Below are 144,179 nucleotides of genomic sequence, written 5' to 3' on the forward strand. Positions count from 1 at the left end.
TTCCCAGTAACTGATTGACCACATTCCTGGTAACTGACCATTCCCAGTATCTGAGGTTCAGGTTAGGGTATTAAGGTTAGGGTTAGAGCTACACCACATGAGGGTTAGTTTTTAGTGTTGGGGTTAGGGTTACACATAATTAGTCTCCACTTGGAGAGGCAGGGATTAATTTGGGATAGTCAGCATGGCTTTGTCAGGGGAGATTATGTCTAACCAATTTGATTGAATTTTTCGAGGGGGTGACTAGGTGTGTGGATGAGGGTAGTGCAGTTGATGTAGTCTACATGGACAAAGTCCCACATGGGAGACTGGTCAAGAAGGTAAGAGCCCATGGGATCCAGGGCAATTTTGCACATTGGATCCAAAATTGGCTTAGTGGCAGGAGGCAGAGGGTGATGGTCGAAGGTTGTTTTTGTGACTGGGAGCCTGTGTCCAGTGGTGTACCGCAGGGATCAGTGCTGGGTCCTTTGATGTTTGTAGTGTACATTAATGATTCAGATATGAATGTTGGAGGTATGATCAGTAAGTTCGCAGATGACACGAAAATTGGTGGAGTGGTAAATAGCGAGGAGGGAAGCCTCAGGCTACAGGACGATATAGACGGGTTGGTCAGATGGGCAGAACAGTGGCAAATGGAATTTAACCCTGAAAAGTGTGAGGTGATGCATTTTGGGAGGACAAACAAGGCAAGGGAATACACAATGAATGGTAGGATCCTAGGAAGGACAGAGGATCAGAGGGACCTTGGTGTGCATGTACATAGATCCCTGAAGGCAGCAGGACAGGTAGATAAGGTGGTTAAAAATGCATATGGGATACTTGCCTTCATTAACTGAGGCATAGACTACAAGAGCAGGGAGGTTATGATGGAGCTGTACAAAACACTAGTTAGGCCACAGCTGGAATACTGTGTGCAGTTCTGGTCGCCACACTATAGGAGGGATGTGATTGCATTGGAGAGGGTGCAGAGGACATTCACCAGGATGTTACCTGGGCTGGAGCGCTTAAGCTATGAAGAGAGACTGGACAGGCTGGGGTTGTTTTCCTTAGAGCAGAGAAGGCTGAGGGGGGACCTGATTGAGGTATACAAAATTATGAGGGGCATAGATAGGGTAGATAGAAAGGAACTATTCCCCTTAGTAGAGGGGTCAATAACCAGGGGGCATAGTTTCAAGGTAAGGGGTAGGAGGTTTAGAGAGGATTTGAGGAAAAACTTTTTCACCCAGAGGGTGGTTGGAATCTGGAACTCACTGCCTGAAAGGGTGGTAGAGGCAGGAACCCTCACAACATTCAAGAAGCATTTAGATGAGCACTTGAAACGCCATAGCATACAAGGCTACGGACCAAGTGCTGGAAAATGGGATTAGAATAGACAGGGCTTGGAGGACCTCAGCCAGACATTGAAGTCTTCCACCCAGAGTATACTCTATGCACTTGTTACTCTCAGTGCTTCCTTCAAGTGGTGTTCAACACGGAGGGTTAGGGTTAGGGAGGGCAGTCGGTGGTAATCGGCAGAATTCCTTGCCCGTGTTTGACCAGACGTCATTAGACTGCATGGGATCTGGAGTCATTTTTGCAGATTCCCAGGGCCACTCCCTCCTGGCTAACATTCCCGCTAAGCTACGCAGCAGTTTGGAGGACCCACGGAGGCTACTCACCGGCCTTTACATGAAACTGTGCATGCACAAAAATATGAATGGGCCGTACAGTTAAAGGGACCACGCACAAAAAAAATTACAGGAAGCTTTGCCCCAGCTGTATTCCACTGTGCTACCTCTGGTGGGTCGGTTCTGCCGGTGGCCAAATGGCCTACTCCTGTTCCTAAGTTACACCAATTCTCCACCCCTTATGTTATTTTGGGATTTCTGAGGCTTCCCCTCCCTCATCAGTGGAACAGAACCTACACCAGCAATAGTTGCAGGCCCAACATACTCATTCTTGGCTAAACCTTGCATCTCATTTTTCTCATTGGATTGGGCAGTGGGTTACCCAGTTAGTGGCACCTGAAGAATTGCGGTGGGCCTCGTGCCACAGTCTTCTCAACTTATCCTGCCACCTTCAAAGACTGTGTGCTTATAGTTTTACTTTTCGGACCCAAGATATTTCAGAGTATTTTCTAAATGGTGAGAATCTAGGAACTGTGGAGTAACTGCATCAGTTCTGGGGCCTGCAGCTCACAGTAGATTGTCCTTGGAGGAGCAGCAGCGCAGATTCACCAGAATGAGATCAGGTATAAAAGTGTTAAATTATGAGGACAGGTTGTACAGACTAGGCTTGTATTCCCTTTGAGTATAGAAGATCAAGGGTGATCTAATTGAGGGGTTTGTGATAATTAAGTAAGTTGATTGGATAGATAGACGATTCTCTCTGATGGGAGAGTCCATAACAAGGGGACAGAACCTAAAAATCAGAGCCTGGTCATTCAGGGGTGATGTCAGGAAGCACTTCTTCACAAAGGGTGGTGGAAGTCTCCAACTCTCTCCCTAAAAAGCCGTTGACTGGGGGTCAATTGAAAATTTCAAAACTGAAATGGATAGGATTTTTGTTAGGTAAGGGTATTAAGGGTTACGGAACCAAGACAAGTAGATGGAGTTAAGATATAGATCAGCCACGATCTAATTGAATGGTCTCCTCCTGTTCCTGTGTTTGGTCGGTCACTGTGCCACGAGCAGCGGTACACTTATTCACAAAGCCAGCAGAGAGGCAAGTTCATTCTGTTTAAGTGGACCTAAACAGCACCAGGTTACAGACAAACAATATTCTTATGAACTCTACGCTTTTATTTGTGACATGTTGAATAATACACTTCAATTGAAATCTAATTCACTGACAGTACAGTCACGGTGCAGTGCTGAGAACTAGTGTTGGACTGCTCTCGCCGATCACTTCAGGCTGAAGAAAAGTTTGGCAGCTGGTGTCCAGAGATGACTTTGCGTTCAACTCCTTTCTCAGTGACGGCTGCTAGACGAATCACCCCACCACTTGAACCATCTCGATCCATCGCAAGTGCAATAGCTGAGACACAAATAGAAAATAGAGGATTTCTTTAAAGTACAGATTTTTTTTTTTTTTTTTTAAATCCTTGCTCTCCTTTAAGTCTGGTGTCAGGGTACCGAGCACAACTCGCCATTCCTCATTCGACAAATGTCAACATGCCATTCAAAAAGAGCCCATCAAAGACAAAGTCATATCCTGTTTTCACACAAGCAGGGTTACTGAATGGTGATCAGCACCAGGAAACCTGACTGATTTTTCCCCCTCATCCAGGGTTACTGAAGCTAATCCCTTCTGCTACCCTGGCTGAGATTGGACTAGTGATTCACTGCTTTTACCAACAGCACGTGAGCTTTGAGAAAGTATTTAAACCTGTAATAATATGATAGACTAGCACATTCAGTATCCAGGCAGACTGTTATAATATCCTGGAACAATTTCAGGCTAATTATTTTAGGGAGACCACACACTGACTCAAGGTCAATTAAGTGTTTTCTATTGCCGAGAAGTTTATTTTTAATTAACTTTTTTTAAAGTATGAAATTTACACATGACAAAGCGACACCAAAATGTGTCATATTGTCACGTGTAAATCTCAGTATTAGCCTTCTGGTGATGCTGCTCCAGGGAGTCTCGGGTCTGGTGCACATTGCCCGACAGTTAGCTGCTAACGTGGCCAATGCCTTGGTGGCCACTGCTCCAAATGGGCAAATCTGTGTAACTGAAGCTACTCAAAGAGAAGCCAGAGGCCAGTTCAAATCTCATCAATTTCTGGCTGTTGGCCAACAACAGGCTTTTAAAAAAAAAATCTTGTTTTGCATCTGAAACAAAGCATGTTTGGGGCACAGGTGAACACGAGATCAGGATTACTTTTTAATATGAAAAGCTAGTAGATCTACTGTGACATTGCTCTGTGTTTTATAAGAACAAGTGCCATGTTATGGAATACATGGTGTATTATTCTGCACCCGAGGCAAGGCTGCGTTCCTGTGCAGTAAACCGGAGGGGAGTCAGATTGCCCAGTGATTCCTAAACACAGATGAGACATTTTAATTTCTATGTCCAGAAGGTACTTTTAATTGCTGGGAGAGAGTCCCTGTCCATTCCAAATTACTGGTTCTCTCTTGTGTGACTGGAAATTTCTATATATTAGATACAAATATTTTAAATCAAGTCAGTATTGAAAATGGACATGAAGCATGGCCAGACATCACTTCCTGTTTTAACAGTGCTTTCCAATCTCCAACCTTACAACAAACACAATCTGATTGGCCTTTGAACCTACATTTACTTAAAAAGAATCATTTTCTGGTCTTAAGGAACACAACTCCACTTTAGACGAAAGCTACATTGTGCATAATGTGGTTTAACATTCTGTCCTTATAGCGAAGTGCATCATCGACTTGCCAGGAGCAGGACTATGGGAGATCGCCTATTAATATATTAAAAATGGGGCATCTAGACATTACATTGCTTTAATGATAAATGCTTCTGCCTGCAGCTCAAATTTCTAAGCACTTTCCACTCTGCCGAATTCCCCCAAAAAATAAACTTTGATTGACTTGTCCTACCGATGGGCAACTTTCAACTACTTCCAGCATTAGGTATTCTCTTGCTCCATCCGCACTCACCATTTGCCGTGAAATCTAAACACTCCTCCTTTGTCATTCCAGGTTTGTATGAGGAGTCAACATAGCCATAGATGTAGGTACTTCCAGAACCACCAATGGAGAATGGCTGTCGGACTATCATCCCACCCATTGGAACAGTGTACACCTAGAATCACAAGCACGGTTAATAACTCTCTCAGAATGCTCACACGCGCTCACAAATGAAGACTGGTGGCTTGGGGGCAATCAGGGAGTAAAGCTTTCACCAGTGGGATTGTACCTCATCATGAGCCCACATTCTTAGGTGAGGAAGAGGGGGGAAAAAAATATAGGGCCTGGACTGGGAAACTCTTCTCCCATTGCTGGGCATCGTCCCAGCGGGAGGAGGAGAAGCATCAGGACAGATTATCCAGTTAACAGAGCAGCCCAAACTGATTATTACAGGAAGGGAAAGGTGAAGACAGAGAAGCTAAGCTGACCAGCTTGATGTTTCTTCCCCTTGCAACAGAGCAGATCGGGCTGTTTCTGTCTTCCCCTCCCACCCATACAGAACAAAGGTCGAGTTGCTCTCCCCTAGTAACAGGCCACCAGAGGTTGTTCTCTTCACCCACCCACCCACCCTCCCCTCATCACACCCGTCCTCCCTCCCTCCCGCCCCTCCACCTCCCCAAATTTGAAGGTAACGAAAAATGTGGATTTGGGTTTCAGCACCGATGGGTGGGAGGTAGGAACACGGGTGGAAAACGACAAGTTATTTAAATGTGTGTTTGGGATGTGGGGAATACGGAGCAGCATTTCTCCCCCATCTCTAGGGGGCCTGAAGGAAGTAGGATTTTAAAAATGAAAAATAAAACTTGTGTATTTTGAATGTTGTATTTGAATTGTCCCACATAGCTTACCGTAGTTGTGATGTGCAATGCACTATGGGAAATAGAGTGCATGAAGTGGAGCAGATTCTCTGGAAAGATGGCTGTTAACTGAACTCTGTCTCCTGTGTACTCTTTTAATCGTTATACAAACAAGATTATTAAACTCTTGAGATTTAACAAAAACCACAAACATTACCTGGCCACCTTTTCTTTTATCCCACCCAGCAACAATGATCCCAGCCATCAGCTCCTCCCGGTACTTGTAGCACATGTCTTTGAACAAATTGCCAGCTGTCTGCACCAGTGGAAGTTCATCAAGTTCAATGCTATAAAGAAAGTGAGGCAGAGAATAAGAGTGTTACACACATCGGGTGCGGCACTCGCAGAGGCACAGCACCCACAGGAGCGGGGCCGGGGACAGCAGAGGCCCAGAACAGTTAGTTAAATTCTTTCCCCCTCCCCTCGGTTTTCTTGCGGTCTGGGAGGAGCAGGTGTGTGTCTCTGGACCCCTCCCGTGTCCTGGGCGTTCCCCCTCCCCACCACCCTTCAACTGAGCCCTCCCACCATGTACCTTGGTGCCTGCGACAGCTCCCTCGGGTCCCCGGCTGAGGCCTCCTGCCGCTGGCCAGCCTGGTAGCAATTCCTGCCGGGTTCAGGTGGGAGACTCGCCACAACATTTAAACAAGACCTGGAGTTAAAATCTCTCCTGACTTGGCGCCACTTTGTGGGCTTGCCCCTGCGCCCTTGTGACAGCATCCCCTGCCCCACCAGAAAGCAGGGTTTAATATTCCTCCAGTATATTCACTGTGCATGTGAATGGGCTCATTCTGGGCTGTAACCTTCTTTACTTCACTCGGTCTGGTCGGGCACTCCATAACTCTAATAAACCTCTGACCTTTCCCTTTTGGTGATGTGGTTATTGACCACCTCAATCAGATTTCCTCTTAATCTTTCCTGTCTAATCAACAGAGCCTCAAGTTTCGCTGCTCCATCTCCACACCTACTGCCTCGGGCAGGAGAAGCGCTTTCCTTTCTCGGTGTTGTGCGCAAATTTTCATCGAATGATTGGGCACTTCACAGCTCCTCACAGATAATCCTACCACAGTGAGCAGAAAACTCTCAAATCGAGAGGAGAGAGGCGCAGTGATAATCAATAAATAGGTTCCATTACTTTGTCTGGTTTCCCAGACTTTAAAAAGAGCAATTCAAAGCACTCACCCATTGGACAATCTGCTCTGGTCTTTTCTGCTGATACCGACTGGCTGCAGTAAAGTCTTGGATTCCGCCAGGAATAAATTGAATATTATCTATTGGGGGTGACTGGTTTTGCTCTGCTCAAGTTCAGGCTGGGAACATTTCTCCTCACTTTATGCGGAATGCGCTGCCTGAAAGGGCGGTGGAAGCAGATTCAATAGTAACTTTTGGGAGGGGATTGGATAAATACTGGAAAAGAAAAAATTTGCAGGGATATGGGGAAATAGCAGGGGATTGGGACTAATTAGATTGCTCAAAGAGCCAGCAGAGGTACGATGGGCCAAATGGCCTCCTTCCGTGCTGCCAAGCTTCTATCGCATCAGGAAGTCCCAAATCAGTTAGAGCGTGAGTTGGATCCAAAGGAAATGTCCTTTTACTCAGCCCCAACCATAGAATTGTATCCCACTCATAGATCAGACCCTTAATGGAGCCACGTTTATTACAGCGGGGCAGAGGCTGTCAGTCCAGTAGTCTGGATCGAAAACCGCATCTCCAATTAGAAACTTCCATACAGAAAGTTTCTTTCACTCAAGATCGTACATTAGATCACATTTACTTTCGGATATCAACAATGGTCACATAGGACGGACCTGTGGAAGCCAAGCTGATAAGTCACTGCATCTGCGATTGCCTGGGTGTCTGCTGCAGATCCCGAGCGGCAACAAAAAATCAGATCATGAATTGGAGTCAGTTTATCTGTTACTCTATTTGCAATGTAGGACCTGAAAAAGAAAAATTATAGCACAAATCAAGGGAGTAGAAGTGACACTGAATTTCACTGCCACCAATTTGTGGTTTCACATTTGGCAGATTTCACACAGGCACGTGTATTGTCTGAAAATTACCATCTCCACGGCAGCGAGGAGAAAGAACATTCTTGCAGTTCTCTAGTATCTTTCACCACCCCAGGATACCCCAAAATGTTTTACAGCCATTGAAGTTCTTTTGAAGTGTAGTCACTGTTGCAATGTTGGGAAACGCATCAGCCAATATACACACAGCAAGATCCCAGAAAAAAGTAAAGACAAGTCTTTTTCTGGCAATGTTTGTAGGGTTGCCAACTCTGGATTTAATCCTGAAGGTTTGATCACATGGCATTTAATGCCATTTCAATTCTCATTTGGTCTTCAAACCGCCCCCCCCCCCCCACTTTCTGGATCGAATTACTCTGTTCCTCCTTACAAACTGTTCATCTGTTATGCCCACATGCAGGGCCTGACCACTGGTGCTCTCCCTTCCTTACAAGCACTGCCTGAAAAGGATGAATGTTGCCAGCATTTTCTGCACAGGTCTTGTTAAGTTACAGTTAACACTGGGTTTGCAGTAATCAAGGGATTTCTCAGAATGAGAAAGGCCAACTGTGTCAAAACGAAACGTGTTCCGGTTCAGGAAACGGAGGGAGCGCCGCGTGGCCGAGGGGCGCCACGGAGGGAGCGCCGCACGGTCGGAGGAGCAGTACGGAAGGAGCGCCGCACGGTCGGAGGAGCAGTACGGAGGGAGCGCCGCACGGTCGGAGCAGCAGTACGGAGGGAGCGCCGCACGGTCGGAGGGGCCTTCTTTTGGATGAGACGTTAAACCAAGGCCCCAACTGCTCTCTCAGGTGGACATAAAAGACCCCATGGCACTATTGTGAAGAGGAGCAGGGGAGTTACCCCCGGTGTCCTGGCCAATGTTTATCCTAGTCAACATCACTAAAACAGCCATTATCACATTGCTGTCTGTGGGAGCTTGCTATGCGCAAAATTGGCTGCCGCGTTTCCTACATTACAACAGTGAGTACATTTTAAAAAGTACTTAATTGGCTTTAACGTGTTTTGAGACGCCCTGAGGTGGTGAAAGGCGCTCTATCAGTACAAGTTGCTCTTTCTTTAAATTACAGAACAGCAGACCATCAACCTCTCTGGTTCCCAGTGATTCATCACAAGAAACATGGAGGAATCCAGCACTGAAGTTTCTGAAATAAAAACAGAAAATGCTGGAACTACTCAGCAGGTCAGGCAGCATCTGTGGAGAGTGGAACCGAGTTAACGTTTCAGATCTCTATCTCTCCTGCCTTCCATCCTATCACAGACCTTCCCTTTTGTTCTTTCCTCCCCTTCCCAGCCCCTGCACTTGCTTAAAAACCTGTTCCATCTCCAGCTTTTTCCAGTTCTGACGAAGGGTCACCGACCTGAAACTTTAGCGCTGTTTCTCTCTCCACAGATGCTGCCTGACCTGCTGAGTATTTCCAGCATTTTCTGTCATTTCAGATTTCCAGCATCCGCAGTATTTTGCTTTTGTACTGAAGTTTCTAATCTTAATTCAGCAATAAAGTACAATTGCAGAGCGTATAAAGTAATAAATGCGCCAAACAGCGCCTACACATCAATTAACATTGAGGCATTTAATAACACACAAGTACTTTTTATAAAAGCTCACATGCAGCACTGGAATTTCCACTTTGTTCAATACGCTATACAGCACTAACAAAATACTCAATACCACAATGCAGTTTCTGTCACCAGTCAGTCTGTGAAGAGAATGTCTCCATTGTTCTCGTATTGAATCCCCTCAATCAGGAAGAAACCAAAGCAGACACAGAATTTCCTGGTGGCTCCACCACAGTAACTTCATTGCAGTGCAGCAAGGCAGGAGCAGCCACGAGGACATTCCAGCAGGGAATGGCTGGTGTTGGAGATGGACAGCACCAAGGAGGCAGGAAGAGTGATGCAAGTCGGGAATTCAGAGTACAGGCTGCGAAGGTGTCCGAAGAGTGCCAACTGCACCCGGGAGAGCCGCACAATCCAGGAGGGTGGTCAACCCTAGTTGGTGAGGGATAAATATTGGCCATGACATGGCAAACGTCTGCTCTCATTCAAATAGTGCCACGAGATCTTTTACGAACACCTGAGAGGGCAGAGGAATGCACAGCAGCAATAAACTGCTTTATTTATAACAGACTTTAGAGCGCAGTCTATAATGTTTTGAGTTTGAGGTCAAACCAGAGGCCACCTGAGGGGGCAGACGTGGCCTCAGTTTAACGTCTCATTCAAAAGACGGCACCTCTGACAGTGTAGCACTCCTTCGGTATTGCACTGGAGTGTCAGCCTAGATCATGTGCTCAAGTCGCTGGAGTGGTGATTGAACCCATAACCTTCTGACTCCGAGGCGAGAGAGAAAAGAAAGTACCAGGTAAATGGCGACAGCTTCCCCCAAGAGGGACTCAATGCAGGCCTCGGGCATTCCTGAAGCCTGTTAGAGAAAGCCAAGTCCTAACTGTTCACGAGACCAAAGCACAGGCACCGACATGGGGGAAGAAAAGAACTTTATATGGCACCTTTAACGCAGGAAAACATCCCAAGACGCTTCATAGGCGTGTTATCATCCAAAACCTGAAACCGAGCCACAGGAGGTATAGGTGTGTTATCATCCAAAACCTGAAACCGAGCCACAGGAGGTCTGAGGAGAGATTGGGTCGATTGGGCTTATACTCGCTGGAGTTTAGAAGAATGAGAGGGGATCTCATTGAAACTTATAAAATTCTAACAGGACTGGACAGACTAGATGCAGGAAGGATGTTCCCGATGGCGGGGGAGTCCAGAACCAGGGCTCACAGTCTAAGGATAAGGGGTAAGCCATTTAGGACAGAGATGAGGAGGAATTTCTTCACCCAGAGAGTGGTGAACCTGTGGAATTCTCTACCACACAAGGCAGTTGAGGCCAATTCATTAAATATATTCAAGAAAGAGTTGGATATATTTCTTAAGGCTAAAGGATCAAGGGATATGGGGAGAAAGCAGGGACAGGGTACTGAGTTTGGATGATCAGCCATGATCTCATTGAATGGCGGAGCAGGCTCGAGGGGCCGAATGGCCGACTCCTGCTCCTATCTTCTATGTTTCTATTAGTGCAGATTGGTTAAAGAGGTAAGTTTTAAGGAGCATCTTAAAAAGGAGGAAAGAGGGGTGGAAAGGTTTAGGGAGGGAATTCCAGAGCTTGGGGCCTTAGCAGCTGAAGGCACGGCCACCAATGCTGGAGTGATTAAAATCAGGGACGCTCAAGAGGAGCGCAATATTGAAGGCAGATGATAGGAGGGAGGGAAAGAAACGAAACAAAGGAAAGAAAGCTAAAGTAACTTAGCTGGGCTTTGTTCAATATTAAAGCAAGAATCTCAGTGCCAGTTTGGCTTTTGATATGAACCACTCAGTTTTCAGGGAGAGGTGATGTATCCAGGACAGTGTATACCAGTTATGTTAATCATCACAAGATACAATAAACAACTCTGGGTATTTGAACCAGCTTAGAGTAACATATGCATAAATTCAGCTCCCCTGCACCGTTGGTCGGGTTCACTCCATCACCTAAACCCAACAGCCTTACCCTGTGGTAGTTCGGGAATCTGCACCAATAACGACTCCACCGTCAAACTCCACAGCCATAATGGTCGTCTGTATAAGAAAAAAAAAAGATTTTACATAGGAATATACACACGAGCATAATAGGAGCAGGAGTTGGCCATTCGGCCCTTTGAGCCTGCTCCGCCATTCAATAAGATCATGGCTGATCTTCTACCTCATCTCCACCTTCCCGCGCTATCTCCATATCCCTTAATTCCCTTAGTATCCAAAAATCTATCGATCTCTGTCTTGAATATACTCAACGACTGAGCCTCCACAGCCCTCTGTGGTAGAGAATTCCAAAGATTCACCACCCTCTGAGTGAAGAAATTTCTCATCTCAGTCCTAAATGGCTGACCCCTTATTCTGAGACTGTGACCCCTAGTTTTAGACTCCTCAGGCAGGGGAAACATCCTCCCAGCATCTTACTTGTCAATCCCCTTAAGAATTTATATGTTTCAATGAGATTACCTCTTATTCTTCTAAACTCCAGGAAATGTCAATGAAATTCATCCACAGCAGGAGAGAGACAAGATGAGAATTAGAAGGCAGAGGAAACAGAGCTAAATATAACAAGTAAATATACTGCCATTTACCACTTTGAATACAGACTAAATTTAAACCTATGAGATGGAGTTCAGTCACCGGAGTCAAGTGAAGCAAGAATGGTGGCAAAGTAGGAATCCGATGAGAATCATTCTAGCCACAGACCAAATGCAGTGTTACACTTGACAAACATGAGAGTTAATTCAAATCTGAAGTATGTTCAAAACAAAAATGTTTATGACAGCAGGACATATAGAAACATAGAAGATAGGAGCAGGCCATTCGGCCCCTCGAGCCAGCTCCGCCATTCAATGAGATCATGGCTGATCATCCAAATTCAGTACCCGGTCCCTGCTTTCTCCCCATATCCCTTGATCCATTTAGCCTCAAGAAATATATCCAACTCCTTCTTGAATATATTTAATGAATTGTCCTCAACTGCCCTGTGTGGCAGAGAATTCCACAGGTTCACCACTCTCTGGGTGAAGAAATTCCTCATCTCAGTCCTAAATGGCTTACCCCTTATCCTTAGACTGTGACCCCTGGTTCTAGACTCCCCCACCATCGGGAACATCCTTCCTGCATCTAGTCTGTCTAGTCATTAGAATTTTAAGTTTCAATGAGATCCCCTCTCATTCTTCTAAACTCTAGTGAATATAAGCCTAATCGACCTATTGGATTTCTTGGTGACTATATTGATGGCCTCTAGTTATGCTTGTTGAGTCTGAGTGTCCCAGATATGCTTATTCTAAATCACTGGACACAGACAACAAGAATAACTTAAACAGGTCTTTACTAATCGAAGGTCAGGGCTGAACTGCTTAGCAAATTACTACACAGAGTTTATATACCGGTGTGGTCACCACCGGTACTACAATATACAGTAGCCAAGAGAAAGTAGTCCATCTCTTAAGGTAGTCTCTTAAGGTGGTACAGGTTACATACACCACAATGCTCTTCCCCACAAGTGGAAACACACTCTCTGTATCCACTCTATCAAAATCTCATAATTTTAAAGACATCTTAGGTCACTCCTCAGCCGTCTCTTTTCAGTCCCAGCCTGTTCATCCTTTCCCGATAGGTGTACCCTCGCATTTCTGGTACCGTCCTTGTAAATCTTCTCTGCACCCTCTCCAGTGCCTCTATATCCTTTTCATAATATGGAGACCAGAACTGTACGCAATACTCCAAGTGTGACCTAACCAAGGTTCGATACACGTTTAGCATAACTTCCCTACTTTTACTTTTCTATCTTCTCTAACCCGAGGGCACCGCGGCCAACAGTGAAATCCAGTTCTGACGATAGGTCATCGACCTGAAACGTTGACTCTGTTTCTCTCTTCACAGATGCTGCCTGACCTGAATATCTCCAGCATTTTCTGTTTTTATATGAGTGAAATCCCCCAACTGCCTGACTCGGCACAAACCAGGGACTAAACTGGGCCCTTCCAACCGCTCTCGCTCATGACCGCACCACATTCACCAAATCTAGTTCGCCTTCTCCCGGCCCGGCAGCCGCAAATACAACAAACTGTCCACAGCGATCAATCTCACTCCGATCATCAAACTGCAGCATCCAACTAGGGGACACCCATCGGCCGGGGCCGGGACACCCGGGAGAGGGCCGGGACACCCGGGAGAGAGCCGGGCCCCGGACAAGAGCCGGGCCGGGCCCGCCGCTTTCTCGCCCAGGCCCTAAATCTGCAGCATCACCGGCGGGAGCGCTGCCGCTCCATCACCCGGACCCGGCACTCGGACTTACTCCCGTGCTGACTTCCTGGCTCATCCAGTCGGGGTGGAGGTTGGAGCCAGCGGGAGCGGGCCCGAACCACCGGCTCTCAAACCGCGGCATCACCGGCAACAGCGCCGCCATCTTAACCAGGCCCGCACAGAATGACGGGATAGCGGAGGACCGTGCGGCGCGGGGCTTGCCGGGATAGCGGAGGACCGTGCGGCGCGGGGCCCGCCGGGATAGCGGAGGACCGTGCGGCGCGGGGCCCGCCGGGATCGCGGAGGACCGTGCGGCGCGGGGCCCGCCGGGAATTTACCGCACGGGCGAGCTCTCCAGCCGAATGAAAGTTGCCAGCTCTCGGTCCGTGGCCTTGTCGGTTACCGCAGGTCAGGTGTGGATCCGAGGCGGGTTCCTGCTTCTCCCACCCTTTCAAGCAGTGAGTTCCAGACCCCCACCACCCTCTGGGTGAAGACATTTCCCCGCAAATCCCCTCTAAACCTTCCACCAATTACTTTAAATCTGTGCCCCTGGTTTTTGACCCCTCTGCTAAGGGAAATAAATCCTTCCTATCCACTCTGTCCCGGCCCTTCATAATTTTATACACCTCAATAAGGTCTCTCTTCTGTTCCAAGGTAAACAGACCCAGCCTATCCAGCCTTTCCTCATAGCTAAGATTCTCTACTCCCGGCAACATCCTTGTAAATCTCCTCTGTACCCTCTCTAGTGCAATCACATCGTTCCTGTAATGTGGTGACCAGAACTGCACACAGTACTCTAGCTGAGGCCTAACTCGTGTTCTATAGAATTGAAGCATAACCCCCTGCTCTTGTATTCTATGCCACCGCTAATAAAGGCAAGTATTCCGTATGCCTTCTTAACCACCTTATCTACCTCCTGCTACCTTCAGGGATCTGTGGACATGCACTACATGGTCCCTTTGTTCCTCTACACTACTCACTGTCCTACCATTTATAGCGTATTCCCTTTCCTTGTTAGCCCTCCCCAAATGCATTACTTTGCACTTGTCCGGATTGAATTTCATTTGTCACTGTTCAATTTTTGTATCATCTGCAAACTTCTTAGTCATGTCCCCTACATTCAAGTATAAATCATTGATATATACCACAAAAAGCAAGGGATCCAGTACTGAGCCTTGCGGAACCCCACTGGAAACAGCCTTCCAGTCACAAAAACACCCATCGACCATAACCCTTTGCTTCCTACTTCTGAGCCAATTTTGGATCCAACTTGCCACTTTGCCCTGGATCCCATGGGCTTTTACTTTCGTGACCAGTCTGCCATGTGGGACCTTATCAAAAGCCTTGCTAAAATCCATATACACTACATTAAACGCACTACCCTCATCTACCCTCCTTGTTACCTCCTCAAAAAATTCAATCAAGTTAGTCAGACAGACACAACCTCCCCTTAACAAATCCATGCTGACTGTCCTTGATTAATCTGTGTCTTTCTGAATTAAGATACTTGGTCTATCCCTTTCTCCCCTTTTTAAACAGTGGTACGATGTTAGCAGTCCTCCAGCACCACACCTGTAGCCAGAGAGGATTGGAAAATGATGGTCAGAGCCTCTGCTATTTCCTCTCTTACATAAGAAATAGGAGCAGGGGTAGGCCCTTTGGTCCTTCGAGCCTGCTCCGCCATTCAATGAGATCATGGCTGATCTACTTCCTCAACTCCATTCACCAAACAAACATAGTGAGAGAGGAAGTATTAACGGGTTTAGCATCTTTGAAAGTGGATAAATCCCCAGGCCCGGATGAAATGTACCCCAGGCTGTTAAGCGAAGCAGAGAGAGAGAGAGGCCGGGGACTGGGAGAGAGAGAGAGAGAGGCCGGGGACTGGGAGAGAGAGAGAGGCTGGGGACTAGCAGAGAGAGTGAGAGAGGGAGAGGCCGGGGACTGGGAGAGAGAAAGAGAGAGAGGCCGGGGACTGAGAGAGAGATAGAGGCTGGGGACTGGGGGAGAGAGAGAGAGAGGCCGGGGACTGAGAGCGAGAGAGAGGCTGGGGACTGGGAGAGAGAGAGAGGCCGGGGACTGGGGGAGAGAGCGAGGCCGGGGACTGGGAGAAAGAGAGAGGGAGAGGCCACGGACTGGGAGAGAAAGAGAGGGGCCAGGGACTGGGAGAGAGAGAGAGAGAGGTTGGGGACTGGGGGGGAGAGAGAAAGAGAGGGGCCAGGGACTGGGAGAGAGAGAGAGAGAGAGGCCACGGACTGGGAGAGAGAGGCCGGGGACTGGGAGAGAGAGAGAGGCCGGGGACTGGGGGAGAGAGAGGTTGGGGACTGGGGGAGAGAGAAAGAGAGAGGCCAGGGACTGGGAGAGCGAGAGAGAGGCCGGGGACTGGGGGAGAGAGAGAGAGAGGTCACGGACTAGGAGAGAGAGAGAGAGAGAGGCCGGGGACCAGTAGAGAGAGGCCGGGGACTGGGGGAGAGAGAGAGAGAGAGAGAGGCCAGGGACTGGGGGAGAGAGAGAGAGGCCGGGGACCAGGAGAGAGAGAGAGAGAGGCCGGGGACTGGGAGAGAGAGAGAGGCCGGGGACTGGGAGAGAGAGACAGGCCGGAGACTGGGAGAGAGAGAGAGGCCGGGGACTGGGAGAGAGAAAGAGAGGCCGGGGACCAGGAGAGAGAGAGAGAGAGAGAGAGGCCGGGGACTGGGAGAGAGAGGGAGGCCGGGAGAGAGAGGTCGCGGACTGTGGGAGAGAGAGGCCGGGGACCAGGAGAGAGAGGCCGGAGACTGAGAGGCCGGGAGACAGAGAGAGAGGCCGGGGACTGGGAGAGAGAGAGAGGCCGGGAGAGAGAGGTCGCGGACTTTGGGAGAGAGAGAGAGAGGCCGGGAACTGGGAGAGAGAGAGAGAGGCCGTGGACTGCGAGAGAGAGAGGCCGGGAGAGAGAGAGAGAGGCCGGGGACTGGGAGAGAGAGAGAGAGAGAGGCCGGGAGAGAGAGAGAGAGAGGCCGGGGACTGGGAGAGAGAGAGAGGCCGGGAGAGAGAGAGAGAGGCCGGGGACTGGGAGAGAGAGAGAGAGGCCGGGAGAGAGAGAGAGGCCGGGGACTGAGAGAGAGAGGCCGGGAGAGAGAGAGAGAGGCCGGGAGAGAGAGAGGCCAAGGACTGGGAGAGAGAGAGAGAGAGGCCGGGGACTGGGAGAGAGAGAGAGAGGCCGGGAGAGAGAGAGAGGCCGGGGACTGAGAGAGAGAGGCCGGGAGAGAGAGAGAGAGGCCGGGAGAGAGAGAGGCCAAGGACTGGGAGAGAGAGAGAGAGAGGCCGGGGACTGGGAGAGAGAGAGAGGCCGGGAGAGAGAGGTCGCGGACTTTGGGAGAGAGAGAGAGAGGCCGGGAACTGGGAGAGAGAGAGAGAGGCCGTGGACTGCGAGAGAGAGAGGCCGGGAGAGAGAGAGAGAGGCCGGGGACTGGGAGAGAGAGAGAGAGAGAGGCCGGGAGAGAGAGAGAGAGAGGCCGGGGACTGGGAGAGAGAGAGAGGCCGGGAGAGAGAGAGAGAGGCCGGGGACTGGGAGAGAGAGAGAGAGGCCGGGAGAGAGAGAGAGGCCGGGGACTGAGAGAGAGAGAGAGGCCGGGAGAGAGAGAGAGAGGCCGGGAGAGAGAGAGGCCAAGGACTGGGAGAGAGAGAGAGAGAGGCCGGGGACTGAGAGAGAGAGAGAGGCCGGGGACTGGGAGAGAGAGAGAGAGAGAGAGGCCGGGGACTGAGAGAGAGAGAGAGGCCGGGGACTGGGAGAGAGAGAGAGAGGCCGGGGACTGGGAGAGAGAGAGAGAGGCCGGGGACTGGGGGAGAGAGAGAGAGAGGCCGGGGACTGAGAGAGCGAGAGAGAGAGAGGCCGGGGACTGGGAGAGAGAGAGGCCGGGGACTGGGGGAGAGAGAGAGGCTGAGGACTGCGAGAGAGAGAGAGAGGCCGGGGACTGGGAGAGAAAGAGAGAGAGAGGCCGGGGACTGGGAGAGAGAGAGAGAGAGAGAGGCCGGGGACTGGGAGAGAGAGAGAGGCCGGGGACTGGGGGAGAGAGAGAGGCCGGGGACTGGGAGAGAGAGAGAGAGAGAGGCCGGGGACTGGGGGAGAGAGAGAGAGGCCGGGGACTGGGGGAGAGAGAGAGAGAGGCCGGGGACTGGGGGAGAGAGAGAGAGGCCGGGGACAGAGAGAGAGAGAGAGGCCGGGGACTAAGGGAGAGAGAGAGAGAGCGAGAGGCCGGGGACTGGGAGAGGGAGAGAGAGAGAGGCCGGGGACTGGGAGAGGGAGAGAGAGAGAGGCCGGGGTCTGGGAGAGGGAGAGAGAGAGAGAGGCTGGGGACTGGGAGAGGGAGAGAGAGAGAGGCCGGGGACTGGGAGAGAGAGAGAGGCCGGGGACTGGGAGAGGGAGAGAGAGAGAGAGAGAGGCTGGGGACTGGGAGAGGGAGAGAGAGAGAGAGGCTGGGGACTGGGAGAGAGAGAGAGGCCGGGGACTGGGAGAGAGAGAGAGGCCGGGGACTGGGTGAGAGAGAGAGAGAGACTGGGAGAGAGAGAGAGGCCGGGGACTGGGGGAGAGAGAGAGGGAGAGAGAGAGAGGCCGGGAGAGAGAGGTCGCGGACTTTGGGAGAGAGGCCAGGGACCGGGAGAGAGAGAGGCCGGGGACTGGGAGAGAGAGAGAGAGAGAGGCCGGGGACTGGGAGAGAGAGAGAGAGAGAGAGGCTGGGAGAGAGAGAGAGAGAGGCCGGGGACTGGGAGAGAGAGAGAGGCCGGGGACTGGGAGAGAGAGAGAGAGAGAGGCCGGGGACTGGGAGAGAGAGAGAGGCCGGGAGAGAGAGAAAGAGAGAGAGAGGCCGGGGACTGGGAGAGAGAGAGAGAGAGAGGCCGGGAGAGAGAGAGAGAGAGGCCAGGGACCGGGAGAGAGAGAGAGAGGCCGGGGATTAAGGGAGAGAGAGAGAGACTGGGAGAGAGAGAGAGAGGCCGGGGACTGGGAGAGAGAGAGAGGCTGGGGACTGGGAGAGAGAGAGAGAGAGGCTGGGGACTGGGGGAGAGAGAGAGAGAGAGGCCGGGGACTGGGAGAGAGAGAGAGGCTGGGGACTGGGAGAGAAAGAGAGGCTGGGGACTGAAAGAGAGAGAGAGGCCGGGAGAGAGAGAGAGAGAGGCCGGGAGAGAGAGAGAGGGGCCGGGGACTGGGAGAGAGAGAGAGAGAGGCTGGGGACTGGGAGAGAGAGAGAGGCCGGGGACTGGGAGAGAGAGAGAGAGAGAGGCTGGGGACTGGGGGAGAGAGAGAGGCCGGGGACTGGGAGAGAGAGAGAGAGGCCGGGGACTGGGAGAGAGTGAGAGGCCGAGAGAGAGAGGCCGGGGACTGGGGGAGAGAGAGAGAGACTGGGAGAGAGAGAGAGAGGCCGGAGACTGGGAGAGAGAGAGAGAGAGAGGCCGGGGACTGGGAGAGAGAGAGAGAGAGGCTGGGGACTGGGGGAGAGAGAGAGAGAGAGGCCAGAGACTGGGAGAGAGAGAGAGAGAGGCCAGGGACTGGGAGAGAGAGAGGCCGGAGACTGGGAGAGAGAGAGAGAGGCCAGGGACTGGGAGAGAGAGAGAGGCCGGGGACTGGGAGAGAGAGAGAGGCCGGGGACTGGGAGCGAGAGAGTGGCCAGGGACTGGGAGAGAGAGAGAGGCCGGTGATGCGCCTCAATAACTTCAAGACTCGAAGTTAGCAGAATAAAACAAGGCTTTTATTAGCAAAGAAAAGATGCCGGTGGCTTCACCTAGCGTGCTGCTGTTCTACTGCAAGACAAGCCTGGACTTGTCTTAAGTAGGGCCAGGTATGGGTGGAGCCGACACACAAAGGGGGCGGTGCCTGATACACAATACAAGGTACAAACACCGGAGCAGGCAATACAATATATACAGTTAACTACAGAGTCTGATGAATGGCATATTTCATCACAGCCGGGGACTGGGAGAGAGAGAGGGGCCAGGGACTGGGAGAGAGAGAGAGAGAGAGAAAGGCCGGGGACTGGGAGAGACAGAGAGAGGCTGGGGACTGGGAGAGAGAGAGAGAGGCCGGGGACCGAGAGAGAGAGGCCGGGGACTGGGGGAGAAAGAGAGGCCGGGGACTGGGAGAGAGAGAGAGGCCGGGGACTGGGAGAGAGAGGGAGGCCGGGAGAGAGAGAGAGGCCGCGGACTGGGGGAGAGAGGGAGAGAGGCCGGAGACTGGGAGAGAGAGAGAGGCCGGGGACTGGGAGAGAGAGAGAGAGAGGCCGGGGACTGGGAGAGAGAGAGAGAGAGAGAGGCCGGGGACTGGGAGAGAGAGAGAGGCCGGGGACTGGGAGAGAGAGTGAGGCCGGGGACTGGGAGAGAGAGAGAGGCTGGGGACTGGGGGAGAGAGAGAGAGAGAGGCCGGGGACCAGGAGAGAGAGAGAGAGAGAGGCCGGAGACTGGGAGAGAGAGCGAGGCCGGGGACTGGGAGAGAGAGAGAGAGAGAGAGGCCGGGGACTGGGAGAGAGAGAGAGGCCAGGAGAGAGAGAGAGAGAGGCCGGAGACTGGGAGAGAGAGAGAGGCCGGGGGCTGGGAGAGAGAGGCCGGGGAATGGGAGAGAGAGAGAGGCCGGGGACTGGGAGAGAGAGAGAGAGAGGGGCCGGGGACTGGGAGAGAGAGAGAGGCCGGGGGCTGGGAGAGAGAGAGAGAGAGGGGCCGGGGACCAGGAGAGAGAGAGGCCGGGGACTGGGAGATCGGGGCTTCTGATCACTGAGACACCCTTCACATTGTCAGCTTTTGTAATTGTCATCGTGTATTCCCCAGTGGAGGGTGCGGAGTTACAGAGCTCAGTCAGATTAATGGTGAGCTGGGGGCCAGAGGATGCCTTTGAGATCGGAAGTGGTAAGGTCACGGAGGGATTTAAAGCAGGCTGGACAACTTTAAATTTGAGGCATTGGGAGCCACTGACCATCGTCAGCCAGCGAGGATGGGATTGATGGACGAGCAGGACGTGGGTGTGGGTCAGGATACTGGCCGCAGGGTATTCGATAAGCAGAAGTTTATAGAGGGTGCGTTTCAGCAGCAGATGCCTTGAAGTACAGCAGAGATGGGCGATTTTATGCAGGTTAAAATGGGAACTCTTTTTAATGGACACAGTATGATTTGGAAAGTCAACGTACGGTTGAACAGGAAGACGAGTTTGAAACCAGTCTAGCTTAGTGAGACAGCAGTTGGAGAGAGGAATAGAGTCAGTGACGTATGTGCAGAGTTTGTGGAAGGAACTGGAGAAAATGACTGGCATTCCCAATGTTTAACTGTAAGGAAATTGTGAATCATGTCGGACAAGGAAGTGGAGCGGTCAAGAGAGGTGAGGGCGAGTTCGAGCTGGGTGTCATCTGTGGTGTATGTGCTTTAAGTCAGAACTACTTTTTACAGCTCCTGTATACTGTAGTACCGCAGTAACCACACCGGTCTATAAGCTGTGCGCATGCCTCTGTACCCCAGTCTAGAGATTACCCATCTCCAGTAAAGACCTGTTATTTGTTTATGTACAGCATCCGTGTAATTATTTATCCACTGAACCACGGATCTAACAGTGGTGACGAGTGTCGATGCGAATCTACCTGCAACATAAAACAAAAAAAAACAACAACAAAAAAATAGTCGACTCCAGGAACACGGGCGTCGACCGCGAGCAACCGCCCAGCAGTCACGCAGAGATCCAACTTCGCTGGGGAGGCTGTGGAGAGCCGGGTTTGGTTCCCCAACCACAACGAGCAGTAAGAGACCGACGACAGGTCCAGAGCAGACCCTTCCCGAGCAGCAGCGGCTGGAGCCGACCGACGGCAGAGAGAGAGAGCCGAGCAGCATCGACGGGGTAAGAAGAGGGTGAAGAGAGCAGGACGCAGCCGGGGGTTGATCACCGAGCGGCGTCGAGGAAAAATACTGCAAACCGGAGAGAGAGAGGGTAAGAAACAGCCGGGTTCTAGACTGAGCGACGTCGACAAATATCAAGGGAAGAACACGCAGAGCACAGCCAGGGATCACGGGCTGATCAGGGTCTGCGGGGCGAAGCAAGGGGAGACGCCATTGAGCCGCGGAGAAGCAGGGAGAGCGCGGGAGACGCCATTGAGCCGCGGAGAAGCAGGGAGAGCGCAGGAGGCGCCATTGAGCCGCGGAGAAGGAAGAGCGCGGGAGACGCCATTTTGCGAAGCCGCAGCGGAGAAGACGGGCGAGCGCGGGAAGGAAGGAAAGTGCGGGAGACGCCATTTTGTGCCAGCGGAGAAGAAGGGGAAGCGCGGGAGGCGCCATTGGTGATAGTTAACGCACAACCAAGGATGCCGAAGAGTGGCAGTATCTCTACGTTCGACAATGAAGTCGAAGATTGGGCGACATATGTGGAACGTATTGAGGTGTACTGCAGGGCGAATGAAGTGCCAGATGCTAATAAAGCACTGGTTCTGTTAAATTCCATGGGTGCAAAAACTTATGGGTTACTGCGAAATCTAATAACCCCAGAGAAGCCGGTAAACAAGAATTTTGAAAGCATAGTAGAAATCCTACAGGACCACTTAAACCCCACACCGCTGCTGATAGCAGAACGATTTAAGTTCCATAAAAGGAACCAACACAAAGACAAAAGCAATGCTGAGTACCTAACGGAACTGCGCAAGCTATCGAAATACTGCCAGTTTGGAGCGGGACTAGCAGACACGTTAAGGGACAAGTTTGTGTGTGGGCTACAAAGTGAAGGAACCCAGAAACGGCTTCTATCAGAAAAGGACCTTACGCTGGACAAAGCTTTCAGTATGGCAGTATCACACGAAGCAGCCGCAAGGGGCGCTGCAGAGATACAACGGAGACCGCAAGAATATGGCACCAACGAAATGACCTATGGAACAGGGAAGTGCTATCGCTGCAGCAGAACAACACATGACCAGAAAGATTGTTGGTTCAAGGACCAAGTGTGCAGACAGTGTGGGAAAGCAGGACACATAGCAAGAGTCTGCAGGTCTGGGAAGAAAACCAACAGTAAGAAATCTCCACAGGAGAAGTACAAAAAGGTACACCAGGTGATGGACAGTGGTTCAGACTGTTGTGTATGTACCTTTAAGAGAATAACTGGTCTCAGACTGCAGTACCGGCAGTGACCACCCCTGTATAAAAGGCGCTAGTGAGCCTCTGTTGTTTTCAGTTTCACTATTGACTTCCATCAGTAAAGACTTGTTTTGTTCAACTCCTGCTGTCCGTGTCTCAATCATTCACGGACATAATACTGGCGATGAGCAGATACGAACTTACCTACAGTCTGCACCACCTCCTGGGATCCATTCCTACAGCGAAGTGAGCAGAGGTCGAGGCCAGAAAGAAAAGAAAGTAAGAGGCAGTAGAAATGGGCGTCGACTGTGGGCATCCACCCCTGTGTTAGCGGAGTTGAAGATTGCTGGAGAAGCTGTCAAAAGCGGGGCCTGGTTCCTGTCGACGGTGCTTCAGCTAATCGGGCTGGTGGCAGGTAGTACACTGATCCTTCCTGGGCTGCGGTGGTCGCGAACTCGAGCGAGTGGCTTGCAACGGGGCCGAGCAGTGTTGTCGGGAAGAAGAGAGAGAGAGGGTGGAGCACACAGGGCGCGGCCGGTGATACGAAGCCGGGCTGCATATAGACCCGAGAAGAGGGAGGCAAGAGTCCCACAGGGTTGTTCCACAACGGGAAAATAATAAAAAAAAGAAATATTAAATGCGCAAGAAACCGCGAGGAGCTGCAGGTTGCAACGGGAACCGTGGAAAGCAGCGCTAGCAACAGCGGGGAAGAAGGCAAAGCGCGGGAGGCGCCATCTTAATCAGCGGGGAAGAAAGCAAAGCGCGGGAGGTGCCATTTTGTTAAATCGGGGAAGAAGGCAAAGCACGGGAGGCGCCATTTTAGATTTGCAAGATGCCGAAGACTGGCTGTATCACTGCTTTTGATAATACAATAGAGGACTGGACCACGTATGTGGAAAGAGTCGAGGTATATTTCGAGGCAAACGAAATAGCTGATGAGAAAAAGGCATCGGTATTGCTAAATTTAATGGGCGCTAGAACGTACGGCCTATTGCGGGACCTGATTACTCCAGCCAAACCGAAGGCGAAGAGTTTTAACGAAATTGTTGCTGTCCTACAGGAACACCTAAACCCTGCACCGCTGTTGATAGCAGAAAGATTTAAATTCCACAGGAGAACTCAGCATAAAGATGAGAGCAATGCTGAGTACCTTACGGAACTACGCAAGCTATCAAAGCACTGCCAGTTCGGAGAAGGACTGGCAGATACCCTACGGGACAAATTTGTCTGTGGACTCCTGAGTGAAGGAACACAGAAGAAGTTACTATCAGAGAAAGAGCTGATGCTAGATAAGGCTTTCAGCGTGGCAGTATCATATGAAGCAGCAGCCAGGGGAGCTGCAGAAATTCAACAAAAGCCACAGGAATACGGCACCCACGAAATGACACGGGGATTTGCAAAATGTTATCGCTGCGGCAGAACTAACCATGACCAGAAGGACTGCTGGTCCAAAGACAAAATATGCAGGCAATGCGGAAAGATGGGACACATTGCACGAGTTTGCAGGTCTGGGAAGAAGACCAGCGACAACAGAAAGGCTACTAAGGGACCGTACAAGAAAGTACAAAAGATGACGGACAGTAGTTCCGAAGACCAGATGAGCGATAGTGAATCCGGGAACAGGAGACTAAGCTGTCTCAAACTTCACAATGTAATCGCAAAAGAGGATCACCGAACCATTTGGGTCACCCTCACGATAGCAGGGTCCCAAGTTAAAATGGAATTGGATACAGGATCAGCGCTAACCGTCATGAATCGACGAGACTACGAGCGGCTATTCTCACACATACCCTTGAGAGAGACATCCATCGTCTTGACGACGTATACGGGGCAAAAAGTATACCCCAGAAGAAAAATAAGGGTGCCTGTCGAATACAACGGCAAGAAAATACGGAAATTGTATCTCTACATACTGCCAAATGGTGGACCACCGTTATTGGGACGTGAATGGATCAGGAAGATAAACTTAGATTGGCACTCCATTCATACAATGACGGTGGACAGTAAAAAAGCTGAAGACGTCACTCCTGGACGATTGTCAACAATCTTAGCTAACGCCAAAGAGGTATTTCAACAAGAACTGGGCACGCTTAAAGGCGTAACCGCCTCGATAAAAATAGAAGAGAATGCAGTTCCCAAGTTTTTCAAAGCAAGACCGGTACCATATGCAATTCGCCCAGTCGTCGAGGCAGAGCTGGAGAATCTGGAGAAGGCAGGCGTGTTGTCTAAGGTCGACTGGAGCGAGTGGGCGACACCCATCGTTCCTGTCATGAAGAAAACGTTAAGCAATAAGTCCGGGGAGCCAAGGAAGATTCGCATCTGTGGGGATTTCAAGGTGACGGTGAACCCAGTCCTTCACACAGTACAATATCCTCTTCCAAGGATATAGAAGACATCTTTGCCTCACTGTCTGGAGGGAAGCGTTTTACAAAAATTGACCTAGCACAAGCATATTTGCAGATGGAGGTTGAAGAGTCCTCTCGGAAGTATCTCACGATAAACACTCACAAAGGTCTTTACCAGTATCATCGATTGGTATTCGGAGTAGCATCGGCTCCGGCGATATGGCAGAGAGCGATGGAACAAGTCCTGCAAGGGATTCCGGGGACTCAGTGTTACTTGGACGACATCCTTGTGACAGGTGAAGATGACAGTGAACACCTTAACAACCTAGAACAGGTGCTCACTAGACTACGGGAACATGGGCTACGAGCCAACCACCCCAAGTGCGAGTTTTTTAAGAAACAGATATCGTATTGTGGCCACGTGATTGATGAAGAGGGGTTACATAAGTCCCCTGACAAAATTGAAGCGGTTGTTAAGGCCCCAGCACCTGAAAATGTGTCGCAACTGAGGTCATTCCTCGGATTGGTGAATTACTACCATAAGTTTTTGCCAAATTTGTCAACAATTCTGCACCCACTGAACGCCCTGCTACGAACGGGGGTAGCATGGAAATGGAGCGATGATTGTAAGCGGGCCTTTCAGAAGAGTAAGGACTTAATCACTTCAAGGGAAGTATTGGCTCACTACAACCCAGCACTGCCGATCAGACTGGCGTGTGATGTGTCTCCCTACGGCATTGGGGCGGTACTGTCACATAAATTCCTTGATGGTTTAGAGAGGCCGATAGCTTTTGCGTCACGCTCGTTAACTTCTGCCGAGCGTAACTACGCCCAGATTGACAGAGAGGCCCTCAGCCTAGTGTGGGGGGTGAAGAAGTTCAATCACTACCTGCACGGTCAAAAATTTACTCTACTAACCGACCATCAACCTCTTGTCTCCATTTTCAACCCTCAGAAGGGCGTACCGATAATGACAGCACAACGGCTGCAGAGGTGGTCCCTTTTCCTAGGGGCACGCCAATATGACATCGAGTACAAAGGAACTAAACAGCATGGGAATGCTTATGGATTGTCACGCCTACCGTTGCCGACGGTGGAAGAAGAAGACCTTGCAGTGGATCCAATGGAGTTATTCCACTCGACCATAGTCGAATGTCTCCCTGTGACGAATGCAAACATAGAAAAGGAAACACGGAATGACCCGACACTATCACGGGTCTATGATTTAACGGTGAAGGGATGGCCAGCACATGGCGAACCACTGCTGCCAGCATTCTCGCCGAGAAGAGAACAGCTGTCAGTGTGCAGAGGAACCTTGATGTGTGGATCCAGAGTAGTAATTCCACCTAAGTTGACGGATAGAGTGCTCAATGAGCTTCATGAGGGTCATCTGGGTGGGGTAAAAATGAAGAACTTAGCCAGAGCGTTTGTGTGGTGGCCGGGAATCAATAGAGAAATCGAAGAGATGACCAAGAGCTGTGCAGGATGCCAGAAGGTCCAAAACGCCCCACAACAAGCTCCTCTGCATCCATGGGAGTGGCCTTCATCTCCATGGCAAAGGGTGCACATTGATTTTGCTGGTCCCTTCATGGACTCGATGTTTTTAATTGCGGTGGATGCACATTCAAAGTGGCCAGAGGTAATAAAAATGTCCTCAACCACCACGGAAAAAACTATCACAGTTTTACGAACCATATTCGCCAGGAATGGGCTGCCTGAACAGATTTGCTCTGACAATGGACCACAGTTTGTGTCTGAAGAGTTCCGGAGGTTCTTAAAGAACAATGGTGTTAAGCATTACACATCTGCCCCATATCATCCAGCCACTAATGGATTGGCCGAGAGGTTTGTCCAAACATTCAAGAAAGCTATCAAGGCAATGTGTAATGAAGATATACCCCTACAACACAAGGTGGACAACTTCTTGTTTGTCTACCGGAATGCGACACATGCGGTTACCAACCAAACTCCAGCCATGATGTTCTTCAATCGAAGACTATGATGCCACTTGGATTTGGTTAAGCCAAACGTCCGAAGAGATGTGGAGAACAGGCAGTTTCAGAATATGAATGAAAGGCCGACCAGGAGTTTTAAGATAGGTCAACCAGTTTTGGCTCGGGACTACCGCACTGAGAAATGGCAGCCAGGAACGATTTGTACATGGCAAGGACCTCTCATGTATACCGTGGACGTTGGAGAGAGCATTGTAAGACGCCATGCTGACCAGATTCTAGAGTCACTGGAAAATGTCAACTCCACACCACGATCTGATACACCTGGCAATGAAATCAATGTACCAGTTGCAGCTACCGCAGAACCGGTGATATTGGAAGCAGATGAACCAAACAACGACATTGATCCTGACTCAACATTGCCAGAAGAACCTGATACCCCAAAGAGGTGTTATCCAGACAGAATCAGGAAGCCTCCTCAAAGACTGAACTTATAATTGCTTAAACTTAACCAATGTATCTAGCAACCGTAATTGTGATTGTAATTAGTTATCATTTAGTTGTTAAATGAATGTTATGTACTGTTTATCTAAAAGGGGAGGAATTGTTGTGTATGTACCTTTAAGAGAATAACTGGTCTCAGACTGCAGTACCGGCAGTGACCACCCCTGTATAAAAGGTGCTAGTGAGCCTCTGTTGTTTTCAGTTTCACTATTGACTTCATCAGTAAAGACTTGTTTTGTTCAACTCCTGCTGTCCGTGTCTCAATCATTCACGGACATAATACAGACGAACAGAAAAGTGACACCGACTCCAGAAGCAAGGAGCTGGGTTGTCTGAAACTACATAATGTAACCGAAATGGAGGATCACCAGACTATCTGGGCTATACTCAAGATAGACGGAGTCCAAGTGGAAATGGAATTGGACACAGGGTCAGCTCTAACAGTCATAAATCAAAGAGACTACAAGCGGCTATTTTCACACATAACCTTGAAAGCTACAGAGATTGTCTTGAAGACGTATACGGGGCAAAAAGCCTACCCCAAAGGAGAAATAAGGGTGAAAGTGACATATAAAGGTCAGGAAATACCTAAAATGGATATATATGTATTGCCAAATGGAGGACCACCACTGCTAGGACGTGAATGGATCCGGAAGATACATTTAGATTGGCATTCCATACAGGCACTGAAGGTGGAGGCCAAAAAGGATGACGACGTCACACCTGGACGACTGTCAAAAATGCTAGCTGACGCAAAAGAAGTGTTCCAGGAGGGACTAGGAACACTAAAAGGAATAACAGCAACAATTAAAATAGAGGATAATGCAAGCCCAAAGTTTCTGAAGGCCAGACCAGTGCCTTATGTGATCAGACCAGCGGTTGAAGCAGAGCTGGAAGGGTTGGAACGTTCAGGAGTACTGTCCAAAGTGGACTGAAGCGAGTGGGCTACACCCATCGTTCCTGTAATGAAGAGGTCGTTGAGTAATACGCCTGGGGAACCAAAGAAGGTCCGCATCTGTGGGGATTTTAAGGTGACAGTGAACCCAGTCCTTCACACGGTGCAATATCCGCTTCCACGAATTGAGGATATTTTTGCCTCGCTATCTGGTGGTAAACGCTTCACCAAAATTGATCTAGCCCAGGCGTACTTGCAAATGGAGGTAGAAGAAGCTTCGAAACATTACCTTACGATCAACACCCATAAAGGTCTCTATCAATACAACCGGCTGGTGTTTGGAGTAGCCTCGGCTCCGGCTATCTGGCAAAGGGCGATGGATCAGGTCCTGCAAGGGATTCCAGGGACCCAGTGTTATTTGGACGACATCTTGGTCACGGGCGAAAATGACGGTGATCACCTCGCTAACTTGGAGAAGGTGCTCGCCAGATTAAAGGAATATGGGCTACGAGCTAATCGCCACAAGTGCGAGTTTTTCCAGAAACAGATCTCGTATTGCGGCCACGTCATCGATGAAGAGGGGTTACATAAGTCCCCTGACAAGATTGAAGCAGTAGTCAAGGCTCCAGCACCGGAAAATGTGTCACAACTGAGGTCGTTCCTCGGGCTGGTAAACTATTACCACAAGTTCTTACCAAATTTGTCTTTGGTATTACACCCGCTGAACACCCTACTGCAAACAGGGGTACCATGGAAGTGGGATGACAAACGTAGACGAGCTTTCCAGAAGTGTAAAGAATTGATCACATCAAAAGAGGTGTTGGCCCATTTCAACCCAGCACTACCAATTCGTTTGGCATGTGATGCATCACCCTACGGCATTGGAGCGGTGCTGTCACACAAATTCCCAGACGGGTTGGAGAGGCCAGTAGCCTTTGCGTCTCGGTCACTAACCTCAGCCGAGCGCAACTACGCCCAGATTGACAGGGAGGCCCTCAGCCTAGTATGGGGAGTAAAAAAATTCAACCACTATCTGCATGGACAGAAGTTCACCTTGCTGACTGACCACCAACCACTTGTCTCCATCTTTAATCCTAAGAAGGGCGTGCCAGTAATGACTGCACAGCGGTTACAAAGATGGTCCCTGTTTCTAGGGGCGAATCAATATGAAATAGAATATAAAGGCACGAGACAGCATGGGAACGCTGATGGGCTATCGTGCCTGCCACTGCCTACTGTGGAGGAAGCACCAGCAGTGGACCCTATCGAGATATTTTATTCGTCGATAATTGAATGATTGCCAGTAACAAACGCGGATATAGAGAAGGAGACCCGCAATGATCCGACGCTGTCACGGGTATATGAATTGACGGTGAGAGGATGGCCAACACATGGCGACTCACTGTTGCCAGCATTCTCATCCAGAAGAGAACAGCTGTCAGTATGCCAGGGGACAGTGATGTGTGGATCCAGAGTGGTGATTCCACCCAAGTTAAGGGAGAGAGTGCTAAATGAGCTACATGAAGGTCATCTGGAGGGAGTGAAAATGAAAAGCCTAGCTAGGGCTTATGTGTGGTGGCCGGGAATCGATCAACAAATCGAAGACCTAACTAAGAGCTGCTTAGGATGCCAGAAGGTCCAAAATGCACCACCACATGCCCCTCTACACCCATGGGAGTGGCCCTCCTCTCCATGGCAACGGGTGCACATTGATTTCGCTGGTCCATTCATGAACTCAATGTTCTTGATAGCAGTGGATGCTCATTCAAAGTGGCCTGAGGTGATAAAGATGTCTTCAACCACTACAGAGAAAACGATTGCAGTCCTACGGACCATATTTGCCAGAAACGGGTTGCCAGAGCAGATCTGCTCTGATAATGGACCACAGTTTGTGTCTGACGAGTTCCAAAAATTCATGAAAAGGAATGGGGTAAGGCATTACACATCCGCCCCGTATCATCCAGCCACCAATGGATTGGCTGAGAGGTTCGTACAAACTTTTAAGAAGGCGATAAAGGCCATGTGCGATGAGGAAATTCCACTACAGCATAAGATGGACAATTTCTTATTAGCCTACCGAAACGTGACACATGCAGTTACCAACCAGACCCCGGCCATGATGTTCTTTAACCGAAGGTTGAGATCTCGTCTGGACTTGCTCAGACCAAATGTGCGAAGAAATGTTGAGGACAAACAATTCCAGCACATCAACGAGAAGCCGACAAGGAGCTTCAATGTAGGGCAACCAGTCTTGGCCCGGGACTATCGAACAGAGAAGTGGCAACCCGGAACGATATGTACAAGGCAGGGGCCATTAATGTACACAGTCGATGTCGGGGAGAACATTGTGAGACGCCACGTCGATCAGATCTTAGCATCACAGGAATGCGTCAACCCCATGTCTCGAGTACCTGGGGATGAACCCGACATACCGATAGCATCTACTTCAGACCCAGTAGCAGTGGAACCCGATGAACTACCCGATGAAAGGGGGTCAGAATCGCCTCTGCACCAAGAACAAGAACCTCCGGAAAGTCGCTATCCCGAAAGGGTCAGGAAGCCGCCCCAAAGACTGAATCTATAAATGGACTTTTGTTATTGAATGTACATGTAAAAATGTAATTGTTATTTGAATATTAAGGGGGTATTATTAATCTAAAAAGGGAGGAATTGTAGTGTATGTGCTTTAAGTCAGAACTACTTTTTACAGCTCCTGTATACTGTAGTACCGGCAATAACCACACCGGTATATAAGCTCTGCGCATGCCTCTGTACCCCAGTCTAGAGATTACCCTTCTCCAGTAAAGACCTGTTATTTGTTTATGTACAGCATCCGTGTAATTATTTATCCACTGAACCACGGATCTAACATCATCGATGTCAATGTGAAAGCTGCCCCCATGCCTGTGGATGATGTCAAGAGGCTGCTTGTTGATGAGGGAAAGGAGGCAAGATTGGAAATGTGGTCTGCTCCCAACCGTCCCCCGAGGTACACTCCGATTCCCCCTCTTTAAGAGGGCACTTGTAGTGATGTGGAGCAAAGGTAGGTAAATGGAGTTGAGGTCCAGAGCAGCCATGATCTGATTGAATGGTGGAACAGGCTCAAGTGGCCTACTGTTGCTCCTGTGTTATGTAAGTGTACATGTGAAGTGTAGTGTATTGTGTGTAGCCTCACCTGCAGCTAGTCAGCGATCGCGATTGGACAATACTACCCTTAGTCTTTCGCACAAGCTTCAAAACTGTAGAACTCCTTACGTCTTTCAATGTTCCTTCCCTCCTACAATCTACAGACTTTGAGAATACAATCTTGGTGTTATCTAACCACTAATTCTTAACTTGCCTTGTTTCTCTTGTGGTGCCTGCACTTGTCATTCGTCCTTCACTTGGGTTTCTCAATGGGGAAACATTTGTAAAAGAACAGCTGGAGTGAAGCAGTCACAGCTGGATTGAACATGGATTGCCCAGAACCGTGCTGTGTGGTGTCCGGGTCCAGCAATGGTACAGTATCATGTATTTTTTATATATATATGTATATATAGCAACAGTTGGTGTGAGCAATGGAGAACAGTGTGTTAAAAATAAAGTGATTTTGTTGATGCACTCTGATTTCTCCTTGCACTGATGGTCACCGAAATATAGTCATTCTGCAGAAAGTGAGAGAAGCTGAAATCAGCAAAATTACAAGTCAGTGAGTTAAATGGGAGCAAATCAGCTTCAGGCCTGAAAACTGATCTTTGTTGGCTGTGGGACAAGATCTTTTAAAATGCGAAAATCTGATGGTAAACATGCTGCCTGTGTGAAAATCGTAGCTAATTATTGCAAATGATTCCTATAGTTGCAACTTTAGAAATCTGCCTGAACTGGAGCTCTCGGAGAGCAGACTCGCTGAAACCAATGGGAAGAATTAAACTGGTCACATCACTGCACTGGGATCCCTCGCTCCCAGGTAACTCATTCACTTGCTCCATGTCACTCAGTGTCTCCATGCTGTGCAGCACAATATTTCTCGTATGTTGAGTCAAGGACGGTGTATAATATGCAACTGTTGATTTTGAAATTTTAAATTTTTATTGCCCTTTAAAAGCAGTTTCAACAAATGCCATTGAATCACAGTGTTACCTTCTTTGCCACACCACATTCGTCCTGTCTGATGTAGCGCTCTGGGACTAAGGTAGCTCAAGCATACTATGCTGTGCATACATGCGTTGTGTAATATCATAAACTCTTTCAATCGCGTTCACGGTGCTCCACAGTTTGGTTTTGGTCTCCTTGCTGTCTTCCGCACACAATATGTGAAGGAAGCCTGTCCGTGATGGAAGGGCAAGGAATGCAATCCCAGCAGCCTTTTGCACCAACCAGCTGTGGTGCTTGGCAAGGGACTGTTGGTAGGCATCAGCGCACACGACAGACATTGACTCATTCTCCGAGCTGGTCCTTAACTTATCAAGGAAGAGCTGGAGCCACCGTAATGCTCGGTGGAGACGCAGTAAAGTGCGGCAGCCTGAAAGCAGGTGGTCGCTGGGAAGCTCATTGAAGTTCGCCATATTGTTTGTCAATTCATAATCAATCATGGACTGCACTGAGGTGTATTCCATTCCGTGCACTCCCTGCTGATGTTGGATGATTATCTTCATTTTACTGGTGACCTCGTCAGATATAAACCCAAAGATGGTGCCAAGCGCATTCATAAATCTGAAAAGACAAGATCCAGAATGAGTTACGGTAACAATAGGCCTGACCATCTCCCCAGCATAGTTCTGGAGCTAGGCTATTGCAAGAAGGATTAGGCCAGCGCATATACTCAATATGGTGCTGGAAGTAAGATAGCAGGTAGCTGGAATTCATGCAAGCAACTTGCCACATAGAATCATAGAACAGTACAGCTCAGAAAGAGGCCATTTGGCCCATCGAGACTGCGCCAGCTCTTTTGAAGAACAACCCAGTTAGTCCCACTCCCCCATAACCCTGCAATTTTTCTCCTTTAAGTATTTATGCAATTCCCTTTTGAAGCTACCATTAAATCTGTATCCACCGCTCTATCAGGCAGCGCATTCCAAACCCTAACCATTCGTTGTGTGAAAAATCTTTTCCTCATGTCATCTCTGGTTCTTTTACCAATCACCTTCAATCTGTGCCCTCTGGTTATCGGCCCTTCAGCCACTGGAAACAGTTTCTCTTTATTTACTCTCTCTAAACCCTTCATGATTTTAAACACCTCTATCAAATCTCCTCTGAGCCTTGTCTTCTCCAAAGAGAATAACCCCAACTTCTCCAGCCTAGCCACGTAATCCCTCATCCCTGGAACCATACCAATAAATCTCTTCTGTACCCTCTGCAAAGCCTTCATGCCCTTCTTAAAGTGTGGTGCCCAGAATTGGATACAATACTCCAGCTAGGGGCCGAACTGGTGTTTTATATAGGTTTAGAATAACTTCCATAAAATTCTTTTAAATGAGAATCAACCACCGTAGATTTAATCTTTACTTTGTGTAACTAATGTCAGCATCAAACACTCCCAGGGCAGGTACAGCACGGGTTAGATACAGAGTAAAGCTCCCTCTACACTGTCCCACCAAACACTCCCAGGGCAGGTACAGCACGGGTTAGATACAGAGTAAAGCTCCCTCTACACTGTCCCACCAAACACTCCCAGGGCAGGTACAGCACGGGTTAGATACAGAGTAAAGCTCCCTCTACACTGTCCCATCAAACACTCCCAGGGCAGGTACAGCATGTGGTAAACCACTGTTATAACCTGTCTGTATGTGTATGTGTATTCCACTAGGTACAGGTCTGGACATGCCTCGGCTGACTCCTCCCACTATTCCAGGTATATAAGTGACTACCTCCCAGTCCCTTAGTATTCTGGACGGGTCGACCACTCGAGACAAGACCTTCATTCTTTAGTTAATAAAAGCCTGATTGTTACTCGCTTAACCTCAGTCTTTTGAGTAATTGATGGCGCATCAATTTTATTAACTAAATTTTTTATAATGGAGAAGATCCTCACACCAGCATGCCTGGACCTGGACAGTCGGGAAGCGGACGCTTCCACCAAGTTTGCTCACTGGCTCACGTGCTTCGAGACATTCCTGACTGCCTCCACTGCAGTCGAAACGTGATGCGCTATCAATTACTCATAAAAGACTGAGAGTTAGAAGAGTAACTAAAGGCTTTTATTAACAACAGAATGGAGGTCTGCCTCGCGTGGTCGACCGGTCCATGATACTAAGGGCTGGGGAGCAGTCACCTTTATACTAGGACCTGTGGGAGGAGTCAGCCGAGGCATGTCCAGGCATGTACACAGTGGAATACAAACAGGACAAACAGGAATACAAACAGTGGTTTACCACAAAACGGATGCGGACAAACTGTCTGTCCTGTTCTCCAAGGTGAACCACCGAGTGTACTCAGTCATCCGGGACGCGACCTCGTACACAGCCGCCCTCCAGCTCCTCAAGACCTAGTACGCGCGCCCTGTGAACGAAGTATACGCTAGGCACCTTCTGGGGAGTCGCAAGCAACAACCTGGGCAATCGACTGAGGAATACCTCCAAGCACTGTCCGTGCTTGGCCGGGCCTGTGGGTGTAAGGCGGTAACGCCCGCTAAGTACACGGAGGAACTGATCCGGGATGCCTTCGTAGCGGGCCACAGGTCCAACTACACCCGACAGCGACTGCTGGAGCAGAGTGACCTCACCCTCGACAAAGCCTCCGACATCGCACTAACGCTGGACGCAGCCTTCCGGGGCATGGATGCCTACTCCTCTGCACCGTGGACGCCGCGGGGAACGACAACCTGGGACACGGTAGGACAGCCACAGAGCACCGTGCCACCCCAGCCACAGCCCAACAACGGCCCAACTACCGCAGCAGTGTCCCAAGGCCAGACAGCAGTATCCCAAGGCCAGAAATGCTACTTCTGTGGCCAGGCCAAACACCCCAGAGCGCGCTGCCCGGCGAAGAATGCGACCTGCTCGGGCTGCGGGAAAAAGGGACACTACGTCAGCGTCTGCAAGGCCAAAGCCACCCCGAACGCCAGCAGCGCCGCGTGTGGGCTGTGCGAGCCGCCATCTTGGGCCCCCAACAGCGCCGCGTGCGGGCCGCCATCTTGGGCCTCCCCACCCATGTGCGAACCACCGCAGCAGCAGCCATCTTGGACGACTCCAGCCACATGGGAATCATGGACGCCGCCATCTTGGACACCAGCCGGGACGCAGCAGACCGCCAACCCCCCCCCCCATCTGATACCTGCAGCGACACACCGACCCCTACGCTGGCCTCTGTTACGCTGGACCAAACGAGACCGCACCAGCTAGCTCGGTCCAAAATGGACGTTAAGGTAAACGGCCATGCAATAAACTGCCTTTTTGACTCCGGGAGCACAGAGAGCTTCATCCACCCCGACACGGTGCGGCGTTGCTCTCTCCCAGTTCTGCCTGCGCACCAGCGGATTTCTATGGCCTCCGAGTCCCAGTCAGCGGACATCGGCGGCTACTGTGTGGTGACACTAGTAGTAGACGGGACTGTGTTCAATAATTTTAAATTCCTGGTCCTGCCCGACCTCTGCGCTGCCGTTCTACTGGGGTTGGATTTCCAGTGCCACCTCAAAAGCGTTACGATGGCGTACGGTGGCCTTCTCCCCCCACTCACAGTCCGCAGCCAGCAGCCTCCAAATTGCCCGCCGCGCACCAGATGCAACCTCCCCCACTGTTTGCTAACCTCACCCCCGACTGTAAGCCCATCGCCACAAAGAGCAGGCGATACAGTGCCGGGGACAGGGTTTTCATCAAAACCGAAGTGGAACGGCTCCTGAAGGAGGGGATTATTGAGGGCAGCTCCAGCCCCTGGTGAGCCCAGGTTGTAGTCGTTAAGACCGGCGAGAAACAACGCCTGGTCATCGACTACAGCCAAACAATAAACCGCTACACCCTGCTGGACGCCTACCCACTCCCCCGCATAGCTGACATGGTCAACCAGATCGCGCAGTACCGCGTCTTTTCGACCATTGACCTGAAATCAGCGTACCACCAGCTCCCCATCAGCCCTGAAGACCGCCAGTATACTGCTTTTGAGGCAAACGGCCGCCTCTATCACTTCCTTAGGGTTCCCTTCGGCGTTACTAACGGGGTCTCCGTCTTCCAAAGGGAGATGGACCGGATGGTCGATCAAAACGAGCTGCAGGCCACTTTCCCTTACCTAGATAATGTGACCATCTGCGGCCATGACTTGCAGGACCATGACGCAAACCTCGAGAAATTCCTCCGCACCGCCCAACTCCTGAACCTGACATATAACAAGGAGAAGTGCATATTCCGCACAGACCGCCTCGCCATCCTTGGCTGTGTTGTGGAACACGGGGTCATCGGTCCCGACCCGGACCGGATGCGTCCCCTTATGGAACTCCCACTGCCCCACTGCCTAAAAGCTCTGAAGAGGTGCCTAGGGTTTTTTTCCTACTACGCTCAGTGGGTCCCCTACTATGCAGACAAAGCCCGTCCGCTGATCAAGTCCACCTCTTTTCCCGTGACGGCAGAGGCCCGCTTAGCCTTCCACCGTATCAAGGAAGACATTGCCAAAGCCACCATGCATGCAGTGGACGAATCCATCCCCTTCCAGGTGGAAAGCGATGCGTCCGACTTCGCTCTGGCCGCCACCCTTAATCAGGCGGGGAGACCTGTGGCATTCTTCTCACGAACCCTCCAGGGCCCGGAGACCAGACACTCCGCGGTCGAGAAGGAGGCCCAGGCTATCGTGGAGGCTGTGCGTCATTGGAGGCACTACCTGGCCGGAAAACGATTTACCCTGCTCACTGACCAGCGTTCAGTTGCTTTTATGTTCAACAACAAGCAGAGGGGCAAAATCAAAAATGACAAGATCTTGAGGTGGAGAATCGAACTTTCCACCTACAATTACGAGATCTTGTACCGGCCTGGGAAGCTCAATGAACCCCCAGATGCCCTATCGCATGGCACCTGCGCCAGCGCGCAGATCGATAGGCTGAGGACCCTCCACAATGACCTCTGCCACCCGGGGGTCACCAGGTTCTTCCACTTCATCAAGGCCCGCAACCTGCCTTACTCCATCGAGGAGGTCAGGACCATGACCAAGAACTGCCAAGTCTGCGCTGAGTGCAAACCGCACTTTTATAGACCAGACAGAGCCCACCTGATAAAAGCCACTCGCCCTTTCGAACGCCTGAGCGTCGATTTCAAAGGGCCTCTCCCCTCCTCCGACCGCAATGTGTACTTCCTCAACATCATTGACGAGTACTCCCGGTTCCCGTTCGCTATCCCCTGCCCGGACATGACCAGTGCCATGGTCATTAAATCTCTGAACAGCCTCTTCACCCTGTTCGGTTTCCCCAGCTATATCCATAGCGACCGGGGCTCATCGTTTATGAGTGACGAACTCCGCCAGTACCTGCTCGCTAGGGGTATAGCCACAAGCAGGACCACCAGTTACAACACCCGGGGGAACGGACAGGTGGAAAGAGAGAATGCAACAGTTTGGAAGGCCGCCCTACTAGCCTTAAAGTCGAGGGGCCTTCCGACCTCCCGCTGGCAGGAGGTGCTCCCCGATGCGCTCCACTCGATTCGGTCACTGCTCTGCACTGCCACCAATGCCACCCCTCACGAGAAAATGTTTGTCTTCCCAAGGAAGTCCACATCGGGGACATCGTTACCGCCATGGCTGACGTCCCCAGGGCCGGTACTACTGAGAAGACACGTGAGGGCCAATAAAACGGACCCCCTGGTCGAGAGGGTCGACCTCCTCCACGCCAACCCCCAGTACGCTTACATTGCGTACCCGGACGGGCGGGAGGACACAGTCTCCATACGAGACCTCGCACCCTCGGGGACCGCTGTAACCCACTACCCATTACCACCCCCCACCACGACCCGATATCCAACCCCAGCAGCCGGCTCGCCTTGGACCGTCACCCACGAGGACTACACTCCAGGGCCCCAGCCTACACGGGACGCGACGCCGGAAGCTCCACCACCCCTGCCGTCGCCACGTCGATCACAGCGACAGACAAGACCTCCGGAGAGACTCCAATACGCGAACTTTTAAATACACTTCACCCCGCCGGACTCATTTTTAAACAAGGGGTGAATGTGGTAAACCACTGTTCTACCTGTCTGTGTCTGTATGTGTATTCCACTAGGTACAGGTCTGGACATGCCTCGGCTGACTCCTCCCACTATTCCAGGTATATAAGTGACTACCTCCCAGTCCCTTAGTATTCTGGACGGGTCGACCACTCGAGACAAGACCTTCATTCTTTAGTTAATAAAAGCCTGATTGTTACTCGCTCAACCTCCGTCTTTGGAGTAATTGATGGCGCATCACAGCACGGGTTAGATACAGAGTAAAGCTCCCACTACACTGTCCCATCAAACACTCCCAGGGCAGGTACAGCACGGGTTAGATACAGAGTAAAGCTCCCTCTACACTGTCCCATCAAACACTCCCAGGGCAGGTACAGCACGGGTTAGATACGGAGTAAAGCTCCCTCTACACTGTCCCATCAAACACTCCCAGGGCAGGTACAGCACGGGTTAGATACAGAGTAAAGCTCGCTCTACACTGTCCCATCAAACACTCCCAGGGCAGGTACAGCACGGGTTAGATACGGAGTAAAGCTCCCTCTACACTGTCCCATCAAACACTCCCAGGGCAGGTACAGCACGGGTTAGATACGGAGTAAAGCTCCCTCTACACTGTCCCATCAAACACTCCCAGGGCAGGTACAGCACGGGTTAGATACAGAGTAAAGCTCCCACTACACTGTCCCATCAAACACTCCCAGGGCAGGTACAGCACGGGTTAGATACAGAGTAAAGCTCCCTCTACACTGTCCCATCAAACACTCCCGGGCAGGTACAGCACGGGTTAGATACAGAGTAAAGCTCCCTCTACACTGTCCCATCAAACACTCCCAGGGCAGGTACAGCACGGGTTAGATACAGAGTAAAGCTCCCTCTACACTGTCCCATCAAACACTCCCAGGGCAGGTACAGCACGGGTTAGATACAGAGTAAAGCTCCCTCTACACTGTCCCATCAAACACTCCCAGGGCAGGTACAGCACGGGTTAGATACAGAGTAAAGCTCCCTCTACACTGTCCCATCAAACACTCCCAGGGCAGGTACAGCACGGGTTAGATACAGAGTAAAGCTCCCTCTACACTGTCCCATCAAACACTCCCAGGGCAGGTACAGCACGGGTTAGATACAGAGTAAAGCTCCCTCTACACTGTCCCATCAAACACTCCCGGGGCAGGTACAGCACGGGTTAGATACAGAGTAAAGCTCCCTCTACACTGTCCCATCAAACACTCCCGGGGCAGGTACAGCACGGGTTAGATACAGAGTAAAGCTCCCTCTACACTGTCCCATCAAACACTCCCGGGGCAGGTACAGCACGGGTTAGATACAGAGTAAAGCTCCCTCTACACTGTCCCATCAAACACTCCCGGGGCAGGTACAGCACGGGTTAGATACAGAGTAAAGCTCCCTCTACACTGTCCCATCAAACACTCCCAGGGCAGGTACAGCACGGGTTAGATACAGAGTAAAGCTCCCTCTGCACTGTCCCATCAAACACTCCCAGGGCAGGTACAGCACGGGTTAGATACGGAGTAAAGCTCCCTCTACACTGTCCCATCAAACACTCCCAGGGCAGGTACAGCACGGGTTAGATACGGAGTAAAGCTCCCTCTACACTGTCCCATCAAACACTCCCAGGGCAGGTACAGCACGGGTTAGATACGGAGTAAAGCTCCCTCTACACTGTCCCATCAAACACTCCCAGGGCAGGTACAGCACGGGTTAGATACAGAGTAAAGCTCCCACTACACTGTCCCATCAAACACTCCCAGGGCAGGTACAGCACGGGTTAGATACAGAGTAAAGCTCCCACTACACTGTCCCATCAAACACTCCCGGGGCAGGTACAGCACGGGTTAGATACAGAGTAAAGCTCCCTCTACACTGTCCCATCAAACACTCCCGGGGCAGGTGCAGCACGGGTTAGATACAGAGTAAAGCTCCCTCTACACTGTCCCATCAAACACTCCCGGGGCAGGTACAGCACGGGTTAGATACAGAGTAAAGCTCCCTCTACACTGTCCCATCAAACACTCCCGGGCAGGTACAGCACGGGTTAGATACAGAGTAAAGCTCCCTCTACACTGTCCCATCAAACACTCCCAGGGCAGTTACAGCACGGGTTAGATACGGAGTAAAGCTCCCTCTACACTGTCCCATCAAACACTCCCAGGGCAGGTACAGCACGGGTTAGATACAGAGTAAAGCTCCCACTACACTGTCCCATCAAACACTCCCAGGGCAGGTACAGCACGGGTTAGATACAGAGTAAAGCTCCCTCTACACTGTCCCATCAAACACTCCCGGGCAGGTACAGCACGGGTTAGATACAGAGTAAAGCTCCCTCTACACTGGGGCTCAGGTAGGCCCCAGTGCGGCATCGGCAGCGGGTGGAGGCGGAGCTGAGCGGCAGAGCGACTACAAGAGGCCCCAGAGGCTCAGGTAGGCCCCAGTGCGGCATCGGCAGCGGGTGGAGGAGGAGCTGAGCGGCAGAGCGACTACAAGAGGCCCCAGAGGCTCAGGTAGGCCCCAGTGCGGCATCGGCAGCGGGTGGAGGAGGAGCTGAGCGGCAGAGCGACTACAAGAGGCCCCAGAGGCTCAGGTAGGCCCCAGTGCGGCATCGGCAGCGGGTGGAGGCGGAGCTGAGCGGCAGAGCGACTACAAGAGGCCCCAGAGGCTCAAGTAGGCCCCAGTGCGGCATCGGCAGCGGGTGGAGGCGGAGCTGAGCGGCAGAGCGACTACAAGAGGCCCCAGAGGCTCAGGTAGGCCCCAGTGCGGCATCGGCAGCGGGTGGAGGCGGAGCTGAGCGGCAGAGCGACTACAAGAGGCCCCAGAGGCTCAGGTAGGCCTCAGTGCGGCATCGGCAGTGGGTGGAGGCGGAGTCGGGACCAGCGGGAGCAGTGAGTCGGAGCCCGGTATAAAAACCGGAGAGAGGCGAGGCGCGAGACCACAGCTGGGGCAGTCGGGAGAGCAGGAGGCCAGTAACTGCTGGTGCAGTTGGGAGAGCAGGAGGCCAGTAACTCTTATATAGGTGGAGCTGTTGCTAAACCCGAAACACTACAGTGTAGTGTCTCCCACCCTTCCACCTCCTCTAACCTTTTAGGGGTTAGGGGAAGTTGAAAAGGTAGGTTCAATTTATTTTATTTCAGGAGCCTAACCTAGGTGGAAAAGGTTCCAGGACAGGAGGCGGCAGTGAAAATACAACACCAGAAAACAGGTAGGTGACTGGTTGGTGAGTACTTTCACAAACTTATTCTAAGTAGAATTCAATAATTAAGCTAAATCGTAGTAAATAAAAGGGTATTGTAAGGGTTAAGTCATGGAAGGGCAGCTCGGACCCGTGTCATGCTTCTCCTGTGCCATGTGGGAAATCAGGGACACTGTCCCTGACAACTATGTGTGCAGGAAGTGTGTCCAGCTGCAGCTCCTAGCAGACCGCATGGCGGCGCTGGAGCTGCGAATGGACTCACTCTGGAGCATACGCGATGCTGAGGATGTTGTGGATAGCACATTCAGTGAGTTGGTCACACCGCAGGTAAAGGCTAGCTCAGACAGTAAATGGGTGACCAAAAGGCAGGGTAAAGGCAGGAAGGTAGTGCAGGAGTCACCTGCGGTCATCTCCCTCCAAAACAGGTTTACCGTTTTGGGTACTGTTGGGGGAGATGACTTATCAGGGGAAGGCACCAGCAGCCAGGTTCAGGGCACCATGACTGGCTCTGCTGCACAGAAGGGCGGGAAAAAGAGGGATAGGGCTATAGTGATAGGGGATTCAATTGTAAGGGGGATAGATAGGAGTTTCTGTGGCCGAGACCGAGACTCCAAGATGGTATGTTGCCTCCCTGGTGCAAGGGTCAAGGATGTCTCGGAGCGGGTGCAGAGCATTCTGAAGGGGGAGGGGGATCAGCCAGTTGTCGTGGTACATGTAGGTACCAACGATGTAGGTAAAAAGAGGGAGGAGGTCCTACAAGCTGAATTTAGGGAGTTAGGAGCTAAATTGAAAAGTAGGACCTCAAAGGTAGTAATCTCTGGATTGCTACCAGTGCCACGAGCTAATAAGTTTAGAGAGAGTAAGATAGATAAGCTAAATACGTGGCTTGAGCAGTGGTGCAAGGGAGAGGGATTTAAATTCTTGAGGCATTGGAACCAGTTCTTGGGGAGGAGTGACCTGTACCAAGGGGACGGTCTACACCTGAACTGTGAGGGAGCCGATGTCCTCGGGGTAATATTTTCTAGGGCGGTTCGGGAGGATTTAAACTAATTTGGCAGGGGGATGGGAACCTAGGTAGTGGAAAAGAGGGAAGTCATATGAAGTTAGAAATAGATGGTAGAAAGGTGAGAAGCAATAAGCAAAGGAGAGAAACACAAAGGGCCAAACTAATTCATAATGAGAGTGTGAAAAAAGCAAGCCTGAAGGCTTTGTATCTTAATGCTAGAAGCATTAGGAACAAGGTGGATGAATTAGTTGTGGAAATAGAGGTAAACAAGTATGATTTGATTGGGATTACAGAAACGTGGCTGCAGGGTGGGCAAGGCTGGGAACTTAACATCCAGGGATATACAATATTTAGGAAGGATCGGCAAAAAGGTAGGGGAGGTGGGGTAGCATTGCTGGTAAAGGAGGGGATTAATGCAATGGAAAGGAAGGATATTAACTCGGATGAAACGGAATCTGTATGGGTAGAAATGAGAAATAGCAAGGGGAGGAAAACGTTAGTGGGTGTGATATATAGGCCTCCAAATAGTAATATGGAGGTGAGGGAAGGCATAAAAAGGGAAATTAGAGAAGCGTGCGATAAGAGCACAGCTGTCACCATGGGTGACTTTAATTTACATATTGATTGGACTACCCAAATTAGTAAAAATTCTGAGGAGGAGGAATTCCTGGAATGTTTTCGGGACGGTTATCTGGACCAATATGTCGAGGAGCCGACTCGAGATCAGGCCATTTTAGACTGGGTATTGTGCAATGAGAAGGGACTTATCAGCAATCTTCTTGTACGAGGCCCCTTGGGTCAGAGCGATCATAATATGATCGAGCTCTCAGTCGAGATGGAGAGTGAGGAAATTGAATCAGAGACTAAGGTCCAGAACTTAAATAAAGGGAATTACGAGGGTATGAGACGGGAATTGGGTAAGACTGATTGGGTGGTGTTTCTGGGGGGATTGACAGTGGATAGACAATGGCAAGCATTCAAAGATAGAATGGAAGAATTCCAGAACATGTTTATACCGGTTTGGCATAAAAATAAACCTAAAAAGGTAACTCAACCGTGGATAACGAGGGAAATTAGGGACAGCATAAAATCAAAAAAAAGGGCATATCAACTGGCAAAAAAAAGCACCAGACCGGAAGATTGGGGGCAGTACAGGATACAGCAAAAGAGGACAAAGGGATTAATCAGGAAGGGGAAAATAGAATACGAAAGTAAACTTGCAGCAAACATAAAGACAGACTGCAAAAGCTTTTATCGGTATATCAGGAGGAAAAGACTGGTAAAATCCCAAGTCGGTCCCTTGCAGTCCGATTCGGGAGAATATATAATGGAGAATAAGGAAATGGCAGACCAATTAAACTCATACTTTGGTTCTGTATTCACAAAGGAGGACACAAATAACCTCCCAGGAATATCGGCAAACATAGGGACTAATGAGAGGGAGGAGCTGACAGAAATTAGTATCTCTAGGGATATGGTGTTGGGTAAGTTGAGGGGACTGAAGGCCGACAAATCCCCGGGGCCTGATAAACTACATCCTAGGGTACTTAAGGAGGTGGCCCTGGAGATAGCAGATGCTCTAAGGATCATCTTCCGGAACTCCATTGACTCGGGAACAGTACCCGTGGATTGGAGGGTAGCTAATGTTACCCCAATATTTAAAAAGGGGGGTAGAGAGAAAGCAGGGAATTATAGACCAGTAAGCCTTACATCGGTTGTGGGCAAAATGCTAGAGTCCATTATTAAGGATAAAATAGCGGAGCACTTGACAAATGGGGAAAGGATCGGACAGAGTCAACATGGATTTACAAAGGGTAAATCGTGTTTGACTAATCTGCTGGAATTTTTTGAGGAAGTAACTGGTAAAATAGATGGGGGAGAGCCAGTGGATGTGATGTACCTTGACTTCCAGAAAGCCTTCGATAAGGTTCCACACAAAAGATTATCATGCAAAATTAAGGCTCATGGGATTGGGGGCAAAGTATTAACGTGGATAGAGAACTGGCTGGCGGATAGAAAACAGAGAGTTGGAATAAACGGCTCGTTTTCGGAGTGGCAGGCAGTGACCAGCGGGGTGCCGCAAGGATCTGTCCTGGGACCCCAGCTGTTCACAATATATATAAATGATCTGGATCAGGGAATTGGATGCAATATTTCCAAATTCGCTGACGACACTAAACTAGGAGGAGGGGTGGGCTCTGATGAGGATGTCAGGAGGCTACAGTGCGATTTGGACAGGTTGGGGGAATGGGCGGATACGTGGCAGATGCACTATAATGTGGATAAATGCGAGGTTATCCACTTTGGGGGTAAAAACAGGAGGGTAGATTATTATCTAAATGGCAATAGATTGGGAGATGGGGAAGTGCAGAGGGACCTGGGTGTTCTTGTGCACCAGTCACTGAAGGAGAGCATGCAGGTGCAACAGGCGATTAAGAAGGCAAATGGTATGTTGGCCTTCATATCAAGGGGGTTCGAGTATAGGAATAGGGATACCTTACTACAGCTGTACAAGGTGCTGGTGAGACCGCATCTGGAGTATTGTGTACAGTTTTGGTCGCCCCATCTGCGGAAGGATGTTCTTGCCATGGAAAGAGTGCAGCGGCGATTCACCAGGCTGATACCTGGAATGGCGGGAATGACCTACGAGGAGAGATTGAATAGTTTGGGCTTGTACTCACTGGAGTTTAGAAGATTGAGAGGGGATCTCATCGAAACATATAAAATTATGGCAGGCCTGGACAGGCTGAATTCAGAGAGAATGTTTCCAATGGCAGGGGAGCACAGAACCAGGGGCCACAGTCTAAAAATAGCGGGCAAATCATTTAAAACAGAGATGAGGAAGAATTTCTTCACTCAAAGAGTGGTGAGCCTGTGGAATTCCCTGCCACAGAGGGCTGTGAAGGCTAATTCAATAAATATTTTCAAGAGAGAATTGGATATATTTCTGAAGGCTAAGGGGATTAAGGGTTACGGAGAAAAGGCGGGGACGGGGTACTGAATTGGTAAGATCAGCTATGATCTCAGACGAAGATCAGCCATGATCTCATTGAATGGCGGAGCAGGCTCGAAGGGCCGAATGGCCTACTCCTGTTCCTATCTCTATGTTTCTATGTTTTCTATGTTTACACTGTCCCATCAAACACTCCCAGGGCAGGTACAGCACGGGTTAGATACGGAGTAAAGCTCCCTCTACACTGTCCCATCAAACACTCCCAGGGCAGGTACAGCACGGGTTAGATACAGAGTAAAGCTCCCTCTACACTGTCCCATCAAACACTCCCAGAGCAGGTACAGCACGGGTTAGATACAGAGTAAAGCTCCCTCTACACTGTCCCATCAAACACTCCCAGGGCAGGTACAGCACGGGTAAGATACGGAGTAAAGCTCCCTCTACACTGTCCCATCAAACACTCCCAGGGCAGGTACAGCACGGTTTAGATACGGAGTAAAGCTCCCTCGACACTGTCCCATCAAACACTCCCAGGGCAGGTACAGCACGGGTTAGATACAGAGTAAAGCTCCCACGACACTGTCCCATCAAACACTCCCAGGGCAGGTACAGCACGGGTTAGATACAGAGTAAAGCTCCCTCTACACTGTCCCATCAAACACTCCCAGGGCAGGTACAGCACGGGTTAGATACAGAGGAAAGCTCCCTCTACACTGTCCCATCAAACACTCCCAGGGCAGGTACAGCACGGGTTAGATACAGAGTAAAGCTCCCTCTACACTGTCCCATCAAACACTCCCAGGGCAGGTACAGCACGGGTTAGATACAGAGTAAAGCTCCCTCTACACTGTTCCATCAAACACTCCCAGGGCAGGTACAGCACGGGTTAGATACAGAGTAATGCTCACTCTACACTGTCCCATCAAACACTCCCAGGGCAGGTACAGCACGGGTTAGATACAGAGTAAAGCTCCCTCTACACTGTCCCATCAAACACTCCCAGGGCAGGTACAGCACGGGTTAGATACAGAGTAAAGCTCCCTCTACACTGTCCCATCAAACACTCCCAGGGCAGGTACAGCACGGGTTAGATACAGAGTAAAGCTCCCTCTACACTGTCCCATCAAACACTCCCAGGGCAGGTACAGCACGGGGTTAGATACAGAGTAAAGCTCCCTCTACACTGTCCCATCAAACACTCCCAGGGCAGGTACAGCACGGGTTAGATACAGAGTAAATCTCCCTCTACACTGTCCCATCAAACACTCCCAGGGCAGGTACAGCACGGGTTAGATACAGAGTAAAGCTCCCTCTACACTGTCCCATCAAACACTCCCAGGGCAGGTACAGCACGGGTTAGATACAGAGTAAAGCTCCCTCTACACTGTCCCATCAAACACTCCCAGGGCAGGTACAGCACGGGTTAGATACAGAGTAAAGCTCCCTCTACACTGTCCCATCAAACACTCCCAGGGCAGGTACAGCACGGGTTAGGTACAGAGTAAAGCTCCCTCTACAATGTCCCATCAAACACTCCCAGGGCAGGTACAGCACGGGTTAGATACAGAGTAAAGCTCCCTCTACACCGTCCCATCAAACACTCCCAGGGCAGGTACAGCATGAGGTTAGATACAGAGTAAAGCTCCCTCTACACTGTCCCATCAAACACTCCCAGGGCAGGTACAGCACGGGTTAGATACAGAGTAAAGCTCCCTCTACACTGTCCCATCAAACACTCCCGGGGCAGGTACAGCACGGGTTAGATACAGAGTAAAGCTCCCTCTGCACTGTCCCATCAAACACTCCCGGGGCAGGTACAGCACGGGTTAGATACAGAGTAAAGCTCCCTCTACACTGTCCCATCAAACACTCCCGGGGCAGGTACAGCACGGGTTAGATACAGAGTAAAGCTCCGTCTACACTGTCCCATCAAACACTCCCGGGGCAGGTACAGCACGGGTTAGATACAGAGTAAAGCTCCCTCCACACTGTCCCATCAAACACTCCCAGGGCAGGTACAGCACGGGTTAGATACAGAGTAAAGCTCCCTCTACACTGTCCCATCAAACACTCCCAGGGCAGGTACAGCACGGGCTAGATACAGAGTAAAGCTCCCTCTACACTGTCCCATCAAACACTCCCAGGGCAGGTACAGCACGGGTTAGATACGGAGTAAAGCTCCCTCTACACTGTCCCATCAAACACTCCAAGGGCAGGTACAGCACGGGTTAGATACGGAGTAAAGCTCCCTCTACACTGTCCCATCAAACACTCCCAGGGCAGGTACAGCACGGGTTAGATACAGAGTAAAGCTCCCACTACACTGTCCCATCAAACACTCCCAGGGCAGGTACAGCACGGGTTAGATACAGAGTAAAGCTCCCTCTACACTGTCCCATCAAACACTCCCGGGCAGGTACAGCACGGGTTAGATACAGAGTAAAGCTCCCTCTACACTGTCCCATCAAACACTCCCAGGGCAGGTACAGCACGGGTTAGATACGGAGTAAAGCTTCCTCTACACTGTCCCATCAAACACTCCCAGGGCAGGTACAGCACGGGTTAGATACGGAGTAAAGCTCCCTCTACACTGTCCCATCAAACACTCCCAGGGCAGGTACAGCATGGGTTAGATACAGAGTAAAGCTCCCTCTACACTGTCCCATCAAACACTCCCAGGGCAGGTACAGCATGGGTTAGATACAGAGTAAAGCTCCCTCAACACTGTCCCATCAAACACTCCCAGGGCAGGTACAGCACGGGTTAGATACAGAGTAAAGCTCCCTCTACACTGTTCCATCAAACACTCCCAGGGCAGGTACAGCAGGGGTTAGATACAGAGTAAAGCTCCCTCTACACTGTTCCATCAAACACTCCCAGGGCAGGTACAGCACGGGTTAGATACAGAGTAAACCTCACTCTGCACTGTCCCATCAAACACTCCCAGGGCAGGTACAGCACGGGTTAGATACAGAGTAAAGCTCCCTCTACACTGTCCCATCAAACACTCCCAGGGCAGGTACAGCACGGGTTAGATACAGAGTAAAGCTCCCTCTACACTGTCCCATCAAACACTCCCAGGGCAGGTACAGCACGGGTTAGATACAGAGTAAAGCTCCCTCTACACTGTCCCATCAAACACTCCCAGGGCAGGTACAGCACGGGGTTAGATACAGAGTAAAGCTCCCTCTACACTGTCCCATCAAACACTCCCAGGGCAGGTACAGCACGGGTTAGATACAGAGTAAAGCTCCCTCTACACTGTCCCATCAAACACTCCCAGGGCAGGTACAGCACGGGTTAGATACAGAGTAAAGCTCCCTCTACACTGTCCCATCAAACACTCCCAGGGCAGGTACAGCACGGGTTAGATACAGAGTAAAGCTCCCTCTACACTGTCCCATCAAACACCCCCAGGGCAGGTACAGCACGGGGTTAGATACAGAGTAAAGCTCCCTCTACACTGTCCCATCAAACACTCCCAGGGCAGGTACAGCACGGGTTAGATACAGAGTAAAGCTCCCTCTACACTGTCCCATCAAACACTCCCAGGGCAGGTACAGCACGGGTTAGATACAGAGTAAAGCTCCCTCTACACTGTCCCATCAAACACTCCCAGGGCAGGTACAGCACGGGTTAGATACAGGGTAAAGCTCCCTCTACACTGTCCCATCAAACACTCCCAGGGCAGGTACAGCACGGGGTTAGATACAGAGTAAAGCTCCCTCTACACTATCCCATCAAACACTCCCAGGGCAGGTACAGCACGGGTTAGATACAGAGTAAATCTCCCTCTACACTGTCCCATCAAACACTCCCAGGGCAGGTACAGCACTGTTTAGATACAGAGTAAAGCTCCCTCTACACTGTCCCATCAAACACTCCCAGGGCAGGTACAGCATGGGTTAGATACAGAGTAAAGCTCCCTCTACACTGTCCCATCAAACACTCCCAGGGCAGGTACAGCATGGGTTAGATACAGAGTAAAGCTCCCTCTACACTGTCCCATCAAACACTCCCAGGGCAGGTACAGCACGGGTTAGATACAGAGTAAAGCTCCCTCTACACTGTCCCATCAAACACTCCCAGGGCAGGTACAGCACGGGTTAGATACAGAGTAAAGCTCCCTCTACACTGTCCCATCAAACACTCCCAGGGCAGGTACAGCACGGGTTAGATACAGAGTAAAGCTCCCTCTACACTGTCCCATCAAACACTCCCAGGGCAGGTACAGCACGGGTTAGATACAGAGTAAAGCACCCTCTACACTGTCCCATCAAACACTCCCAGGGCAGGTGCAGCACGGGTTAGGTACAGAGTAAAGCTCCCTCTACAATGTCCCATCAAACACTCCCAGGGCAGGTACAGCACGGGTTAGATACAGAGTAAAGCTCCCTCTACACCGTCCCATCAAACACTCCCAGGGCAGGTACAGCATGAGGTTAGATACAGAGTAAAACTCACTCTGCACTGTCCCATTAAACACTCCCAGGGCAGGTACAGCACGGGTTAGATACAGGGTAAAGCTCCCTCTACACTGTCCCATCAAACACTCCCAGGGCAGGTACAGCACGGGTTAGATACAGAGTAAAGCTCCCTCTACACTGTCCCATCAAACACTCCCAGGGCAGGTACAGCACGGGTTAGATACAGAGTAATGCTCACTCTACACTGTCCCATCAAACACTCCCAGGGCAGGTAAAGCACGGGTTAGATACAGAGTAAAGCTCCCTCTACACTGTCCCATCAAACACTCCCAGGGCAGGTACAGCACGGGTTAGATACAGAGTAAAGCTCCCTCTACACTGTCCCATCAAACACTCCCAGGGCAGGTACAGCACGGGGTTAGATACAGAGTAAAGCTCCCTCTACACTGTCCCATCAAACACTCCCAGGGCAGGTACAGCACGGGTTAGATACAGAGTAAAGCTCCCTCTACACTGTCCCATCAAACACTCCCAGGGCAGGTACAGCACGGGTTAGATACAGAGTAAAGCTCCCTCTACACTGTCCCATCAAACACTCCCGGGGCAGGTACAGCACGGGTTAGATACAGAGTAAAGCTCCGTCTACACTGTCCCATCAAACACTCCCAGGGCAGGTACAGCATGGGTTAGATACAGAGTAAAGCTCCCTCTACACTGTCCCATCAAACACTCCCAGGGCAGGTACAGCATGGGTTAGATACAGAGTAAAGCTCCCTCTACACTGTCCCATCAAACACTCCCAGGGCAGGTACAGCACGGGTTAGATACAGAGTAAAGCTCCCTCTACACTGTCCCATCAAACACTCCCAGGGCAGGTACAGCACGGGTTAGATACAGAGTAAAGCTCCCTCTACACTGTTCCATCAAACACTCCCAGGGCAGGTACAGCACGGGTTAGATACAGAGTAAAGCTCCCTCTACACTGTCCCATCAAACACTCCCAGGGCAGGTACAGCACGGGTTAGATACAGAGTAAAGCTCCCTCTGCACTGTCCCATCAAACACTCCCAGGGCAGGTACAGCACGGGTTAGATACAGAGTAAAGCTCCCTCTACACTGTCCCATCAAACACTCCCAGGGCAGGTACAGCACGGGTTAGATACAGAGTAAAGCTCCCTCTACACTGTCCCATCAAACACTCCCAGGGCAGGTACAGCACGGGTTAGATACAGAGTAAAGCTCCCTCTACACTGTCCCATCAAACACTCCCAGGGCAGGTACAGCACGGGTTAGATACAGAGTAAAGCTCCCTCTGCACTGTCCCATCAAACACTCCCAGGGCAGGTACAGCACGGGTTAGATACAGAGTAAAGCTCCCTCTACACTGTCCCATCAAACACTCCCGGGGCAGGTACAGCACGGGTTAGATACAGAGTAAAGCTCCCTCTGCACTGTCCCATCAAACACTCCCGGGGCAGCTACAGCACGGGTTAGATACAGAGTAAAGCTCCCTCTACACTGTCCCATCAAACACTCCCGGGGCAGGTACAGCACGGGTTAGATACAGAGTAAAGCTCCGTCTACACTGTCCCATCAAACACTCCCGGGGCAGGTACAGCACGGGTTAGATACAGAGTAAAGCTCCCTCTACACTGTCCCATCAAACACTCCCAGGGCAGGTACAGCACGGGTTAGATACAGAGTAAAGCTCCCTCTGCACTGTCCCATCAAACACTCCCAGGGCAGGTGCAGCACGGGTTAGATACAGAGTAAAGCTCCCTCTACACTGTCCCATCAAACACTCCCAGGGCAGGTACAGCACGGGTTAGATACAGAGTAAAGCTGCCTCTACACTGTCCCATCAAACACTCCCAGGGCAGGTACAGCACGGGTTAGATACAGAGGAAAGCTCCCTCTACACTGTCCCATCAAACACTCCCAGGGCAGGTACAGCACGGGTTAGATACAGAGTAAAGCTCCCTCTACACTGTCCCATCAAACACTCCCAGGGCAGGTACAGCACGGGTTAGATACAGAGTAAAGCTCCCTCTACACTGTCCCATCAAACACTCCCAGGGCAGGTACAGCACGGGTTAGATACAGAGTAAAGCTCCCTCTACACTGTCCCATCAAACACTCCCAGGGCAGGTACAGCATGGGTTAGATACAGAGTAAAGCTCCCTCTACACTGTCCCATCAAACACTCCCAGGGCAGGTACAGCACGGGTTAGATACAGAGTAAAGCTCCCTCTACACTGTCCCATCAAACACTCCCAGGGCAGGTACAGCACGGGTTAGATACAGAGTAAAGCTCCCTCTACACTGTCCCATCAAACACTCCCAGGGCAGGTACAGCACGGGTTAGATACAGAGTAAAGCTCCCTCTACACTGTCCCATCAAACACTCCCAGGGCAGGTACAGCACGGCTTAGGTACAGAGTAAAGCTCCCTCTACACTGTCCCATCAAACACTCCCAGGGCAGGTACAGCACGGGTTAGATACAGAGTAAAGCTCCCTCTACACCGTCCCATCAAACACTCCCAGGGCAGGTACAGCATAAGTTTAGATACAGAGTAAAGCTCCCTCTACACTGTCCCATCAAACACTCCCAGGGCAGGTACAGCACGGGTTAGGTACAGAGTAAAGCTCCCTCTACACTGTCCCATCAAACACTCCCAGGGCAGGTACAGCACGGGTTAGATACAGAGTAAAGCTCCCTCTACACCGTCCCATCAAACACTCCCAGGGCAGGTACAGCACGGGTTAGATACAGAGTAAAGCTCCCTCTACACTGTCCCATCAAACACTCCCAGGGCAGGTACAGCACGGGTCAGATACAGAGTAAAGCTCCCTCTACACTGTCCCATCAAACACTCCCGGGGCAGGTACAGCACGGGTTAGATACAGGGTAAAGCTCCCTCTACACTGTCCCATCAAACATTCCCAGGGCAGGTACAGCACGGGTTAGATACAGGGTAAAGCTCCCTCTACACTGTCCCATCAAACATTCCCAGGGCAGGTACAGCACGGGTTAGATACAGAGTAAAGCTCCCTCTACACTGTCCCATCAAACACTCCCGGGGCAGGTACAGCACGGGTTAGATACAGAGTAAAGCTCCGTCTGCACTGTCCCATCAAACACTCCCAGGGCAGGTACAGCACGGGTTAGATACAGAGTAAAGCTCCCTCTGCACTGTCCCATCAAACACTCCCAGGGCAGGTACAGCACGGGTTAGATACAGAGTTAAGCTCCCTCTACACTGTCCCATCAAACACTCCCAGGGCAGGTACAGCACGGGTTAGATACAGAGTAAAGCTTCCTCTACACTGTCCCATCAAACACTCCCAGGGCAGGTACAGCACGGGTTAGATACAGAGTAAAGCTCCCTCTACACTGTCCCATCAAACACTCCCAGGGCAGGTACAGCACGGGGTTAGATACAGAGTAAAGCTCCCTCTACACTGTCCCATCAAACACTCCCAGGGCAGGTACAGCACGGGTTAGATACAGAGTAAAGCTCCCTCTACACTGTCCCATCAAACACTCCCAGGGCAGGTACAGCACGGGTTAGATACAGAGTAAAGCTCCCTCTGCACTGTCCCATCAAACACTCCCAGGGCAGGTACAGCACGGGTTAGATACAGAGTAAAGCTCCCTCTACACTGTCCCATCAAACACTCCCAGGGCAGGTACAGCACGGGTTAGATACAGAGTAAAGCTCCCTCTACACTGTCCCATCAAACACTCCCAGGGCAGGTACAGCACGGGTTAGATACAGAGTAAAGCTCCCTCTACACTGTCCCATCAAACACTCCCAGGGCAGGTACAGCACGGGTTAGATACAGAGTAAAGCTCCCTCTACACTGTCCCATCAAACACTCCCAGGGCAGGTACAGCACGGGTTAGATACAGAGTAAAGCTCCCTCTACACTGTCCCATCAAACACTCCCAGGGCAGGTACAGCACGGGTTAGATACAGAGTAAAGCTCCCTCTACACTGTCCCACCAAACACTCCCAGGGCAGGTACAGCACGGGTTAGATACAGAGTAAAGCTCCCTCTACACTGTCCCATCAAACACTCCCAGGGCAGGTACAGCACCGGTTAGATACAGAGTAAAGCTCCCTCTACACTGTCCCATCAAACACTCCCAGGGCAGGTACAGCACGGGTTAGATACAGAGTAAAGCTTCCTCTACACTGTCCCATCAAACACTCCCAGGGCAGGTACAGCATGGGTTAGATACAGAGTAAAGCTCCCTCTACACTGTCCCATCAAACACTCCCAGGGCAGGTACAGCATGGGTTAGATACAGAGTAAAGCTCCCTCTGCACTGTCCCATCAAACACTCCCAGGGCAGGTACAGCACGGGTTAGATACAGACTAAAGCTTCCTCTACACTGTCCCATCAAACACTCCCAGGGCAGGTACAGCACGGGTTAGATACAGAGTAAAGCTTCCTCTACACTGTCCCATCAAACACTCCCAGGGCAGGTACAGCATGGGTTAGATACAGAGTAAAGCTCCCTCTACACTGTCCCATCAAACACTCCCAGGGCAGGTGCAGCACGGGTTAGATACAGAGTAAAGCTCCCTCTACACTGACCCATCAAACACTCCCAGGGCAAGTGCAGCACGGGTTAGATACAGAGTAAAGCTCCCTCTACACTGTCCCATCAAACACTCCCAGGGCAGGTACAGCACGGGTTAGATACAGAGTAAAGCTCCCTCTACACTGTCCTACAATATTCCCAGGCTCAAACTCTGAAGTGCCTCCCCCCCTCGACGCACGACAGCGGTGTGCTTTTCCATTTCACACAACAACCTCTGAGTCACTCTGTAGCCACCCAACCTGTGCAAATTCGGGGCACTTTTGCCGTGGATCTGTATCTGTAGCAATTCCTCTGGTCACTTTGTATATCAACATCATAGATGAAGATTTGCTTTGGTGTTATCTAGAGAAATTATAAATAGGTCATCATCACAAGCAAGTTTATGATCTCTGTATAGAAAACTCCTCCATGTGAGTTAAGGCTCCTTTAAAATCATTTTATGTACAGCCATCAGTGAAAGGAGATTATTATCTGCCCCCACCTCCTCCCCCCCATCTTTTCCCGCAGGACTATCTCTCCATCCCACATACTCAGGAGAGGTGATTAGTCAGAGTTCTGAGAGACCCCCTCATTGGCAACAATCAGACACAAGATGGGTGGTCCTAATCAGGAGCTAGGGGGTCAAGGAACTAAGCGAGTGGGATTAGACGAGGCGAAAGACACTGGCAGAGACTTTAGTGGGCCAAATCGCCTGTTTTTGTATGGGAACATTCTTTGTATTTCTGGGTACTTGGAGTTTCAGCAATGACTTTACAGCTTTGATGTCATATCACTTTCTTACCAGCGGAGGGCACCATTGAATTCCATAACAAGGCCAATGAAGCGGAGGAACATAAGAACATAATAATACAAAAAGAAAATACTGCAGATGCTGGAAATCTGAACTAAAAACAGTATATCCTTCCTTAGGTAAGGAGACCAAAACTGTACACAATACTCTAGTTAAGAACATAACATAAGAAATAGGAGCAGGAGTCGGCCATTCGGCCCCTCGAGCCTGCTCCGCCATTCAATGAGATCATGGCTGATCTTCTGCCTCAACTCCATTCACCGGCCCTATCCCATATCCCTTGATGCCCTTACTAGTCAGAAATCTATCGACTTCTGTTTTGAATCTACCCAATGACTGAGCCTCCACAGCCCTCTGGGGTAGAGAATTCCAAAGATTCACCTCCCTCTGAAGAAATTTCTTCTCATCTCAGTCCTGAATGGCCGACCCTTTATCCTGAGGCTGTGACCCCTGGTTCTAGACTCCCCAGCCAAGGGAAACATTCTCCCAGCATCCATCCTATCAAGCCCTGTAATAATTTTGCATGCTTCAATGAGATCCCCTCTCATTCTTCTGGATTAAAGAGGATACAGGCTTAGTTTACTCAATCTCTTCTCACACGACAGTCCCACCATCCCAGGAATCAATCTCGTGAACCTTCGTTGCACTCCCTCTATGGTAAGCATATCCTCCCTTAGGTAAGGAGACCAAAATTGTACACAGTACTCCAGGTGTGGTCTCACCAAGGCCCTATATAATTGGAGTAAGACTTCTTTACTCCTGTACTCAAATCCTCTTGTAATGAAGGCCAGCATATCATTTGCCTTCCTAATGGCTTGCTGCACCTGCACATTCACTTTCAGTCACTCATGTACAAGGACACCTAGGTCCCTTTGAGCATCTGCATTCCCCAATCTTTCACCATTTAGGAAATACTCTGCCTTTCTGTTTTTTCTACCAAAGTGGATAACTTCACATTTATCCACATTATATTCTATCTGCCATGTTCTCGCCCACTCACTGAGCCTGTCGAGATCCCCTTGAAGCCTCTTCACAGCCGCTGCACTTGAAACGCCATAGCATACAAGGCTACGGACCAAGTGCTGGAAAATGGGATTAGAATAGACAGGGCTTGATGGCCGGCGTGGTCACGATGGGCCGAAGGGCCTCTTTCTGTGCTGTATAACTCTATGACTCTATGACATCCTCTTCGCAACTGACACTGCCACCTAGCTTTGTATCATCAGCAAATTTGGAAATGTTACATTTAGTCCCCTCATCCAAATCATTGATATAGATTGTGAATAGCTGGGGCCCAAGCAGCGATCCTTGAGGTACTCCACTAGTCACAGCCTGCCATCCTGAAAAAGACCCGTTTATCCCTACTCTTTGTTTTCTGTCTGTTAACCAATTCTCAATCCATGCTAGTATATTACCCCCAATTCCATGTGCCCTAATTTTGTTCACCAACCTCTTGTGTGGGATCTTATCAAAGGCCTTCTGAAAATCCAAATACACCACATCTACCGGTTCCTCTTTGTCTACTCCACTAGTTACATCCTCAAAGAACTCCAATAGGTTTGTCAAACAGGATTTCCCTTTCATAAATCCATGTTGACTCTGCCCAATCTTACTATTAGTTTCTAAGTGCCCAGTTATTGCATCCTTTATAATAGATTCCAGCATTTTCCTAACTACTGATGTGAGGCTAACAGGTCTGTAGTTCCCCGTTTTCTCTCTCCCTCCTTTCTTAAATAGTGGGGTTACATTTGCTATCCTCCAATCTGCAGGAACCGTTCCAGAATCTATAGAATTTTGGAAGATGACAACCAGTCCATCCACTATTGCAATGGCCACCTCTTTCAAAACCCTAGGGTGTAGGTCATCCGGTCCTTGGGATTTATTGACTTTTAGTCCCATTAATTTTGCTAGTACTGTTTTTTTACTAATAATAATTTCTTTAAGTTTCTCATTCTCGTCACACCCTTGGTTTTCTCGAATTCTGGGAGGTTTTTTGTGTCTTCCTCCTTGAAGACAGAAACAAAGGCCTAGAAATTGAGTGGGCTTAGCGCCCAATTACAGGCGCTAGAGGGCCTTGCGCCGGAAGTATAGCTGTTCTGCAAATTCAGTCGGGCCTTACCATCGGCGTTAGCCGGTAGCGCTGCGCCGGCACCGATGACGTCATCGGTGTGCGCAGCGTCCCGGTTGCCGTGGTTACGCGCCCCAACGCCGAAATTGAGTTGCGGCCGCCTCGCCCGTGGCAGCCGCAACCAACGATTTTTCAAATGCTCCCTACGGGTCTTAGCGCCGGCGCATTAAGGTCGCGCGGCGGCCGGCCGCTTTCCCGGCGGCCGCCTGCCCGCACCTCCCTCCCGGACTCCTCCAACACCCCCCCGCGGCACAGATGCGTGTGGGCCGCGAGCCCGGCACTTCTCCGAGGTGCCGGGCTCATTTTTGTACATTGATCAACGGCCAGCGGTCGGGTGCAGGCAGCTCCTCCTTAACGGAAGGAGGAGGCCTGCACTTCCCCAGCCTGCCGCACCGCATCGGGTGCCGCAGCGGCGGATTAGCGCTGCAATGCGGCAGTCTGCCCCCATTGCGAGGCGCTGACACCCTCCAGTAGCGCCGGCAGCCGTCTGGGCGCAGCGCTACTGAATTTTTGGCGCGCGCAGGGGGACTTAGCGCCGGCGCTAAATTTCCGGCGCTAAAGCCCTGGCGCGGCGCCAACTCAATATCTAGGCCAAAGTATTTATTTAATTTCTCTGCCATTTCCTCATTCCCCATTATAAATTCTCCCGTCTCTGACTGTAAAAGACCTACATTTACCTTCGCCAGTCTTTTCCTTTTCACACACCTATAGAAGCTTTTACAATCCGTTTTTATATTTTTCGCTAGTTTGTGCTCATATTCCATTTTCCCTTTCTTTATCAATTTCTTGGTCCCCCTTTGCTGATTTCTAAAAAGACCCCAATCCTCAGGCTGACCGCTTTTTCTGGCAACTTTATAAGCTTCCTCCTTTGACTTAATACTAGCTTTAATTTCTTTTGTTAGCCATGGTTGGCTCACTTTTCCTTTTGGGTTTTTATGCCCTAGAGGAATATATGTTTGTTGCAAATTATGCATTATTTCCTTGAATGTTAGCCATTGTATATCCACCTTCATACCTTTTAGTGTAGTCTCCCAATCTACCATGGCCAACTTGTCCCTCATACCCTTGTAGTTTCCTCTGTTTAGATTGAAGACCTTAGTTTCAGATTGGACTACATCACTCAAACTTAATGTAAAATTCAATCATATTATGGTCACTTGTCCCTAAAGGCCCCTTTACCACAAGATTATTGATTCGCCCTTTCTCATTACACTGTACCAGATCCAGAATAGCCTGTTCCCTGGTTGGTTCCTCCACATACTGATCCAGGAAACCATCTCGCATGCATGCCAAGAATTCGTCCTCCACACCATTAGTGGTAATTTGATTTGCCCAGTCAATATGTAGATTAAAGTCCCCCATGATTACCGTATTGCCCTTGCTACATGCACTTCTAATCTCTTGATTGATACTGTGCCCTACTTTACCATTACTGTTTGGTGGCTTATACACAACTCCCACCAATGTTTTCCACCCTTTGCTGTTTCTTAGCTCCACCCAAACTGATTCCAGTTCTACATCACGATCTGCCGAGCCAAGATCTTTTATCTCTACCGTACCGATCTCATCCCTTATTAACAGCGCTACGCCACCTCCTTTTCCTTTTTGTCTGTCCTTCCTAAATGTTCAGTACCCTGGAACATTCAGTTCCCAGATTGGTTACCCTGCAACCATGTCTCTGTAATGGCAATTACATCATACCCATTTACTTCTATTAGTGCCATTAATTCATCCACCTTGTTGCGAATGTTACGTGCATTTAGATAAAGTGCCTTCAACTTTGCCTGTTTAATATTTTTCTGCACTTTGACCCTCTTTACTGTTGACCTTTGTTTACACTCCCTACTAGTTTTGCTGACTACTTTTCTAACTTTCACTTCCAGCTTTGTTTCTCTCCGTTCTGGGCCCACACTTAGGTTCCCAGCCCCCTAACAAACTAGTTTCAATCCTTCCCAACAGCACTAGCAAACCCCCCTGCGAGGATATTGGTCCTGTTTCTGCCGAGGTGTAACCCGTCCAGCTTGTACAGGTCCCACCTTCCCCAGAATCGGTCCCAATGCCTCAGGAATTTAAATCCCTCCCTCCTACACCATCTCTCCAGCCATGCATTCATCTGGCCTATTCTCCTATTTCTGCTCTCGCTAGCACGTGGTACTGGGAGTAATCCTGAGATTACTACCTTTAAGGTCCTGCTTTTTAATTTATTTCCAAGCTCCCTATACTCTGCTTGCAGGACCTCGTCCCTCTTTCTACCCATGTCGTTGGTACCGATATGGACCACGGCCTCTGGCTGTTCACCCTCCCCCTTCAGAATGTCCTGCAGCCGTTCAGTGACATCCTTGACCCTGGCACCAGGGAGGCAACATACCATCCTGGAGTCACATCTGCAGCCACAGAAACGTCTATCTGTTCCCCTTACGATAGAATCCCCTATCACTATTGCTCTCCCACTCTTTTTCCTCCCCTCCTGTGCAGCTGAGCCACTCATAGTGCCACGGACTTGGCTCTTGCTGCATTCCCCCGACAAACCATCTCCCCCAGCAGTATCCAAAATGGGAAATCTGTTGGAGAGGGAGATGGACCCAGGGGACTCCTGCACTACCTTCCTAGTTCTTTTACTCTGTCTGGCAGTCACCCATTCCCTGTCTGCCTGTGCACTCTTTACATGTGATGTGACCACCTCGTTAAACATGCTATCCACGAAGATTTCAACCTTGCGGATGCTCCACAGTGACTCCAGCCGTAGCTCCAGCTCCAAAACGCGGATTTCGAGTAGCTGCAGCTGGAGACACTTCCTGCACACATGTTCGCCCTGGACCGAAAGTGTCCCTGACTTCCCACATAGCACAGGAGGAACACTCCACGCTGCTGAGCTGCCCTGCCATGTCCTACCCTTAATTTACTCCCTTTACTTCCTTTAAGTTAAAGAATATTAAATACACTAGAGACCTTACTTCACTTTAAATACGACTTACTCTAGACTAGAGACCTTACTTTTACTTTAACGACTGGACTGTAGAAATACTCACCAGGTCCTACTTACCAATCAGCTCCTTCCCTTGTGCTGACGTCACTTTTCATCTCTGACGTCACTTTCGAATGTTGTCTGTTGAGGTCCGCTCCTGCTGCTGCTCCCAATAGCTCAGTCTGGGCCTCGGGCTTTATTTCCTTGCTCCTCCTTCACTTATTCCCTCACAGCTCAGTCCGCTCCTGCTGCTGCTCCCAATAGCTCGGTCTGGGCCTCGAGCCTCGGGCTTTATTTCCTTGCTCCTCCTTCACTTATTCCCTCACAGCTCAGTCCGCTCTCGCTGCTGCTCCCAATAGCTCGGTCTGGGCCTCGAGCCTCGGGCTTTATTTCCTCGCTCCTCCTTCGCCTGTTCCCTCATAGGTCGGTCCACTCTCGCTGCTGCTCCCAATAAGGAATCTCCTTAAACACTCCTAAAGGTGAGAGACTCTGCTTAAAAGAGTCCTAATGGCGGAACACGCTACTTAAAGAGTCCTAATGTTGATTTTGGGAAGACCAAAGCTATTGCCTTCAGTCCCCGCCAGAAGTGCTGTTCCTTCGCCACCAATTCCACCCCTCTCCCTGGCCACTGTCTGAGACTGAACCAGACTATTCGCAACCTTGGCCTCCTATTTGATCCTGATCCTGATCCTGAGCTGAGCTGAGCTTCCGACCCCATCGCCTCTCCATCACCAAGACCGCCTAATGTCATCTCCGTAACATTTCCTGTCTCCGCCCCTGCCTCAGTTCATTAGCTGTTGAAACCCTCATCTGTGCCTGTGTTAGCTCGAGACTCGACTATTCCAACACTGTCCTGGCCGGCCTCCCATCACCCGCTGTGCTCACTGCCCCGTGTCCTAACTCACACCCAGTCCCGTTCACCCATCACCCCTTGTGCTCACTGCCCCGTGTCCTAACTCACACCCAGCCCCGTTCACCCATCACCCGCTGTGCTCACTGCCCCGTGTCCTAACTCACACCCAGTCCCGTTCACCCATCACCCCGTGCTCACTGCCCCGTGTCCTAACTCACACCCAGTCCCGTTCACCCATCACCCCCTGTGCTCACTGCCCCGTGTCCTAACTCACACCGAGTCCCGTTCACCCATCACCCCGTGCTCACTGCCCCGTGTCCTAACTCACACCGAGTCCCGTTCACCCATCACCCCCTGTGCTCACTGCCCCGTGTCCTAACTCACACCCAGTCCCGTTCACCCATCACCCCCTGTGCTCACTGCCGCGTGTCCTAACTCACACCCAGTCCCGTTCACCCATCACCCCCTGTGCTCACTGCCCCGTGTCCTAACTCACACCCAGTCCCGTTCACCCATCACCCCCTGTCCTCACTGCCCCGTGTCCTAACTCACACCCAGTCCCGTTCACCCATCACCCCCTGTGCTCACTGCCCCGTGTCCTAACTCACACCCAGTCCCGTTCACCCATCACCCCCTGTGCTCACTGCCCCGTGTCCTAACTCACACCCAGTCTCGTTCACCCATCACCCCGTGCTCACTGCCCCGTGTCCTAACTCACACCCAGTCCCGTTCACCCATCACCCCCTCTGCTCACTGCCCCGTGTCCTAACTCACACCCAGTCCCGTTCACCCATCACCCCCTGTGCTCACTGCCCCGTGTCCTAACTCACACCCAGTCCCGTTCACCCATCACCCCCTGTGCTCACTGCCCCGTGTCCTAACTCACACCCAGTCCCGTTCACCCATCACCCACTGTGCTCACTGCCCCGTGTCCTAACTCACACCCAGACCCGTTCACCCATCACCCCCTGTGCTCACTGCCCCGTGTCCTAACTCACACCCAGTCCCGTTCACCCATCACCCCGTGCTCACTGCCCCGTGTCCTAACTCGCACCCAGTCCCGTTCACCCATCGCCCCCTGTGCTCACTGCCCCGTGCCCTAACTCACACCCTGTTCCTTTCACCCATCACCCCCTGTGCTCACTGCCCCGTGTCCTAACTCGCACCCAGTCCCGTTCTCCCATCACCCCCTGTGCTCACTGCCCCGTGTCCTAACTCACCCCGAGTCCCGTTCACCCATCACCCCCTGTGCTCACTGCCCCATGTCCTAACTCACACCCAGTCCCGTTCACCCATCACCCACTGTGCTCGCTGCCCCGTGTCCTAACTCACACCCAGTCTCGTTCACCCATCACCCCCTGTGCTCACTGCCCCGTGTCCTAACTCACACCCAGTCCCGTTCACCCCTCACCCCCTGTACTCACTGCCCCGTGTCCGAACTCGCCCCGAGCCCCGTTCACCCATCACCCCCTGTGCTCACTGCCCCGTGTCCTAACTCACACCCAGTCCCGTTCACCCATCACCCCCTGTGCTCACTGCCCGTGTCCTAACTCACACCCAGCCCCGTTCACCCATCACCCCCTGTGCTCACTGCCCCGTGTCCTAACTCACACCCAGTCCCATTCACCCATCACCTCCTGTGCTCACTGCACCGTGTCCTAACTCACACCCAGTCCCCTTCACACATCACCCCCTGTGCTCACTGTCCCGTGTCCTAACTCACACCCAGTCCCGTTCACCCATCACCCCGTACTCACTGCCCCGTGTCCTAACTCACACCGAGTCCCATTCACCCATCACCCGCTGTGCTCACTGCCCCGTGTCCTAACTCACACCCAGTCCCGTTCACCAATCACCCCCCGTGCTCACTGCCCCGTGTCCTAACTCACACCCAGTCCCTTTCACCCATCACCCCCTGTGCTCACTGCCCCGTGTCCTAACTCACGCCCAGTCCCGTTCACCCATCACCCCCTGTGCTCACTACCCCGTGTCCGAACTCACCCCGAGCCCGTTCACCCATCACCCCCTGTGCTCACTGCCCCGTGTCCGAACTCACACCCAGTCCCGTTCACCCATCACCGCCTGTGCTCACTGCCCCGCGTCTGAACTCACACCCAGTCCCGTTCAACCATCACCCCCTGTGCTCACTGCCCCGTGTCCGAACTCACACCCAGTCCCGTTCACCCATCAGCCCCTGTGCTCACTGCCCCGTGTCCGCACTCACACCCAGTACCGTTCACCCATCACCCCCTGTGCTCACTGCCCCGTGTCCTAACTCACACCCAGTCCCGTTCACCCATCACCCCGTGCTCACTGCCCCGTGTCCTAACTCACACCCAGTCCCGTTCACCCATCACCCCCCGTGCTCACTGCCCCGTGTCCTAACTCACACCCAGTCCCGTTCACCCATCACCCCGTGCTCACTGCCCCGTGTCCGAACTCACACCCAGTCCCGTTCACCCATCACCCCCTGTGCTCACTGCCCCGTGTCCTAACTCACACCCAGTCCCGTTCACCCATCACCGCCTGTGCTCACTGCCCCGTGTACTAACTCTCACCCAGTCCCGTTCACCCATCACCCCCTGTGCTCACTGCCCCGTGTCCTAACTCACACCCAGTCCCGTTCACCCATCACCCCCTGTGCTCACTGCCCCGTGTCCTAACTCGTACCCAGTCCCGTTCACCCATCGCCCCCTGTGCTCACTGCCCCGTGTCCTAACTCACACCCAGTCCCGTTCACCCATCACCCCCTGTGCTCACTGCCCCATGTCCTAACTCACACCCAGTCCCGTTCACCCATCACCCCCTGTGCGCACTGCCCCATGTCCTAACTCACACCCAGTCCCGTTCACCCTTCACCCCCTCTGCTCACTGCCCCGTGTCCTACCTCACACCCAGTCCCGTTCACCCATCACCCCGTGCTCACTGCCCCGTGTCCTAACTCGCCCCGAGTCCCATTCGCCCATCGCCCCGAGCTCACTGCCCCGTGTCCTAACTCACACCCAGTCCCGTTCACCCATCACCCCCTGTGCTCACTGCCCCGTGTCCGAACTCACACCCAGTCCCGTTCACCCATCAGCCCCTGTGCTCACTGCCCCGTGTCCGAACTCACACCCAGTCCCGTTCACCCATCACCGCCTGTGCTCACTGCCCCGTGTCCTAACTCACACCCAGTCCCGTTCACCCATCACCCTGTGCTCACTGCCCCGTGTCCTAACTCACACCCAGTCCCGTTCACCCATCACCCCCTGTGCTCACTGCCCCGTGTCCTAACTCACACCCAGTCCCGTTCACCCATCACCCCCTGTGCTCACTGCCCCATGTCCTAACTCAGACCCAGTCCCGTTCACCCATCACCGCCTGTGCTCACTGCCCCGTGTCCTAACTGACACCCAGTCCCGTTCACCCATCACCCCCTGTGCTCACTGCCCCGTGTCCTAACTCACACCCAGTCCCGTTCACCCATCACCCCCTGTGCTCACTGCCCCGTGTCCTAACTCACAACCAGTCCTGTTCACCCATCACCCCGTGCTCACTGCCCCGTGTCCTAACTCACACCGAGCCCCGTTCACCCATCACCCCCTGTGCGCACTGCCCCGTGTCCTAACTCACACCCAGTCCCGTTCACCCATCACCCCCTGTGCTCACTGCCCCGTGTCCTAACTCACACCCAGTCCCGTTCACCCATCACCCCCTGTGCTCACTGCCCCGTGTCCTAACTCACACCCAGTCCCGTTCACCCATCACCCCCTGTGCTCACTGCCCCGTGTCCTAACTCACACCCAGTCCCGTTCACCCATCACCCCCTGTGCTCACTGCCCCGTGTCCTAACTCACACCCAGTCCCATTCACCCATCACGCCCTGTGCTCACTGCCCCGTGTCCTAACTCACACCCAGTCCCGTTCACCCATCACCCCCTGTGCTCACTGCCCCGTGTCCTAACTCACACCCAGTCCCATTCACCCATCACCCCCTGTGCTCACAAATCAAATCAAATCAACTTTTATTGTCATTGTTAGTGCACAAGTGCAGTACAACCAAATGTAGGCTTGCGGCTCCCGAGAGTGTACAATTTGGATTAGGACACTTAAACATTTCAACGTACATTTGTACATATATATTAGCATAAATATGACCATAATAAAGTGCATCGGCAAATGTGCAGGCTTTAGAGTTTATTTGTGGAGTTCAGTTGGATGACAGCCCTGGGAAAGAAGCTGCTCCTAAATCTGGTCGTACGGGTGCGAATGCATCTGTAGTTTCTTCCAGATGGTAGGAGGATGAACAGACTGTGGCTGGGGTGGGTAGGGTCTTTGATGATGGACCGTGCCCTCCGTAGACAGCGTTTCTGATATATATGTTCTATGGTCGGTAGCCGGGTGCCGGTAATGCGCTGGGCAGTTTTGACTACCCGCTGCAGGGCTTTCCGGTCATGGGAGCTACAGCTGCCGTACCATACCGTGATACAGTTTGTCAGGATGCTCTCTATAGTGCAGCGGTAGAAGTTAGAGAGGATCGGGGGTGACAGATTACATCCCTTCAGCCTCCTCAAGAAATATAGGCGCTGCTGGGCCTTCTTCACCAGAGAGGAGGTGTTGAGGGACCAGGAGAGGTCTTCCGTGATGTGGACTCCGAGGAACTTAAAGCTGGCCACCCTTTCCACCTCCGCCCCATTGATGTGGATGGGGGTGTGACTTCCGCCTTTGGACTTCCTGAAGTCCACGATTATTTCCTTTGTTTTCTTGATGTTAAGGGCCAGGTTGTTATCGGCGCACCACTTCACGAGATGCTGGACCCCCTCCCTGTAGGCTGACTCATCGTTGTTGGCGATCTGGCCTACTACCATGGTGTCATCCGCAAACTTGATGGTGTTGGAACCATGAACAGCCACACAGTCGTGGGTGAAGAGGGAGTAGAGGAGGGCGCTCAGCACACATCCTTGTGGGGCCCCCGTGTTCAGGGTCAGGGGGAGGAGGTGTGGTTACCTAATTTGACAGACTGGTGTCTGTTTGTTAGGAAGTCCAGGGTCCAGTTGCAGAGGGAAGTGTTCAGGCCAAGAGTTTGGAGTTTGGTGGCCAGCTTGTTGGGGACGATAGTGTTGAATGCTGAGCTGTAGTCTATAAACAACATTCTGATGTAGGTCTCCTTACCATCTAGGTGATTCAGTGCCGAGTGTAGAGCAGTTGTGATTGCATCCTCCGTTGATCTGTTTGCCCGATAGGCAAACTGGTGTTGGTCAAGGGAGGCAGGAACACTGGCTTTGATGTGGGCTAAGACCAGTCTCTCGAAACACTTCATTATGATGGGTGTGAGTGCGACAGGTCGATAGTCGTTCAGACACGTCACAGCCACTTGTTTAGGCACAGGAATGATGGTGGCGGTCTTGAAGCATGTAGGGACTACTGCCTGGGCCAATGACAGGTTGAAGATGGCGGTGAAGACATCAGCCAGCTGATCAGCACATTCCTTGAGTACCCGTCCAGGGATGCTATCCGGTCCAGCAGCCTTTCGTGTGTTCACTCCGCGTAGAACACCCCTTACGTCGGAGGTCGACAGAGTGAGCACCTGGTCTTCCGGGGGTGGCAAGGCTTTGGTAGCCGGCTCCTTGTTGTCCCTGTCGAAGCGAGCGTAGAAGTTGTTAAGCTCCTCCGGAAGGGAGGCGTCGCTGACCGGGGGACTGGTGTTTTTGCCCTTGTAGTCAGTGATGGACTGGATGCCTTGCCACATGCGCCGGGGGTCTGAGTTGTTGCGGAAGTGATCCTCTATCCACAGTGTCTGTTTCCTTTTGGCAGTCCTGATCCCCTTTTTTAGGTTGGTCCTAGCTGCACTGCAAGCCGCCGCGTCGCCAGATTTAAATGCTGCGTCGCGTGCTTTCAACAGTGAGCGGACCTCTCCGTTCATCCAGGGTTTCTGGTTGGGGTATGACCTGATATTTTTGTGGGTCATGACGACCTCGACGCAGCTGTTAATGTAGAATAGCACTGTGGATGCGTATTCCTTGATGTCATTGTGGGCAAACATGCCCCAATCAGTGCGTTCGAAGCAATCCTGAAGCTCCGAGACTGCCCCCTCTGGCCATACTTTCACTGCTCTCACTGATGTTCTCCCTCTTTTGATGAGCGGTTTGTATGCCGGGGCTAGAAACAGGGAGAGGTGGTCAGACTTCCCAAGGTGGGGGCAGGGAATGGCCTTATAAGCGTCTACAATGCTCGTGTAGACTTGATCCAGTGTGTTCTCCCCTCTTGTGGGGCAGGAGACATTCTGGTGGAATTTCGGTAGTACAGTTTTTAGGTTTGTGTGATTGAAGTCCCCCGCGACGATAAAAGCTCCGTCTGGGTGCGCAGTTTGTTGTTCGTTGATGGCCCTGTAGAGGTCCTTCAGTGTTAGTTTGGCATTAGCGTGTGGTGGGATGTAGACCGCAGTGATGATAACATTCGTGAATTCCCAAGGCAGGTAGAAGGGTCTGCACCTTACCATGAGGAATTCCAAATCAGCCGAGCAGGATCTATCAATCAACTGCCCCGTGTCCGAACTCACACCCAGTCCCATTCACCCATCGCCCCCTGTGCTCACTGCCCCGTGTCCTAACTCACACCCAGTCCCGTTCACCCATCACCCCCCGTGCTCACTGCCCCGTGTCCTAACTCACACCGAGCCCCGTTCACCCATCACCCCGTGCTCACTGCCCCGTGTCCTAACTCACACCGAGCCCCGTTCACCCATCACCCCCTGTGCTCACTGCCCCGTGTCCTAACTCACACCGAGCCCCGTTCACCCATCACCCCCTGTGCTCACTGCCCCGTGTCCTAACTCACACCCAGTCCCGTTCACCCATCACCCCCTGTGCTCACTGCCCCGTGTCCTAACTCACACCCAGTCCCGTTCACCCATCACCCCCTGTGCTCACTGCCCCGTGTCCTAACTCACACCCAGTCCCGTTCACCCATCACCCCCTGTGCTCACTGCCCCGTGTCCTAACTCACACCGAGCCCCGTTCACCCATCACCCCCTGTGCTCACTGCCCCGTGTCCTAACTCACACCCAGTCCCGTTCACCCATCACCCCCTGTGCTCACTGCCCCGTGTCCTAACTCACACCCAGTCCCGTTCACCCATCACCCCCTGTGCTCACTGCCCCGTGTCCTAACTCGCACCCAGTCCCGTTCACCCGTCACCCCGTGCTCACTGCCCCGTGTCCTAACTCGCACCCAGTCCCGTTCACCCATCACCCCCTGTGCTCACTGCCCCGTGTCCTAACTCACACCCAGTCCCGTTCACCCATCACCCCCTGTGCTCACTGCCCCGTGTCCTAACTCACACCTAGTCCCGTTCACCCATCACCCCCTGTGCTCACTGCCCCGTGTCCTAACTCACACCCAGTCCCGTTCACCCATCACCCCCTGTGCTCACTGCCCCGTGTCCTAACTCACACCCAGTCCCCTTCACCAATCACCCCCTGTGCTCACTGCCCCGTGTCCTAACTCACACCTAGTCCCGTTCACCCATCACCCCCTGTGCTCACTGCCCCGTGTCCTAACTCACACCCAGTCCCGTTCACCCATCACCCCCTGTGCTCGCTGCCCCGTGTCCTAACTCGCACCGAGTCCCGTTCACCCATCACCCCCTTGTGCTCACTGCCCCGTGTCCTAACTCACACCAACTCCTATTCACCCATCACCCCCTGTGCTCACTGCCCCGTGTCCTAACTCACACCTAGTCCCGTTCACCCATCAGCCCCTGTGCTCACTGCCCCGTGTCCTAACTCACACCCAGTCCCGTTCACCCATCACCCCCTGTGCTCGCTGCCCCGTGTCCTAACTCGCACCGAGTCCCGTTCACCCATCATCCCCTTGTGCTCACTGCCCCGTGTCCTAACTCACACCAACTCCTATTCACCCATCACCCCCTGTGCTTGCTGACCTACATTGGTTCTCGGTCTGGCTATACCTCAATTTTAAAACTCTCATCCTCATGTTCAAATCCCGCCATGGCCTCGACCCTTCCTATCTCTGTAACCTGCTCCAGCCCTATAACCCTCCGAGAACTCTTATGTTTATCCAACTCTAAGCTCTTGTGTATCCTCACTCCCTTCTTCCCACCATTGGCGGCCATACCTTCAGCTGTTTAGCCCCAAGCTCTGGAAGTCTCTCGATAAACCTCCTTCAAAAGCCCCTTAAAATCTACCACTTTAACCATACTTTTGTTTACCTGTCTTAATATCCCCTTCTTTGGTGTTAATTTTTGGCTAATTATGCCTTTCGTATGGTGGTAGCAAAACAAATCAAATGTCAATATCGAAGTCAGATATCCAGGCCAAAGCTTCCGGTGTAACAGCGTGGATATCTTGTCGGCTGCCTGTGAATTTCCTCTGAGGGCAGTGCTCAATGATGTGCTCCGGGGTCTGATCAGGAGCTCCACAGTCGCATGGTGGGGATGCTTTAATCTTCCATCTATGGAGCAGGTGGCAGCATCTACCATGACCGGTTCTGAGGCGGTCGATGGTTGTCCACTGTTTGCGAGGAAGGTTTGACCCTCAGGTTGTGCCTCTGAAACGCCTTGGGACATTTTCTTATGTTAAAGGTGCTAAATAAATACAAGTTGTTGTTGCAGTTCGACTCCTTGATTCAGTGTTTATCTTCCGCCCCCACATTTGCTGTGTTGCCAAGACTGTTATCTTCCAGTTCCACAAAGATGCCCACCTCCATTGCTATTTCTGTCCTGTCGCACTGCTGAAACCCTGGTCCATACATTCTCACTTGAGGAGTGACTTTTCTAAAGATCTCCTAGCTAGCCTCTCTGCCTCATGCCTCTGCAAGCTTCGATTCCACACAAACATAGTGTTCTCATGTCCCCTGCTCCCTCCAAGCTCCACTAACTCCTCATGGCCCTGCTTGTTGACTTCAGGATACTTGTCCTTACTTTGAAATTCCACCATGGTTTTGCCCATACTACTTCAGTGATCTTTCCTGTTAACATAAAAGGGAACCGAAAAATCTTCTACCGGCATATAAACAGTAAGCGAGCCTATTAGAGACAAAGAAGGTGAGATATGCTTAGAGGCGCAAGGCAAGGCTAGAATACTCAATGAGTACTTTGTATCGGTGTTTACTAAGGAGGGGGATGCTGACAAAATATCGGTAGAAGTGGAAAAGGCAGAAGCAATGGAAGGGGTGAAAATTGATAGACAGGATGTGCTTAGAGTGGACAAGTCGCCTGGTCCAGATGGCTTGCATCCCAGGTTGCTAAGAGAATTGGGGGAGGAGATAGCGGAAGGGCTTGCCATAATTTTCCAATCTTCCCTAGATGTGGGGGAGGTGCCTGAGGATTGTTAAGTGGCAAATGTGACCCCATTGTTCAAGAAAGGGTGTAAGGACAATCCTAGTAACTACAGGCCGGTCAGTGTAACATCAGTGGTGGGTAAAGTTTTAGAAACAATAATCAAGGAAAAAATTAACAGGCACTTGGAGAGGTTTAAACTAATTAAGGAGAGCCAACACGGGTTTGTAATAGGCAGATCGTGTTTGACTAATCCAAGTGAATTTTTTGATGAAGTAACAGAGAGGATTGATGAAGGGAATGCAATGGATGTTGTCTACATGTTTTCTTGGAAGGCTGGTTAACAAAATTGAGGCTCATGGAATAGGTGGGTCAGTGGCAGCTTGGATAAGGAATTGGCTTAAGGACAGAAAACAGCGAGTTGTGGTAAATGGCTGTTTTTCAGACTGGAGGATGGTAGACAGTGGTGTTCCCCAAGGGTCAGTGCTGGGGCCACTGCTTTTTTGATATATATATATATATAAATAAATGACCTGGATATTGCAATACAGAGTAGAATTTCTAAATTTGCCTATGACACCAAACTTGGGGGTGTGGCAAACAGTGGTGATAATATCAATCAGCTGCAACAGGACATAGAAAGGCTGGCAGAATGGGCAGACAAATGGCCGATGGAATTTAATACAGAGAAGTGTGAGGTGATGCATTTTGGCAGAAGGAACAGGGAGAGGCAATATACACTTAATGGCACAGTTTTAAAGAGTGTGCAGGGACAGAAGGACCTGGGAGTTAATGTGCATAGGTCCCTGAAGGTGGCAGGATATATTCAGAGAGTGGTTAACAAAGCATATGGGATCTTGGGCTTCATAAATAGAGGTATTGAGTACAAAAGTAGAGAAGTTATGCTGAATCTTTATAAAGCGCTGGTTAGACCACAACTGGAGTATTGCGTCCAGTTCTGGTCCCCACACTTTAGGAAGGATGTGAAGGCCCTTGAGAGGGTGCAGAGGAGATTTACCAGAGTGGTTCCGGGGATGGGGGATCTTAGCTATAGGGTCAGGTTGGAGAAGCTGGATTTGTTTTCATTAGAGCAAAGGAGGTTGAGGGGTGATATGATGGAGGTGTACAAGATTATGATGGGTTTGGATAGGCTAGATGGGGAAAGGCTGTTCCCACTAGTTGATGGTACAAGGACTAGGGGACACAGATTTAAGGTTTTGGGCAAAAGATACAGGGGGGATGTGAGGAAAAACTTTTTTACGCAGCGAGTGGTGAGGACCTGGAACTCACTGCCGACAGAAGTGGTGGAAGCGGAGACACTCAATGTTTTCAAGGGGAGACTGGATAGGCACTTGAGGGAAATAAACTTGCAGGGCTACGGGGATAGAGCGGGGAATGGGACTGACTGGATTGTTCCACAGAGAGCCGGCACGGACTCGATGGGCCGAATGGCCTCCTTCTGTGCCTTTATGACTCTGTGATTCTATAACTATGACATCCCACAGACACCCTTGACTCCTCTAACACCAGGCTTCTTATCCCAGGCTCTCTCCGCATCACTGTTGCTCTCCTGTCCTCTGGATCTCCCTGCCCAGTTCCCTCTGCATTGTCAACTCCACCTTTATTGTCAAAAGAAGATGATTTGATTCATTTTTTTGCTTGCTTGCTTACTTTTGGAGTTCTGCCCATCCTTCGAGGTAGCTTTTAAGTAAAATATCTTCATCCTTTGTCACGCAAGCCTGGAACGCACCTTGGACCCGCTTGAGCTGGAAATTGCTGCTGTCACACTCCTCTCCGTGATTTTTATCCACAGAATTCACCGTGTCTGAAGCATCAATGAGCTATTCCCGTTCACCAAAGGACACAAAAAACAGGAGAAAGCTATTAAAATAGAGTCAGTTATCCTTAACACCAGCTAACTCCTGGATTGTATTATCCGCAACAGTAGGCTCCTTCCCTCTCTGCTCATTCTCCTTCATATCGCTGCTCCTGCGTCCCTTTCTTGAGGGTCTTTGGTGTGTGAGTTAGGGAAAACCTGCTGCATCCAGGTCACTGTTATAGATACACTCACACTGACATGGCTTGTACTGCCTGGGCCCCCAGCTCACTTAATTCTGTATCTTATAATGTGGATAGAAACGAAAGTACTAGCTATTGTATAGCACCTGTCATGACACTAGGACACCCTAAAGCATTTCACAGTCAATGAAGCACTTTTGAGGTGCAGTCACTTTTGTAATGTAGGAAACGCAGCAACCAATTTGCGCACAGCAAGCTCCCACAAACAGCAACAAGATAAATGACTGGTTTTGGTGGTGTTGATTGTGGTATAAATGTTGGCCAGGATATTGGATTTATTAGTGACTGTCTTATATCGATGGCCCCTAGTTCTGGTCTCTCCCACAAGTGGAAACATCTTCTCTACGTCGACCCTATCGAACCCCTTCATAGTTTTAAAGGCCCCTATTGGGTCACCCCTCTGCCTTCTCTTTTCTAGAGAAAAAAGCCCCAGCCTGGTCAATCTTCCCTGATAGTTATAACCTCTCAGTTATTATGGTATAATTCTTGTACATTTTTGCAACTTCTCCAGTGCCTCTGCATCCTTTTTTATAATATGGGGACCAGAACAGTTCATAGTACTCCCAAGTATGGTCTAACCAAGGTTCTATACAAGTTTAACATAACACCTCTGCTTTTCAATTCCATTCCGCTAGAAATGAACCCCCGTGCTTTGTTTGCTTTTTTATGGTCTGGTTAAGCTATAATTAATTTTAGGAGTAAATTAAATGAAGTCTATGATTCTATAGCAGGCTCGAGGGGCTGCATGACCTATTCCTATGTAAAATGGCATCTCCAACAATGCAGCACTCCCTCAGGACCCTGCAGACAGACACACACATGGACATCGGGGGCAGGGGTCTGATATCGGAGGATGGTATTCACTGTGGGTAGGGGGTCTTACCTTGTTTTCACGATACTCCTTTTCCCTGTTTTCGGTGTCTGATTCCTGAGGGTTTATCTGATGAAATTGGGCTGCAGGAAATAATAAAATACTGAAAACAAATGTTGGACTTTGGTTTACAGTGGAATCTGGGTATAACTGGCGTAAAATGGGCACTGCTTCACGTGGTATGAAGGCATGCAGACTTGATGGGGCATGTTGGTATTTCACATTGAAACGCAGCATGTTGGCACAGAGAGGTGTGGTGTATGTGCCTTTAAGAGCAATTATGGTGTATGTGCCTTTAAGAGCCCCAGGTGTGTGTAATGCCGGTAATTGCCACTTGGGCTATATAAGCCTGTGTATTGTGTATATCCTTTAGAAACCCCCCCAGACTTGCTTAGTAAATACCTATGAACCAACTCCTGTCTTCAGTGTCTTTATCTACACACGGACACTACAGTGGCGACGAAGTGGAAACGGACTTACCTGCAATTCGGCAGCACCTCAAGGACATCGATTCCTCCAGCGTCCAGAAGACTCAAGGAAGTAAGAGAAACTGTGGTTTCACCAGCTGGCCAAGCTGGTGACAGGTACTGCGCTAATCCTTCCTGGGCGTCAGGCTGGAGCTCCAGCGGCGGGCTCTACAGCTGAGACAGGCAGCGAAATCGGAGGCAAGCAATAATGGACTGGGAGGGTGCACTCGAGAGACGGCCAGCGCGGCAAGCAGGTCAGCGTTTAGACCTCCGTCGGGAACGAGTCTCCAACAGTGAATAAACGGAAACCACAGTAAAACAGCGTTGTTATCGGTAGCAGCGGCGGGAAAGCGCGGGAAGCGCCATATCGTTGCTACAGAAAAAAAAAAAGAAAAAAGGGTGGGAAGCGCCATATCTTTTCTGAAATGCCTAAATCTGGTAATATTGAGGCTTTTGATGGCGAAATAGAAGATTGGACCACATACGTGGAAAGAGTAGAGGTTTATTGCACTGCAAATGGAATAACAGATGAAAAAAAAGCTTCAGTACTTCTGAACTTAATGGGCGCGAAGACATACGGGCTGTTACGAAATTTAATCACTCCAGCCAAACCAAAGGACAAGACTTTTAAAGAAATTGTTGATACCCTGCAGGAGCATTTAAACCCAACACCGCTGCTGATAGCGGAACGATTCAAGTTCTTCAAGAGAAATCAACACAAGAATGAAAGTAACGCTGATTACCTAACCGAATTAAGAAAGCTATCAAAGTACTGCCAATTCGGAGCAGGACTATCGGATTATCTTCGAGACAAATTTGTTTGCGGTCTCTTAAGTGAAGGAACACAAAAAAGACTGCTTTCTGAAAAAGATTTAACATTGGACAAAGCTTTCAGTATGGCTGTATCATACGAAGCAGCAGCAAAAGGAGCTGCAGAGATACAACAAGAGACACAGGACTTCGGCACCCATAAAATGACACAGGAGTTCGGAAGATGTTATCGCTGCGGCAGATCCACCCATAACCAGAGGGACTGCTGGTTCAAGGGCAAAGCATGCAGGCAATGTGGTAAGATTGGACACATTGCACGGGTATGCCAATCTGGACAAAATAAATCCACTGACAGAAAACAAAAAATCAATAAAGAAAAGTACAGGAAGGTACAAATGATGACGGACAATAGCTCCGAAGACCAGAATAGCGATAGCGACTCCGGAAACAAAAGACTAAGCTGTCTCAAATTACATAATGTACTTGCCAAAGAGGATTACCAAACCATTTGGGTTACCCTCACAATAGCAGGGTCCCCTGTTAAAATGGAGCTAGATACAGGATCAGCTCTAACCGTAATAAATCGACGAGATTACGAGAGGCTATTTTCGCATATACCTCTAAAAGACACATCCATTATCTTAAAAACATATACGGGGCAGAAAGTCTACCCCAAAGGAAAAATAAGGGTGCCTGTGGTATACAACGGCAAAGAAATACAAAAGTTGTATTTATACATTCTGCAAGATGGTGGTCCACCGTTGTTGGGACGTGAATGGATAAGGAAGATACGTTTAGACTGGCACTCCATTCAGGCACTGACGGTGACCAGTAAGGAAAAAAACAATGATGACATCATACCTGAACGATTAAAAGACATCTTGGCCAACGCCAAAGAAGTGTTTCAAGAGAAACTAGGAACCTTGAAAGGCATCACCGCCTCAATAAAAGTGGAAGATACAGCAATTCCAAAATTTTTTAAGGCAAGACCGGTGCCATACGCAATACGTCCGGCAGTCGAGGCAGAGCTGAAGAATTTGGAAAAGGCAGGCGTATTATCCAAAATAGATTGGAGCGAATGGGCAACACCCATCGTTCCAGTCATGAAAAAAACATTGAAAAATAACTCTGAGGAACAGAAAAAAATTCGCATCTGTGGGGACTTTAAGGTGACTGTAAACCCGGTCCTTCACATGGTACAGTATCCTCTTCCGAGGATAGAAGATATTTTCGCCTCACTATCCGGAGGGAAACGTTTCACAAAAATTGACTTGGCACAGGCATATCTACAGATGGAGGTTGAGGAGACCTCTAAAAAGTATCTCACAATAAACACACACAAAGGCCTGTACCAGTACAACCGACTGGTTTTTGGAATAGCATCAGCTCCAGCTATCTGGCAAAGAGCTATGGAGCAAGTCCTGCAAGGGATTCCGGGGACTCAATGCTACCTAGACGACATCCTTATAACAGGAGAAAACGACAACGAGCAACTTGCCAATTTGGAGCAGGTGCTCACTAGGCTGAAAGAACGGGGCCTACGAGCAAATCGCCCCAAGTGCGAATTTTTCCAAAATCAGATATCATATTGTGGCCACATAATTAATAAGGAAGGGTTGCATAAGTCACCTGAAAAAATTGAAGCAGTTATAAAAGCCCCAGCACCTGAAAATGTTTCACAATTAAGGTCATTCCTGGGATTAATAAATTACTATCATAAATTTTTACCGAACTTATCAACTATTCTACACCCTCTTAATGATCTTCTACAGACAGGAGTGATTTGGAAATGGAACGAAGACTGTAAACGTGCCTTCCATAAATGTAAAGACTTAATCACATCCGAGAAAATTTTGGCTCATTACAACCCATCACTACCAATCAGACTGGCGTGCGATGCATCCCCTTACGGCATAGGAGCGGTATTGTCCCATAGATTCCCTGATGGCTCGGAACGGCCGATAGCTTTTGCGTCACGCTCATTGAACTCAGCTGAGCGTAACTATGCCCAGATAGACAGGGAAGCACTCAGCCTGGTATGGGGAGTGAAGAAATTCAACCATTACCTACACGGACAAAAATTTACCTTGCTGACTGACCATCAACCCCTCATCTCCATATTCAACCCTAAAAAAGGTGTCCCCATTATGACGGCACAAAGACTACAGAGGTGGTCCCTTTTTCTAGGGGCACACCAATACAACATTGAATACAAAGGGTCAAAACAGCATGGGAATGCTGACGGTTTATCACGCCTACCGTTGCCAACGATAGAAGAGGCACCTACAGTAGACCCAGTAGAGATATTCCACTCTACCATAGTGGAATGTCTACCGGTGACAAATTCTGCCATTGAAAGGGAGACAAGAAATGACCCTACTCTCTCACGGGTCTACGATTTAACAGTGAAGGGATGGCCAGCACATGGCGAACCACTGTTGCCAGCATTCTCGCAAAGAAGAGAACAGCTGTCAGTGTGCCGAGGAACCTTGATGTGTGGATCCAGAGTGGTGATTCCACCCAAACTCCAGGATAAAGTGCTAAAGGAGCTTCACGAGGGGCATCTGGGTGGAGTGAAAATGAAGAACCTAGCTAGGGCGTTTGTATGGTGGCCAGGTATCGATGGAGACATCGAAGACATGACCAAGAGCTGCCTAGGATGCCAGAAGGTCCAAAATGCTCCGCCACAGGCCCCTCTACATCCATGGGAGTGGCCCTCATCTCCCTGGCAAAGGGTGCACATCGACTTTGCTGGTCCATTTATGGACTCAATGTTCTTAATCGCAGTTGATGCACACTCCAAGTGGCCGGAGGTAATAAAGATGTCCTCCACCACCACGGAAAAAACCATCACAGTATTAAGGACCATATTTGCCAGGAATGGGCTGCCGGAACAGATATGTTCTGATAATGGACCGCAATTTGTGTCCGAAGAATTCAGAAAGTTCTTAAAGAACAATGGGGTAAAGCACTACACGTCCGCCCCATACCATCCCGCCACCAATGGATTGGCTGAAAGGTTTGTCCAGACCTTCAAGAAGGCCATCAAGGCCATGGGTAATGAAGACATAAAACTTCAGCACAAGGTGGATAACTTCTTATTTGCATATAGGAATGCAACGCATATGGTTACTAACCAAACTCCCACCATGATGTTCTACAATAGAAACCTAAGATGCCGGCTGGATTTGGTCAAGCCCAACATCCGAAGGGACGTGGAGAACCGGCAGTTTCAGGGCATGAATGAAAGGCCAACTAGGGCCTTCCAGATAGGCCAACCGGTTTTGGCCCGGGACTACCGTACCGAGAAATGGCAGCCTGGAACTATCTGCACACGATTAGGACCACTGATGTATACCGTGGACATCGGAGACAGCATAATAAGGCGCCATGCTGACCAAATCATCAAGTCATCCGAAAAGGGACAACCTACACCACCACTCTATACATCTAACGATGAAGTAGAGATACCCATATCTACCTCCGATCCGGTGATACTGGAGCCCGATGAACCCGACACTGGCCTTCAAGCCGAATCAGCCTTGCCAGAAGAACCTACTACACCACCAGAAACTACTACACCCCCGAGGCGTTATCCGGACCGAGTCAGGAAGCCTCCTGAGAGACTAACTTATAATTAATTAATACAGCAATGTATATTATTTTGCATATAACATGTAATTAATAATTACTTAAAATATGATGTACTAGTTAGCTAGAAGGGGAGGAATTGTGGTGTATGTGCCTTTAAGAGCAATTATGGTGTATGTGCCTTTAAGAGCCCCAGGTGTGCGTAATGCCGGTAATTGCCACTTGGGCTATATAAGCCTGTGTATTGTGTATATCCTTTAGAAACCCCCTCCAGACTTGCTTAGTAAATACCTATGAACCAACTCCTGTCTTCAGTGTCTTTATCTACACACAGACACTACAAGAGGCACCCTACGTTACACAGGTGATTTACAGTAAAAAGCCAGGTCATGTTCCAACACTTTACACTTTATGAACCTGCAAAGCTGACTGCTTTCTGTGGTGACTCATCATTTGTCCTTCTGCAAACAGGGCAAAGCAATTTCAGTAATTTACATGAAGTTTTCCTTTGGCTGGGAAATATGATTTGCAATGGATACTGTTACATTGCAATTAGTCCACTTATAAGCTGAGGCCTGGAGCTATTTGGACAGTAGGTGAATTACTGTTTCTTGGTAATCCCAGGAGCACTGGGTGGGGCCAATGCCTGAACAACCTCAGAAGAGCTCAAGGAATTTAAAAATCAGTGGGGATTTAGTTGAAAACAGAGAGCAGCCAAATGCTATCCAGCTAAATTTGCTATTATTGTCCGTAGGTTGGTACATATCCTTTTGCACTTTTACGCTTTCTTGACAATTAAAATGGCATTGTGTCCAGAGAACATTCTTATTGAATAATGGAGGGTTTTTGAACTCCAGGATGGGAAAGCAGCCGAATCACAGCGACCCATCCGGAGTGACAGTGGCTTACCTGAAAAGGCCTCTTTGGTCCTCAGTCCTGGTTGTAGTTGGCGGGATGGTCACTGTGAGCATCCCATTCTCTGCTGGGTTAAGCTGGCATCGGGGTCCTAGTGATGCAATAAATGGCTCGGGCCAAATAAGAACGAGTTGGGTATTTCACCCGCTTTCTTTTAAGTGCCTGGTCACCCACCCATTTGGGGAAAGTTAAATGTTCCTCAATGTATCAGAAGGTAACAGGAATGGGAACTTTTGCAGTTGAGTAGGAGCTAAAGGTAATGTAGGTAAAAGCCAGGGTAACGATCTAAGCATGGCTTTGTGAAAGGTAGGTCACGCCTGACAAACCTGATTGAATCTTTTGAAGAGGTGACTAAAGTAGTCGACAGTGGAATGTCTATGGATGTTATTTTAATGGACTTCCGGAAGGCATTTGATGAAGTCCCACATAAGAGCCTGTTAACTAAGTTAGAAGCCTATGGAACTGAGAGCAAATTATTGACCTAGTTAGGAAATTGGCTGAGCGGCAGGAGACAGAGAGTAGGGATAATGGGTGGGTACTCGAATTGACAGGATGTGACTAGTGGTGTCTCGCAGGGATCTGTGTTGGGGCCTCAACTATTCACGTATTTATGAATGACTTAGTAGATGGCATAGAAAGTCATGTATCCAAATTTGCTAATGACACAAAGATAGGCAGCATTGTAGGCAGTGCAGATGGAAACATAAAATTACAAAGGGCTATCGACAGATTCAGTGAATGGGCAAAACTGTGGCAAATGGATTTCAATGTAGGCAAATGTGAGGTCATCCACATTGGACCTAAAAAGGATCGAACAGGGGACTTTCTAAATGGTGAAAGGCTAAAAACAGTGGAGGTCCAGAGAGACCTGAGGGGGGGGTTCAGGTACATCGATCATTAAAATGTCAGGAACAGGTACAGAAAATAATCAAAAAGGCTAATGGGATGCTGGTCTTTATACCCAGAGGACTAGAGTACAAGGGGGTAGAAGTTTTGCTGCAGCTGTACAAAACCCTGGTTAGACCACACCTGGAGCACTGGGAGCAGTTCTGGGCACCACACCTTAGGAAGGATATACTGGCCTTGGAGGGAGGGCAGCGTAGATTTACCAGAATGATACCCGGACTTCTTCACCCAGAGGAATTTCTTCACCCAGAGAGTGGTGAACCTGTGGAATTCTCTACCACAGAGGGCAGTTGAGGCCAATTCATTAAATATATTCAAGAAGGAGTTGGATATATTTCTTAAGGCTAAAGGGATCAAGGAATATGGGGAGAAGGCAGGGACAGGGTACTGAATTTGGATGATCAGCCCTGATCTCATTAAATGGCGAACAGGTTCAAGGGGCCGAATGGCCTACTCCTGCTCCTATCTTCTATGTTTCAAGGGTTAAGCTACAAGGAGATTACACAAATTAGGGTTGTATTCCCTAGAATTTAGAAGGTTAAGGGGTGATCTGATCAAAGTTTTCAGAATATTAAGGGGAACAGATAGGGTAGAGAGAGAGAAACTATTCCCGCTGGTTGGGGAGTCTAGGACTAGGGGGCAGAGTCTAAATATTAGAGCCAGACCTTTCAGGAGTGAAATTAGGAAACACTTCTACACACAAAGGGTGGTAGAAGTTTGAAACGCTCTTCCGCAAATGGCAATTAATGCTGTGTCAATTGTTAATTTTATATCTGAGATTGATGGATTTTTGTTAACCAAAGGTATTAAGGGATATGGGCCAAAGGCAGGTATATGGAGTTAGGTTGCCATGATCTCATTGAATGGTGGAACAGGCTCAAGGGGCTGAACGGCCTCCTCCTGTTCCTATGGGGACTGTTGTTGCAATGGGTTTGTTGGAGAAGATGAGCAGAATGAGAGCCTGTGCTTTGGTGCTAGCGATGGTAAAGGGGCAACCAGGCTCCTTACTGCCTGTTGACTTCTTCCTCCCTTGCAATGTCTCGAGGAACCAAAGATACGGGAGACTTTGAGCTGTATTGGAGGATGCCACCTGATCTGTCTGAGCACCTGCAATGCTGCTGTAACATGCTCATGGTGTGTTCTGTGATGACTCGGATAGTTCCGTGCACCTCATTGTCCGTATGCTCAATAGGTGCAGACGACTGGCAGCACGGTGGCATAGTGGTTAGCACTGTTGCCTCACAGCACCAGGGACCCGGGTTCAAATCCGGCCTCGGGCGACTGTCTGTGTGGAGTTTGCACATTCTCCCCGTGTTTGCGTGGGTTTCCTCCGGGTGCTCCGGTTTCCTCCCACAGTCCAAAGAGGTGCGGGTTAGGTTGATTGGCTATGATAAATTGACCCTTAGTGTTAGGGGGATTAAATACGTGGGGTTACGGGGATCGGGTGGGATATGTGTCGGTGCAGGCTCGATGGGCCGAAATGGCCTCTATCTGCACTGTGGGGTTTCTGTGATTCTGTGACTGTCATAGATGTGTCATGGGCCAGGGCTGCAGACAATAGCCTTGAAGTTATCGCAGTGAAGTTGCACAAGTGGGGCAAATAATAGAAGCACGATGGATTGCCTTAGAAGTAGCCATTCGCTTGAATGGTCCCGTGTTGATGGTCATAAACAAAGTGCACTGCAGTGGACTGACAGCCCTTGTGATTCATGAGAGCGCATTTGTGTAGGAGCCCATCGGATCATCAGTGATGAGCTGGACCTTGGAGAATCTTTCCCTTTGGGAAAACTAGTGTTCTCTCATGCTCTTGCTGGTTATTTGTGTGAAAAATGATGAAGCTGCTTGCTTTGGCCAACAAGGCATCAGTCACATGCTTGATATAACAATGTACTGCAGATTTGCTAATATCCCAATGCCTATTGTGGCAGCCTGGAAGGATCCTGAAGCATAAAAACTGAATGCTTCCAATAAATGTAGTTAAATGTGTTTGTGTCTATCTGTGTAGCGTGGTGGGTAATAGCAGGCGGCGCAGTCACCAGACCTGTTCGTCATTCTGGGAATAGACCAATTGCTCCTCTTCCTGTAGAGGAGTTCTCATAGGAAAACCAATTGGAGCAAACCCAAAAAAATCTACCCTAAAGCCCATTGGTACCAAACCTCCTTAACAACAGAGCATGTAAAAACACTGCTTCAAAACAGCTGACAATCGTCAGCTCGACTTGCTGTTTGTCCCTATAAAAGCCTTGTGCTGCTAACACAGAGCAAGCATCCTTGCTCACCCATTCTACGTGGCTGAAATTTATGAAGGACGTATTTCCAGTGTCCAAAACCGGAAATTGCTTTAAGATCTGAAATTCTGCTCCAGTGTAGCGGAAGGGCAGGCCCATCCTGAGCACGGGATTACCGGAGTCACCGGGTGGGCCAGATTGGTGCTTGGCCTGGTTTCTCGAATGGGAAAACCTCATCAGTACATTCATTTGAAGTGTGTTACTGGCCATGAGTTTTGATTTATTGAACCTTTAGCACACTGTCATCTGGAGCAAAGTGCACAGCTACTAGTCAGAGAGTGTGAAAACTGTCCCTCCTAACCTTAACTCTAACCCCAGCTCTATCACGAGCTCTAACCCCAGCTCTATCACTAGCTCTAACCCCAGCTCTATCACTAGCTCTAACCCCAGCTCTATCACTAGCTCTAACCCCAGCTCTATCACTAGCTCTAACCCCAGCTCTATCACTAGCTCTAACCCCAGCTCTATCACTAGCTCTAACCCCAGCTCTATCACTAGCTCTAACCCCAGCTCTATCGCTAGCTCTAACCCCAGCTCTATCGCTAGCTCTAACCCCAGCTCTATCACTAGCTCTAACCCCAGCTCTATCACTAGCTCTAACCCCAGCTCTATCACTAACTCTAACCCCAGCTCTCTCACTAGCTCTAACCCCAGCTCTATCACTAGCTCTAACCCCAGCTCTCTCACTAGCTCTAACCCCAGCTCTATCACTAGCTCTAACCCCAGCTCTATCACTAGCTCTAACCCCAGCTCTATCACTAGCTCTAACCCCAACTCTCTCACTAGCTCTAACCCCAGCTCTCTCACTAGCTCTAACCACAGCTCTCACTAGCTCTAACCCCAGCTCTCTCACTAGCTCTAACCCCAGCTCTCTCACTAGCTCTAACCCCAGCTCTCTCACTAGCTCTAACCCCAGCTCTATCGCTAGCTCTAACCCCAGCTCTATCACTAGCTCTAACCCCAGCTCTAACCCCAGCTCTATCACTAACTCTAACCCCAGCTCTATCACTAGCTCTAACCCCAGCTCTATCACTAGCTCTAACCCCAGCTCTATCACTAGCTCTAACCCCAGCTCTATCACTAGCTCTAACCCCAGCTCTATCACTAGCTCTAACCCCAGCTCTATCACTAGCTCTAACCCCAGCTCTAACCCCAGCTCTATCACTAGCTCTAACCCCAGCTCTATCGCTAGTTCTAACCCCAGCTCTATCACTAGCTCTAACCCCAGCTCTAACCCCAGCTCTAACCCCAGCTCTAACCCCAGCTCTATCACTAGCTCTAACCCCAGCTCTATCGCTAGCTCTAACCCCAGCTCTCTCACTAGCTCTAACCCCAGCTCTCTCACTAGCTCTAACCCCAGCTCTATCGCTAGCTCTAACCCCAGCTCTATCACTAGCTCTAACCCCAGCTCTAACCCCAGCTCTATCACTAACTCTAACCCCAGCTCTATCACTAGCTCTAACCCCAGCTCTATCACTAACTCTAACCCCAGCTCTATCACTAGCTCTAACCCCAGCTCTAACCCCAGCTCTATCACTAACTCTAACCCCAGCTCTATCACTAGCTCTAACCCCAGCTCTATCGCTAGTTCTAACCCCAGCTCTATCACTAACTCTAACCCCAGCTCTATCACTAGCTCTAACCCCAGCTCTATTGTTTGTTTTTTTGGACTGAATAAATTTGTTCCCTTGTGTTTAGTTTCAACTTTACTGCTGCTCTTCTCTCATTCAAGACATTGATCCAGATTCCCCTGCTCCCTGGACATTACCCGCAGCATACCTAAGACTACTTCCACCTCTGTAACATCGCCTGTCTCCGCCCTTGCCTCAGCTCATCCGCTGCTGAAACCCTCATCCATGCCTTTGTTACCTCTAGACTTGATTATTCCAACACACTCCTGGCTGACCTCCCCCATTCTACCCTATGTAAACTTGAGGTCATCCAAAACTTGGTTGACCACGTCCTATCTCGCACCAAGTCCTGTTCACCCATCACCCCTGTGCTCACTGACCTACATTGGCTCGCGGATAAGCAATGCCTCTATTTCAAAATTGTCATCCTTGTTTTCAAATCCCTCCATGACCTCACCCCTCCCTATCTCTAATATCCTTCAGCCCCACAACCGCCCCCCCCCCCAAAAGATCTCTGTGCTCCTCTAATTCTGCCCTCTTGAGCATCCCTGATTATAATCGCTCAACTATTGGTGACTATGCCTTCGGTTGTCTGGGCCCTAAACTCTGGAATTCCCTGCCTAGCCCTCGTCACCTCTCTATCCTCTCTACCCTCCTTTAAGACACTCCTTAAAACTTATCTCTGACCAAGCTTTTGGTCATATGCCCTAATTTCTCCTTATGTGGCTCAGTGTCAAATATTTTGTCTTATAATATTCCTGTGAAGTGCCTTGGGACGTTTAATAAAGGCACTATATAAATACATTGTTCTCCCACATTACAACAGACTCCACTTCAAAAAGTACTTCATAGGCTGTAAAGCGCTTTGAGACGTCCGGTGGTTGTGAAAGGCACTATATAAATGCAAGTCTTTCTTTATTAGCAAACTCCTGTTTATGTTATTGTGGAGGGCACCACAATGCAGCCCAATCCTGTTCTGATTTGACAACCCTCCACATGTGCACTTTTCAAGGATGAGCAGAAGCAGCAGCCGATTCCCCTGCCCTTTCCTAATCCAGGCACACTGAAGTTATTTGTTGTCCCTCTCGTTTGCCTTGCTGAGATCAGCACTGATGTTACCAGGCAGTTCATTAACCAACCATCAGAACAATCCTGGGAGTGAGCCTCTGGGCCAGAAGGTGCAGGATTCGCAACCCCACTTCCACCACTCCAGACAGCAAGTGGAGTCGGAGCTTTGGATTCTGGCTTGACAAGCAGCAGGTTACTCGTGTCTGGTGGGGGTGGGGGTGGGAGCCCATAAAACCCTCCTGCCTTTTAGGACTAACCCTAACAGCTGGTATAAAGATGGTTACGGCCATGGAAGGAGCGTTAACGTGGTCAGTCAGACTGTTAATCAACTTGCGAATCCTCCCAAAGGGAACAACAGCAATCCTCGTGTCTGTCAAACATTCCCTCCACTGAAAATCAGGGAGAGACTGGTGGGGAAAGCTGGGATGTTACCTATGGAAATGGAAAGGAAATATAAAACAGTGGGCGAGTAGCATAAATTTTCAGCCCCCAGCCAACATGCACTTTGATAATCCTTTGTACTTACGGAGGTTGAAGCTTGTTAGATAGCTTAGCAGGAGGAGGATGAGCACTACAAGCGGGAGAAAGCGGAGGGTCTTCCCTTTACTGCACATAAATCCCTCCTTATTCATTGTGTGTAGATTTCTCGAATACATATCAGGTTTGCTGACATACTGTCAGTCCGTGTCCCATCTTCTCACTGGTTGTGAAGAGCTCCCATTGACAGCTTTCAAAGTGAAACCTTTGTTCCCGCTTGTGAAATGTTTAGTCAATGCTGTGGCCTCTCACAGCAAACAAAGAGGTTCCAAAGTACTATTTCCCTCCGCAATCACTCAACCAACACACTAGAATCATAAAAGGGAAATATCAGCAGAACTCCTCTTTACATCGAATTATGTAGATCTAGAATTCCTGCATGTAGGCTCTGTGTTACTCAATATTAGGGGCTCTCCGGTGGATTATTATATAAATAAACTGCCGAGTGTGATCCTGACTTTTCTAGACCAGGACATTCCATGGGGGTTGTTGCCTTTACCCATACAGTAACCCACACAGTAACCCACACAGTAACCCACACAGTAACCCATACAGTAACCCACACAGTAACCCATACAGTAACCCATACAGTAACCCATACAGTAACCCACACAGTAACCCACACAGTAACCCATACAGTAACCCACACAGTAACCTATACAGTAACCCACACAGTAACCCACACAGTAACCCACACAGTAACCCACACAGTAACCCACACAGTAACCCACACAGTAACCCACACAGTAACCCATACAGTAACCCCCACAGTAACCCATACAGTAACCCATACAGTAACCTCTTGAGGATCCCTGATGATAATCGTTCGACCATTGGTGGCCGTGCCCTGTTGCCTAGGCCCTAAACTCTGGAATTCCCTCCCTAACCCGCGTCGCCTCTTTACCTCTCTTTCCTCCTTTAAGACACTCCTTAAAAATCTATCTCTTTGACCAAGCTTTTGGTCATCTGCCCTAATTTCTCCTTATGGGGCTCGGTGTCAAATATTTTGTCTTATAATACTCCTGTGAAGCACCTTGGGACGTTTAATAAAGGCACTATATAAATAAATACATTGTTCTCCCACATTACAACAGACTCCACTTCAAAAAGTACTTCATAGGCTGTAAAGCGCTTTGAGACGTCCGGTGGTCATGAAAGGCGCTATATAAATGCAAGTCTTTCTTTATTAGCAAACTCCTGTTTATGTTATTGTGGAGGGCACCACAATGCAGCCCAATCCTGCAGCAGCCGATTCCCCCGCCCTTTCCTAATCCAGGCACACTCAAGTTATTTGTCTCGCAAACAAGGCAATGAAACTACCTAGTGAAGGGATCAAACTTTAAAATCATCGGCAAAAGATCCGTAGGGGAGATGAGAATTTCTTTTTTTTTTACACAAGAGAGTTGTCGGGATCTGGAACACTACTGGAAAAGGTGGTGGAAGCTGACTGCAGAAATAACTCTCAGGGTTACAGACAAAAAGCGGGGCTGTGGGACTAAGCACGACTGCTCTTTCAATGAGCCAGCACAGGTATGATGGGCCGAATGGCCCCCTCCTGTAAATTTCTATGATTAGCTACAGGAAGATTTCAATATACTTGGGGATTGGGCAGACAGGTGGCAGGTGAAATTCAATATATAGAAACATCGAAGATAGGAGCAGGAGTCAGCCATTCGGCCCCTCGAGCCTGCTCCGCCATTCAATGAGATCATGGCTGATCATCCAAATTCAGTACCCTGTCCCTGCTTTCTGCCCATATCCCTTTAGCCTGAAGGAATATATTTAACTCCTTCTTGAATATATTTAATGAATTGGTAGAGAATTCCACAGGTTCACCACTCTTTGGGTGAAGAAATTCCTCCTCATCTCTGTCCTAAATGGCTTACCCCTTATCCTTGGACTGTGACCCCTGGTTCTGGACTCCCCCGCCATCGGGAACATCCTTCCTGCATCTAGTCTGTCTAGTCCTGTTAGAATTTTATAAGTTTCAATGAGATCCCCTCTCATTCTTCTAAACTTTGGCAAATAGAAGCCCAATCAACCCAATCTCTCCTCATACGTCATTCCTGCCATCCCAGGTATCAGTCTGGTGAATCTTCGCTGCACTCCCTCCATGGCAAGAACATCCTTCCTCAGATAAGGCGACCAAAACTACACAATACTCAAGGTGTGGTCTCACCAAGGCCCTGTACAACTGCAGCAAGACATCCTTGCTCCTGTACTCGAATCCTCTCGCTATGAAGGCCAACATACCATTTGCCTTCTTAACCACCTGCTGCACCTGCATGCTTACCTTCAGCGACTGGTGCACAAGGACACCCAGGTCTCGTTGCACTTCCCTTTTTCCCAATCTATTGCCGTTCAGATAATAATCTGTCTTCCTGTTTTTGCCACCGAAGTGGATAACCTCACATTTATCCACATTATACTGCATCTGCCATGCTTCTGCCCAATCACCCAACCTGTCCAAATCATACTGGAGTTTCTCTGCAACCTCCTCACAGCACACACACCCACCCAGCTTAGTGTAGTCTGCAAATTTGGAGATATTACATCTAGTTCCCTCGTCTAGATCATTAATATATATTGTGAATAGCTGGGGTCCTAGGACCGATCCCTGCGGTACCCCACTAGTCATTGTCTGCCACTCGGAAAAAGAACCGTTTATTCCAACTCTTTGCTTCCTGTCTGCCAACCAGTTCTCTATCCAAGTCAGTACCTTACCCCCAATCCCATGCGCTTTAACTTTGCACACTAATCTCTTATGCGGGACCTTATTGAAAGCCTTCTGAAAGTCCAAATACACCACATCCACTGGTTCTCCCTTATCTATTCTACCATTTACATCCTCAAGTAATTCTATACAGCAAATGGAATTTTAACACAAACAGTCCAGTCAGAGCAGGACCGCTTCCCCCGGTCCCTCAAGGAAGCCTTTGGCCTCCCCCAGCACCGACTGCCAACCTCCTCCCTCCCAATTGCGGCCCCTCCCCCTTCCAGATCACAGACCTCCAGCTTCTTTCGATCACCAACCTCTCCACCTCCTAACTTCCAGGGACCATCCCCAAGGGTCCTCAGCTGCGGCCTCCTGCCAGTGACATTCCCTCTTGCCCGCCGCACAGACTGTCCAATCGAGGCACAGGCACAATGGATCGAATGGTTTCCTTCTGTGCTATATGACTCAATGCTGTTTACTAAAAAAGTTGCCTATTTTCATTTGACACCTGTAACTGATGGAACAACTCTTTAGGTTCAAGTATTCCATACCCATAAAAAGATTTTAAGACCCATCAGGACAGCATGTGGGAGTCTGTGGAGAGCATCGCGATCACAACCAACCACATCTGCAGTAAGTGTCTGCAACTTGAGGAACTTCGACTCAGAATTGTTGAGCTGGAATACGAGATGCAGACATTGCGATGCATCAGGGAGGGGGAGAGTTACCTGGACGCTTTGTTCCAGGAGGCAGTCACACCCTTTAGGTTAAGTAGTACTTTAGAGTTCGTCAGTGGTCAGGGACAGGAGGGCGTGACTGCGAGTCAGGAAGGTATGGGGACCCAGGATGTAGCGATAGGGGAGCCTCAGCCCTGGACCTTGTCCAACAGGTACGAGGTACTTTCTACCTGTGTGGATGAGGAAAAGGACTGCAGGGAGGATGGGCAAACTGACCACGGCACTGTGGTACAGGGGGCCATCCAAGTGGGGGGGAGAAGGAAAGAATGTGGTAGTATTGGGGGGGGACAGTACAGTCAGGGGGATAGATTCTGTTCTCTGCAGCCGCGAAAGAGAGTCCCAAAGGCTGTGTTGCCTGCCCGGTGCCAGGGTTAAGGATATCTCCTCATGGCTGGAGAAGAACTTGGAGTGGGAGTGAGAGGGGGAGGGGGAGGATCCAGTTGTTATGGTCCATGTACGAACCAACAACATAGGTAGAACTAAGAATGAGGTTCTGCTGAGGGAGTTTGAGGAGCTAGGGTCTAAATTAATAAGCAGAACCACAAGAGTAATAATCTCTGGGTTACTACAAGCAGATCAGAGAGTTAAATGCGTGGCTCAAAGAGTGGTGTGGGAAAATGGGGTTTCAATTCATGGGGCACTGGCACCAGTACTGGGGAAAGAGGGAGCTGTTCCGTCGGGATGGGCTCCACTTAAACCGGACTGGGACCAGCGTCCTGGCAAATCAAATAATTGGGCTGTAGATAGGGCTTTAAACTAAGAAAGGGAGGGGGGATTTAGAAATCTAACGAGAAAGGTCAAGGCAATAGAGCAGTGTAGCAATTTGGGTAAAAATAAGCAGAGGGTGACGGGAAGGGACAGAGGCCTAGAAATTCACTTGGGCGCGGGCAGCTTGCTCGCGCCCAAAAGTTAGCGCTGGGCGGGGAGGCATTAGCGCACGCCGTATATTCGTCTTCTGCGCCCCAATTCGGAAGCGGGCGCTATACCAGGGTGTGCCCGCCTCAGTTTGGGGCGCTGCAACTGAATATCGGCGCGCTAGTTGCCGCAGCGCCACCCGAAGCGGTGCGGCAGGCTGCAGTACTGCAGGCCTCCTCCTTCTCTTAAGGAGGAGGTGCCTGCAACGGCCGGAGCCCCGATCGCGAGTGCCGCCAAAAGAGCCCGGCACAACGGAGAAGTGCCGGGCTCCACGGAAACCAGCCGGCAATGCCGCAGGGGGTTGGAGGAGGCCGGGGAAGTAGGTGCGGGCAAGCGGCCGCCGAAAAAGCGGCCGGCCGCACCTTCCGCTTTAAAGCGCCCCATTATGGCAGCAGGACGGCCCCGTTTTCTGGTCGCTGTTTGCGCCCGCTTCGGAGGAGGCGGCCGCAAATAAATATGGGGATCGGCGCGGTTTCGGGGCGTTACGGGCCACCGCGCACACCGATGACGTCATCGGTCCCGGCGCAGCGCTAACGGCTACCGCCGCCAATACCGCTGCACTCAATTTCCGCGCTACCACCCCGCCGGCGCAAAAGACCTCTTTAGGCGCTAAGTGGGTGCAAGGCCCACTGAATTTCTAGGCCAGAGAGTTTAACGGTAGCAGTGCAGCAGAGAATAAGTTCAAAGCAGGGAATAATGGTAAAACATTTAAATTAAAGGCTCTTTATCCGAATTCATTAAGCATTTGTAACAAGATAAACGAATTAGTGACACAAAGAGATAAATGGGATGGATCTAATAGCCATTACAGAGACATGGTTGCAAGTTGGCCAAGGTTGGGAACTAAATGTTCCAGGGTACGCGATGTTTCGAAAAGACAGGCAGAACGGAAAAGGAGAGGGAGTAGCCCGGATAATAAAGGATGACATAAGGACAGTAGCGAGAAAGGATCTCGGCTCGGAAGATCAGACATAGACATAGACATAGAAGATAGGAGCAGGAATAGGCCATTCGGCCCTTCGAGCTTGCTCCGCCATTCAATGTGATCATGGCTGATCATCCAAATTCAGTACCCTGTCCCCGCCTTTTCCCCATATCCCTTGATCCCTTCAGCCTCAAGAAACATATCCAACTCTTTCTTGAATATATTTAATGAACTGGCCTCCACCACCCTCTGTGGCAGAGAATTCCACAGGTTCACCACTCTCTGGGTGAAGAAATTCCTCCTCATTTCAGTCCTAAATGGCTTACCCCTTATCCTTAGACTATGACCCCTGGTTCTGGACTCCCCGGCCATCAGAAACATCCTTCCTGCATCTAGTCTGTCCAGACCTGACAGAATTTTATAGGTCTCGATGAGATCCCCTCTCAATCTTCTAAACTCCAGTGAGTATAAGCCCAATCGACACAATCCCTCCTCATACGTCATTCCTGCCATCCCAGGTATCAGCCTGGTGAATCTTCGCTGCACTCCCTACATGGCAAGAACGTCCTTCCTCAGGTATGGTGACCAAAACTGCACACAATACTCAAGGTGCGGTCTCACCAAGGCCCTGTACAACTGTAGCAAGACATCCTTGTTCCTGTACTCGAACCCTCTTGCTACGAAGGCCAACATACCATTTGCCTTCTTAACCGCCTGCTGCACCTGCATGCTTACCTTCAGCGACTGGTGCACAAGGACACCCAGGTCTCTTTGCACTTCCCCTTCTCCCAATCTATTGCCATTCAAATAATAATCTGCCTTCCTGTTTTTGCCACCAAAGTGGATAACCTCACATTTATCCACATTATAGTGCATTTGCCATGTTTCTGCCCAATCACCCAACCTGTCCAAATCGTACTGGATTTTCCCGACATCCTCCTCGCAGCTTACCCTCCCGCCCAGCTTTGTGTCGTCTGCAAATTTGGAGATATTACATCCAATTCCCTCATCCAGATCATTAATATATATTGTGAACAGCTGGGGTCCTAGGACCGATCCTTGCGGTACCCCACTAGTCACTGCCTGCCACTCGGAAAACGACCCGTTTATTCCAACTCTTTGCTTTCTGTCCGCCAACCAGTTCTCTATCCAAGTCAATACCTTGCCCCCAATCCCATGTGCCTTAATTTTGCACGCTAATCTCTTGTGTGGGACCTTATCGAAAGCCTTCTGAAACTCCAAATACACCACATCCACTGGTTCTCCCTTATCTATTTTTACCAGTTACATCCTCAAAAAACTCCAGTAGATTAGTCAAGCATGATTTACCTTTTGTAAATCCATGTTGACTTTGTCCGATCCTGTCACTGCTTTCCAAGTGCTCTGCTATTACATCTTTTATAATAGACTCTAGCATTTTCCCCACTACCGATGTCAGGCTTACCGGTCTATAATTCCCCGCTTTTTCTCTACCACCTTTTCTGAATAGTGGGGTAACATTAGCTACCCTCCAATCCATGGGTACCGTTCCAGAGTCTATCGAGTTCTGGAAGATGATCAGTAGTGCATCTACTATCTCTAGGGCCACTTCCTTAAGTACCCTGGGATGTAGACCATCAGGCCCTGGGGATTTATCGGCCTTCAGTCCCATCAATTTTCCTAACACCATTTTCCTACAAATACTGATTTCTTTCAGTTCCTCGCTTTCATCAGACCCTATGTTCCCCGGCATCTCTGGGAGGTTATTTGTGTCCTCCTTTGTGAAGACAGAACCAAAGTATGCATTTAGTTGGTCTGCCATTTCCTTGTTTCCCATTATAAATTCCCCCGATTCTGACTGCAAGGGACCTACGCTTGACTTCACTAATCTTTTTCTCTTCACATATCTATAAAAGCTTTTACAGTCAGTTTTTATGTTCCCTGCTAGCTTACTCTCATATTCTATTTTCCCTTTCTTAATTAATCCCTTTGTCCTCCTTTGTTGACTCCTAAACTGCTCCCAATCCTCAGGATTATTGCTTTTTCTAGCCAATTTATATGTCCTCTCCTTGGATCTTATGCTATCCCTAATTTCCCTTGTTAGCCACGGTTGAGTCACCTTTTTTGTTTTATTTTTGCGCCAAACTGGGATGAACAAATTCTGTAGCTCATCCATTCGGTCTTTGAATGTTTGCCATTGCCTATCCACCGTCAACCCTTTGAGCGCCATTCCCCACTCAATCCTGCCCAACTCGCTCCTCAGACCATCGTAGTTTCCTTTATTTAAATTGAGGACCCTAGTCTCTGAGTCAACTACTTCATTTTCCATCTTAATGAAGAATTCGATCATATTATGATCGCTCCGACCCAAGGGGCCTCGTACAACAAGATTGCTAATTAATCCTTTCTCGTTGCATAATACCCAGTCTAAGATGGCCTGATCTCTGGTTGGTTCCTCGACATATTGGTCCAGGAAACCATCCCGTAAACACTCCAGGAATTCCTCCTCCACAGTATTGTTACTAATTTGGTTGGTCCAATCTATATGTAGGTTAAAGTCACCCATGATGACTGCTGTGCCCTTATTGCACGCTTCTTTAATTTCCCTTTTAATGCCATCCCCAACCTCCACCTTACTGTTTGGAGGTCTATATACCACTCCCACTAATGTTTTTTTCCCCTTCGTATTTCTCAATTCTACCCATACAGATTCCACATCATCAGAGCTAATATCCTTCATTACAATTGTATTAATCCCTTCTTTAACCAGTAATGCTACCCCACCTCCCTTTCCTTTTTGCCTATCTTTCCTGAATATCGAATACCCCTGGATGTTGAGTTCCCAGTCTTGGCCATCCTTGAGCCACGTTTCTGTAATCCCAACCAAATCGTATTCGTTTACCTCTATTTGCGCAGCCAATTCATCCACCTTATTACAAATGCTCCTCGCATTAAGACACAAAGGCCTAGAAATTCAGTATAGCCAGTTTTGGGGCGCTAACGTTAGCGCCCGCCCGACTTTAGCACCCGCCCCAAAGTTGCGCCCCCTTCGCCGAAATTCAGTTGCTTTGCCCTAAGAGGTTGCTGGAGCGCTAAAAGAGGCGTTGCACGCCTATCTTTAGGCGCTAAGCCGGTGGTGCAGAGGGATAGCGCCGAGGCGGGGCGCAGCGCGGGTGCGGTCATTTTTTGATTGACAGCAGACCCCGTGGCGCCGGCCAGCTCTTAAAGGGGGAAGGGACGATTTGGTCTGCTGCCACGCCCTGCACACTGCAGCTTTCAAACTAGGCCTCAACACTGCTGCTGAGGCCAAGGAGCCATGGCAACGCATGATAAGGCCCGTGAGCGTGCCCTGCGCTTCTCAGAGCGTGATCTGGATATCATGCTGACAGCATTGGAGAAGAGGTGCAGGATCTTGTTCCCAGACAATGGCAGGAATCCCACCCACCGCGTCTACACCAAAGCCTGGAGGGAGATCGCCACCAGGGTGTCGTCCTACGGCGATGCCCCCAGGGACAAGGTGCAATGTCGGAAGAAATACAATGACCTGACCAGGATTGTCAGGGTGAGTACCCTTTCCACTCTCCTCCTCATTCTTGCATGTACACCTGACATGATGGGCAAAGGGACCTGAAAGGCCTAATGGGCAGCCCTCAGCCAGCAGCTTTGGGACAGTCATGAGCATCAATTGCACATTCTGCACTTTACACACTGGCCAAGCTATTCCACCATGAGAGGCAGTGCACACTAGATCAGGGCTACACTCTGGCCAAGCTATTCCACCATGGGAGGCAGTGCACACTACATCACGGCTACACACCGTACTTAGAGCCCGTCCTTTCTCTTGCAGGCTAAACTTGCGAATAATCGCAAGCGCCGCGACATCACCGGGGGAGGCCGCGCCAAGTTCCAGAAGCTCACTCCCCTGGAGGAGCGCGTGAGTGGCCTCATGGGAGGCCACGTGATTGTGCCCAGAGCGTGCGGAGAAGCCGACCCTCCGCTGCCCGGCAATGGTAAGGACCTCGCCTTTTGGCCCTCTCTCGTCGCACTTGCGCATCCGAGCTACCTCCTTTGCCACTGTGCCACCAATGCGCTGAATGCCACCAGTCATGACTCCCTCGCTGATGCCTTCTCCTCACTCTGAAGCTACTCTTGTGCCTTCCTGCTTTCAGCTGGTGACGAAGAGCTCCCTGAAGCTGCCAGTGACAGCCCCTCCGAACAGGAGGAGGAGGAGGAGGAGGAGGAGGAGGAAGAGCAACCCGGACCATCAGGGGAGGACTCAGGTCCCGCAGCAGAGGGCGAAGTGTTGGACACGTCTTCCCTGGACGAGAGCCTGGAGCAACTTTCGGAGGGGAGTGCAGCTGCTGGGACCAGTGGCGTCCGGCCACCCAGGAGGGCTGCGGGTGGGCCGCGGCCTTCCCCCCAGAGGGGGGAAGGATCGGAGGGGAGTGCAGTTGCTGCGGACATTCGGCGCCAGCAACGTGCCAAGGGTCGCCTAGCTCAGACCCCTGCTCCCCAGCGGGAGAGTCCCGCCTCCAGTCCGGCCACCTTCACCTCGGAGGAGGTGCGCCAGCTGGACAAAATGGCCGAGGATTCGGACCGCCGCCACACAGAGCTCATGCAGGTGGTGGGACGGATGCCTGAGGCCATCGAGTCGCTGGCGACCAGTGTGCGGGAGTTTGGGGCATCAAATGCCGAGAGTGGCCGGATGATGATGGAGGTAGTGGAACGGATGCCTCCGGCGATGGAGTCGCTGGCTGATGCCATCAAGTCAGTGGCGGATGTGATGCGGGCGCAGACCAGGGCAACAGGGGCACTCACTGCTGCCACACGCGCTGCCTCAGCCAGGCATCGCCAGGACACCCGCCGCGCTGCAGCAGCACAGCGATCCGCCCTTCAGCTGATTGGTGCGGATCGTGCAGTGCGTGCCCGGGCGAGTGCCAGCGTGCGACATCACCAGCCAGCGCCTCCAATACGCCAGCTTGCCCACATTGCGCCATCCATCGCCGCCACTCCCCCAGTGGAGCGTCAACGGCAAGCGGCTGGAGCTGATGGTGGCCATGCACATGTGCGCCAATCAACAGCCGGCCTCTCGAGGCCCAAAGCACGTGTAGGCCGCCCCCCAGGGCCATCTGGCGGAAGGACATCTGACCCTCAGGCGCCTTCCCCCAGCCTCGCAGCAGCCACTGGGCAGAGCTTGCGGAGGAGCAGCAGGCCGGGCAGGGGCGCCAAAAGGCTGGACAAGGTCTCGCCCTCGCGGCCCAGTAAGTAGAGGGTGTGGCCAGCTTTCATTTTATATGGCGGTGGACATCTTTATTTTGCCCATGGTTGTTTTGTTTATGGGTATGTTTTTTGCGTTAAGGCCAAGGTTGAGGCCTGGTTTGTTCAAATGTGGAGTTACTCCTCCCCAGGTTGTGGGAGTGAGTCGTTTGTTGCACTTTTTGTGGGGGCCTTTGATTGTTTTGGGGATTCATGTGGGAAGGGGTTTCATTTTTGTCAAATATAAATTTATCTTTATTCAGACAGTGTCCATGGATGTTCTCGTTAGTCTTTGTTGCCTTCGCCGGCTGAGGGCTTGCGGAGCGGCTGCATTCGTCTTGCTTCATGGCCACAAGGCATTCCCTGACAGGGGGCTTAGAAGTTACGTTCAATAAGCTGGCGACGGACGGCCCTTGGACCTTGTCGCTCCCTCCTGGGAACGTACTCCTCCTCCTCCTGCTGAGGTGGTGGTCCAACGTCAGGTGGCAGTGCCTGAATCCTGCGGAGAGCCAGGTTGTGTAGCATGCAGCAAACTACGACAAATTGGTAGACCCGTTGCGGCGAATACTGCAGAGATCCGCCGGAACGATCAAGGCAGCGGAACCGCTGCTTGAGGACCCCAATAGTTTGCTCGATGATGTTTCTGCTCCTTTGATGGCTCTCGTTGTATGCCTCTTCAGCAGCGGTCCTGGGCGCGCGGAGCGGGGTCATGAGCCAGGTACACAAAGGATAGCCTTTGTCCCCGAGTAGCCATCCTCTTGGGGGGAGGCTGTGCCTCGAACATGTCATGCACAGTACTCTGCCGCAGGATAAAGGCATCGTGGCAGCTGCCTGGAAAGCAGGCATTGACAGCCAGGATGCGCTGCTTGTGGTCACACACCAGCTGCACATTGAGAGAATGGTAGCCCTTCCCGTTGCGATACTGCTCGCCATGCTCCAGAGGTGCCCGCAAAGCCACATGCGTACAGTCAATGGCGCCCTGCACCAAGGGGAAGGCCGCGAGTCTAGCAAATCCCACTGCACGCTGATGCTGGCTCTCCAGGGCCATGGAGAAGGAGATGAATTGGCGTCTCCTTCTGAAAAGGGCATCGGTCACCTGGCGGATGCAGCGATGCACGCCGAACTGGGATATGTTCGCTATGTCCCCAACAGCGGATTGGATGGAGCCGGTGGCATAGAAGTTCAATGCCACTGTCACCTTCACTTCCACCGACAGAGACGTCCTGCACCTGAGCTTTGGACGCAGATCTCTGCGAAAGCAGGTGGCAGATCTCTGCAACCACCTCCTTTCGGAATCTCAGCCTTCTTACACATCGCGCGCCACTCATGGTGAGGTAGGAGCGCTGCTGGCGGTATACCCTGACTGGGTAAGGCCTATGTTGCCGACGCCTGTTGCCCCCTCTGCCTCTAGCCAGGGCTGCCCCTCTGACCCCGCGTCTGCGAACCCTACGCACATGGCACTGAAACTCCGCATTGGCACCCCATGCAGCCCCCATCAAATGCTGGCAAACAGTCAAATTTCCAACAGGGCACTTGCAGCGCTTTGGCCTGAGTCCAAAAATACCTGAGCTATTGCTGCACGAAACCAGTTAGCTCTCCTCCTTGTTGTGTGTCCAGAAATCCGTTGCACAAGAGTGTTTGCTGCAAAATGGCTGCCCTTTATACTGCAGGGTACGTGCCCTTTAATTTGCGCTCCCCGGGGCCTGCGTCGGCTGTGTTGCGTTCCATTTTACAAACGCTCTGGCCGCCAGCCGCACAATGGGGCGGTCCGACTGAAGTTTGGAATCGGGGCGCGCAAAGGGCGTTGCACGAGGATGTGACGTCATTTTCTGCGTGCGCAGCCGGGCGGGCGCTAAACTTTACGCCGGCGCTAAGGGTCCACTTAATTTGGGGCGAGGCGCAAACTGCGCTGCGCCCGGGCGCTACACGCATAGCGCCCGAAATTCACTTCTCTTAAGGCGCTAACTGCTGGCGCAACCAACTGAATTTCTAGGCCAAAGCCTTCAGGCTTGTTTTTTTAACGCTCTTAGACCTATTAAAATCAGTGTGGGTGGAGATGAGGAATAACAAGGGGAAGAAAACACTGGTAGGAGTAATATATAGGCCCCCTAACATTAGCTATTCCATTGGACAGAATATTAATCAAGAATAGTAGAAGCTTGCAACAAAGGTAATGCAATAATTGTGGGGGACTTTAATCTTCATATAGACTGGACAAATCAAATTGGCAAAGGTAGTTTGGAGGAGGAGTTCATGGAATGCATTCGAGACAGTTTCCTGGAACAATATGTCAAGGAACCAACCAGGGAACAGGCTATTTTAGATCTTGTATTGTGTAATGAGACAGGGTTAATTAGCAATCTCATAGTAAAGGATCCTCTGGGGCAGAGTGATCATGATATAATTTTATGTTAATTTTGAGAGTGACTTGCCTAAGTCCGAAACTAGAGTCTTAAACTTAAATAAAGCCAATTACATAGGTATGAGGGGAGAGTTGGCCAAGATAGATTGAAAAAATAGATTAAAAAGGTATGGTGGTAGATAAGCAGTGGCTAGCATTTAAAGAAATATTTCATAATTCTCAACAAAAATACATTCCATTGAAAAACAAAAACTCCACAGGAAAAGTGATCCAACCGTGGCTAACTAAAGAAGTTAAGGATAGCATTGGATTGAAAGAAGAAGCTTATAATTTTGCAAAGAATAATAGTAAACCTGAAGATTGGGAGAGTTTCAGAAACTAGCAAAGGTTGACCAAAAAATTGATTATAAAGGGGAAAAATAGAAATGAGAGAAAACTAGCAAGAAATATAAAAGCAGATTGTAAGAGTTTCTACAAGTATGTAAAAAGGAAAAGAGTAGCAAAAGTAAACGTTGGTCCCTTAGAGGTTGAGACAGGAGAAATTATTATGGGGAATAATGAAATGGCAGAAAAGTTAAACAAATATTTTGTTTCTGTCTTCACAGTAGAAAACACAGAAAGCAGACCAAAAATGGTGGGGAACCAAGGGTCTAATGAGGGTCAGGAACTTAACGTAATTAATATAAGTAGAGAAAAAGTACTAGAGAAACTAATGGGACTAAAAGCCGACAAATCCCCTGGACCTGACGGCCGACATCCTAGGGTTCTCAAAGAGGTGGCTGAAGAGATCGTGGATGAATTGGTTTTGATCTTCCAAAATTCCCTAGATTCTGGAATGGTCCCAGTGGATTGAAAGGTCGTAAATGTAACACCGCTATTCAAGAAAGAAGGGAAGAGAAAAAACAGGGAACATTGTTAGCCTGACATCAGTCGTTGGGAAAATGCTGCAATCCATTATTAAGGAAGTGGTATCAAGTCACTTAGAAAATCATAACATGATTCGGCAGAGTCAACATGGTTTATGAAAGGGAAATCGTGTTTGACAAATTTATTAGAGTTTTTTGAGGATGTAACTAGCAGGGTAGATAAAGGAGAACCAGTGGATATAGTATATTTGGATTTCCAAAAGGCATTCAATAAGGTGCCACATAAAAAAGGTTATTACACAAGATTAGGGCTCATGGGGTTGGGGGGTAATATAGTGCATGGATAGAGGATGGAAACATAGAAGATAGGAGCAGGAGTAGGCCATTCAGCCCCTCGAGCCTGCTCCGCCATTCAATGCGATCATGGCTGATCATCCAAATTCCGTACCCTGTCCCTGCTTTCTCCCCATACCCCTTGATCCCTTTAGCCTTAAGAAATATATCCAAATCCTTCTTGAATATATTTAATGAATTGGCCTCTACTGCCTTCTGTGGTAGAGAATTCCACAGGTTCACCACTCTCTGGGTGAAGAAATTCCTCCTCATCTCTGTCCTAAAAGGCCTACCCTTTACCCTTAGACTGTGACCCCTGGTTCTGGATTCCCCGACCATCGGGAACATCCTCCCTGCATCTAGTCTGTCCAGTCCTGCCAGAATTTTATAAGTTTCAATGAGATCCCCTCTCATTCTTCTAAACTCCAGCGAGTACAAGCCCAATCGACCCAATCTCTCCTCATACGTCATTCCTGCCATCCCAGGTATCAGCCTGGTGAATCTTCTCTAAACTCCTTCCATGGCAAGAACATCCTTCCTCAGATAAGGCGACCAAAACTGCACACAATACTCAAGATGTGGTCTCACCAAGGCCCTGTACAACTGCAGCAAGACATCCTTGTTCCTGTACTCGAATCCTCTCGCTATGAAGGCCAACATAACATTTGCCTTCTTAACCGCCTGCTGCACCTGCATGCTTACCTTCAGCGACTGGTGTACAAGGACACCCAGGTCTCGTTGCACTTCACCTTCTCCCAATCTATTGCCAGAACAGACAGAAAGCAGAGAGTAGGGATAAACAGATCTTTTTCAGGTTGGCAGGCTGTAACTAGTGGGGTGCCGCAAGGATCAGTGTTGGGGCCTCAGCTATTCACAATCTATATTAATGACCGAGATGAAGGGACCGAGGGTAATGTATCCAAGTTTGCTGATGATACAAAGCTAGGTGGGACAGTAAGCTGTGAGGAGAACACAGCTTACAAAGGGATATAGATAGACTGAGTGAGTGGGCAGTAAGGTGGCAGATGGAGTATAATGTAGGGAAATGTGAGGTTATTCACTTTGGTAGGAAGAATAGAAAAACAGAATATTTTTTAAATGGTGAGAAACTTTCAAATGTTGGTGTTCAGAGAGATTTGGGTGTCTTCATACAAGAAACACAGAAAGTTAGCGTGCAGGTACAGCAAACAATAAGGAAGGCAAATGGCATGTTGGCCTTTATTGCAAGGGGGTTGGAGTATAAGAGTGAGGAAGTCTTGCTACAATTGTACAGGGCCTTGGTGAGACCACACCTGGAGTACTGGGCACAGTTCTGGTCTCCTTATCTAAGGAAGGATATACTTGCCTTGGTTAAAGTGCATCGAAGGTTCACTAGATTGATTCCTGGGATGAGAGGGCTGTCCTATGAGGAGAGATTGTGTAGAATGGGCCGATACTCTCTGGAGTTTAGAAGAATGAGAGGTGATCTCATTGAAACATACAAGATTCTGAGGGGGATTGACAGGGTAGATACTGAGAGGCTGTTTCCCCCTGGCTGGAGTGTCTAGAACTAGGGGGCATAGTCTCAGGATAAGGGGTTAACCATTTAAGACTGAGATGAGGAGGAATTTCTTCACTCAGAGGGTTGTGAATCTTTGGAATTCTCTGCCCCAGAGGCCTGTGAATGCAGAGTCTTTGAATATATTGAAAGGCTGGGATAGTTAGATATTTGGACTCTAGAGGAATCAAGGGATATGGAAATTGGGCAGGAAAGTGGAGTTGAGGTTGATGATCAGCCATGATCTTATTGAATGGCGGAGCAGGCTCGAGGGGCCGCGTGGCGGAGCAGGCTCGAGGGGCCGCGTGGCGGAGCAGGCTCGAGGGGCCGCGTGGCGGAGCAGGCTCGAGGGGCCGCGTGGCGGAGCAGGCTCGAGGGGCCGCGTGGCGGAGCAGGCTCGAGGGGCCGTGTGGCGGAGCAGGCTCGAGGGGCCGTGTGGCGGAGCAGGCTCGAGGGGCCATGTGGCCTACTCCTGCTCCTATTTCTTATGTTCTTATGACTCCCCTCATCCCTTTTCTAGAATTGCAGAGTAGTTAATTTTTCTTGTAGCCCTCCTCTCCCCAATAATTCAGTATGTCCTATAATCCAGAACCGTATACAGGGCAAGTGGGTGCGTGCACAGAGTCTGGACCTCTATCCACAGGGACTGAACCAGGACTGCTCTTGGCCAAAGCTTGCGGATAGGCAACCAGGGATTGGGGGGAGCTTGCAAAATATCGGTACTAGGGCATGGTTGGGTCCTCAGGTCCACTAGTTATTGTGCTTAAACGCACTTAACGGGGTCAAGGTGGTTAGTTATTAAGTTTTAAATCATTGAATCGTGGAGATTTACAGCACAGGAGGAGGCCATTCGGCCCATCTTGTGCGTGCGCGCCGACAAAGAGCGATCCCGCCCTAATCCCACTTTCCAGCTCTTGGTCCGTAGCCCTGCAGGTTACGGCACTTCAAGTGCATATCCAAGTACTTTTTAAATGTGATGAGGGTTTCTGCCTCTCCCACCCTTTCAGACAGCGAGTTCCAGACCCCCACCGCCCTCTGGGTGAAAACAATTCTCCTCAACTCCCCTCTAATCCTCCGACCAATTACTTTAAATCTGTGCCCCCTGGTTATTGACCTCTCTGCCAATGGAAATAAATCCTTCCTATCCACTCGATCTCAGCCCCTCATAATTTTACACACCTCAATAAGGTCTCCCCTCAGCCTCCTCTGTTCCAAAGAAAAGAACCCCAGCCTATCCAATCTATCCTCATAGCTAAAATTCCCCAGCCCAGGCAACATCCTTGTAAATCTCCTCTGAACCCTCTCCAGTGCAATCACATCTTTCCTGTAATGTGGTGACCAGAACTGCACACAGTACTCTAGCCGAGGCCTAACTAGTGTTTTATACAGTTCTAGCATAACCTCCCTACTCTTATATTCTCTGCCTCGGCTAATAAAGGCAAGTATCCCATATGCCTTCTTAACCACCTTATCTACCTGTCCTGCTACCTTCAGGGGTCTGTGGACATGCACTCCAAGGTCCCTTTGTTCCTCTACGCTTCTCAGTGTCCTACCATTTAATGTGTATTCCCTTTCCTTGTTAGCCCTCCCCAAATGCATTACCTCGCACTACTCCAGATTGAATTCCATTTGCCACTTTTTAGCCTGAACAATCAGCCTGAACAGGTCATGGGGTTTGGCCAACCGCAAGCTCAATGCAACATGTGACCTCTTGTGATTGATGAATGGATTTTTGAGACCTACTTACACATTCAATTCTGATCCCTTATGTGAGACACAAATCAGCCACAATTAATCAGCCTCGGGTCCATTCTGAAATTATATTTTGAATTAATCGCAAGATCAACAAAAAAATTTACCTTGAATGAGAGGCGAGAGGGACTGAATGTGACAGAGAAACAGAGCAAATGAAAGGGAAAAGAGGGAGCGGGAATGATAGAGAAAAACAGGGAAGGAGGGATAAGAGAAAAGGGAGAGTGTGAGGGAGTTAGAAGGTGGAAAGATTGAGCAGGGAAGAGGGAGAGAGAAAAGAAAGAGGAACACGAGATATTTTAACTCCAATAAAATAGAAACAAGTCACATTGTGGCCTAGGTTTAAACATCGTTTCAATGGGTGAGCTCATCCTTTTCTGGTTTTGGACTGTAAAGATGGCCTCACTTGCTCCCCAGTATCGCGCTCCGATCCAGACAACTGAAGCTACGACTAGAGCATTTGTTTAACATCATTTCTCTTCACAGGATCGACCGGGTGCTCAACATCTTCTCTGCCACGAACCCCAGCCTGGCACCAATTCATTCTCACCCAACAGTAAAACACTTCATGATTCTTTGGCATCCTTCCAAATTTGATAATGATTCCAAGATTCAGTTAATTGAAGATTCCAGCATTCAGTTAATTTAAATCGAGCAGGAAAGATCCATCTGGGAAAAGTAAAGCTTGCATCTGTTGCTCGGTGTGAAGCGCGACCGAGCGTGAACTAGTCGGAACATCAGACTCCGAGCTACTCTGGAGGATAAAATTGATGGAGCAAATTCTTGGATGGACGAGCTGTGACGTGTCTTGGGCCATTTTACTAGGTTAAAGGCGCTCTATAAATGCAAGTTGTTTGCTCTTGATTTATTTTTAAGCTGATAGGCTTATTCTCTGGGGTGTATGGCAACATTATTGCTGGCGAGTCATGCAGCTGTGGACTGGATTGTGTCCATCATTTACTATAGCAGGATAACCTGCTTCAGGTTTTAAATGTTCTGTTCAGAGAGCAGGGCAGCATGTCTGAATCTTTATCTGTTAAATGAAAAAAAAGACAATTTCAGAAGCTTGCAGACAGTAAAACCAATCATTACTGCATGGATAGACCATACATTTCAGCTTCTTATTGAGAAACCCAGGTGAATCGCAAGGCTGATAATATCAGGAGACCCTAAGATTCAGAAGTATGGGTTGGGAGGGGGGGGTGGGGTGCAGGGAGAGGGGAGGTCAGTCTTCCGATAGGATCATAGGAAAGTAGAAAACTGGAAAAGATTCTGCAGTCTATGTGACCATCTCAAACTAATACTACGTAATTGCACAATTCCTCAAATATCTAATTATGTTTTTCTCCCTCCCTGGACAAATTCACCACCCACTGGGAACATAACTAAATCTAAAATATCAGAAAACGCTGGAGACACTCAGCAGGCCAGGGCAGCATCCGTGGAGAGAGAAACAGAGTTAACGTTTCAGGTCGAAGACCTTTCGTCAGAACTGGAAAAAAGCAGGAAATGGAAAGCAAGTTTAGGGGCTGGGAAAAGGGGGAGGGGATGAAAGAACAAAAGGGAAGGTCATCTAAATCTAAACTGTCCGAGTGCCTTCCTTCGTTAAGATTGAACCTCTGTCCCCTAATGTTGGAGTTGCAGTAATCTCACATTTATTAGCAGGGTCTGTAGATGTTAGGAAACAGGGAAGACCGATGGAGGTAAGGGATTCTACAATTTTAAGGCAATGATTCTTGACGTCAGCTCATGATGTTTGTGGCTCAGTGATCATATATTCTGAAAGATCCTTTGCTTGTGAAAGTAGATTTTAAAATAACACATGATCGTCTTTTGTTTTATGTCCTCTGCTGACAGTGCTCAAAGAATCATAATTCTACAGCGCAGAGAGAGGCCATTCGGCCCATCGTGCCTGTGCTCGGTCTGACTTATTGGATAAGTGGTTGACCAGTCATGTATAACTAGAAACAGTGTATGAAGTATTTCGTTTGTTTCCTCGATCTGTGAATATCTACAGTCTGAGAGAGAGTGTTTTATATTAATTGAGGCTCAGTTTACCCAATTCTACTCAGCATCTCGCAGTGATTATAGAGCAGTTTCCCATTCACCAAGTATCACGTGTACTGTCTGTCTCTATTAACCTGAACTCAACCATCCCATTGTGATGCTGGGAAAGAAACGGACAAGAGCATCATGTATTTAACCACAAACACAGGCTAGGATAGATAAGCATTATGATCTCGATGATAACCCGTCAGTAATTTCAGCAGACACAACTGGGGCAGAAATCTGAGAATCGGGAAAGTCAAGAGTTTGACAAGTAATTTGAGATATTAATTACAATGAATTTAATAGTAAAGGAAACCTCTATATATTGGCTCACTTTTGCCGCCCTTTTTCCCCTTTGGTTTTGTTTATATTGAAGACTTGCGATCAGCGCTCGATTTCCCCGAGCCACCTGCTGTTGATGGGTTCGAAGACTTCCCGTGCAGTGATTGCACTCGGCCATGTAGTGGCACTTTCCCTTGGCCCGTATTTAACCATTGATTCTGGAGAAAAAAAACTATGTGTAAGTACCAGTAATGTAATAACCCTTGTCATGCTACCTGTTGGGGTCTGCTGCATTCTGATATAAACACCGTCCCTCACACACACAAGTCAGGTTATCCCACTTTTACCTTACTCTCAAGGTTTTAAGAACATTACTGCATCCAGTAGTTGGTACAGCGTGGGTTAGATACAGAGTAAAGCTCCCTTTACACTGCCCCATCAAACACTCCCAGGGCAGGTACAGCACGGGTTAGATACAGAGTAAAGCTCCCTTTACACTGCCCCATCAAACACTCCCAGGGCAGGTACAGCTCAGGTTAGATACAGAGTAAAGCTCCCTCTACACTGTCCCATCAAACACTCCCAGGGCAGGTACAGCACGAGGTTAGATAGAGTAAAGCTCCGCTGCACTGTCCCATCAAACACTCCCAGGGCAGGTACAGCATGGGTTAGATACAGAGTAAAGCTCCCTCTACACTGCCCCATCAAACACTCCCAGGGCAGGTACAGCTCAGGTTAGATACAGAGTAAAGCTCCCTCTACACTGTCCCATCAAACACTCCCAGGGCAGGTACAGCACGAGGTTAGATACAGAGTAAAGCTCCCTCTACACTGTCCCATCAAACACTCCCAGGGCAGGTACAGCACGGGTTAGATACAGCGTAAAGCTCCCTCTACACTGTCTCCATCAAACACTCCCAGGGCAGGTACAGCACGGGTTAGATACAGAGTAAAGCTACCTCTACACTGTCCCATCAAACACTCCCAGGGCAGGTACAGCACGGGTTAGATACAGAGTAAAGCTCCCTCTACACTGTCCCATCAAACACTCCCAGGGCAGGTACAGCACGAGGTTAGATACAGAGTAAAGCTCCCTCTACACTGTCCCATCAAACACTCCCAGGGCAGGTACAGCACGGGTTAGATACAGAGTAAAGCTCCCTCTACACTGTCCCATCAAACACTCCCAGGGCAGGTACAGCATGGGTTAGATACAGAGTAAAGCCCCCTCTACAGTGTCCCATTAAACACTCCCAGGTTCTTCGGAACATAGGAACATCCTTCTGTTTTGCCCTAACAAGTGGGATCAGCCACAAGCTTTGGTGAGGACTCTTATTGTGCACATCAATGATTTGTTTATAGAGCTAGAGGGAGTGGTGTCCAAATTTTCAGACAACGCTAAAATAGAAGGCATAGCAAAACTGCAAGGGGACATTAATAAGATGGTGGAATGGATAAAACCGTGGCAGATGGAATTCAATGTCAGTAAATGGGAGGTGGTACATTTTGGTAAAAAATTAAAAGTAATGGTTACGCATTGAATGGGGGAAGTTTGGGTGATGTGGGGAGCAGAGGGATTTGGGGGTTAAGGTTCACAAGACATTAAAAGCAGCCCCTCAAGTGGATAAAGCTAATGAAATCCTGAGCTTTATGGCGAGAGGAAGAGGAAGAGTCGTCGTCATCTGGTTCCATTCTTATCTATCCAGTCATACCAAGAGAATCTTCAGCTGCTTCATCAAATACCTTCCCTCCAACAGAAGGTCAGAAATGGGGATGTTCGCTGATGACTGCACAGTGTTCTGCGCCATTCACAACTCCTCAGATAATTAAGTAGTCCATACCCGCATGCAACAAGGACTGGACGTTCAGGTTTGGGCCGATAAGTGTCAGGTAACATTCACACCACAGAAGTGCCAGGCAATGACCATCTACAACAAGTGAGAGTCCAGCCACCACTCCTTGACATTCAATGGCATTACCATCGCCAAATCCCCCACCATCAACATCCTGGGGGTCACCATTGACCAGAAACTTAACTGAACCAGCCACATAAATACTGTGGCTACAAGCGCAGGTCAGAGGCTAGGTAATCTGCGGCGAGTGTCTCACCTCCTGACTCCCCAAAGCCTTTCCACCATCTACAAAGGCACAAATAAGGAGTGTGATGGAATACTCTCCACTTGCCTGGATGAGTGCAACTCCAACAACACTCAAGAAGCTCGACACCATCCAGGACAAAGCAGCCCGTTTGATTGGGACCCCATCCACCACCTTAAACATTCACTCCCACCACCGTACCGTGGCTGCAGTGTGTACCATCTACAAGATGCACTGCAGCAACTCGCCAAGGTTTCTTCGGCAGCACCTCCCAAACCCACGACCTCTTCCACCTAGAAGGACAAGGGCAGCAGGTGCATGGGAACACCACCACCTCCAGGTTCCCCTCCAAGTCACACACCATCCTGACTTAGAAGTATATCGCCATTCCTTCATCGTCGCTGGGTCAAAATCCTGGAACTCCCTCCCCAACAGCACTGTGGGAGCACCTTCACCACACGGACTGCAGCGGTTCAAGGCGGCGGCTCACCACCACCTTCTCAAGGGCAATTAGGGATGGGCAATAAATGCTGGCCTTGCCAGCGACGCCCACATCCCATAAACGAATACAAAAAATCACCTGCAATGGTTTCTCTTCCTGCTCCTGCACCGTTTCCTCCAGAGTTCCCCCAAGGATCTATCCTTGGCCCCCTCCTATTGCTCATCTACATGCTGCCCCTCGGCGACTTCAGAAAACTCAGCATAAGTTTCCACATGTATGCTGATGACACCCAGCTCTACCTCACCACCACCTCTCTCGCCCCCGCCACTGCCACTGATTTGTCACATTGCTTGTCCAAAATCCAGTACTGGATGAGCAGAAGTTTTATCTAATTAACTATGGGGAAGACTGAAGCCATTGTCTTCAGTGGCCGCCACAAACTCTGTTCCCTGGCCACCGACTCCATCCCTCTCCCTGGCCACTGTCTGAAGCTTGGTAATCTTGGTGTCCTTTTGACCCCGAGATGAGCTTCCAACCCCATACCTCTCCATCACAAAAACCACCTACTTCCACCTCCGCAATATTGCCCGTCTCCCCTTCACCTCAGCTCATCTGCTGCTGAAACCCTCATCCATGCTTTTGCTATCTCTAGACCTGACTATTCCAATGCTCTCCTGGCCAGCCTCTCATCTTCCACCTTCTGTAGACTTCAGCTGGGTATTCTGCAGCGAGTGTCTCACCTCCCGACTCCCCAAAGCCTTCCCACCATCTACAAGGCACAAGTCAGGAGTGTGATGAAATACTCTCCACTTACCTAGATGAGTGCAATGCCAACACCACAAGAGGCTCGACACCATCCAGGACAAAGCAGCCCGCTTGATTGGCACCCCATCCACCACCTTAAACATTTACTCCCTCCACCACCGGCACACCGTGGCTGCAGTGTGTGCCATCTACAAGATGCACTGCAGCAACTCGCCAAGGCTTCTTTGGCAGCACCTCCAAAACCCACAACCTCTACCACCTAGGACAGCAGGTGCATGGGAACACCACCACCTGCAAGTTTCCCAAGTCACACACCATCCTGACTATATATCGCCGTTCCTTCATCGTCACTGGGTCAAAATCCTGGAACTCCCTCCCTAACAGCACTGTGGGAGTGCCTTCACCACACGGACTGCAGCTGTTCAAGGTGACGGCTCACCACCACCTTCCCAAGGGCAATTAGGGATAGGCAATAAATGCTGGCTTTGCCAGGGACACCCACATCCCATGCAAAACTCTGATGCCCGTATCTTAACTCGCACCAAGTCCCATTCACCCATCACCCCTGTGCTCGCTGACGCAACTGGTCGATTTTAAAATTCTCATCCTGGTTTTAAAATCCTTCCATGGCCTCACCCCTCCCTATCTCTGTAACCTCCTCCAGCCCCTACACCCCTCCCTATCTCTGTAACCTCCTCCAGCCCCTACACCCCTCCCTATCTCTGTAACCTCCTCCAGCCCCTACACCCCTTCCTATCTCTGTAACCTCCTCCAGCCCCTACACCCCTCCCTATCTCTGTAACCTCCTCCAGCCCTACACCCCTCCCTATCTCTGTAACCCCCTCCAGCCCCTACACCCCTCCCTATCTCTGTAACCTCCTCCAGCCCCCTACAACACTCCCTATCTCTGTAACCTCCTCCAGCCCCTACAACCCTCCCTATCTCTGTAACCTCCTCCAGCCCCTACAACCCTCCCTATCTCTGTAACCTCCTCCAGCCCCTACAACCCTCCCTATCTCTGTAACCTCCTCCAGCCCCTACAACCCTCCCTATCTCTGTAACCTCCTCCAGCCCCTACACCCCTCCCTATCTCTGTAACCTCCTCCAGCCCCTACAACAGTCCCTATCTCTGTAACCTCCTCCAGCCCCTACACCCCTCCCTATCTCTGTAACCTCCTCCAGCCCCTACAACCCTCCCTATCTCTGTAACCTCCTCCAGCCCTACAAACCTCAGATCTCTTTGCTCCTCCAATTCTGGCCTCTTATGAATCCCTCATTTAAATCACTCCACCGTTTGCGTCCGTGTCTTCAGCTGCCTAGACACTAAATTCTGGAATTCCCTCCCTAAACCTCTCCGCCTCTCTCCTCCTTTAAGATCCTCCTTAAAACCAACTCTTTGACCACGCTTTTGGTCACCTGTCCCAATATTTGCTAATGTGGCTCGGTGTCAAATTTTGTTTGATAATCGTTCCAGTGAAGCACCTTGGGACGTTTTACTACGTTAAAGATGCTATATAAATGCAAGTTGTTGTTGCTATCCACTCACATTTCTTCCACTGCCAGAGAATATCGTGGTCAGGCCTTTAGTCGGTTGCATTGGTCTCAGGGTCTTTCCAGCCTTCAGCTCACACAGAAGCTGTGTGTTACTTGAAGAAGGAGAGGTCATGTTGAAAAATGGCTGTTCTGCGAAGGCAATTAAATAATTAGTATATTATAGCCAGACATACATTAGCTAATGTCCCAACCTGGCTCATGACATGTGGAAAATTGCACTCAGCTGCTGGCTAAAGATTTGCACTCAATGACTGGGCTTTATTCTATGTATTTGGTGATGTCCAAGATGGATGCAAGACACAGTAACAAAGACTGACTCTATTGGTTACGGTCAGCACCGAAAAAGGCAAGTGACAGCTCAGCAAAGCTCCAGTAACCTGGTTAAAACTGCATTTGTTCATGACTGAGTGCGTGATACACACAGAATTACAGCCCAGAAACAGGCCATTCAGCCCAACAGGTTCACGTTCCACATGCACAACCTCCCACCTTAATTCATCTCAACATCTCCTTCTACACAGCGCACTGTGCTGCTGAACCACAGAGTACAAAGGTCGCAGGTTCGATCCTGGCCTGTGCGGACTGAGCTGCTATTGGGCGCAATGGTGGTAGGGGCAACAAATTAGCCTCAGTACCCCTGGGCTAGGAAGGAAAATACAGCCATGGTTCCTACTCCTGATCATTATCCTCCATCTGCTGGTAGGTGTTTGTGTGTGATGTGTACGTATACATGGGTAATAAGTAATAGCAAGAAAAGACTTACATTTCTATATCGCCTTTCATGACCAAAGCGCTTTACAGCCAATGAAATACTCTTTGAAGTGTGGTCATTGTTGTAATGTGGGAAACGCGGCAGCCAATCTGCGCACAGCAAGCTCCCACAAACAGCAATGTGATAATGACCAGATCATCTGTTTTAGTGACGTTGGTTGAGGGATAAATATTGGCCCCAGGACACCGGGGAGAACTCCCCCTGCTCTTCTTCAAAATAGTGCCATGAGATGTTTTACATCTACCCGAGATGGGTCTCGGTTTAACGTTTCATCCGAAAGACGGTACTATTTATCCCTCAACCAACATCACTATTTGGTCATTATCTCTGGTGTTTGTGGGAGTTTGCTGTGCACAAATTGGCTGCTGCATTTACTTCATTGCAACAGTGACTACACTTCAAAAAGTACTTTGTTGACAGTAAAGTACTTTTGGACATCCTGAGGTCATGAAAGGCGCTATTTAAATACAGGTTCTTTCTTATTTCCAATTATGTTGCACATTTTTTAAACCCATCTGCAATATTTTATATTATCTGAGTATATTGGTACTGGTAAACACTAAAAATCATAAATAAATGTCCTTTTTAAAAGTATTGTTCCTTGATCTAATTTCTTCAAATTACAAAGTGCAGAATAAGTTTAGATGAGGTGTAACCAGGAAAGAGTGATCAGGCAACTGTTTCCATCTCCTCTGTCAATGCTGCCCTTTGGCAGTTAGCAAATGTAAAAGACAAGATAAATTGTAATGATTAGTTGATGCCAAGACTGAGTTTTTAAATCCTTTAAACTGTAGAAGGGTGAAATTCCACAGGTTCAAAGTTCTGGAGAAAGCTGGTTAGTGGAGGAGACAGGTTGATGAGTCTCAATGGGGCATCCTGAACACTCATATCTTTATTGAATAGTAAGAAGTCCACAGTTTGCTGGGAGGATTAGTCACAAGTGACATAACAGAAAATGTTCAGCAAGACTGAAAGCAAAAGTGCAGACGAGAACAAGTTCATGGCAGCACTGCCCCCCCCCCTCTCCCATATACATGGAAGTAAACCAGGCAAGAGAGAGTAAATAGTTCAAATACAACTGTAAAGGCCTGTGTTGTCACGGTAATCCGGTTTGGAAACACTGTGTATACATAGGACATTGTGCTGTTCTCAACAGTTAAACACAGAAGCTGCAAATAATTTACATCCAAGTTTATTCTAGAAATAAATTAAGTAAAATAACTCATCCCAGACTCCGGAAAGCACCCCTTTCTATTTCCCAATCCAACCATTCTGTTGTCTCCCTGAGTGAGACTACCATTTAGTGGTGAAATGTGGATAGTTCTGTGCTGTAGACATATGGTCAAGATGTGCAGAGTTGAGGCTGTCCAAACACATTCCATGTAGGACCCCTGCAACAAACAGGGACGTTCATCCCATTAAATCAGGGTTGGATTGGAACTTAGGTTCTAGACATGAAATGTCAGCATCTAACCCACTGTGTCACCCAGTTGCCATAAATAAAATTCCAACCACAATTCTGTACTGACCTTCATTCGGAAATTGAAGGGGTGATTTTGTCCCGTTCCACACTGGCGAATTGGGAAGAGAGGATGTTAAAGAGTTGGGCAGAGGAAGGGATGTAGACATGTTCCTGTGGCTGTAAGACGAGGGAGCGGAATCCTGAAACAATAACAACCTTCATTCATTGCACTGCACACAAGGTACATTGAAAAAAGAGAGCTGGTAGCCTAACGTTACTTCCTGTGAAGTTCAATTCTGTGGAAATTAGGAAAGGTCACATTTCAACTCTTGAAATCTCCATATTTTTGAATACCTAATTATGAGATGTGGCTGGTCACTTTAAATTTGTTTTCCTGCAAGCTCTTTTTCCAGGTACCATCTGCACCCACAGGAACTGTTCACAGCGAGGCTGCATTTGTTGTATGCAAATAGAATTCAGAGTAAAGCCATCAAAATAGATCACTTGAAAGTAAAGGCTTAAATAACATGTGTCTTTGGATTTATGTCAAGCATCTCCTGTGCTGCTCAGACCATGAGCCATCTGATCTACTTGATGTGGATTGGCAGTCCAGATGCTGGCGAGAAGTCACTTGGAGCAGTAGAACTTCTCATGGTACCGAATTGACCAAGTGCCTTTGTGTGAAGAGTTATCAGCTTATTGAGCAGCCTGTTACTGTGAGACAGTGTTCTGAATCAATACCTTATCCCTTGTTAATTCAGGACTACAGTAGTGTAGGGGTTGTCATTGGGATGTAGGCATCGCTGGCAAAGCCAACATTTATTGCCCATCCCTAGTTGCCCTTGAAAGGTGGTGGTGGAGGGATCTTCTTCTTGAACTGCTGCAGCCCGTATGGTTTATACAAATGAATGAATGGCTTGCTTGGCCCTTTCAGAAGGGAAATAAGAGGCAACCACGTTGTTGTGAGACTGAAGTCACATATACCCAGACTGGGTAAGGACGGCAGCTTTTCTTCCCTAAAGGGCATTAGTAAACCAGTTGGTTTCTACAACAGATTCATGGTCACATTTACTGACACCAGTAGCTAGTTTTAGATATTCTTACCCTTTCATTATCCATGTTTCTGCTCATGGGGAAATGCTCTGTGTGCTGAGTGATGTGTAGCAATGATTCCAAGCCTGTCTGACAGTGAATTATTCTCCAGTGTAGATAGAACCCATCCAAAAGCAGGCAGCTGTAACTTCCTCTGAAAAAACATTTTTAAATACATCAGGAAACACAGCAGTGGTGGTTGCAATAAATAACCAGGGATTATTTCAGGAATTCAGCAACTCATTTAAACAATAATGCACAAATGAGAATAGGACATCAAGCCTGCATCTAATCCACAGCCCATGGACACTCTCCCCTATCATGGGCTCTACCCACCCATTTAATCTCCTCCCACAGCCCATGGACACTCTCCCCTATCACAGACTCTACCCACCCTTTCAGTCTCCTCCCACAGCCCATGGACACTCTCCCCTATCACAGACTCTACCCACCCATTTAATCTCCTCCCACAGCCCATGGACACTCTCCCCTATCACAGACTCTACCCACCCATTTAATCTCCTCCCACAGCCCATGGACACTCTCCCCTATCACAGACTCTACCCACCCTTTCAGTCTCCTCCCACAGCCCATGGACACTCTCCCCTATCACAGACTCTACCCACCCATTTAATCTCCTCCCACATCCCATGTACACTCTCCCCTATCACTGACTCTACCCACCCATTTAATCTCCTCCCACAGCCCATGGACACTCTCCCCTATCACAGACTCTACCCACCCATTTAATCTCCTCCCACAGCCCATGGACACTCTCCCCTATCACTGACTCTACCCACCCATTTAATCTCCTCCCACAGCCCATGGACACTCTCCCCTATCACAGACTCTACCCACCCATTTAATCTCCTCCCACAGCCCATGGACACTCTCCCCTATCATGGGCTCTACCCACCCATTTAATCTCCTCCCACAGCCCATGTACACTCTCCCCTATCATGGACTCTACCCACCCTTTCAGTCTCCTCCCACAGACAATGTACACACTCCCCTATCACGGACTCTACCCACCCATTTAATCTCTTCCCACAGCCCATGTACACTCTCCCCTATCACGGACTCTACCCACCCATTGAATCTCCTCCCACAGCCCATGTACACTCTCCCCGATCACAGACTCTACCCACCCATTTAATCTCCTCCCACAGCCCATGTACACTCTCCCCTATCACAGACTCTACCCACCCATTTAATCTCCTCCCACATCCCATGTACACTCTCCCCTATCACGGACTCTACCCACCCATTTAATCTCCTCCCACAGCCCATGGACACTCTCCCCTATCACAGACTCTACCCACCCATTTAATCTCCTCCCACAGCCCATGGACACTCTCCCCTATCACAGACTCTACCCACCCATTTAATCTCCTCCCACATCCCATGTACACGCTCCCCTATCACAGACTCTACCCACCCATTTAATCTCCTCTCACAGCCCGTGTACACGCTCCCCTATCACAGACTCTACCCACCCATTTAATCTCCTCCCACAGCCCATGGACACTCTCCCCTATCACGGACTCTACCCACCCATTTAATCTCCTCCCACAGCCCATGTACACTCTCCCCTATCACAGACTCTACCCACCCATTTAATCTCCTCCCACAGCCCATGGACACTCTCCCCTATCACGGACTCTACCCACCCATTGAATCTCCTCCCACAGCCCATGTACACTCTCCCCTATCACAGACTCTACCCACCCATTTAATCTCCTCCCACAGCCCATGTACACTCTCCCCTATCACAGACTCTACCCACCCTTTCAGTCTCCTCCCACAGACAATGTACACTCTCCCCTATCACGGACTCTACCCACCCATTTAATCTCCTCCCACAGCCCATGGACACTCTCCCCTATCATGGTCTCTACCCACCCATTTAATCTCCTCCCACAGCCCATGGACACTCTCCCCTATCACGGACTCTACCCACCCATTGAATCTCCTCCCACAGCCCATGTACACTCTCCCCTATCACAGACTCTACCCACCCATTTAATCTCCTCCCACAGCCCATGTACACTCTCCCCTATCACAGACTCTACCCACCCTTTCAGTCTCCTCCCACAGACAATGTACACTCTCCCCTATCACGGACTCTACCCACCCATTTAATCTCCTCCCACAGCCCATGGACACTCTCCCCTATCACGGACTCTACCCACCCATTGAATCTCCTCCCACAGCCCATGGACACTCTCCCCTATCACAGACTCTACCCACCCATTTAATCTCCTCCCACAGCCCATGGACACTCTCCCCTATCACGGTCTCTACCCACCCATTTAATCTCCTCCCACAGCCCATGTACACTCTCCCCTATCACAGACTCTACCCACCCTTTCAGTCTCCTCCCACAGCCCATGTACAATCAGTCTCATCATTGACTTTACCCCACCCACATAACATCCTTCCATAGCTCATGTAGTATTTCCCCCATCATGGATTCTACCCCATCCATTTAATGAGAGAAAGCTCCATATGAATACTCACTAAATATAAAACTGCAGAATATCCCTCCCCCATCACATCTTAACCCCAGCACAAAGGGAACCCCACAGTATTTTATCCAACAACCTTCATTCTGATTGCCAACCAGATATGGAAGCAAAGAAGCTGTTTTTGCAAGGATCCCAGTTGTTTATAGATGATTGTCTTTTCCCCAGGAGTCCATGTATAGTTTATGCAAGGAGTCACTACTGGGACACAGTCACTGCTCAAACCATGTCCGAGAATGGCACAGAGACCAAGGGTCCAACTATTGACATCTGTGGTAGGAGAAAGGAGCAAACCATGTCTCTCAGACAGGGGTGGGTCATCCACTGAAACCCAAGGTTCACATCAGCCTGAAGCGACGGGAAATATCCTCTCCCCCAGTGTATAGTCTAACAGGCTCCAAGTGACTGAACAGCTTGATAACTCCCAGCCAGACAGTAGCATTCTGTTCTTCAACATTGTTGTGCAATTAGACTGGGTTCAGTTGTCAGAATGAGTTGATTCTCATTAATCTGCAGTGTGAGGCTACTTATAGCACTGCGACACGATATTCCATCATTAGGAGACCCAATTTCCTACAATTTCCAAAGTTGGTTTATATATTGGACCAGAATTTGCTGTAGCGGGGCATCCAATGTTATCTGCTGTTAGTTAGTCTTGCCCTTGCACGCTAAGGGTTATAAATTTTATGCATGGCAAGTTGCTGAAATTGCGAGCTGATAACATCGCAGCGAGGGAAACTGAGCATGCAGGACCTAAGTCAACAGGGAAACCAATCAGATTGAAGGATTGAGAAATAAACAGCACAAAGGACAGAGAAGTGTAAGTTAGAGTGGGTGAATTCAATGTCAAATCAGGTACAGAAAGAGGAATAAAGAGAGGGAAGAACAATTGGAATGAAAGAAAAAAAAATAGAAAAGTTTTTAATTTTACATTTTTAAAATCTCCAACAGTAATTGGTGGTAGTTAACAATTACCACATAATTAAAAGGGTACTTAGACTGAAATGGACAAGACTTTCTGACTAGTTTAGTTTGTATCTACTGTGAAAATACAGCAACTACACGCCGTTCAATGAATCGCAAATGGTGAGCCAGACCACGAAGTGCCAGTTTCATGAAGCTAATGGCAGAGTGGTGCAACTCAGACAGCAACCTTTGGATATTGGAGTTTAACCGCACATCTGCCCCTCGCCTGAAGTAGCTGTAGCATTTGCTCAAAAATAACAGCAAGCGCCATTAGCCTCATTGCTATATTGACAGCAAATTATGGCCCATCATTTTATTCATTCTTGGGATGTGGGATTCGCTGGCCAGGCCACATTTATTGACCAGCCAGTAACTGGTTGCCCCGAGAAGGTGGTGCTGGGCCTTCTCCTAGAATTGCTGCAGTCCTTGCGGTGATGGTGCTCCCACAGTGCGGTTAGTTGTGGGTGGATATTGACAGGGACATCAAACAAAGAAATTGCATTTTCCTGGTGTCAAGCTTCCTGAGTGTTGTTGCAGCTGCATCCATTCAAGCAAGTGGCATATAATGGTGGAAAGGATTTGAGGGGTCAGGAGGTGAGCTGCTCATCAAAGAGAACACACTCTCTGCCCTGCTCTTGTAGCTACAGTGCTGATTGTTAGGAATCTTATGATCCATGAAGACTCATGAAATAACACTGGATGGCCAGCTGGTGGCGCCGTTGAAGGAGTATAAATACTCGGGCGTGGGCCCAGCAGGGCATTGCCCAGGGCATTTTGTAAACAGGAACTAGTGAAAGATAACTAGACCTCCATGTTTTGAAGCAAGTAGATTAAAGTCTTGCTTTATACTCGAACCAAGTGCGTTGTGAGTTTTATTACATCACTGATGCCTGCTGCAGTTTAGCTTCAGGTCACTGGTGAGTCCCAAGATGTTGATGGTGAGGGACTCAGCAATGGTGGTGCCATTGATGGTCAAGGAGACCCAAGTCTGAGCTTTCTCAAGATTACCTGGCACGGTGGCATAGTGGTTAGCACTGTTGCCTCACAGCGCCAGGGACCCGGGTTCGAATCCGGCCTCGGGTGACTGTCTGTGTGGAGTTTGCACATTCTCCCCGTGTTTGCGTGGGTTTCCTCCGGGTGCTCCGGTTTCCTCCCACAGTCCAAAGATGTGCGGGTTAGGTTGATTGGCTATGATAAATTGACCCTTAGTGTTAGGGGGATTAAATACGTGGGGTTACAGGGATAGGGTGGGATATGTGTTGGTGTAGGGGTTACGGGGATTGGGTGGGATATGTGTCGGTGCAGGCTCGATGGGCCGAAATGGCCTCTATCTGCACTGTGGGGTTTCTGTGATCTGTGATCTGTTACTTATTGACAATATAGGAAGTGGTCAGGAAATTTGTTCACCCAACCTTGTTTGCATGGAGTGAAGATTTCATTAAGATTTGAGTTAATAAGTCATGGGTTATGTCCGATGGGAGTCCCATCCTGCCACACTTCTGGTGGGAATCAGGTATCTGGAAAATCCAGTCTCAAATGTCTGGTGCCTGGCACACAAAAAATCCAACATTGAGCTCTCCGACTCGCATCAGGACGTGTAAATGCACCTTAAATGCAAAACTCGTGTCCCTGGAGAAGAAGCATGCGGTGTTCACTTGAGGCTTTCCGTGACCAGTGGACACCGGGGGCACTGGACTGCATCATGGATACAGGAAACAAAATTATAATTTGATAAGTTTTTGTTAGTTTTATTATAATTTGGAACTTATTGTGTCCTTTAAAAAAAAAAGGGGGCAATTATGGTTTAAGTGATTCATGATTAAATCGTCCTAGTTGATAGCCAAGAGTAGATGCAAAAATCCATTTTTACAATTACCTATTTTAATGACTAGTTGGTGAACAGGATCAGGGACATCACTGAATAGTAAAGAATCAATAATCTACCATCACAATTCAATGAGACAAATGACCATTCCATACCAACAACCCACACTGCTCCTCATTTGGTAGACTCTCAATTCCACAATCTCTTGCACGCTTCTAACGGAGCCCTCTGATTGAACCAACAACAACTTGTATTTATATAGCACCTTTAATGTAGTAAAACGTCCCAAGGCGCTTCACAGGAATATTATAAGACAACAAATGACACCAAGCCACATAAGGAGAAATGAGGGCAGATGACAAGTTAGGTTTTAAGGAGCGTCTTAAGGGAGGAAAAAGAAGTAGCGAGGCGGAGAGGTTTAGGCAGGGAATTCCAGAGCTTAGGGCCCAGGCAACAGAAGGCACGGCCACCAATGGTTGAGTGATTATATTCAGGGATGCTCAAGAGGGCAGAATTAGAGGAGCGCAGATATCTCCCGGGGGGTGGGCGGTTGTGGGGCTGGAGGAGATTACACAGATAGGGAGGGGCGAGGTCATGGAGGGATTTGAAAACAAGGATGAGAATTTTGAAATCGAGGCGTTGCTTAACCGGGAGCCAATGTAGGTCAGCGAGCACAGGGGGTGATGGGTGAACGGGACTTGGTGCGGTGAGTTAGGACACAGGCAGCCAAGTTTTGGATGACCTCAAGTTTACATAGGCTAGAACGTGGGAGGCCAACCAGATAATCAGCACTTGCCAATGGGGAGGACTTTGCTCATTTCAGAAGGTAAAAGGTTTACATTTGATGGGTGGTGTTTTTCCTCACCTCTAATTTTTCAACCTCTTTCATCACAACCTTTCTGGTGTCTTCCTAATATTGATACTATTATGGTATGTGCTCCACTGAATCTTCATCCTACACACTCCTCCTCCTCCATACCTCGTCTCCTATTCTCTCAACACCTCCGCTCCCTTCCTACAATCTAAGCATTTTCAAAATTTAAGCGAGGGGTTGTCTAACCACTGCCTCCTAATTGACATTATCTTTAGTACTCTTCAGCCCCGACAGTGTCCTGTATTCGGGGCCTAGTCCTTTTAACCAGGTTTCTCAATAGAAAACAAGGTACATATTCACGTTGAAGTTACTTTTAGCTTTGTCATTTGCTGACAAAGCTCACTTGTGCCGGTGGAGAGGGTGTGGCCAAGTGTACACACTGCACTGAGATAGCAGAACATATCGATATGGTTATGTACTATCTACCCCTCAACTTTATTTAGTTTTTAAATGCCAAGGTGACACCCGAACACACACAAAATTTTAAACATGAAGAGGTCAATTAGGAAGTGTTGGTTAATGACACCAAACTTAGGTTTTAAAAGCCTGTCGATTGGAGGGTGAATAGACGAGAAGCCACATTAAGGAAACAAGCTGTCAATCAGGCCCTGGGATGCCAGACTCCCACACAATGCTGAGTAAAGGAGTTCAGAACCGAGACTGGGCCAGTTTCACTTGGGTCCGCGCAGTCTGACGCACAAACAAATCTGTGCAACAGCAGCAAACAAGAACGATATTTACACCATTAAAAACCACTCCTCACCATGAGAATAACCAAGGGCAGACGTCCCGTCTAATCCAGCTCCGAGGGTGCGCGCACCTGTTGTCGTTCTTGTAAATTATTAACCTTGGTTCTATAGGTTGAAACCATAGCAACACACTCAGGGCTGCAGTCGGACTTCCTTGACTGGGCGAAATCACAAGATCTTTAATTGGCTGATTAGGTCTGTGGGAACTCAATACCATCTATTGGTGCAACATTTAAAAGGGCAATGACTACATGTTTGGGATAACTTCCAGGTACTTTCCAATACTCCACACCGACTGGGGCCAAGCAGGCGACTTGCTGCTCTGAACCCATACCTCTCCGAAGCACTGCAAGGTGGTTGCAGGGATGAGACGCTTTAGTTATGAGGGGAGACTGCAGAAATTCGGGCTCTTTTCATCAGAACAGAGAAAGTTAAAAAAAAAGCTGAAAGAAGTGTTCAAAATAAAATATGGTCAGGGAGTTGGTAATTGGAGGGCATCGTTTTTAATATCTTAACCTGTCAAGGAACCAACTAGGGAACAGGTTATTTCAGATCTAATATTGTGTAATAAGACGGGTTAATTTGTAATCTTGTAGTAAAGGATCCTCTGGGGAAGAGTGATCATAATATGATAGAATTTCATATTAATTTGAGTGATGTGGTTAAGTCTGAAGCTAAGGTCTTAAATTTAAAAAAGCCAATTATGGAGGTATGAGATTGGGAAATTAGATTAAAAGATATGACAGTAGATAAACAATGGCAAACATTTAAAGAAATAATTAATAATTTTCAATGAATACACATTCCCTTGAGGAATAAAAACTCTAATGGAAAAGTAGATCAACCATGGCTAACCAGAGAAGTTAAAGATAGTATTAGATTAAAAGAGGCTTACAATGTTGCCAAAAATAGTAAGCCTGAGGACTGGGAGGCTTTTAAAAATCAGCAAAGGATGACCAAGAAATTGATTAAGAGGGAGAAAATAGAATTTGAGAGTAAACTAGCAAGAAATATTAAAACATTTGTAAGAGCTTTTACAAGTATGTAAAAAGGAAGCGATTAGCAAAAGTAAATGTGGGTCCCTTAGAGGCAGAGACAGGAAAATTATAATGGGGAATAAGGAAATGGCTGAGAAATTAAATAAACATCTTGTATCTGTCGTCACAGTAGAAGACACAGAACATACCAGAAATTGTGAGGAACCAAGGGTCTAATGAGACTGAGGAACATAAAACAATTAATATTAGTAAAGAAAAAGTACTGGAGAAATTAATGGGACTAAAAGCTGACAAATCCACTGAACCTGATGACCTACATCCTAGGGTTTTAAGAGGTGGCTCCAGAGATAGTGAATCATTGGTTGTGATCTTTTAAAATGTCCTAGATTCTAGATCCCAGCAGATTGGAAGGTAGCAAATGTAACCTGCTGATCAAAAAAGGAGGAGAGAGAAAACGGGGAACAACAGGCCAGTGAGCTTGTTGACTATGCTTCCACTGTCCTTTCAGGCAGTGCATTCTAGATTACAACAACTCGCTGCGTAAAAAAAAAAAATCCCCTCATTTCCCCTCTGGATTTTTTGCCAATTATCTTAAATCGGTGTCCTCTGGTTACCGACCCTTCTGCCACTGGAACCAGTTTCTCCTTATTTACTCTATCAAATCCAATCAAGATTTGAACACCTCTACCAAATCTCCTCTTAATCTTCGCTGCTCCAAGGAGAACAATCCCAGCTTCTCCAGTCTCTCCACATAACTGAAGTCCCTCATCCCTGGTACCATTCTGGTCAATCTCCTCTGTACCCTCGCCAAGGCCTTGACATCTTTCCTAAAGTGCGGTGCCCAGAATTAAACACAATACTCCAAGCTGAGGCCTAACCAATGTTTTATAAAGGTTTAGCATAATTTCCTTGCTTTTGTACTCCATGCTTCTATTAATAAAGCCAAGAACCCCATATGCTTTTTTAAAAGCCTTCACATCTTGTCCTCTCACCTTCAAAGATTTGTGTACTTTCACTTCAGGTCTCTCTCTTCCTGCACCTCCTTTAAAATTGTACTATTTAGTTTATACTGCTTTTCCTCATTCTTCTTCACACTTCTCTGCATTAAATTTAATCTGCCATGTGTCTGTCCATTTCACTTGCCTGGATGAGTGCAGCTCCAACAACACTCAAGAAACTCGACACAATCCAGAACAAAGCAGCCCGCTTGATGGGCACCCCATCCACCACCTTAAACATTCACTCCCTCCACCACCGGCACACCGTGGCTGCAGTGTGGACCATCTACAAGATGCACTGCAGCAACTCACCAAGACTTCTTCGGCAGCACCTCCCAAACCCGCGACCTCTACCACCTAGAAGGACAAGGGCTGCAGGCGCATGGGAACACCATCACCTCTGAATTCCCCTCCAAGTTACACAGTGTTTGGAAACTTGATTGGCCCCCCATCCACCACCTTAAACATTCACTCCCTCCACCACTGGCGCACCGTGGCTGCAGTGTGGACCATCTACAAGATGCACTGCAGCAACTCGCCAAGGCTTCTTCAGCAACACCTCCCAAACCCGCGACCTCTTCCACCTAGAAGGACAAGGGTAGCTGATGCATGGGAACACCATCACCTCCAAGTTCCCCTCCAAGTTACACACCATCCTAACTTGGAAATATATTGCTATTCCTTCATCGTCGCTGGGTCAAAATCCTGGAACTCCCTCCAGTAACAGCACTGTGGGAGCACCTTCACCACATGGACTGCAGTGGTTCGAGAAGGTGGCTCACCACCACCTTCTAAAGGGCAATTAGGGATGGGCAATAAAGGCTGGCCTTGTCCGTGGCACCCACATCCCAGGAACGAATGAAAAAAAATCTGTCTATGTCCTCCTGAAGTCTGTTAATATCCTCCTCATGGTTTACTACATATCTGAGTTTCTTGTCATCTGCAAACTTTGAAATTATTTACACCCATGTCCAGGTTATTAATATATATCAAAAAGAGCCGTGATCCTAATACTGACCCCTGGGGAACACTAATCTATACTTCCCTCTGAAAAACAACCATTCACCACTACTCTCCGCTTTCTGTCCCTGAACCAATTTCGTATCCATATTGCCACTGTCCTTTTAATCCCATGGACTTTAAATTTGCTTACAAGTCCATTATGTGCTACATTGTCAAACGCCTTTTGAAAGTCCATATACACAACATCAACCACACTACCCTCATCAACCCCCTCCATTACTTTATATGATTACAGAGGATATACAGCACAGAAATAGGCCATTCAGTTCATGTTGGCGTTTATGCTCCACTCGAGCCTCCTCCTGTCTTTCCTCATCTAACTCTATCAGCTTAACCCTCTATTCCCATCTCTCTCATGTTTGTCTAGCCTCCCCTTAAATACATCTATACTATTTGCTTCAACCACTCCCTGTGGGAGCGAGTTCCACATTCTCACCACTCTCTGGGTAAAGAATTCAACCAAGTTAGTCAAACACGATTTGCCTTTAACATCCATACTGACTTTCATTTATTAGCCCATACTTTTCCAAGTGCCAATTAATTTTGTCCCGAATTATTGTCTCTAAATGTTTCCCCAGCGCCTTCTTCTTCTTCTCTTCTTAGGCAGTCCCTCGGAACCGAGGATGACTTGCTTCCACATTAAAAATGAGTTCTCAGGTGACTGATGAGTCCAATGCGGGACCTACAGTCTCTGTCACAGGTGGGCAGACGGTGGTTGAAGGGGCGGGTGGGTGGGGTGTTTGGATTAACGTGCACTCCTTGCGCTGCCTGCGCTTGGTTTCTGCTTGCTCCCGGCGAAGAGACTCGAGGTGTTCGGTGCCTTCCCGGATGCTTCTCCTCCACTTTGTGCGGTCTTGGGCCAGTGACTCCCAGGTGTCGGTGGGGATGTTGCACTTTTTCAAGGAGGCTTCGAGGGTGTCCTTGAAGTGTTTCCTCTGCCCACCTGGGGCTCTCTTGCCGTGTCGGAGTTCCGAGTAGAGCGCTTGTTTTGGGAGTCTCGTATCGGGCATGCGGACAATGTGACCCGTCCATCGGAACTGATTGAGCGTGGTCAGAGCTTCGATGCTGGGGATGTTGGCCTGAGCAAGAGCACTGACGTTGGTGCGCCTCTCCTGCCAATGGATTTACAGAATCTTGCGGAGGCAGCGTTGGTGGTACCTCTCCAGTGCATTGAGGTGCCTGCTGTACATGGTCCATGTCTCTGAAGCATACAGCAGGGCAGGTATCACTGCTGCCCTGTAGACCATGAGCTTAGTGCCAGGTTTGAGGTCCTGGTCTTCAAACACTCTCTTCCTCAGGTGACCGAAGGCTGCACTGGCACACTGAAGGCGGCACTGGCACCCAGCACCAACGTTAGGCTCACTGGCCTGTAGTTGCGGGGTTAATCCCTCGACCCCTATTTAAGTAGCGGTGCAATTTTCCAGTGGAATAATCTATCAACAGAGACGCTATCCAGCCCTTTAATTGTTTTATAGACGTAAAATACGGAAGGGCTTCAGGCTTCCACGTTTATAGTTGGAACACTGGACCTTACAATCTGTATCAATTCAAAAGTCCTCACACAACAAAGAGTTATACCTCACCACGCCTGCAGGTGGAGCGCTCTCCCAGACAATGTTCCCATCAGAAACTATCCCTCGGATGGTCAACTTCCAACCATCGCCAAGGTTTCCGATTCCCCAAGGACTTGTCTTAGGGGTAGGAGGGGTGAAGGAGTAACATGGAAATCAGACTTAGTGACTGTTGTGGCTGTACTCTGATAAATGCTCACAATCAGGCCACATCACCTCATGAGCAGATAAATGCTGAGTGAATTGTGCCTGTGACCTTTGACAGTGGAGTATCAGGCTGCGTTTTGTACTGTTGTGTGAGTCTAAAAAGCAGTTCGGACCTTCAAGTATTTCATTTCTACCACCTAGCTGTGAATTGAACTTTCAAGTTGCGGATAGCTCTGGACCTGGGAGTTTATAAGCAAGAAAGTTTATAAGCAAGTCCTGGCTAGTAATGATAAACATTTTTAGAGAGCCGGTGGGTGCGGTTATAAAGCGATTATAAAGAACCCAGGACTGGCTAATGACTTTGTAAAGCTGATTTCACGGTGCATTGAACTGTAGTTACAATCCAACATGATGTCAAATGCAAGCAGTGAGATGGCCTACTCCAGTGTGTCTGGTACACCACCCTCCAGGGTCCGGGGGGACCAAGTCCAGAGCTAACCTGACATTTTTCATGACTGAAGTTTTTATTTTTATATTCCCATGGCACTATCACAAAAGCTGTTGATAAATTTGCATTGTTGAATGTTGCCACTGGACTGCACAGGACTGAGTGTCCACTGTGCAAATTTCACGATACTTTCAACAACAAACAAGAACATATTGCATTAATATAGCATATTTTAATGCAAAACCTGCATTTCACAATATGCCTGTGGAGGATGGACGGCAAGTCAGGAAAGATAAGATTACATAGTAGTATTTACAGCACAGAAACTGGCCATTCGGCCCAAGTCCCTGGAGAGGTGTTGGTCAAAATAATAGGTTTTCATAGAAACATCGAATGGTTACAGCACAGAAACAGGCCATTCGGCCCAACGAGTCCATGTTTATGCTGTACCCGAGTCCGTGGAGAGATGCTGAGGGAAGTGAAGGAAGAAATCGCGGAGGTACTGGCCATAATCTTCCAATCCTCCTTAGGAACAGGGGTGGTGACAGAGGACTGGAGAATTGCAAATGTTACACCCTTGTTCAAAAAAGGGTGTAAAGATAAACCCAGCAACTACAGGCCGTCAGTTTATCCTCAGTAGTGGGAAAGCTTTTAGAAACAATAATTAGGGACAAAATTACCAGTCACTTGGACAAGTGTGGATTAATTAAGGAAAGCCAGCATGGATTTGTTAAAGACAAATCGTGTTTAACCAACTTTTATTCCCTGGGCTTCAACTTGGATGTGGGTGTACAGGGCACAATTTCAAAATTTGCAGAGGACACAAAACTTGGAATTATAGTGAACAGTGAGGAGGATAGTGATAGACTTCAAGAGGGCATAGACAGGCTGGTGGAATGGGCGGACACGTGGCAGATGAAGTTTAACACAGAAAAGTGTGAAGTGAAACATTTTGGTAGAAAGAATGAGGAGAGGACATATAAACTAAAGGGTACAATCCTAAAAGGGGTGCACGAACAGAGAGACCTGGGGGTATATGTGCACAAATCATTGAAGGTAGCAGGGCAGTTATGGAAAGCAGTTAAAAAAGGATACGGGATCCTGGGCTTCATGATAAACCTCGCAACTACAGGTCAAAATAATAGGTTTTCATAGAAACATAGAATGTTTACAGCACAGAAGAAGGCCATTCGGCCCATCAAGCCCATGCCGGCTCTCTGTAAGAGCCCTTCAGCTAGTCCCACTCCCCCGCCCTTTCCCCATAGCCCTGCCTTTTCTTCTCCTTCAGGTACTTATCCAATTCACTTTTGAAAGCCGTGATTGAATCTGCCTCCACCGACCTCTCAGGCAGGGCATTCCAGATCCTAACCACTCGCTGCATAAAGAAGTTTTTCCTCATGTCGCCTTTGGTTCTTTTACCAATCATCATAAATCTGTGTCCTCTGGTTCTCAACCCTTCTGCCAATGGGAACAGTTTCTCTCTGCTCTGTCCAGATCCCTCATGATTTTGAACACTTCTATCTAATCTCCTCTCAATCTTCTCTGCTGTAAGGAGAACAAACCCCAGCTTCTCCCGTCTATCCACGTAACTGAAGTCCCTCATCCCTGGAATCACTCTCGTAAATCTTTTCTGCACCCTCTCAAAGGCCTTCACATCCTTCCTAAAGTGTGGTGCCCAGAATTGGACACAATACTCCAGTTGATGCCGAACCAGTGTTTTATAAAGGTTCATCATAACTTCCTTGCTTTTGTACTCTATACCTCTATTTATGAAGCCCAGGATCCCGTAAGACTTTTTAACTGCTTTCTCAACCTGCCCTGCCACCTTCAACGATTTGTGCACATAAACCCCCAGGTCTCTCTGTTCATGCACCCCCTTTAGGATTGTACCCTTTAGTTTATATTGCCTCTCCTCATTCTTTCGACCAAAATGTTTCACTTCACACTTTTCTGTGTTAAATTTCATCTGCCACGTGTCTGCCCATTTCACCAGCCTGTCTATGTCCTCTTGAAGTCTGTCACTATCCTCCTCACTGTTCACTATACTTCCAAGTTTTGTGTCATCTGCAAATTTTGAAATTGTGCCCTGTACACTCACATCCAAGTCATTAATATATATCAAGAAAAGCAGTGGTCCTAGAACCGACCCCTGGGGAACACCACTGTATACCTTCCTCTGGTCCGATAAACAACCGTTCACCACTACTCTCAGTTTCCTGTCACTTCGCCAATTCCATATCCAGGCTGCCACTGTCCCTTTTCTTCCATAGGCTTCAACTTTGCTGGCAAGCCTATTATGTGGCACTTTGTCGAACGCCTTTTGGAAATCCATGTACACTATGTCAACCGCATTACCCTCATCAACCCTCTCTGTTACCTCATCAAAAAACTCGATCAAGTTGGTTAAACATGATTTGTCTTTAACAAATCCATGCTGGCTCTCCTTAATTAATCCACACTTGTCCAAGTGACTGTTAATTTTGTCTCTGATTATTGTTTCTAAAAGCTTCCCCACTACCAAGGTTAAACTGACAGCCTGTAGTTGCTGGGTTTATCTTTACACCCTTTTTTGAACAATGGTGTAACATTTGCAATTCTCCAGTCCTCTGGCACCACCACTGTATCTATGGAGGATTGGAATATTGTGGCTAGTAATTCCACGATTTCTTCCTTCACTTCCCTCAGCATCCTAGGATGCATCCTAGGTTTTGAGGATGTTTCTACAAGATGAGAGAGAGAGAGAGAGAATTGGAATTGGAATTGGAGAGAGAGAGAGAGAGAGAGGTTTAGTGAGGGAATGCCAGATAGTTGGACCTAGGTAGCTGAAGGGCTTTACACCATGGTGGGCTGAAGAATAGGGGATGAACAAAAGGCTGGAGTCAGAAGGAGGTTGCAGAGACCAGATGTGGGGAGGCGATTGAAACATTTAAGGACAATTTTAAATGTAACTAATTGATCTGCCCTGGGGTTGGAAACAGGGAATAATGAGCAAGTGTTGTCTTCAGATGAAGTGGGGTAGAGAGCAGTGGGTCACTGGACCACACCATTCAGACCTAATTCCATTTCCATTTTAAAGTCATTCTCTCCTTATTTTTATATTTCCATCCATTGATTTCCCGTGATGGTCCACATGGGAAAGTGAAGACAAATTTGAATCAAGCAGGGTTGGAGGGTGGGGCGGGGGGGGGGGGCGGTTGAAATGAAACAAAGTGGCGAGGGGGATGGGAGAGGAAGAGGAGGCAGTTAGGAGGGAGTGAATTGGGGAGGAGGAGGGGAAAGAGGTAAGTAAAGGAGACAGGGATGGGGAGAGGGTGGTGAAGGAGGATGGTGAATGGGAGGGGGAATGGGAGAAAGGGGAAGAGTCAATGGGTGGGAGGAAGGGAGGGAGGGAGATGGAAGGGAGAATAGAGAGGAGATGGGTGAATGCAGGGGAGGGGAAATGGGAGGGAGGGAGGGTACAGGCGCATTGGAAGGGAGGATAGAGAGGAGATGGGTGAATGCAGGGGAGGGGAAATGGGAGGGAGGGAGGGTACAGGCACATTGGAAGGGAGGATAGAGAGGAGATGGGTGAATGCAGGGGAGGGGAAATGGGAGGGAGGGAGGGTACAGGCACATTGGAAGGGAGGACAGAGAGGAGATGGATGAATGCAGGGGAGGGGAAATGGGAGGGAGGGAGGGTACAGGCGCATTGGAAGGGAGGATAGGGAGGAGATGGGTGAATGCAGGGGAGGGGAAATGGGAGGGAGGGAGGGTACAGGTGCATTGCAAGGGAGGATAGGGAGGAGATGGGTGAATGCAGGGGAGGGGAAATGGGAGGGAGGGAGGGTACAGGCGCATTGGAAGGGAGGATAGGGAGGAGATGGGTGAATGCAGGGGAGGGGAAATGGGAGGGAGGGAGGGTACAGGCGCATTGGAAGGGCTGCAGTTCAATGGATTGCATCTCTTGCTGGGAAATCCTCTTGGGCAGGGGGACTGCCAATGACCAGTAAATTCAGCCGGGAGGAGGGAGGAGGTCTGAGGAAGTGATTCAGATCAGCAGAGGTAGATGACTTGAGGCATGGGACAGCCAGTCATTGGGGAAGGAGAATCGGCCAGTGTGGGGGTGCGGGTGGGGGGGGTATACTGTGGGTGGAAAATACAGTCAAGAGGCGGGGAGTTACTGTGAATGGGAAGATGAAGCAGAGTATGGGATAGCCTATAGGTAGGACAGCGAGCCAAAGGCAGGGTGGGTACAGGAAGTGCAGCAATGGAGAGGAGGGGATAGGGGCCACGAGGAGAGATTCAGCCAGCAGGGAACTCATGGGAATTTGAGCTAGTGGTGGTGGGGCGGGGAGAGTTGGGCACGGAAGCGTGAGTGCTCATCGGGGGAGTGGTCCACAATTGGGGGCTTTGTACTTCCTGTCCATTCAAGGGGAGGGTTCTAGTCAAAGGGGGGAGGTGTGGATAGCCTTTGTTACCTCCATTCCAACGCTCTCCTGGCCGGCCACCCATCTTCCACCCTACATAAATTCAAGCTGATCCCAAACTCTGCTGCCCCGTGTCGCAACCCGCACCGAGTCCCGTTCACCCATCACCCCCTGTGCTCACTGCCCCATGTCCTAACTCACACCCAGTCCCGTTCACCCATCACCCCCTGTGCTCACTGCCCCGTGTCCTAACTCACACCCAGTCCCGTTCACCCATCACCCCCTGTGCTCACTGCCCCGTGTCCTAACTCACACCCAGTCCCGTTCACCCATCGCCCCCTGTGCTCACTGCCCCGTGTCCTAACTCACACCCAGTCCCGTTCACCCATCACCTCCTGTGCTCACTGCCCCATGTCCTAACTCACACCCAGTCCCGTTCACCCATCACCCCCTGTGCTCACTGCCCCGTGTCCTAACTCACACCCAGTCCCGTTCACCCATCACCCGCTGTGCTCACTGCCCCGTGTCCTAACTCACACCCAGCCCCGTTCACCCATCACCCCCGTGCTCACTGCCCCGTGTCCTAACCCACACCCAGTCCCGTTCACCCAGCACCCCCTGTGCTCACTGCCCCGTGTCCTAACTCACACCCAGTCCCGTTCACCCATCACCCCCTGTGCTCACTGCCACATGTTCTAACTCACACCCAGTCCCGTTCACCCATCACCCCCTGTGCTCACTGCCCCGTGTCCTAACTCACACCCAGTCCCGTTCACCCATCGCCCCCTGTGCTCACTGCCCCATGTCCTAACTCACACCCAGTCCCGTTCACCCATCACCTCCTGTGCTCACTGCCCCATGTCCTAACTCACACCCAGTCCCGTTCACCCATCACCCCCGTGCTCACTGCCCCGTGTCCTAACTCACACCCAGTCCCGTTCACCCATCACCCACTGTGCTCACTGCCCCGTGTCCTAACTCACACCCAGCCCCGTTCACCCATCAGCCCCTGTGCTCACTGCCCCGTGTCCTAACCCACACCCAGTCCCGTTCACCCAGCACCCCCTATGCTCACTGCCCCGTGTCCTAACTCACACCCAGTCCCGTTCACCCATCACCCCCTGTGCTCACTGCCCCATGTCCTAACTCACACCCAGTCCCGTTCACCCATCACCCCCTGTGCTCACTGCCCCGTGTCCTAACTCACACCCAGTCCCGTTCACCCATCGCCCCCTGTGCTCACTGCCCCGTGTCCTAACTCACACCCAGTCCCGTTCACCCATCACCTCCTGTGCTCACTGCCCCATGTCCTAACTCACACCCAGTCCCGTTCACCCATCACCCCCTGTGCTCACTGCCCCGTGTCCTAACTCACACCCAGTCCCGTTCACCCATCACCCACTGTGCTCACTGCCCCATGTCCTAACTCACACCCAGCCCCATTCACCCATCATCCCCTGTGCTCACTGCCCCGTGTCCTAACCCACACCCAGTCCCGTTCACCCAGCACCCCCTGTGCTCACTGCCCCGTGTCCTAACTCACACCCAGTCCCGTTCACCCATCACCCCCTGTGCTCACTGCCCCGTGTCCTAACTCACACCAAGTCCCGTTCACCCATCACCCCCCTGTGCTCACTGCCCCGTGTCCTAACTCACACCCAGTCCCGTTCACCCATCACCCCCTGTGCTCACTGCCCCGTGTCCTAACTCACACTGAGTCCCGTTCACACATCACCCCCTGTGCTCACTGCCCCGTGTCCTAACTCACACCCAGTCCCGTTCACCCATCGCCCCCTGTGCTCACTGCCCCGTGTCCTAACTCACACCCAGTCCCGTTCACCCATCACCCCCTGTGCTCACTGCCCCGTGTCCTAACTCACACCCAGTCCCGTTCACCCATCACCCCCTGTGCTCGCTGACCTACATTGGCTCCCAGTTCGGCATTGCCTTGATTTTAAAATTCTCATCCTTGTGGTAGAGACTATGGCCTAGAAATTCAGTATAGCCACGTTTGGGGCGCTACAGCCGGGCGGCCGCTAAAGTTTGCGCCCGGCGCAACTTAGCGCCACCTTCGCCGATATTCAGTTGCATCGCCCCAAGAGGCGATGCACGACTATCATTAGGCGCTAAGCCGGCGGCCCGGGGCGATACCCCCAAGGGCGGGCGCAGCGCAGGTGCGGCGAGTTGCTGATTGAAGGCAGACACTCTGGCGCCGGTCAGCTCTTAAAGGGGAAGGGTGGATTTGTTTGGCTGCCACACCCTGCACACTGCAGCCCTGAAGCAAGGCCTAACCACTGCTGCTTGATCTGTACAACGCCCAGGACAATGGAGAAGGCCAGGGAGAGAGCGCAGCGCTTCAGCGAGGGCGACCTGAGGGTGCTGGTTGGCGGAGTGGAGCGCAGGCGCCATGTTCTGTTCCCAGAAGGTGGCAGGAGGCCACTGCCCAGCGCCTATCGGAAAGCCTGGAGGGAGGTGTCAAACAGGGTGACCTCCAACAGCGTGGTTGCCAGGACTCCTGTGCAATGCCGGAAAAAGTTCAACGACCTCACTCGGGTTGTCAGGGTGAGTACCCTTTCCAGTGTCCTCCTCATCCCTGCATGTGCACCTCAGTTTATGGGCAAAGGGACCTGAAAGCCCTAATGGCCAGCCCTCATCCAGCAGCTATGGGACTGTCATGAAAATCACTTGCACATTCAGGACTTTACACACTGTCAGGGCTATTCCACCATGGGAGGCAGTGCAGACAAGATCAGGGCTTCACACTGTCAGGGCTATTCCACCATGGGAGGCAGTGCAGACAAGATCAGGGCTTCACACTGTCAGGGCTATTCCACCATGGGAGGCAGTGCAGACAAGATCAGGCTTCACACTGTACTTAGAGGCCGTCCTTTCTCTTGCAGGGCAAGGTGGCGCACAACCGAAGGCAGCAGCGTGAGACCGGGGGAGGCCATCCTGACCTCAAACAGCTCTCCGACCTGGAGCAGCGTGTGGAGCGCATTATGTCAGGCCGGCTGATTGGCCCCGTCGCCAGTGGAGATGCCGACCCTGTTGTGGGCCCCAATGGTAAGGGCATCACCTTTTTGACCTCTCTCTTTCCACTTGCGCCTCAGAACAGCATCCTTTGCCACTGTCCGACCAATGCAGTGCATAGCAGCACTCATGCCTCCCTCGCTGCCGCCCTGTCCTCACTCTAAAGCAACTCTTGTGCCTCCCTGCTTTCAGATGGTGAATCGCCAGGTGAGGAGGCGGGCCCTCAAGCTGGCACTGTGAGTGAATCGGAGGGCGAGGAGGAGGAAGAGGAAGCCGGACCATCAGTGCCACCCTCAGCCGAGGCAGCCCATGGCGATGATGGGGACACGTCTTCCCTGGAGGGGAGCAGGGGGGAAGGGTCGGAGGAGAGTGAAGCTCCGGGGCCCAGTGGCCTGCAGCAATGCGGGAGGGGTGGGGAAGCTCGGTGGCCTTCTCCCCAGAGGGTGAGTGCGGCCTCCAGTCCTGCTACGGTGAGCGCAGAGGAGGTGCGGCTCCTAGCGGAAATGGGCGCCCAGGCTGAGCGCAGGCACACTGAGCTCATGGCTGCAGTGGCAAGGATGCCTGACTCCATAGAGTCACTGGCAAGGAGTGTGCAGGAATTCGGGGCAGCACAGGCCAGGAGTCTGCAACAATTCAGTGCAGCACAGGCCAGGAGTCTGCAGGACATCGCGGCAGCACAGGCCAGGAGTCTGCAGGACTTCGCGGCAGCACAGGCGGCTTCTAGCCAAGTGCTCAGTCGTGCCGTGCATTCACTGGCTGCTGTCATGCAGACACAGACCAGGGCCACACGGGCACTAACTGCTGCCACCCTCGCTGGATCAGCCGGGCCTCGCCAGGGCACTCGCCGCGCCGCAGCAGCCCAGGAGTCTGTGCCTCAGCAGATTGCTGCGCATGCTGCAGTGCTGGCCCGTGCAAGTGCGAATGTCTCAGGCGACCAGGGAGTACCTGTGATCTGTCAGGTTGGCAGCATTCCTGCAGCCGAAACTGTCACTCCTCCATTGCAGCTGCCACCAGCCACTGGACAGACTGCTGCCGCCCAAGCAGAGTTGGAGCAGTCAGCAGCCGGCCCCTCCAGGCCCAGAGCTGGTCCAGGCCGACCCCCAAGGGCATCTGCCATCTCGCCATCTGACCCTCAGCAGCCTTCCCCCAGCCTTGCTGCAGCCACTGGGCTCCCATTGAGGAGGAGCAGCAGGGCGGGCAGGGGCCAGTCACGGATGCGAAACGCATCACCCTCGCAGGGGAAAAAGTAGAAGGTGTGGCCAAATGTTTTGTTTCACTTGTAAAGGCCGATTCTGGTCTATTTGTGTTTCTGTAAAGGCCGAGACTGGTCTATTTGTGTTTCTGTAAAGGCCGAGACTGGTCTATTTGTGTTTCTGTAAAGGCCGAGACTGGTCTATTTGTGTTTTTGGGGGGGGCTTCTCTCCATTAGTTTGTTATGTGGGAAGGGCACAGAGGTATCAAAGTAATAAATGTTCTTAAATCGCACTGTCCATGCTTTCTTTTGGAAGTCCTGGTTGCCCTGCTCGGCTGAGGGCTTGTGGAGCAGCTACATTCATCTTGTTCCATTGGCACAAGCCATTCCCTGAGAGGGGGCCTGGAACCGACGTGCAATAAGCCGCCGACGGGCGGCCCTTGCACTTTCTGCCTCCCTCCTGTGCTGGTCCTCCTCCTCCTCCTCTGGTGGTCCTCCAATGTCTGGTGGCAGTGGCTGAGTCCTGCGGATAGCCAGGTTGTGCAGCATGCAGCACACGACCACGAAATGGGAGACTCGCTCAGGCGAGTACTGTAGGGCTCCTCCGGAACGATCCAGACAGCGGAACCGTTGCTTCAGGACGCCAATTGTTTGCTCAATGATGTTCCTGGTTGCTTGATGGCTGTCATTGTATCCCTCTTCAGCAGGGGTGCTGGGCGCACGGAGCGGGGTCATGAGCCAGGTGCACAAAGGATAGCCTTTGTCCCCGAGAAGCCATCCTCGTGGGTGAGGCTGGGCCTGGAACATGTCTGCCACAGAAGTCTGGCACAGGATGAAGGCATCGTGGCTGCTGCCTGGAAAGCGGGCATTGACAGCTAGGATGAGCTGCCTGTGGTCACACACCAACTGCACGTTGAGCGAATGGTAGCCCTTCCGGTTGCGGTAATCCTCGGCATTCTCTAGAGGTGCCCGCAAAGCCATGTGCGTGCAGTCAATGGCGCCCTGCACCATGGGGAAGCCCGCTAATGCTGCAAAGCCCATTGCACGCTGTTGCTGCTTGTCAACGGCCATGGAGAAGGAGATGAACTGACATCTCCTTTTGAAAAGGGCATTGGTCACCTGGCGGATGCAGCAATGTACCGCAAACTGGGAGATGTTGGAAATGTCCCCAGTAGCGGATTGGAAGGAGCCGGTGGCATAGAAGTTGAGAGACACCGTCACCTTCACTGCCACCGACAGAGACGTCCTGCTCCTCAGCTGCGGCTGCAGATCTCCGCGAAGCAGGTGGCAGATCTCAGTGACCACCACCCTTCGGAATCGCATCCTCCGAACACACTGCTCGTCAGACGTGTTCAGATATGAGAACTGCTGGCGGTATACCCTGGGTGGGTAAGGCCTCCTTTGCCGATGCCTGTTGCCCCTTCTCCATCTGGCCATGACTGGCACTCTCTCACGGCGTCTCTGAGCCCTTTGAATGCAATGGAGAAGGCCAACGTTTCCACCCATTGCAGCCCCCATTATATGTTTCCAATCAATGCTATGGCTCTGAAGTTAAAGACAAGTGCAAAGCTGTGGCCTGAAGCCACAAGTACCTGTGCGAGTGCTGAGCCAAACCAGAAAGCTCTCTCCCTTTGTCTCTCTCCAAAGATCCGTCTCTCACAAAGAAGGAGTGTTGCAAAATGGCTGCCATTTCTACTGCAGGAGGAGTCCCCTTTAATTTGCGCCCCCCGCGCCCCGCAGTGACTGGGAACCGTTCCCCTCTACCAGTCGCTAGGGGCGCCAGGCGCACAATAGGCCGGCGCCACTGAATTTCCGGTTTGGGGCGCACAAAGGGCGTTGCACAATGAAATGACGTCAGGATCTGCGCGCGCAGCTGAGCGCGCGCAAAGGCTTTGCGCCGCCGCTAAATCTTAACTGAAGTTGGCGAGACGCGCAGATCGCGCTGCACCCGGGCGCTAGCCGCTTAGCGCCCCACATCTCCTCCTCCTAAGGCGCCAGCAGCTGGCGCAAACAACTGAATTTCTAGGCCTATGGGTGTAGAGGGGTCACGTAAAACGGCAAGTTCGAGCGGGTGGCCCTGAGTATGGGAGATAAATGACCAGAGAATCTATTTTTAGTGATGTGTTTGAACGATTAACTATTGGTCAGCACACCGGGAGATCTGCCCTCTCTTTCTACTAGTGACGTGGGATCTTTTGGCCTCGGTTTAACGTCTCATGTGTCGACCTAGATTTCTAGACTTGGAGTGGGACTTAGATCCTGGTTCACAGGTGAGAGTGCTGAGCGGTGACTGACAGCAATGTTACATTTAAAAGAGCATTCGGTAACACAAATATGGATTAATTCAGTCTGTAAACCCTGAGAACATCCAAATCGTTGCTTCCCATGTTCGCCTGTCAGGTTCTGAGGCGTGGCTGAGGAATATGTATAGCCAGCATATCCACGCTAAATGACACCACTCTCTCTGTCGCACTGATCCTGCCCTCCCTCCAGACACCGTGTCTGTGGGAAGCGTGTAGCCGCGGCCTGCCCATGTTGTAGGTATCTCAATGGTGAAAGGTGTTGGGGATAAAGGCGAGGGCTCGTGTCGCCACTTCACACCGCGAAAGGACACGATGACACCCAACCTTTCCAGAAGAGATCTCCCGCAAACATGGCGTTTTAAAGATTAACCTTCATTGGAACCTTTGTATTTTTAAGAAATGTTATTGATTCCGGAAAGAGGGAAAACCCCTTTCACAGAAATAGATCGCCAGTTTTCCCCATGTTTACCGCTGATTGAAACCTCCCTGCGAAGCGCACCATCAGTGCCAAGGGGCGGGAGAGAGGGATATTGTCCAACCAGGAATGATTTCTACTCCTGTACAATTTACTGGACAATCGGCCGCGTTCACCGTTTACTGAGTGTCCCTTTAGATCTGTGATATTAAGGACAGAATAAAGTTCAATCCATTCATTCATTTTTATAATTCTGTTGTCCTCTGTAATGTTATATTCAGTGGGGCCTAACCCTAACCCTAAATGCAACAGACTGCGTCGCAAATCCGATTTCCATCACTGGGACCAGCCAGTAAACACAGGAAGGCAGTCCGCCAGTTGTGGAGTGTCGGCATTGCTTTCGCTCCTTGTATAAACATAGAAACATAGAAGATAGGAGCAGGAGTCGGCCATTCGGCCCCTCGAGCCTGCTCCGCCATTCAGTGAGATCATGGCTGATCATCCAAATTCAGTACCCTGTCCCTGCCTTCTCCCCATATCCCTTGATCCCTTTAGCCTTAAGAAATATATCCAACTCCTTCTTGAATATATTTAATGAATTGGCCTCAACTGCCTTCTGTGGTAGAGAATTCCACAGCTTCACCACTCTCTGGATGAAGAAATTCCTCCTCATTTCTGTCCTAAATGGCTTACCCCTTATCCTTAGACTGTGACCCCTGGTTCTGGACTCCCCGACCATCGGGAACATCCTTCCTGCATCTAGTCTGTCCAGTCCTGTTAGAATTTTATAAGTTTCAATGAGATCCCCTCTCATTCTTCTAAACTCTAGCGAATATAAGCCTAATCGACCCAATCTCAAACCAGCATACTGAGCTTAAATAAAGGAGACTATGAAGGTATGAGAGTAGAATTGACTAAAGTGGACTGGGAAAACAGATTAAAGTGTAAGACGGTACAAGAGCAGTGGTCTACATTCAAGGAGATATTTCACATCTTTCAAGATAAATATATTCCACTGAGGAAAAAGGGGAATAAAAGAAAAGACAGCCATCCATGGCTTAGTAAAGTAATAAAGGATAGTATCCGACTGAAAACAAGGGCATATAAAGTAGTCAAATCTAGTGGGAGGATAGAAGATTGGGAAGCATTTAAAAGCCAGCAAAGAATAACTAAAAGATTAATTAAGAAAGGGAAGATAGATTATGAAAGTAAACTAGCAAAAAATATAAAAACAGATAGCAAGAGTTTCTACAGCTATATAAAAAGAAAAAGGGTGGCTAAAGTGAATGTTGGTCCCTTAGAGGATGGGACCAGGAAACTAATGGTGGGGAACATGGAGATGGCAAAGACGCTGAACAAATATTTTGTATCAGTCTTTACAGTAGAGGACACTAAAAATATCCCAACACTGGACAAACAGGGGGCAATGGGGGGGGGGGGGGAGCTAAACACGATTAAAATCACTAAGGAGATGGTACTCAGTAAAATAATGGGACTCAAGGCGGATAAATCCCCCGGACCTGATGGCCTACATCCTAGGGTCTTGAGAGAAGTGGCGGTAGGGATTGTGGATGCATTGGTGATTATTTTCCAGAACTCCCTGGACTCAGGAAAGGTCTCGGCAGATTGGAAAACTGCTAATGTAACACCCTTATTTAAGAAGGGAAGTAGACAAAAAACTGGAAACTATAGACCAGTTAACCTAACATCTGTGGTTGGCAAAATGTTGGAGTCCATTATTAAGGAAACAGTAACAGAGCATTTGGATAAACATAATTTAATAGGACAGAGTCAGCATGGTTTTATGAAGGGGAAGTCATGTTTGACAAATTTGCTCGAATTCTTTGAGGATGTAACATACAAGGTGGATAAAGGGGAACCAGTGGATGTGGTGTATTTGGACTTCCAAAAGGCATTTGACAAGGCTCCACACAAAAGATTACTGATCAAGATAAGAAATCACGGGATTGGGGGTAATATACTGGCATGGGTGGAAGATTGGCTATCTAACAGAAAACAAAGAGTTGGGATAAATGGTTCATTCTCGGGCTGGCAATCAGTAACTAGTGGTGTTCCGCAGGGGTCAGTGCTGGGACCCCAACTCTTTACAATCTATATTAATGATTTGGAGGAAGGGACCGAGTGCAACATATCCAAGTTTGCCGACGATACAAAAATGGGAGGGAAAGCAGTGAGTGAGGAGGACATAAAAAACCTGCAAAAGGACATAGACAGGCTAAGTGAGTGGGCAGAGATTTGGCAGATGCAATATAATGTTGGAAAGTGTGAGGTTATGCACTTTGGCAGAAAAAATCAAAGAGCAAGTTATTATCTAAATGGAGAGAAACTGCAAAGTGCTACAGTACAAAGGGATCTGGGGGTCCTGGTGCATGAAACACAAAAGGTTAGTCTGCAGGCGCAGCAGGTGATCAGGAAGGCCAATGGAAGCTTGGCTTTTATTGCAAGGGGGATGGAGTATAAAAACAGGGGAGTCTTGCTGCAGTTATACAGGGCATTGGTGAGGCCACACCTGGAATACTGCGTGCAGTTTTGGTTTCCATATTTAAGAAAAGATATACTTGCTCTCGAGGCAGTTCAGAGAAGGTTCACTCGGTTGATTCCGGAGATGAGGGGGTTGACGTATGAGGAAAGGTTGAGTAGGTTGGGACTCTACTCATTGGAGTTCAGAAGAATGAGAGGCGATCTTATCGAAACATATAAGATTGTGAGGGGGCTTGATCGGGTGGATGCGGTGAGGATGTTTCCACTGATGGGTGAGACTAGAACTAGGGGGCATAATCTAAGAGTAAGGGGCTGCCCTTTCAAAACTGAGATGAGGAGAAACTTCTTCACTCAGAGGGTAGTAAATCTATAGAATTTGCTACCCCAGAGAGCTGTGGGAGCTGCGACATTAAATACATTTAAAATGGAGATAGTTTGCTAGCAGATAAGGGAATTAGGGGTTACGGGGAGAGGGCAGGGAAGTGGACGTGAGTCTAGATTTGGATCAGCCATGATCCTATTGAATGGCGGAGCAGGCCCGAGGGGCCGTATGGCCTACTCCTGCTCCTACTTCTTATGTTCTTATGTTCTTATGTTATGTAACCCCTCTTCATACGTCATTCCTGCCATCCCAGGTATCAGTCTGGTGAATCTTCGCTGCACTCCCTCCATGGCAAGAACATCCTTCCTCAGATAAGGTGACCAAAACTGCACACAATACTCAAGGTGTGGTCTCACCAAGGCCCTGTACAACTGCAGCAAGACATCCTTGTTCCTGTACTCGAATCCTCTCGCTATGAAGGCCAGCATACCATTTGCCTTCTTAACCGCCTGCTGCACCTGCATGCTTACCTTCAGCGACTGGTGCACAAGGACACCCAGGTCTCGTTGCACTTCCCCTTGTCCCAATCTATTGCCATTTAGATAATAATCTGCCTTCCTGTTTTTGCCACCAAAGTGGATAACCTCGCATTTATCCACATTTTATACTGCATCTGCCCAATCGCCCAACCTGTCCAAATCATCCTGGAGTTTCTCTGCATCCTCCTCACAGCACACACGCCCACCCAGCTTTGTGTTGTCTGCAAACTTGGAGATATTACATCTAGTTTCCTCGTCTAGATCATTAATATATATTGTAATTAACTGGGGTCCAAGGACCGATCCCTGCGGTACCCCACTAGTCACTGCCTGCCACTCGGAAAAAGACCCGTTTATTCCAACTCTTTGCTTCCTGTCTGCCAACCAGTTCTCTATCCAAGTCAATACCTTACCCCCAATCCCATGTGCTTTAACTTTGCACACTAGTCTCTTATGCGGGACCTTATCGAAAGCCTACTGAAAGTCCAAATACACCACACCCACTGGTTCTCCCTTATCTATTCTACCAGTTAGTTCAGTTTAAAACTGGGTTCATCGCCTAATGCGCTCATTTCACACAATCCTTCAATGTGGGCACCTGTCTGGAAAATAACGAGTCATTTCACCAACGCACAGAGCTGAATGTCACAGGTGATCCTAGTTGTATTTTGTTTGCTGCAGATCCGTGAGCTGTTCCTTGTCTAGACGGCGCGTCTTGTCACCTGTTTGTCAGCGATTGTAATCCAGAGGTTTTAGCGCCGGGCAAGCGTAAGCAACCAAGAGTGATTGGGAGACTTGTTTATTTTTAAAACGGACTCGCCTCACATTGCAACACCTGCCTTTCTTTCAGTGGGAGTTGGGCTGGGGGGTTCTTACATTCGCACAGTGATAACTGCCTGTCTAAATTCGTGGTTTTATAACCTGACTAATTAGAAAATGGACCCGCCTTATCTTGACCATTAAAGCGCCTTTGTTCGCCGTTTGCTGTGGATTTTGTTCGCTGCCTGGGATATTCACACTCTGATATTGTAGGAGTCACAGACACGTGTCGAGCTGTCTACAGATTGCGCTGTTTGATTTCCATTTGGGCACCGATCTGATGGTGTCAATGTGGCTCCTTTAGAAGTGACCCGAAAGCACAAATGTATCCGGATGAGCCTCTAACCCGCAGTTGAAAATATTCCTAAATTTAATGTATTTGGAAGAAATTCCTGCTTTACTGAGCTGGGTAACAGGTTTTTACAGCTAACCCGCAGCTTGCCAAGTACCCATTATTTTTGTTCTCTGGGTCATTGATCTTATAAATATAAACCTATAAAATTCTGTCAGGTCTGGACAGACTAGATGCAGGAAGGATGTTTCTGATGGCCGGGGAGTCCAGAACTAGGGGTCACAGTCGAAGGATAAGGGGTAAGCCATTTAGGACAGAGATGAGGAGGAATTTCTTCACCCAGAGAGTGGTGAACCTGTGGAATTCTCTGCCACAGAGGGCGGTGGAGGCCAATTCATTAAATATATTCAAGAAGGAGTAGAAGATAGGAGCAGGAGTCGGCCATTCGGCCCCTCGAGCCTGCTCCGCCATTCAATGAGATCATGGCTGATCATCCAAATTCAGTACCCTGTCCCTGCTTTCTCCCCATACCCCTTGATCCCTTTAGCCTTAAGAAATATATCTAACCCCTTCTTGAATATATTTAATGAATTGGCCTCAACTGCCTTCTGTGGTAGAGAATTCCATAGGTTCACCACTCTCTGGGTGAAGAAATTCCTCCTCATCTCAGTCCGAAATGGCTTACCCCTTATCCTTAGACTGTGACCCCTGGTTCTGGACTCCCCCGCCATCAGGAACAGCCTTCCTGCATCTAGTCTGTCTAGTCCTGTTAGAATTTTATAAGTTTCAATGAGATCCCCTCTCATTCTTCTAAGCTCCATCGAGTATAAGCCCAATCGACCCAATCTCTCCTCATACGTCATTCCTGCCATCCCAGGTATCAATCTAGTGAATCTTCGCTGCACTCCCTCCATGGCAAGAACATCCTTCCTCAGATAAGGCGACCAAAACTGCACACAATACTCAAGGTGTGGTCTCACCAAGGCCCTGTACAACTGCAGCAAGACATCCTTGCTCCTGTACTTGAAACCTCTTGCTACGAAGGCCAACATACCATTTGCCTTCTTAACCGCCTGCTGCACCTGCATGCTTACCTTCAGCGACTGGTGCACAAGGACACCCAGGTCTCGTTGCACTTCCCCTTTTCCCAATCTATTGCCATTCAGATAATAATCTGTCTTCCTGTTTTTGCTAATGTAATATTTAGCTCTTTGCTCCGTTTCCCTCTAAACAGTGTGTGTTGTTTTTCTGGTTTACATTTTGTTATTTCCACAATCTGCTCCAACATTATTTTTATTAATTTCAAGTAAATATCCTAACCAAACAATCAGAACTGAGTAACTTTGGCCTGATTTGGAATCAGAGCAAACAGCTTCTATTATTCAGCTCTCTTTTTAAAGCTGTTAATCCACGCAGTTTAATTGATTTTCTATTAATTTTATCCACATTTGCATTACTTTATGGTGAATACATTTTCTGTTCTCTTTTGTTTGAGGCCTATTATAGAAATTTACAGCACAGAAGGAGGCCATTCATCCCATCATGACTGTGCCAGCTGAAGAAGAGCTATCCAGCCTAATCCCACTTTCCAGCTCTTGGTCCATTTGTAGGTTACGGCACTTCAAGTGCACATCCAAGTACTTTTTAAATACAATGAGGGTTCCAGACCCCCATCACACTCTGGGTGCAAAAAGTTCTCCTCAACTCTCCTCTAATCCTTTTACCAATTACTTTAAATCTATGCCCTCTGATTATTGACCTCTCTAAGGGAAATCGGTCCTTCCTATCCACTCTATCTAGGCCCCTCGTAATTTTATACACCTCAATTAAATCTTATCTCAGCCTCCTCTGTTCTAAAGAAAACAACCCCAGCCTATCCAATCTTTCCTCATAACTAAAATTCCCCAGCCCAGGCAACATCCTCGTAAATCTTCTCTGCACCCTCTCTAGTGCAATCACATCCTTCCTGTAATGTGGTGACCAGAACTGCACGCAGTACTCTAGCTGTGGCCTAACTTAGTGTTTTATACAGTTCTAGCATAACCTCCCTGCTCTTATATTCTATGCCTCGGCTAATAAAGGAAAGTATCCTGTATGCCTCCTTAACCACCTTCCTAACCTGTCCTGCTACCTTCAGGGATCTGTGGACATGCACTCCAAGGTCCCTCTGTTCCTCTACACTTCTCAGTGTCCTACCATTTAATGTGTATTCCCTTGCCTTGTTAGCCCTCCCCAAATGCATTACCTGGCTTCTCTGGATTGAATTCCATTTGCCACTTTTCTGCCCACCTGACCAGTCCATTGATATCTTCCTACAGTCTACAGATTTCTTCCTCACTGTCAACCAGACAGCCAATTTTTGTATCATCTGTAAACTTCTTAATCATGCCCCCTACATGGATAGAGGATTGGTTAATGGACAGAAAACAGAGTAGGGATAAACGGATCTTTTTCAGGTTGGCAGGCTGTAACTAGTGGGGTGCCGCAAGGATCAGTGTTGGGGCCTCAGCTATTTACAATCTATATTAATGACCTAGATGAAGGGACCGAGTGTAATGTATCCAAGTTTGCTGATGATACAAAGCTGGGTGGGACAGTAAGCTGTGAGGAGAACACTGAGTCTGCAAAGGGATATAGATAGACTGAGTGAGTGGGCAGTAAGGTGGCAGATGGAGTATAATGTGGGGAAATGTGAGGTTATTCACTTTGGTAGGAAGAATAGAAAAACAGAATATTTTTTAAATGGTGAGAAATTTTCAAATGTTGGT

The 144,179-nt window shown here is 49.6% G+C and overlaps 4 protein-coding genes and 1 long non-coding RNA gene across 6 annotated transcripts in view; 2 read left to right on the forward strand and 3 right to left on the reverse strand.

Annotated features, from left to right (window-relative positions):
- Positions 1 to 2,759: 2,759 nt before the first annotated feature.
- psmb6 (proteasome 20S subunit beta 6) lies at positions 2,760 to 13,581 on the reverse strand. The gene is made up of 6 exons (XM_085977626.1): positions 13,412 to 13,581; positions 11,087 to 11,154; positions 7,318 to 7,449; positions 5,670 to 5,799; positions 4,626 to 4,770; positions 2,760 to 3,015 (listed from the first exon to the last, which is right to left on the reverse strand). Exons 1-6 carry the CDS (start codon positions 13,520 to 13,522, stop codon positions 2,888 to 2,890), a joined length of 714 nt encoding a protein of 237 aa, XP_085833752.1. The 5' UTR covers positions 13,523 to 13,581; the 3' UTR covers positions 2,760 to 2,887.
- Positions 13,582 to 13,638: 57 nt separating this feature from the next.
- Positions 13,639 to 32,167, forward strand: LOC147091154 (uncharacterized). Its single transcript, XR_015075383.1, has 3 exons — positions 13,639 to 13,817; positions 31,537 to 31,613; positions 31,951 to 32,167. It is a non-coding gene; the product is annotated as an uncharacterized LOC147091154 (long non-coding RNA).
- Positions 32,161 to 86,442, reverse strand: LOC147091155 (ceramide-1-phosphate transfer protein-like). 2 transcript variants are annotated; one of them, XM_085977625.1, is made up of 4 exons: positions 85,564 to 86,442; positions 73,413 to 73,483; positions 72,122 to 72,291; positions 32,161 to 32,807 (listed from the first exon to the last, which is right to left on the reverse strand). In XM_085977625.1, exons 1-4 carry the CDS (start codon positions 85,691 to 85,693, stop codon positions 32,282 to 32,284), a joined length of 897 nt encoding a protein of 298 aa, XP_085833751.1. In that variant the 5' UTR covers positions 85,694 to 86,442; the 3' UTR covers positions 32,161 to 32,281. The 2 variants fall into 2 exon arrangements, with proteins under 2 accessions (XP_085833751.1, XP_085833750.1); XM_085977624.1 differs by lacking the exon at positions 85,564 to 86,442 and having other exon boundaries at positions 73,413 to 73,805.
- Positions 86,443 to 99,497: 13,055 nt separating this feature from the next.
- Positions 99,498 to 120,581, reverse strand: LOC147091156 (uncharacterized). The gene is made up of 6 exons (XM_085977627.1): positions 120,421 to 120,581; positions 113,480 to 113,621; positions 112,443 to 112,575; positions 110,134 to 110,270; positions 105,336 to 105,501; positions 99,498 to 103,985 (listed from the first exon to the last, which is right to left on the reverse strand). The coding sequence occupies exons 2-5, from the start codon at positions 113,504 to 113,506 to the stop codon at positions 105,367 to 105,369; spliced, it is 432 nt and encodes a 143-aa protein (XP_085833753.1). The 5' UTR covers positions 113,507 to 113,621; positions 120,421 to 120,581; the 3' UTR covers positions 99,498 to 103,985; positions 105,336 to 105,366.
- A 20,302-nt stretch (positions 120,582 to 140,883) lies between these two features.
- LOC147091157 (transcription factor HES-2-like) overlaps positions 140,884 to 144,179 on the forward strand; it is a 180,111-nt gene continuing 176,815 nt past the window's right edge. The window contains exon 1 of the mRNA XM_085977151.1: positions 140,884 to 140,951. Within this exon, the coding sequence (XP_085833277.1) occupies positions 140,943 to 140,951 (9 nt within the window). The 5' untranslated portion in view covers positions 140,884 to 140,942. The remainder of the gene's footprint in view (positions 140,952 to 144,179) is intronic.

This window comes from Somniosus microcephalus, unplaced genomic scaffold (genome assembly GCF_052327205.1).
Source record: "Somniosus microcephalus isolate GS21.2 unplaced genomic scaffold, FLI_Smic_1.0 unresolved_chr4, whole genome shotgun sequence".
In the NCBI taxonomy this organism is placed as follows: Eukaryota; Metazoa; Chordata; class Chondrichthyes; order Squaliformes; family Somniosidae; genus Somniosus; species Somniosus microcephalus.

What these genes read in the sequence shown, in the direction of transcription:
- LOC147091155 (XM_085977624.1), bottom strand. Translation starts at nt 73,637, where the DNA reads ATGCTGCGTTTCAATGTGAAATACCAACATGCCCCATCAAGTCTGCAT. An exon ending in AGGAGTATCGTGAAAACAAG is followed by an intron (nt 72,292 to 73,412) that starts GTAAGACCCCCT and finishes GAACGGGAATAG; the next exon opens with CTCATTGATGCTTCAGACAC. An exon ending in GGATGGGCAGAACTCCAAAA is followed by an intron (nt 32,808 to 72,121) that starts GTAAGCAAGCAA and finishes TTGTCTTTTCAG; the next exon opens with ATTTATGAATGCGCTTGGCA.
- LOC147091156 (XM_085977627.1), bottom strand. Translation starts at nt 113,506, where the DNA reads ATGAGCAGAAACATGGATAATGAAAGG. An exon ending in GAAACATGGATAATGAAAGG is followed by an intron (nt 112,576 to 113,479) that starts GTAAGAATATCT and finishes TTATTGTTTCAG; the next exon opens with GATTCCGCTCCCTCGTCTTA. An exon ending in TCTCTGGCAGTGGAAGAAAT is followed by an intron (nt 105,502 to 110,133) that starts GTGAGTGGATAG and finishes TTTTTTCTCCAG; the next exon opens with AATCAATGGTTAAATACGGG.
- psmb6 (XM_085977626.1), bottom strand. Translation starts at nt 13,522, where the DNA reads ATGGCGGCGCTGTTGCCGGTGATGCCGCGGTTTGAGAGCCGGTGGTTC. An exon ending in GCCAGGAAGTCAGCACGGGA is followed by an intron (nt 11,155 to 13,411) that starts GTAAGTCCGAGT and finishes TTTCTTATACAG; the next exon opens with ACGACCATTATGGCTGTGGA. An exon ending in TTTAGATTTCACGGCAAATG is followed by an intron (nt 3,016 to 4,625) that starts GTGAGTGCGGAT and finishes TTTGTGTCTCAG; the next exon opens with CTATTGCACTTGCGATGGAT.